Raw genomic sequence first — 144,179 nt, forward strand, 5'->3', positions numbered from 1 at the left:
CTTTTTAACCTATAAATAAGATACAGTATTACCTATTAGTATAGGGAGCATGCAAACTTTAAAGAAAATGATATTTAAGAGAAAACATGGTAATGTGTAGATAACCAGTGAATGTTGTTTTTTTTTTCCCCCTTCCTTTTCTCCTCCCTCCTTATGATTCTTGTTATTAATCTCAGGACAAAGTCACTGCATCATACCTCTTCTCAATGTGTCCTGCCCAGAAATGAACACAAGACTCCAGGTGTGGTTTGTCTAACATGTCTGTAGAGGAGAGGCCTCCACAATAATTCTAATTAGAAGTGCTTATAACATCATTAGATTATTTGAAAAACAATTTATACCATTGATTTTTATTGCATTTAATCAATTCCTTAGGTTTTGTTTATACCAATTATTTTAGAAGAGTGTTTACACTTTTACTGTACTCAAAGCAAATAATGCACATTAATCTCTATTATATTCCATTTATTAAGTTTGACATAGTGCCAGATTTTCTTTTATGCTGATTCTCTGATTGTATATACTTGTGATATTTCAAAACTTTGTCATTTATAATCTTTTTTGTCACGCCAACAATCTTCATTGATGTATATAAATGCTATTGGTTAGGAAAAGCCTGAGACAGGGACTTTCATTTTCCACTAGGAACTACTTTCCAAGTTGATATCAGCTATAAGGCTACTGATTATCTAGTTCATCAAATTATTGATTCCCTGAATTACACATATTTGCCTTTCACACTTCAATCTATTTCACAAGGATGTCATGACATACTGTGTTTAATAATTTGAAAAACATAATGCTGTAGTTGACATTGTAAAATACAGTTATCATCCTGTTTGGAGAAAAGAAAAAAAAACTATAACAACTCAATTAACAAAATATTGATTTGAATTTGTTATTCACATAGCTTGCATTTTCTGTGCTGGGAGAGGTTAGATTTTCATGAGACAACTATAGTGGTTAAGGAATCTGAGTTTTCCCCTTGATACATATTGTGCTTCCAAAATTTAATTATTCAGCTGTTACCTTTGAGCAAAGTGCAATTCTTGGACTTTCTTTGTATTTCAGGCTATTAATTAGATGAAGCCAGTTTTGTCATTAGTTATCATTATTTGAAAATTGCTCAGCTATGTGAAACTTTAAGGGCTTGGAATTTTAAAGTGAAACAAAGTAAAATATTTACAAAAGTGATTTGCTACCAATATTTAATCATATTATGGATAAAGAAAACAAATAATTATTTAAAACACAATGCAAACTTCCTAATCACTTTAAACTTAAACTAACTTTCTACTGTAAGTCCATATTTAGTCCACTGATCAAATTCAGACATCATAATGTATATTTGATGAACTTAAGGAACAAGTTAATCATGAAGAATCAATTTAAAAAAAATTAAATGTAATATTTTAAATATCTGTGCCTTGAGGGAAGGAAAAAGGAAAGGAGAGATTGTTTGTCACATTAACTACATCCCAAACCCAACTCTATAACTTGTAATCGCCTCGGGAAAATGAGCTGTCAACAGAACCTGAAATGGTTTTTGTCACATTGCACCTTTTTGGTTGCCCTGCTGCTTTGGCATGTGATGTAATATTGGAATGGTTGGTTGACTTGTGAAAAGGCCCAGCAGAGCTTGAACATACTGAGCATACCAAAACATGTAGTGACGATTTGGTAGTTTGAGAGCTACCAGCGTTATGTGTATAGAGACACACCCCCTTTGTGTAGCCATCCCAGTTCATAAAATCAACAAAATTTGCCATTAAATAGCTGAGGACATTCCAGGCAATTAACTTAAATGAAGGACTGGAGCAATAGATTAAGACTGTGTTAAATATTGTGCTAGGATCACAACTGTTTCCTGTGGGCACAGGAGGTAGCATTGGAAAATGTTTATAAATAACCAGGTAAGATTCTGAAGGTATCCAGAGATAATATTTTGAAGGTAGGTGCAGCCAGAAACCAGCAACATTTGAATATGTATGTTAACACAATAAATTAATTATTCATAGGCCATCAAAATCAGGGTAAACCAAGTTAAAATGTAAATTGTTATTTACCCTAAAAGAAAATTGCTACACTGTTTGTTTTTCTTTTAAGATTATATCTTCTGGTTCAACCTCCACTGCCCCTAAAATATTAACACTTAATGCATTTGAACAAATGTAACACAGGCTGACATTCATTTTTGACCTTCTTTAGGACAGGGGCCATATTTTATTCACATTCATTTCAGCCCTTAGTATATTGTGAAATACAGCATATGCTCAATAGCACATTTTTAATTGTAAATATTTAATTTATGACATAAGGTGTTTGAATTAAACTAATGTACTTTGGTTACATTTCAATAAGTAACTCCATCCAAAATAAGCTAATGCCCCTTTACACTGAGTCTATTTTGAGAGAGACTACATTTGCAACAGACAGAAAATTTAACCCATAGTCAACATACGAGCAGAAATCCAAGATTTTGCACATAACAGAATTATCATATTTTAGAGATAATAAAAGTGTGCAGTCAGAACTCATTTAAAATAAGTCTATGGAAACTGACTTTCCAGTAACAACACAGCTCAAGTTTGAAGGTTTATATTTCAGAAAAAAAATTTGCCTGCTTTGAAAATAAATGGAAGTCAATTATGCTGAAGTAAAAGTCTGGATAAAAATTATTGAAAATAAATAAAATCAAAAGGTCTTAGTATTTAAAGACAGGATTTTTAATTTGATGGATATACCAATAGTGGAAAACAGATTGTCTCCTGTTTGTAAATGTTCTGTTATGCTGAGTCAATTTCTATAATCCTTCCCTAAATGTCTAAAAATAGACAATACCTCATAGTCATTTGTGCATGCTCAGTCCCTTCAATCATGTCCAACTCTTTGTAACCTATGGACTGTAGCCCTCCAGGCTCTTCTGTCCATGGGATTCTCCAGGCAAGAACACTGGAATGGGTAGCTGTGCCTTCCTCCAGGGGATCTTCCCAACCCAGGAATACAAACCCATGTCTCCTGTGTCTCCTGCATTGCAGGCAGGTTCTTTACCCACTAAGCCACCTGGGAAGTCCCCTTCATGTTGATAACTACCTACATTTCTCAATTGATATATTTATTGGTTTCATCTTTTTATTAACCAAACAAAACATGCTTTTTCTAAATTGTTTTTCTGTTTGTTTTTCCTTCTATTAGTTATGAAATCACATATGCTGTCATTTTGCTGAGCAATATTTTCTCAGCTGGGGAAAGCATGGTAAGTTTAAACCAAATGACAAAAAATACTCATTTTCTTCTCTTTCTGATCTTATGTTTTCTTTCTGTCCTTGGCTTTCTCTGTGGTTTTACAATACATTGATCATTGAAAGCTAAAATTAAAAATATATTATCCCAGATAGGTGATGCTTTCTCAATGTAACTTCTGCTTAGAATACTCCTTTTAAAAAACTAAACACCTTCTTACACAGTATCAAACCATTTAAAATACATCTCAATCATAACGAGATATTTTAAGTGACATTTCAGCAAATTCATTTAAATTTATTAATATAAAAAGTACAGTAAAAGAAAAGTTTCTGGAAGTTATCTTAAATCAGAGAAGGCGCTGAAGAAATAAAGTTCTGACAGTGAGTCTAATTAGAGAAATATACTATCAGTAAGGCAGTGATGAGCAAAATGAATTAAAGGAGAAAAAAAAAAGAATTTTGAAATCAAGACAATTGAAACTAGGCTGCGGTTCACCTCATAGATTTGTAAACGGTTTACATGGATGAGAATGGTGTTCTCAAACATTCAATATTCCTTTTCACTTCTAATTTTCTCTTTTAAAGAGAATTATGAAACTGTAAGCTAGCCCTAACTTATCTAATTGAAATTTGATATTGTTATACAAAGTATCTTGGCGACAGCAGTTTTTAATGGTAATAGAAAATACCTTATAAAGTATGATAAATTATTCAATAGTTATAATCAGGGTTGTGATGCCAACAGAAAAATATGATACAAGGAAATGCCCTTATAGATGGAGCTTGCAATAGTAAAAAAGCATGTTGACAGCTTAATTTGTTAAACACTTCAAAGTGGGCAGGAGTGAATTAATAGTGAAAACAAACAAACATAAACTAAATATTTTTCCTGTCATTTATAGAATTGCACATTGAGTTTTATCTATGTCTCCATGCATATATAGTATTTTTGTAAATGTTTTGAATGTTCAACATGTCTAATTTTGATTTAAATGATATCCAAATTATTCAGATTGATCCTGTACACTTGTTTGGTATAAATATTAAAAGACATCACTTTTTAATGTGTTGAAGCTATATTTAAAATATATGGAGAATGATTAAAATAGGACAAAATTTGCTGTTTATATGCCAACTAAGGCTGATGCCAGAAACTGTAAAGGTCAACTGCTAAAATGATATTAAGAGGTATAGTGGGAAAATTACATAAATATTTGAATCATGTAGAAGCTTTAAGAAAAATTATTCTTGATGTTTCAATGCCATTACACTTTACCAATATTGTGTGAAAAATGTGCTATGTTTCAAAGGTGAGACAAACAGATTTGGAAATGAATTTTATGTAAGTCAAAAGTGACTCTGCTTCTTGGAAATCCAATAAGGTAAATGTGCTCCTAACTTTTCATAATTGCCAGTGATTGACTTACAGAATATACTCAATGAAAAACTAATAATAATGAACATTTTAAGAAAATATTAAGAAACTAACAGAAGAGATATGCAAAAGTAAAAATTTCCATCTAATTTAAAAGTTGCTGTTTCAGAAACTAGTCTTTCAGGGTAATGGATTTTGACTGATGGCCACCCCAGATTCACAGGGTCATAGTTTACTGCTCAACAGTTTTGGTATCTGTTATAAAAGCTAAAAAAGCTGGACACTAGTTAGAGTGATTAGGAAAGATTTTAGCATCCAGTGTAAGATTATGATCATGTTGCTGTTCAGTTGCTAAGTTATGTCCAGCCATTTGTGTATGTCCATGCCATGTCCAGTTATGTCCAAGGCATGTAGCACAACAGACTTCTGTGTCCTTTGCTATCTCCCAGAGTTTGCCCAGATTCATGTCCTTTGAGTCAATTATGCCATCCAACCATCTCATCCTCTGTCACCTCCTTCTCTTCTTGTCCTCAATCTTTCCCAACATCAGGGGCTTTTCCAATGAGTTTTCTCTTTGCATCAGGTGGCCAAAGTATTGGGGTTTCAGCTTCAGCATCAGTCCTTCCAATAAACATTTAGGACTGATTTGATCTTCTTGGTGTCCAAGGGACTCTCCAACTCTTCTCCAGGACCAGTTTGAAAGCATCAATTCTTGAACACTCCATCTTATTTATGGTCCAATGCTCACATCCATATGTGACTAGTGGAAAAACCATAGCTTTGACTATACAAACATTTATAAGCAGTGATGTTTCTGCTTTTAATATGCTGTCTAGGTTTGTCATGGCTTTTCTTCCAAACAGCAATAATCTTTTAATTTCATGGCTGCAGTCACCATCTATAGTGATTTGGGAGCTCAAGAAAATAAAAGCTGTCATTACTTCAGCTTTTTCCCTTTCTATTTGCCATAAAGTGATGGTATTATATATCATGATCTTAGATTTTTGAATGCTGTGTTTCAAGTCAGCCTTTTTACTCTCCTCTTTCAGCCTCATTAAGAGGCTCTTCAGTTCCTCTTCCCTTTCTGCCATTAGGTTGGTATCATCTCCCTATCTGAGGCTGTTGTTATTTCTCCCAGCAGTCTTGATTCCAGTTTGTGATTTATCCAGACTGATATTTCACATGTGTTTGCATATAAGTTAAATAAGCAGGATGACAATATACTGCTTTTTTATACTCCTTTCCCAGTTTGGAACCAATCAGTTGTTCCATGTCCAATACTAACTGTTGCTTCTTGACCTGCATACAGGTTTCTTGAGGGGCATGCAGAGTGTTCTGGTATTCCTATCTCTTTAAGAATATGCAACATTTTGTTGTGATCCACACAGTCAGCTATAGTCAGTGTGGCAGAAGTAGATGTTTCTCTGGAACTCCCTTTCTTTCTCCGTGATCCAGTGAATGTTGACAATTTGATCTCTGGTTCCTCTGTCTCTTTGAAACGAATCTTTTATATCTAGAACTTCTCAATTCATATTCTGCTGAGGCCTAGCTTATAGGCTTTTGAGATAATTTGCTATCTTGTGAAATGAGCCCGATTATATGGTAACTTGAACATTCTTTAGCATTTCTCTTCTTTGAGATTGGAATGGAAACTGACCTTTTCAGTCCTGTGGCAACTGGTGAGTTTTCCAAATTTTCTGATCTATTAAATGTAGCACTTTAACAGCATCATATTTTAGGATTTGAAATAGCTCAGCTGGAATTCCATCACCTCCACTAGTTTTGTTCAGAGCAGTGCTTCCTAAGATCTACTTGACTTCACCTTCCAGGATATCTGGTTCTAGGTGATTGGCCACACCATTGTGGTTATCTGGTGACTAAGACTTTTCCTGTATAGTTCTTCAGTGTATTCTTGCCATCTCTTAATCTCTTCTGCTTCTGTTAAATTCTTACTGTTTCTATCCTTTACTCTGTCCATTTTTGCGTGAATTTTTCTCTTTATATTTCTACTTTTCTTGAAGAAGTCTCTAGTTTTCCTCATTCTATTTTTTTCCCTCTATTTCTGTGTTTTTTTTTTTCTTTACAATATTGTATTGGTTTTGCCATATATCAACATGAATCCACCATGGGTGTTAAGAAGGCCTTTTTATTGCTCCTTGTTATTTTCTGGAATTCTGCATTCAGTTGGATGCATTTTTCCCTTTCTCCCTTGCCTTTCACTTCTCTTCTTTCCTCAATTATTTATAAAGCCTCTGAAGAAAACCACTTTGCTCTCTTGCATTTAATTTTCTATGGGATAATTTTGGTCATGATGGTGTGGTCACTTGAATCTATTTGTCACCTCCACTGTCTAATAATAAAGTACATGGCTAAGGTCATACCTGAAGGAGCTAGTGGTTTTCTCTACTTTTTTCATTTTAAGCCTGAATTTTGTGATAAGGAGCTTAGGATCTGAGTCAGCTCTAGGTCCTGTTTTGCTGACTGTATAGGGCTTCTCCATCTTTGGCTGTAAAAAATATAATTACTCTGATTCTGCTATTGACCATCCCATGTCTATGTGTAGAGCTGTTTCCTTGTTTGTTGGAAAAGGGTGTTTGCTATAACCAGCTTGTTCTCTTGACAGAACCCTAATAGACTTTGCACTGCTTCATTTTGTATTCCAAAGCTATAGTTGCTAAACTTGTGACTCTGGGTATCTCTCATCTTCCTGCTTTTGCTTTCTAGTCCCCTATGATGAAAGAGATATCTTTTTTTGGCATTAGCTCTAGAAGATGTTGTAGGTTTTCACAGAAACAGTCAACTTCAGCTTCTTCAGCATTAGTGTTGGAGCATAGACTTGGATTACCATTATATTGCAGACTCTTTTGCTGACTATGAGAAATAATCCATTCCTTATAAGAGATTCTTGCCCACAGTAATAGATCTGAATTAAATTTGCACATTCTCATCCATTTTAGTTCACTGATTGCTAAGATATTGATGTTCAGTCATTCCAATTTCTGCTTGACCATGTACAATATACCTTCATTTATGGACCTAACATTTTCAGAATTCTTCACTATTACCAGTCTGTCTTAGAGGCTCTGCACACTCAGCTTGTGTCTTCACTGAGTTTTACAAGTCCCTTCATCATGACAGGGTTGTGATCTATGAAGGGCATTATTATCTTTATCATTACTATTATTATTGTGTTACTGAATGCATGTTTCTGTGTTCTATGCACAGTTAGGCCAAACAATATCAAAACATCAGATTTTTGAGAAGAGATAGGTTTATTTCATACTAGGACATAGGTACCTCATTTCTCCTAAACCCCAAACTCCTCAAAGGGTTTCAGCAAAACACTTAAAGGCAAGGTGACATATGGGCATGGTTAGTTGTTGCAAACTTCTTGCTGTTGGAATCCTTTTTTTCTTGAAACTGTCCCCATAAATCAGGTCTTGACATTTTTACATATCTCCAGCCAACCAGCAATATCTATGCATGATTAAGCACAAGCCACAGAGCACAAAGGTGAAAATAGATAGAGCCAAATTTGTTCTTCTCTATTTCATTTGTATTCCTGGTATCAGTGGTAAAGAATCCACCTGCTAATGCAGGAAGTGTAAGAGACACAGGTTTGATCCTGTGTCAGGAAGATCCTCTGGAGAAGGGCATGGCAATATACTTCATTATTCTTGCCTGGAGAATCCCATGGACAGAGGAGCATGGAGGCCTATAGTTCATAGGGTCACAAAGAGACAAACATGATTGAAGTGACTTAGCACAATTACAAATGTAACAGAGAACAGAGTTCAGCATGAACTGAATTCAGCCTTAATTTTTACAGAGGTAACTGAACATTTTAAAGAAAGGATGAGGGAGTAGGAAAAAGGGTGAGAAGAATCTCTATGGAGTCAGAGGAGGGAAAACTTAAAGAAAAAGTAAGAAGTGAGTGTTGGTTTAGGGTTTCCCAGGTGGCTCAGTGGTAAAGAATCTTCCTGCAAAGCAGGAGATATGGGTTCTGTCCCTAGAGGAGGAAATGGCAATCCACTCCAGTTTTCTTGCCTAAAGAATTCCATGGACAGGAGAGCCTAGTGGTCTATGCATCATCCATGAGGTCACAAAAAGTTGGACATCACCAAGAGACTGAGGGCTGGTTCATAGGAAAACCTTCTGGGTGTGTTACCTTATCAAATTTAAGAAGCACTTAGGGAAATTCATTCCAATTCCAAAGAAAGGCAATGCCAAAGAATGCTGAAACTACACACAACTACACTCATCTGACATGCTAGCAAAGTAATGCTCAAAATTTTCCAAGCCATATTTCAACAGTACCTGAAAACTTCCAGATGTTCAAGCTGAGTTTACAAAAGGCAGAGGAACCAGAAATCAAATTGCTAACATCGCTGAATCATTGAAAAAATGAGACAGTTCCAGAAAAACGTCTACTTCTGCTTTATTGACTATGCCAAAGTCTATGACTGTGTGGATCACACACAACAAACTGGAAAATTCTGAAAGAGATGGGAATATCAGACCACCAGACCTGCCTCCTGAGAAATCTGTATTCAGCTAAAGAAGCAACAGTTAGAACTGGACATGGAACAACAAACTGGTTTCAAATTGGGAAAATAATATGTCAAGGCTAAATATTGTCACCCTGCTTATTTAACTTATATGCAGACAACACCATAGGGAATGCTGGAATGGATGAAGCACAAGCTGGAATCAAGATTGCCGGGAGAGATATCAATAACCTCAGTGACACAGATGATAAAACTGTTACAGCAAAAAGTGAAGAACTAAAACCCTCTTGATAAAAGTGAAAGAGGAGAGTGAAAAAGTGGGCTTAAAACTCAACATTCAGAAAACTAAGATCATGGCATCTGGTCCCATCACTTCATGGCAAACAGATGAGGAAACAGTGACAGACTTTATTTTGGGGGGCCCCAAAATCACTGTAGATGGTGACTGCAGCAGTGAAATTAAAAGACACTTGCTCCTTGGAAGAAAAATTATGATGAACCTAGACAGCATATTAAAAAGCAGAGACACTACTTTGCCAACAAAGTTCCATCTAGTCAAAGCTATGGTTTTTACAATAGTCACGTATGGATGTGAGAGTTGGACTATGTAGAAAGCTGAGTGCCTTAGAATCGATGCTTTTGACCTGTGGTGTTGGAGAAGACCTTTGAGAGTACCTTGGACTCAAGGAGATCCAACCAGTCTATCCTAAAGGAAATCAGTACTGAATATTCATTGGAAGGACTGATGCTGAAGGTGAAACTCCAATACTTTGGTCACCTGATGTGACGAACTGGCTCATTGGAAAAGACCCTGTTGCTGGGAAAGATTGAAAGAGAGAGGAGAACTGGACAACAGAAGATGAGATTGTCAGATGGCATAACCAATTCAATGGACATGAGTTTGAGTAAGCCCCGGGAGTTGGTGATGGACAGGGAGGCCTGTTGTGCTGCAATCCATGGGGTCGCAAAGAATCGGACACAACTGAGAGACTGAACTGAACTATGGAAGTTATGGTACTCCCTTCCCAGGAAGGCTGCAGCCAGGTACCACCACCAGGAGTGATTAGGAAAGTCAATTCATCTGGCAGCCTAGCATTTTCTCAAGCAGACACTTTAATGGTGACTGGGGTCCAGAAATGGTATGGATCTAAAAGAAGTAGAAGATATCAAGAAGTGGCAAGAATACACGGAAGAACTGTACAAAAAAGATCTTCATGACACAGAAAATCATGATGATGTGATCACTAATCTAGAGCCAGACATCTTGGAATGTGAAGTCTAGTGGGCCTTAGAAAGCATCACTATGAACAAAGCTAGTGGAGGTGATGGAATTCCAGTTGAGCTGTTTCAAATTCTGAAAGATGATGCTGTGAAAATGCTACACTCAATATGCCAGCAAATTTGGAAATCTCAGCAGTGGCCACAGGACTGGAAAAGGTCAGTTTTCATTCCAATTCCAAAGAAAGGCAATGCCAAAGAATGCTCAAGCTACCACACAATTGCATTCATCTCACATGCTAGTAAAGTAATGCTCAAAATTCTCCAAGCCAGGCTTCAGCCACACGTGAACCGTGAACTCTCTGATGTTCAAGCTGGTTTTAGAAAAAGCAGAGAAACCAGAGATCAAATTGCCAACATCCGCTGGATCATGGAAAAAGCTAGAGAGTTCCAGAAAAACATCTATTTCTGCTTTATTGATTATGCCAAAGCCTTTGACTGTGTGGATCACAATAAACTGTGGAAAATTCTGAAAGATATGGGAATACCAAACCACCTGACCTGCCTCTTGAGAAATCTGTATGCAGGCCAGGAAGCAACAGTTAGAACTGGACATGAAACAATGGACCGGTTCCAAATAGGAAAAGGAGTACATCAAGGCTGTATATTGTCACCCTGCTTGTTTAACTTCTATGCAGAGTACATCATGAGAAATGCTGGACTGGAAGAAACACAAGCTGGAATCAAGATTGCAGGGAGAAATGTCTATAACCTCAGATATGCAGATGACACCACCCTCATGGCAGAAAGTGAAGAGGAGCTAAAAAGTCTCTTGATGAAAGTGAAAGAGAAGAGTAAAAAAGTTGGCTTAAAGCTCAACATTCAGAAAACGAAGATCATGGCATCCGGTTCCATCACTTCATGGGAAATAGATGGGGAAACAGTGGAAACAGTGTCAGACTATTTTTTTATGCTCCAAAATCACTGCATATGGTGACTGCAGCCATGAAATTAAAAGACGCTTACTCCTTGGAAGAAAAGTTATGACCAGCCTAGATAGTATATTCAAAAGCAGAGACATTACTTTGCCGACTAAGGTCCGTCTAGTCAAGGGTATGGTTTTTCCTGTGGTCATCTATCGATGAGAGAGCTGGGCTGTGAAGAAGGCTGAGCGCTGAAGAACTGTGGTGTTGGAGAAGACTCTTGAGAGTCCCTTGGACTGCAAGGAGATCCAACCAGTCCATTCTGAAGGAGATCAGCCTTGGGATTTCTTTGGAAGGAATGATGCTGAAGCTGAAACTCCAGTACTTTGGCCACCTCATGCGAAGAGTTGACTCATTGGAAAAGACTCTGATGCTGGGAGGGAATGGGGGCAGGAGGAGAAGAGGACGACCAATGAAGAGATTGCTGGATGGCATCACGGACTCGATGGATGTGAGTCTGAGTGAACTCCGGGAGATGGTGATGGACAGGGAGGCCTGGCGTGTGGCTATTCATGGAGTCGCAAAGCTTCGGACTCGACTGAGCGACTGAACTGAACTGAACTGAACTGGGATCTTTATGGGGATGTGGCTGTAAACAAACATTTGTGTAAGTCTTTATAGCCCATATTTAAAGCCTACTGGAGAAGACTCCTGAAAGGAGCCTGGCTGGAGTATGGTCCAGGAAAAAACTGTTGTAATTCTCCAAGATGGTCACCCAGGAACTGACAGCACCAGGTATTACCCCTTAGCAGAAATGTCTGCACGCCTGTATGACTTGTGTAGCCCCTCAGGGTTCTGTGCTCAGAAGGACCCTATATCTGGGTACCTCTCTGCTGAACTACTTTAAAATTCTTAGTAACTTTTGAAGCAAGGGTCCACATTAGAATCTCCCTGCAAAGAGGACTTAGTCCTGCATGCAGAGGCCACATGTGATAGTTCTGCTCAATCTCAGGTCTTCTCCTCTCTCTTGGATGTGCTCTGATGAACTGCAGTGCAGATAATGAGATGGTGGATTCGTTATTTTCCCTTTGCTGCTGAGGAGTGATTTCAGACAGTGCTTCCAAATGACTTCAGTGAAATCTTGCCTGTGACAGCCAACTAGATGCACTTTCTGATGAAGCTGGGCTTGTTTCTTTTCTGTTTTCTCTCCTTCCTTGCCTTCATCCCTTTTTCCTCTCACCCTACTACTTGATTCTGCTCCCTACCACTTTCAATAAAGCAATGTAATGTATATTTGACTTACAGCTATTATTTTTAAAGGTTCCTAAGCTAAGAGATTCATAATGCTTAAAATGTCAATATATTTTAATGAAATATTAGGTTTAATAAAATTAATTAAAATGTGAAAGGAGTAATTTCTAATCTTTACTACTAGTATGTGGCTTAGGTAACTATCCAAATATTTGTTGGTGTGTTAATTGGGGCCACAAGTGTCTGAAAACCTCAATTCCTTTCAGAGATGTTCCTTTTAGACATATTATACTTGATATCTCTAACAATTTAAATAAATATAACAAAAGCTAAATTTAATTATATTTCAAAATTTTAAGACATTCTTGATAGATAAAATTTTGATGAATATTTTTATTTTTATTTTATTTATTTATTTTTAATTTAAATTTATTTATTTTAATTGGAGGCTAATTAGTTTACAATATTGTATTGGTTTTGCCACACATCAATGTGAATCTGACACGGGCATACACGTGTTCCCCATCCTGAACTCCTCTCCCACTTCCCTCCCCGCACCATACCTCCAGGTCATCCCATTGCACCAGTCCCAAGAATCATGTATCGAACCTGGACTGACAATTTGTTTCTTATATGATATTATACATGTTTCCATGACATCCTCCCAAATCATTCCACCCTCTCCCTCTCCCACAGAGTCCAAAAGACTGTTCTATACATCTGTGTCTCTTTTGCTGTCTCACATACAGGGTGATCATTACCATCTTTCTAAATTTCATATATATGCATTACTATACTGTATTGGTGTTTTTCTTTCTGGCTTACTTCACTCTGTATAACAGGCCCCAGTTTCATCCACCTCATTAGAAGTGATTCAAATGTATTCTTTTTAATGGCTGAATAATATTCCATTGTGTATATGTACCACAGCTTAAGTAATTTAATAATTTAGATGTGTGTAAAATATTCTATTATTGGGGACAAATCTATTCATGTTAACTTCAAATATGAAGGTTATGTATTTCATGAAAACGTACAAACAAAATGTATATTTCTGGAAAAAGATAACAGAACTGTCCATTTGGACCAACATATGTGAGAAAGTAAAAATTATTTCAAAATTTGTGCTAAATTAGTTAGATTTATTCATATATACTGTAGTTAGTCTTGATTCTCTTGGTGCCCAAGGCTTTGTCAATATGAAAGAAATATTTTTTACAACTATTTTTTTTTGTCCTAAAGCCAAATAATGTGTAAAATGAATAAGTAAGTGATAAAGTTATCTGATGAACTGACTGCACCATTTCTCCATCCTTATTTTCTGGTGTACGTAACAGCTAATTCCATGTTTTCAAGACTATACCTCTACTCTCATCCTCTTACTTAAGAGCAATATTGCCATAACAGTTTTAGTTTCTAAATGTATAATTTGTGATTCTGTAATCAGAGTACATCAAGGCTGTATATTGTCACTCTGCTTATTTAACTTATATGCAGAGTGCATCATGAGGAATGCTGGGCTGGAAGAAGCACAAGCTGGAATCAAGATTGCTGGGAGAAATATCAATAACCTCAGATATGCAGATGACACCACCCTTATGGCAGAAAGTGAGGAGGAACTAAAAAGCCTCTTGATGAAAGTGAAAGAGGAGAGTGAAAAAGTTGGCTCAACATTCAGAAAACTAAGATCATGGAATCTGTTCCCATTACTTCATGGCAAATAGATGGGGAAACAGTGTCAAACTTTATTTTTCTGTGCTCCAAAATCACTGCAGATGGTGACTGCAGCCATGAAATTAAAAGACACTTACTCCTTGAAAGGAAAGTTATGACCAACGTAGGTAGTATATTGAAAAGCAGAGATATTACTTTGCCAACAAAGGTTTGTCTAGTCAAGGCTATGGTTTTACCAGTGGTCATATATGGATGTGAGAATTGGACTGTGAAGAAAGCTGAGCGCCAAAGAATTGCTGCTTTTGAACTGTGATGTTGGAGAAGACTCTTGAGAGTCTCTTAGACTGCAAGAGGATCCAACCAGTCCATCCTAAAGGAGATCAGTCCTGGGTGTTCTTTGGAAGGACTGATGCTGAAGCTGAAACTCCACTACTCTGGCCACCTCATGCGAAGAGTTGACTCATTGGAAAAGACCCTGATGCTGGGAGGGATTTGGGGCGGGAAGAGAAGGAGATGACAGAGGATGATATGGCTGGATGGCATCACTGACTCGAAGGACATGAGTTTGAGTGAACTCCGGAGTTGGTGATGGACAGGGAGACCTGGCATGCTGTGATTCAGGGGTGGCAAAGAGTCAGACACGACTGAACGACTGAACTGAACTGAACTGAATCAGAGTCTGGGGTGTGAATTTTAAAATGACAGTCTTTAAAAATTACTTTCACATTATCTTTTGCATTTTCAATATTTTTTCTATAAAGGATGCTAATATCCTTTCTAGTGTGTTTAAAAGACACACTTTCAACTTTTTTCTGTATCCAACATTGTGATGACAAGAAATATTGGCATGTCATTTAATTATTTATAGTTAATGACCTGTATTTGTTTTGTTGTTAAGTTAGCAGTAACTTCCAAAGGGACCTGGAATAAAATTACAAATATGAACTATACTATCAGTCACCACTAAATAAATTCCACGTTGGACTAGTTCCTCAACTTCCACAGGCTTTGGTTTTCTAATTTAAGCCATGGAGATCTTATGATATATTTTTATAATCTACATGAACAAAATTTCTGATAAACTGAGCAAGGACATATCTTCATAAAAGTTATATCATTAAGTGAATATAATATTTTAAATAAAAGTAAACTAGCAAAACTCAAATTCTATTTGATTCACCCAAGTTTAATACTCATATGACTTATCTAGAGCCTTTTGCTCAATGTGTCTCTGTGCTTAGTCACTATTCATGTCTGACTCTTTGTGACCCCATGGACTGTAGCCTGCCAGGCTCCACTGTCCATGGAATTTCCCAGGCAAGAATATTGCAGTGGATTTGTCATTTCCTTCTGCAGGATATCTTCCTGACCCAAGGATCAAACCTGCATCTTCTGCTTTGGCAGGTGGATTCTTTACCACTGAGCCACCAGAGAAGCCCTTTTTCACTCCGTATATAGCTTTTAAGTGAAGCATATACTTTACATTCATATTATGTAGAATAAAATCTTACAGATAATTGGAGACTTACACAAATGTTGAAGAGCTAAAAGTGACAGGATTAAGAAACTCTCTTTAATGGTCTTTGTATCTACAGTACTAAGCGGGTGATTCTCAACATGTTTAAAAGCCATAAGCAAAACTCCAGGTCTGCATTCATATGTTTCCAAGTGATGGAAGATAGCTAGAATTCTGATTCCAAGTGGATTCTGGGAAATCTAATTTCTTGTTTTTTGCACCTGAGGTGCAGGGCAGAATATGGAGGAAAAACATCCAATACCTTTCATTCTGTTGGATACTCATTGTTTAGGATCTCTGCATATTTACTTTCCAAGCAACAACAAAAATAGTGTCATATTGCCTCTCTGTATAATATTAGGTATCCACCTTTACTCAAAATACCTTCTCTGTTTCTCCCCCAAAATGGAAAACTCAGATATATCTATATCTATCTATCTATCTATCTATCTATATATATATCACATATCTCTCTCTCTATATATATATATATTAATGATAGTCATTGCTCTTCTAATTCAAACTTTTCTTTTGATATAATTTAAGGATAAAATCAGTAACACCACCATCAATGTACCTTATACAGTATTACAGAAAAGGTAGAGGAAAAGGAGTTAACATACAAAAATTACATACATAATAAAGAAGAAAAGTATTCATAGCCATTATGGCTCATATTTCTGCAACTAGACAAGAATCTGTAATAACTGTCAAGTGAAATGCTCTTCCACTATCTGTCCATATTGCCTTTGGTTTCAGTCAACAGTACAGCTGGATGTGGTTCTTGTGCTCAGTCAATGATACAATTCCATTTCATTCCATAAGTGATCTAACATAGTAGTGCTAATGGGGAACCCAGGGAATCCTCTGAGTTTCAGACATACTCCATCTTGCTATTGCTCTGTAGCACTGTGCTGCTGCTGCTGCTGCTGCTGCTGCTGCTACTCAGTCGCTTCAGTTGTGTCCGACTCTGTGCGACCCCATAGACAGGGAATAAAGATCTGGATCCCAAGAAAGTGCCCTCTATATAATGGAAGATTCTGATGTAATCAATCTATCATTAGTGATGGCTGGTTTGCCAGAGAGCAGTGTCAGAGCAGAGACTCAGTATCTGTCTCTTAATTTCACACGTTAGGAATACAGTGCTGCGGCAGACTGGTAGGTCAGAAATGCTGAGGAGATTGGGTTATTGAACTATTCCATAACATTCATCTCACAGTTCCATTATTAACCTGCCTACTGGACAAACCTTCGGGTGGTCTAGAGAAAAGGTGATTGAGTCCCAGAATGAGTCATCTTAACCATCTGATTATTACAAACACCCTTTGTTGTGGTTACCCTTTATTAAACATTCATGTCAGTTGTAGATATTCTTACCTACTATGCCATTCCTTTCTCCAGAACTCCTTGTTTGTAATCCTCCAAATCTTGCTTTTCCTGTGCCACACACTATGTATTTGTATACTTCATGCTTACCAAGGAGTTCTATTGCAAATACATCTTGCTATCACAGTGTTGCTTTCTACAGATTTTTATACCAGATGAATGCAAGAGATAATTTTCTTTTGCCATTTGTGTACATTAAACTCTAGTGTTCCATTTTGCATGAGCAGCATGATCATTACTTTCTTTAAATCTGAGCATCTTAGAACAAATTTCATTATCTAATACTGTAATAGCTGGTCAGGGAAGCAGAAGGCACTTAAGCTATTAAAGTAAGAAGATGTTTAACTCGGGGAACAAGTTTGCACAGAAGTCCAAAGGCAGGGATGCAAATATTGGGAAGCCATCTCCAAGGTTCTCATATACCCAGAAGTAACAAAGTGATACTTAAGTGGTGCTCAAAAACGCCTTGAAGTCAATTCCAGAGAACAATGGCATCATTTTTACTCTACCTTCCAGATATAACATATATGATATATGAGTATACATCAGAGACTTTTATTGGAGCATATCAAGTTAATTAGGCTTCCCTGGTGGCTCAAGTAGTAAGAATCTGCCTGCAAAGCAGGAGACCAATGTTTGGTCCTTGGGTTGGGAAGATTCCCTTGGAGGAGGGCTTGGCAGCCCACTGCAGTATTCTTGCCTGGAGAATCCCATGGACATAGGAGCCTGGCAGGCTACAGTCCATAGGGTTGTAAAGAATCAAACATAACTGAATCAACTTAGCATGCAGGCATGCACATCAAGTGAATTGTGCTGGCAGTGAGTTTACAGGAAACATAGTTTCCAGGTTGCACTTCCTTGGGTTACAGGGGAAGACAGAATAGCAGAGGAGAATCAAAATATTTTCACACCGTATCTGACAACAATGGTAAATCTAACCCAACTTTCTCAACGTGTACTTATCAGAATCATAGGCAAATATTTATTTTAAATTTATTTTTCATATTAAACTCTACTTTGTTGCCCTTTATATTAAATATTTAAAATTTATTTAAATATTAAGCAATTATTAAAATATACTGAAATTGTCCCCATGAACATTTCTATTTTTATTTCTTCATTAAATACTACACATTTCCAGAAAAGCTATTTTTATTTTCCTTTATACAGTATATGCAGAGAATATACATTGCCAACTAAGGAAAGGAATTATTTTCCCTTTTCTTTAAATTATTTTATTATACAATATAATAAAATATTTAATTATAGCATATTCCTTGTTTTTAAGAAAATAAAAATTAGGTTCATTTGGGAATAGAATTGCATTACTCTTTCTATTATGTTATATAATTTGAAGATGATTAAGATAATATTTCCAACAGTATTTCACTATTACTGATGCTAGATTTTATGTGTGCTTTAGGAGTTATCTGTCTGATTTCCAATTTCAATTATATATTTTCCTCTGTAATTAATTAAAAAAAACATGTCTTCAATGTATCTTCCCTTTGTAGTAATGCAACGGGAAGAAGAGTATATTTTTATTATCTATACAGGTAACTCAAATCTTCCACTTAGGACAAAATATAGTCATGTGTCCTGAACTCTTTATGATATCAATAGCAAGAACCCCATAAAGGCTAAATAACAAAAATCAGTAAAATTGTTCTATATTAAAGAAATATAAAGAGCTCTGATATCAAATGCTATGAAAAAATCCTTGAGGGAATCATGGATTGTAAAATATAAAAAAATAAAAATAAAAAATGGACATACCTATGATAGAAATCAAAATTCAAAATATATGAGTCTATCATGGGAAATACTACTCTATCTTTGTGGGAATAATGGTATATGATTATATAGACTAATTTCCTTATTCATGATACTTCATAATGTGCATGTTTCAGTAATGGGGAATAAACTGTCATGATGTCTACAACTTTCATTCAAATTGTTCAGCAAACACACACACACACTTTTATAAGAAATAAAGCAAATATAGCAAATATTAGCAATTGTTAAATATAGGTTATAGTTATACTGCTGTTCTTTGTTCTAGTCTTTCAAGTTTTCTATAGGTGCCATTTTTTAAAATAAAAAATAAAGAAAAAAAATGAGTCATTGCCTTATGTACTAAAGTAAAAAGATACCCAATATATATCATTTACTGAAAGAAGCATTCTTTAGAAAAATGTGTTACAATATGCCACTATTAGTTCAGCAATTTGAAATATGTCAATAATTAAGTGTTTTCCATATGAATTAGATAGAATCCTTGCCTTCAAAGAACATATAGATAAACTGAAGGAAAAATAAATATAGCAAAATCACAAGACAGAATATTTATTTAGAATTGAATTATAAATACTGTTGGTAAATTTAATTTTAAAAATGACATTATGACTGTTGGGTTGAAAGAAGTCAACAAATTTAGTTTTGGGGGAAATAAAAATAGTTATTTATTATATTGTAAATTTAGATTAATAACAATAAAAGCTAAACCATAGCAATTAAGTGTTATATGTGCACTCATTTCAGACGAGGAAACTGAGCATACAGGAGTTAAATAACATGTTTAAATTACACAGCAGTTCAAAATTATTATAGAGGTTTCTGGCTCAGAGAGTTTGACTATGATATTAGTAAAGCTAAAAGAATGAATTAACTATTTGCTTAACAACAAATTCACGAATTATAATATGATTAAACTTTTTGTATTTAAAATATTTTTAAAAGTTTCAAATTAATAAAACTTCAATGAATAGGAGCAGTCATTACAATTGGCACATGAAACTGAAATAGACATGTGAAGAACTTAAGGGTCTATTAGGAAAATATATATATAACGTAGAATGAACTATATATGTATATTTCAAATTATGTCATTTATTCTTCAAAGATATCAGTGTTTCTAACATACAAGTCTTGTGTGCTGTGATTTCAGTATCTCTCCCTAATGCTTCTATTGTTGAAATAACAGGAGGGTGAAAGAAGCTATTTGTCACACATACCCACAAAACTGCCTCTTTATAATGTTGTATCTTTAAATCATAATATTAAACAACTTTATTAATTTCTTCATCCACTAATAATTAATAACCAACGTTTAGAATAAAATGTAGCCCACCAGGATGCTCTGCCCATGGGATTCTCCAAGCAAGAATACTAGAGTGGGTGTCCATGCCCTCCTTCAAGGGATCTTCCCAATCCAGGGATTGAATCTGCTTCTCTTATGTCTCCTGCATAGGCAGGTGGGTTCTTTACCACTAGTGCAAACTGGAAAGCTACTAAGAAAGAATGTCTTCAAAACAGAGGATATAAACATGATATAAACAAACTCTAGGGTATGCAGCTTGAATGTTTATTTAGAACTTAGGACAGTTGCTGAGTGTTTACTCGAAGTCCAATCCTCCTTTTCTTCCTTCAAGTGAAGTAGAGATCACATTGATGAGTCTCTCATGCACTTTGCTGTGTTTTTAATATTACATTTTAATTAATGTTCAGGGAATTAAGAATACCCAACTAGCATTTAGCTGGGAAAAGGGCAAAAGTTGCTCTGAAATGAAGATTGAGACTGCTTTAAGAAGTCTATAGTCTTCCTTCATAACCGTGAAACCAGCTGCTGAAACATGTTTTTTAGTAGTACATTTTATGGAATGATGGTAACTGCAAACTCAAATCTATTCCACATATGCAGTGGTAGAAAGTTCTAGGCATTGTGATTAAATATGAGGAAGTTCATGAGATAGCCCAGTACTATGAGTATCAGTTAAAAGACTCAACAAAGAGTATCTTATTAGAAGGAATGTAGAATATAAAGCAATTGACTTAAAATCACCCAAAGAAATAAAGAAGAAATATTTAAATAGAAATAAAATAAATATGAAAAAATGAGAACAAATATGAAATTCCAAGAATAAAATATGGATTTTTTTTTTTTTTTTGTAAATTGAATGGTTTGTCTAAAACTGTAGAATGGATGAAGTTGAAGGAAATAGCTAAGTCATGACTTAGTGGAAGAAAAAAGGAGACAAAACATTTGACAGTTAAAAATAAATTGTTAATAAAGAATCTTAAACTTATGTACAATTGTTACTGGAATGGGTTGCAATTTGCTTCCCCAGGGCATCTTACAGACCCATGTATCAAGCCCAGGTCTCCTGCATTGCAGGTGGACTTCTTATCATCTGAGCCACCAGGGAAGCACTTCATAAGCACAGCTTGTAGAAAATCATGCTATAAAGTTCTGATATGAGCAACATTTGTGAATATTTTTAATTTTCCAAAGTTTCATTTCATTGTTTTATTAACCTTACAATATATCTTAAATGATATACCAGGTACTAAAGGTTTTATACAATGACCAGACAACCTTATTGACTCTTGGACTGTTCAAAACTAACCAAATCCTCTAGGAAAGTCCTTATCCATACTTAATCTACGTAAAATCAGAATTTAAATGTTTAGATGTTTTGGTGTAATTAGAAGCATGTATGTTTATCTTTAGGTAGTTATTGCAATTCTAAATCAAGACATTTGACTAATAGATTATAACTTTTACGTTATTTTTTATTTTCCAAGCATTGAGGTATAGTACTCCCTTTCTCCCTCTGTCCCTAACTCTCCCTTGCAGAAGTGCAGATGAAAGTGAAGTCGCTCAGTCATGTCTGACTCTTTGAGACCCCATGGACTGTAGCCCACCAAACTCTTCTATCAGTGGAATTTTCCAGGCAAGAACACTGGAATGGGTTGTTATTTTCTTCTCCAAGGGATCTTCTTGACCCTAGGTCTAGAAGACCTAGATCGAACCTAGGTCTCCCACATTGCAGGCAGACGCTTTACCATCTGAGCCACCAGAGAAACCAGAAGTGCAGATACGTACTGGTATACACTCAAAGTCTGTGTCACCTATGGTCCTAACTTGTCGTCATTACTGGGAGGACACTGCCAACTTGGGTTTACATTGTGGTTGTTTCAGGGGTCTGGACTAAGCAAATGTGTCTCAAATTATCTCAGAAAACAAAACTGAAAGAGGGAAAGTTTAGGTAGGTTGATAGGCAGTTCAGGGCCCTTAAAGAAGGAGGAGACAAACATTCTTGGCCTTTGTCACATAGAACTTGTTTCTTTTATGTCTTGTATTCATATTGCAACAACATGAACATATTTCACTTGAGACGGCTTTTCCTTGGGTCTGACCCTAATGATTACACAACACAATAATACATCTTACTCATGGGTATGCTTCTCTTAGGCTTTATGTTAATCATTATAATTGTAACAAATCTTGCCTGGTAACCTGTTTCTTAGCAATAATAAATCACATCCAGAGAAACATTGGCCAGAACACGTTCCTTCTGAGCAATCTTGTATTGAACTTGTCTCAAGATGTATGTCTTGGCAAAGGGTCTGGTGGAACTTTTACAACGTTGAGGTATTCTTTTTATCTCTTAGCAGCTAGTTGAAAAGTATATAATATCCTGCTTAAATTAGTGAGATGGGTATTCTTTCTACCCCCTTCTGATGTCTATGTCTGAAGCTTTCCCTATCCTTTCACTTTAATAAAATATTTGCTGTACAAAGCTCTGAGTGACTGAGACTGCATCTTTGGTCTTGGAGTGAAATCTTCTATTTCAGAGGCCACAAACCCAACACCAACCACCCTAAGCTATCAAAACCACAAGCATTCTTGGACTATGTCCTAAGTGGATGGTGTCTAGCTCTTGTGAATGAGATGAATAGTTTACAAACTATTGTTCTTGTTTAAGACTTTGAGTAACTGAATTTTATCTACAAAATTTGATTGAAAGAATAGTTTCTTAATCAAAAACGTAATCTTCATTATACTCTTGTTATATCACTTAATAAAAAATAATTAACATGTAATCTGAAATGCAATCTTTATTCTCAAAATTTTAATAGATATTTTTCTTGAATTTTTAAATATGGATTAATCAATTGCTTAATACATTTTGAGATAATGGAAAAGATACTTAAACTTCATCACAGGTAAGTGGTCAATATCCCTTCCATATATTCCAGAGCATGTCATAAAGTGATATTCTTTCCAGAAAACTCACAGTGGGCCCTTATTCTCCTTTTTTCTCATCTGCCTTTCTAGCCATATTATTCTTGATACACTCTGTCCATTGGTATTTATGAAAACCCTGTCCACCTGTTGGTAAGTCCACCCTGAGTGTTTCCTCCACTCAGCCCACAGGGGTGAATGCAATGTGCTCCTCAAATATGCAAGACAGATTCCTCAGTGCCTGTAGAGCCTGTGTTTGCTCTTTCAGTATGTGTCTGTTTTGGAGTGACCATGGTACTCTTGATTAATGAAACATCTTTACCATATGGACAACTTTCTGTGACTTTATAGATGATATCTGAGTTTTTTTAAGAAGTGTGTGGCTGGGTCTGACTTGGCTTTACTGATTTTTCTTTCTATGCTTTTCTTGTTTTATATCATATTTCTTAATCTGACATTCTTGTTCAACTTCTGTTCTCAAATAGAAATATTGAATAGATAAGACTCTAGGTCACATATCTGGCTCATTTAGCACAAGTGTATAGTAAATAATATGCCTATGAATGAGAGTAATAAAAATAGAATTGAGTTTCTGCTAAATTCTAATTAACGAGTCTAATTAGGTCATGCATAAATCTCCTTCCAAATTGAATACTATGTTTGTTGTCTGTAAACATGAAACATCATGTGGTAGACTTTTGGGGGAAAAATAGAAATGTGTTCAAAGTAAGAACATTCTGGAAGAAAAAATAGTCTTAAAAAATCATGTGTCAAAGTTATTGACATTCTTATAAAGGAAAAGGTGGCATGAAACAGATCACTGAGGTCAACAAAACATTGTTGACAGATTAAAGAGTTCTGATTGATTTAACTCTAGATTTTCTAATACATGTATATTTCATAATGCTTACTCTGTATGTCAGAAAATTTATGACAAATATTATTCTGCTTAATTTATTTTGTACTTTCAGAGTATTTTATTTGTCAAAAGAAGTAGAATGTACTTGCTTACATATCTTTAATATTTGTCTATGTTAGAAACAGACAGCATTTTTCTTCTTTGGAAACCACATTAACATTTACCATCCACCAACATCAGTTTATTTTTTCTCTGTTTCTTTTGTAATATATAAATTGAAATTCTAATGAAATCTGTGTTCCTGAAAGAGACTCATCAGATTACATAACATGAAACTATTTTCCCTTCCTATCCCCAACGCTGTTACCAAGTGTTTTCAGTTTAAAGAAGTGTGAAGTTCCTTGACTATTAGGTGTCAGATAGATCTTTACACTTGGCAGGCGTGTCTAGTGCACAATTTGACAGTACATTCAAAAATGTTAATCCAGTATTTTACAAGTTTTAGTGGTTAATTATGAAGTCATAAAATTCACAGCTCATCTTCAGTCTTACATTTAAAAAATGAAACAAACTGAAAGAAAAGGTAGTGTGGTAAAGACAATGCACTTAGCATTGTTGGATAATTGCACACAATGTTTCTAGTGGGTAAATGTTCATTAATGAGAAAAATCCGCCCAAGAATTTATTCGATTTTCAAAGTGTACACATTTTCTGAGAAAAAGAAAAGATTTTTCATACTTCATAAAAATATGCACTGTTAATGTATCTCATGATGACCAACTACAGTATTGCACTTTGCAGAGTTCACAATTAATTAACAAAATGTTCCATTCCCTTCCTAGTTGATTGTGTTGGAACTTAACAGTTTTCACTAACATTGGAAAACATTTTAAGTACTGAAGATTTTTGAAAAGCATATGAAATTCAAATTTGGAAAAGAAAATAGCAAGCTAAAAATCAGGATGTATTTCTTATTAACTTTTGCTTTGGAAGGAAAACAGATGGTTGGAAATTAAGGCCTTATTTATATCTGTTCACAGGAAGAGCTCAAAGAAAATTCTGAGTAAATGTACCAGCATCCATGTCCTTGACTGTAATAACAGCTTTAGGAGAATGATTCAGAACCCCTGAGGGAGGTGAACCAAAGATCCTTTTGACTTTCATTTATTGCACAACAGAGAATGACCACAGATGGAAAACAGAGCAATGTCTTTCCTGCAGGGTAAAGAATGCAAAAGCCAGAAAATTCGTTAATGTCCCACAAGATCAACAACGAGTACTTAAATTTGGGCAATATGAAAATGAAAACCTTAATACAAAAAATAAATTGTTCATTTAACAAAAGTATATTCAGGCATAAACACGTGTGTGGGAAAATACACAGATACACATACACCCAAAACTGAAAAAGACTGAAAAGTTTTCATTTATTTTGAAAGTTCCATGTTTTGTTGAAATCATTTTTTTTAGATTAACATACTTCGAATACACAACTACATTTATAAATCGAAAGTATGATGCTGATGGTACAAAAGGACCAGCTTTCCTTTTAGAGATACGTTGTGCAATAATTTTGTACCTCACTTTCCAAACACAAGCATGTTCAACAATCATTAAATATCCTTCTGCTTAAATCTATGGCTTAACCTCTATTCCTAATGCCTCATGTTTGTAAAGGTTTCCAATTCAGACCTTTTTAGATATTGGCACCAGAGGGGTCTGGCATGGTTTCAGTCTTAATGAAGCAATGACGCAGATGGTGAACCCATTGGTCAAATTCCATTGCTTCATTGTCTTCTTAAATAAGATGGCTAGAGTTCTGCGGAATGTATCCCTTCAGATCAGTGACTCTGTGATGACTTGCGGATATTAAGACTTGATTGTGGATCTGTGACATTCAGTGTGTAGAATACATTTTCTTAGGTAGTAAATTTACATCAGTACCCTCTGAAAACTTGGCATCTCCCACGACAGTGGCTAAATGAGTGCTCTCGACATTTTGAGTTTATGTGAGTCACTGTATTCTGTCTTTATGTTTAAGAATCCTCTACAGAATCCCATGGACAGAAGAGCCTAGCAGGCTGCAGTCCATAGGATCACAAAGATTTCAGACATGACTGATCATAAACACATGAACAGAACATCAACACACATGCTCAGAACGTCTGTAAGTCAAGATGCATACCTCTTTGTGCCCATAGAACTGTGTGACATTTTGGTGATGCCCCCAGATCTGTTCTCATAATAATACTATAAACGTATTTAAAGAAAAACAAAAGAAGCCCAAAAATATTCAAATACATTATCAAAATATTCTCAACAAAATTTGTGGTATGTGTTATGGATAATTTAACTAGTTATCTTGAAGTAGTAGTAACCATTAAGATTAAGTTGTAGTATATGCAACAACTGTAATATGACATAATATCTGTAATTTATTGACATACAGTTGATATACAGTATTATGTAAGTTACAAAGTATACAGCATAATGATTCACAGATGTTAAGGTTATACTTCATGTATAATTATTATAAAATATTGGCTGTATTCCCTGTGCTGTGGAATATATCCTTGTGGCCTATTTATGCATAAGGGGAGAGGCAAGACAGGAGTAAGGGATTAAGAGGTAAAACCCTGTAATTTCTACGGGTAACAAAACCCCAGGTACTGTTTCCCTGTTGGGATTTTTTCACCTTCTTCATACTGGGAAAAAAAAAAAAATAGAACCTATTGTGGAAAAACAATGTAATGTTTTGTGCTTCTGTTCACACAACCGCTAACTTCTTGCCTTTGGACCACGTTAAGTGTTTTACAAAATGCAGGAAATATCATAAACTCCTGTTGCATCATCTTGTAATTCTGAAAATATTATTGAGGCAAGGTATCACAAAGCCTGATTTTCTGATTAATCTGTAAAAAGAGAATTTCAATGAAGACAAAATCAATTTAATAGTTCACTATATATTTTCAATGGACTATGATCCAACCCACTGTTCTCCTCTCAAAAAATAACTTTTCCATAGTATAGCACTAACTTCTGAAAAATGCCAGACACATAGAGGAAAATATGTCTTTAGAAATGGTCAAGGAAATGGTGTTAAGCAATCCTCACTTGTCACAGCACTGTTGAATAAATCATCAAAAGGTTCATGGCCATCCATGTTCTTTAAGTTCTTGTTTCTCACAGGATTTCACACGTAGTTCTTGTAAGATATGTTTTGTCTCTGCTGTCAAAATACTTATCACCTGCTCCTTCTTATTCTCCCTGCACCTGTATAGCTCTCTGATGTAAAGAGGTGCCAAGAGAGGAAGATCAACTACCACTAAGAGCTTGGCATTAGCAGGATCCAGATCAGGGAGATCCTTGGTTTTTATTGTCTCCTTCTGGTTACATTTCAACTGCCTGCACATTTAGATTAGTTTCTAAAATGTATTGCAAGGTTCTACACTAACAATGACCTGGGGAGTTTGATTTGTGGCTTGTAACATAAGGATAGTGATAGTTTTGAATGCTCAGAAGCCTCATTCCCATCTTGGTGTTCTACACAACCTATAGTAATCAACATGACTCTTCTTCCCCACTTGGCTATATGGAAGGACAATGTCATCATCATCTGGTTTTAAAACTGTAGATTTCTCACCGGGAGGTCTCCACATCTATCTTCTACCTAGATTAAATGTTATTCTAATTTTCTGTTTAAATTGGCATTGCATGACAATCTATATGATTTTGTCTGAACTGTAGATGGGAGTTGAGTTTGATGTGGACTGAACTTTGTGTTATGGATTGGAGTCAGAAAGAGAGAAAAATGACATCAGAAATATTAATAAAAATTATCAAGGCAAGATACTTTTCTCCATCAAATATTAATGTGAAGAAGTAGAGAATTGACTGGGGGGTATTTTTTGTGATTAGATAATGACTCATTTCTTGTTATATTAATTAATTTCAAGTCATCAAAGAATCAACAGTGGAGAGTTTTAAAATAAGATCTTAAATGTTTTGCCAAAAGACAATAGAAACTCATGCATATCACTGTCACCTAACTAAGCATCACTGGATGAAGGAAATGGACTTGATTATAGAAATAATAAATGAGAAAAAATAAAATCAAGACAGAGTCAAATTACTGATTATTTTACACAAAGTCAGCTAAACAATACCTTAGCATTTAGTCACTTTATTTTTATTTTCTATAGAGTAATTATATTTTTCACCCTTTAGATTTTTGCCAGTTTTTATCCCAAGCACCAACAAACTTCCTTTTGCACGCAAACTTAATTAACTCTAGTCCAAACTACAAATAGGAGATGCTAGGGATATCACAGATGTATTTGATGGTTGATTTAAATAGTGTTTCTATGATATATGTGAAATACTACAAGCTAACCAGCCAATGGGGCATAAAACAGTCTCAGTTTTGCTTCATAAAAACAGACATGATGGATGTGGACAATCTCTTTTTCAAACTGTGCCTTTGAATTTTTTAATACAAAAAAAAAAGAGAGAGAGAGAGAAATAAATGAATGGAAGTGCAACAGAGCACTGTTGCCAGACAAATGTCAGACGTCTGAGGTGATTATGATTCAACAGTATTAAGCAGTATGTCCAAGGAACTATGACAGCTAATAACAGAACCATGTAGAAATAGATCCCTAGAGATCAAACTCATGTCCTCTGCCCCCATGTAGTTCACTCCACTCAGCTGACAATTATGCCCCCCCCAATCAGTATGTGACTAAAAACATGAAAGAATGAATTTTTTTAGAAGGCTAAATTTATAGAAATAGTGACATTTGAAATGATAGCAGTGATACTGCAATTTTTTTTAATTTGTCATTTCTACTTAGATATAATAACCAGAGTTAACACAAGGGTACTAAGAAAAATTTCATTATCAGTCAATGCAAATTGAAAGATAAAATTAAAGAGAGTTATCACTGTGAGGGAAGAATAAAATACTTCATAAGTCAGTCCTACATAGATTCTGCTGAATTAAATTAAAAGAAAAGTAGAATGGATTAGAATTTATATCAGTAATTTTTAACAAGTTCTGGAAATCACACATCTAACATTAATTAATAAAAGTCAATAGTACCTCTGAAGTAGACATTTGTAGTAGCATAGAAATCATAAAAATACTTCACTGATATTAAAACAATTTTCATCAGTGATATTCACCAGTAACATTATCAAATGTGGGAAGTTTCAAAATATAAGCATATTTTGCAAATAAATCTGTGACAAGTGAAATGAAAGAACTAAGCACATATTAAAAATATGATGCTATAGAATCCAAAGTATGTCCTGTTTCTTTTCATTCCTTCTTTCCTTCCCTCCTTTCTCATTTTCTTCTTGTCTTCCATTCTCCCTGTTGCTTCACTCTCTATTTCTATTTAATTCAGAATTCATCCATCAGTTTTATAAGTCTAGGCTCAATAGTCTGGTCCAATGCAATATAAGGTACAGTACTTATCTGTGAATACCTCAGTGTTTTGGGAGAGAAAATCTTACAGAAGGATGTTTATAATATTATGTGTGTTGTATCATGACAATTTATAGGAAGCTCTTAGAATATAGAAGACTGATAATATCTGAAGGTGTCAGGGAATTATTATTTTAGGTTAAATGATTAAAATGATTAAAACAGTGGTTTGAGATGCCTCTATGTAGGCAGAGGTTTAAAGTGAGGCCATATTTTTCAGAAAATTACCAGTTCAGTCTATCAAAAATGTTATGTAAATAAGGACTCATGTTCAACTATGATGAGAGAGAAGAGAGGATGCATAGTATCGGAAGATAACAGAATAACTGAGGTGTTTTAGAAAGAGAAATGCATCATTGACTGTATTAAGTAAAAGATTTCAGTGGAAGGTCAATTTATTCAAAATGATTATGGGTTCTTCTTACATCCTTTCTCATTATTTTCTCTCAAAAAATGTGGTTATTTGTTCAATATCCATCTACATACTAAATGATGGACTGTAAACTCAAAAATAGAAATAACTTATCTGTATTATAATAGTTGTTATATTATCAATGAAAATCACAGGGTAGGTGTTCTATGCTTATTTAATAAGTGAATAAACAAATTACTTTAGTCTGAGTATATGATGAATCTTGTAATTAAATATTATCATAGTTATTAATGTAAGACATTGCATCTAAACATTTGGCTATGTGGATGGCAGTGGTTATGTGGAAGGCAGACCCATAAATAGATCTTCCCAAGAACCTCTTCTCTGGATTATTCAGTTAAACACAAATCTAGAAAATTCTGTAAAAATAATTTGCAAATATAATTAGGCAAGTAATTAGCTGAGTTTAGGAGATTATTCAGAGTGAAACAAGGGAACTAAAGGCAATCTCAAATATTGTAGTGAGAGTGATACTCTGTCAAAATCCCAAGATCATTGCTTCTCTCTCAAGCATCTTGAGCTCTACATTGGATCTAAGATTAACAAGCAGATTGTTTACTGAATTAAAAAAAAAGGGTGGGAGGAGGTTGGGGAGTATATCTCTCCAGTGTGGAGAGGAGTGTGAAGAGGAAGGGGAGATGTTGGCTGGTCTCAATGGTAGTGGTGAAATGCAAAATTTCCTACTGAGTATAAAGCAGTCAGGGATTAAGTGAGGAATTTGAGCAGAATCTGTAGAAATAATTAAACCATGACAAGAAATAAAAGTTGCTGAAAGTTCCAGAGAGCATAATTGTGACAGAGTATTTACCTATTATACTTGCTGGCTCTCTATCAGCTCAGAAAGTTCAGGTTGGGTCATTTAAAGAATGTTCTGCAAAGCATAAGTATTTTTTAAATTTGTTTTTTTGTTTTGTTTTGTTTTGCTTAGGCAAGTGGAAAAGAAAATTGCTTTGAGCTTTTTGTTGATTTAAATTATTTGGATCAATAAATAGCTGCAACAGGCCTGAAATTAGTATTCAATTTGAATGCTTAATGTATTAAAAATTATGGAAACATATACATTTTATAAGTATATATGAAAAAGTATAAAACAAATAAAAAAACTAATGGCAAGCCCTGAACGTGACTAACTGTGCTATTTGCTGAATAAAGTAATATATTGAAAAACAATGCTGACCTCTTTGTTCCCTGGTGGCAGTTTTGGAGTCATCCTGCCTGTGTGCTGGGCACTGGATAAGTTAAGTCACACAGCTCTTTTCAGTCCTCTGTGGTTCAAAAGCTCTGTGGTCCTAAACACTTAACTGAAATATGCCATTTGCAGTTTACCTTATCTTATTTTTAAAGAAAAATTTGTTTTTCTTTTTTATTATGGTAAAGTTGATTTAAAATGATATGTTAGTTTCCTGTGCACAGCAAAGTGAATCTGTTATACATATATCCACTCTTTTATATATTATTTTCCCATATAGTTTATTACAGAGTATGGAGTAGAGTTCCCTGTGCTATACAGTAGGTCCTTATTAGGTATCTATTTTATGTATAGTAGTAGTGTGTATATAGGAGAAGGCAATGGCACCCTACTCCAGTACTCTTGCCTGGAAAATCCCATGGATGGAGGAGCCTGGTAGGCTGCAGTCCACGGGGTTGCAAAGAGTCGGACACGACTGAGTGACTTCTTTCATTTTCACTTTCCTGCACTGGAGAAGGAAATGGCAACCCACTCCAGTGTTCTTGCCTGGAGAATCCCAGGGAAGGCAGAGCCTGGCAGGCTGCCATCTCTGGGGTTGCACAGGGTCAGACATGACTGAAGGGACTTAGCAGCAGCTGCATCAGCAGCAGTGTGTATATATAGTAATGTCTCTTTGATTGCAAGGAGATCAAACCAGTCAATTCTAAAGAAAATCAATCCTGAATATTCATGAAAAGGACTGATGCTGAAGCTCCAATACTTTGGCCACCTGATGTGAAGCTGACTCACTGGAAAAGACACTGATGCTGGGAAAGACTGAAGGTCAGAGGAAAAGGGGATAACAAAGGACAAGATGGTTGGATGGCATCATTGACTCAATAGGCATGAAATTGAGCAAGCTCCAAGAGATGGTAAAGGACAGGGAAGCCTGGCAGGCATGCTACAGTCCAAGGGGTCCCAGAGAGTTGGACATGACTGAGCAATTGAACACCAACAGCAACAGTGTGTATATGTCAACCCCAAAATCGTAATTTATCTCCATGACCCCTGGTAAGATATATGCACCTCAATGTTCATTGTAGTATTATTTACAATAGTCAGTACATGGTAGTAACCTAAATGTCCATCAACAGGGGAATGGATAAAGAAGATATGGTACATAGACACAATGGAATATTACTCAGCAATAAAAAAGAATGTAATAATGACATTTGCAGCAACATGAATAGATTTACAGACTGTCACACTGAGTGAAGCAAGTCAGACAAAAACAAATATCATGCAATATTGATTATATGTGTAATCTTTAAAAAGGTACAATTGAACTTACCTACAAAATAGAAATAGTTTTAGTTTAGTTTAGTCACTCAGTCACGTCCAACTCTTTGCGACCCCATGAATCGCAGCCAGGCTTCCCTGTCCATCACCATCTCCCGGAGTTCACTCAGACTCACATCCATCGAGTAAGTGATGCCATCCAGACATCTCATCCTCGGTCGTCCACTTCTCCTCCTGCCTCCAATCCCTCCCAGCATCAGAGTCTTTTCCAATGAGTCAACTCTTCGTATGAGGTGGCCAAAGTACTGGGGTTTCAGCTTTAGCGTCATTCCTTCCAAAGACATCCCAGGGCTGATCTCCTTCAGAATGGACTGGTTGGATCTCCCTGCAGTCCAAGGGACCCTCAAGAGTCTTCTCCAACACCACAGTTCAAAAGCATCAATTCTTCGGCACTCAGCCTTCTTCACAGTCCAACTCTAACATCCATACATGACCACAGGAAAAACCATAGCTTTGGCTAGATGGACCTTAGTTGGCAAAGTAATGTCTCTGCTTTTGAATATACTATCTAGGTTGGTCATAACTTTTCTTCCAAGGAGTAAGCATCTTTTAATTTCATGGCTGCAGTCACCATCTGCAGTGATTTTGGAGCCCAAAAAAATAAAGTCTGACACTGTTTCTACTGTTTCCCCATCTATTTCCCATGAAGTGATGGGACTGGATGCCATGATCTTCGTTTTCTGAATGTTCAGCTTTAAGCCAACTTTTTCACTCTCCTCTTTCACTTTCATCAAGAGGCTTTTTAGTTCCTATTCACTTTCTGCCATAAGGGTGGTGTCATCTGCATATCTGAGGTTCTTGATATGTCTCCCGACAATCTTGATTCCAGCTTGTGTTTCTTCCAGTCCAGCGTTTCTCATGATGTGCTCTGCATATAAGTTAAACAAGCAGGGTGACAATATACAGCCTTGATGTACTCCTTTTCCTATTTGGAACCAGTCTGTTGTTCCATGTCCAGTTCTAATTGTTGCTTCCTGACTTGCATACAGGTTTCTCAAGAGGCAGGTTAGGTGGTCTGGTATTCCCATCTCTTGAAGAATTTTCCACAGTTTATTGTGATCCACACAGTCAAAGGCTTTGACATAGTCAATAAAGCAGAAATAAATGTTTTTCTGGAACTCTCTTGCTTTTTCCATGATTCAGCAGATGTTGGCAATTTGATCTCTGGTTCCTCTGCCTTTTCTAAAACCAGCTTTAACATCAGGGAGTTCACGGTTCACGTATTGCTGAAGTCTGGCTTGGAGAATTTTGAGGATTACTTAACTAGCATGTGAGATGAGTGCAATTGTGTGGTAGTTTGAGCATTCTCTGGCATTGCCTTTCTTTGGAATTGAAATGAAAACTGACCTTTTCCCATCCAGTGGCCACTGCTGAATTTTCCAAATTTGCTGGCATATTGAGTGCAACAGTTTCAGAAATAGTTATAGATGTAGAAAATAAGTCTCTTAATTCTTCCTGTATTATTCTATCATAATTAAATGTAAGCTACTTTATACCAACGTGTTTGTAAAAGTATAGGCATGTGTCAGCCACATTTTCTGCATATGCTTGTATTAATTTTTAAACAAATGCTGTATACATTTTTTAACCTTTTTCTTTTTTAATTTTTATTTATTTATTTATTTTTAAAATATAAATTTGTTTATTTTAATTGGAGGCTAATTACTTTGCAATATTGTATTGGTTTTGCCATACATCAACATGAATCCGCCACAGGTATACACGTGTTCCCCATCCTGAACTCCCCTCCCTCCTCCCTCCTCGTACCATCCCTCTGGGTCATTAGTAAAAATCCTTGTATACTTTTATTTAAAAATTTTTATAAGGAGTATATGTACATGATTAAATAAATGTGAAAAACAAATGAGCAACATAAAGACTATAGAATGACTGGTCAACCTTCCTCCTGCAGGTGACCCCCCAAGTTCCTTATCCACTGCACAGTCAACCATGGTTACCATTTATAGATTACAATTCTAGACCAATCATGGTCTAGAATTTGACATTTCTAGAAACCATTCAGTTATCTATACACTTGCTCATTCCTTTATTTAACCTGTGAAAATCACTCTTAACCTTGCTAGCTCAAGATTATGTTTTGAATTCTTTTTTCTTATTTTCTTTATTATTTTATTGACTATATAATATTCCATTTTAAAGGATATGTCATTTTTTTAAAATTTTCTGTTGATAATCATCATTAGTTTATAACTACTAATAGTGCTGCATTGGATATCTAAATATATGTGCTTAATATGTCAAACTTCCTTTATTGAATAACAATTTTATAAATAGATTTTGAATAATTTTAGCTTCAAGCAAAATTTAATGCAAAGTATAGGGATTTCCCACATACTCTGGGCCTGACTAGTGAGCAGCCTTCCCCATTATCAGCATTTTCCATCAAGTGGTACATTTGTTACATTGATAAACCTACTTGGATGCATTTTTATAACCTAAAGCCCCTACTTTACATTACAGATCACTTTTAATATGCATTCTATGGTTTGGACAAGAGTATGGTGACATATCTCCACTGTTATAGTATCATATACAGTATTTGCACTTTATCAGGAAAAAGAGGAAATACTGTCACATTTCATTTCTTAGGTTTCATGTTGGTGTGTGGCAGAACCAATACAATATTGTAAAGTAATTAGCCTCCAATTAAAATAAATAAATTTAAATTAAAAAAAATAAAACCTAAGACAAGAAAAATAAATAAATAAACTGACATTAAAATCACTAAGGATGGTGACTGCAGCCACAGAATTAAAAGATGCTTGCTTTTTAAAAGAAAAGCTATGACAAGCCTAAGTTTTCAGTCACTCAGTCGAGTCCAACTCTTTGTGACCCCATGGACTGCAGCACACCAGGCTTCCCTGTCCATCAACAACTTCAGAGCTTGATCAAACTCATGTCCATTGAGTTGGTGATACCATCCAACCATCTTATCTTCTATCATCCCTTTCTACTCCTGCCTTCAACCTTTCCTAGCATCTGGGGCTTTTCAAATGAGTCAGTTCTTCTCATCAGGTGGCCAAAGTATTGGAGCTTCATCATCAGTGCTTCCAGTGAATACTCAGGACTGATTTCCTTTAGAATTGTATAGTTTGATCTCCTTGCGGTCCAAGGGACTCTTAAGAATCTTACCCAACACCACAGGTCAGAAGTATCAATTCTTGAAAAGCAGAGACATCACTTTGCCAAAAAAGGTCTTTGTAGTCAAAACTATGATTTTTCTGGTGGTCTTGTATGGATGTTAGTGTTGGACCATAAAGAAGACCGAGCATCAAATAACTGATGCTTTTGAACTGTGGCACTAGAGAAGACTCTTGAGAGACCTTTGGATAGAAAAGGTCATACCCATCAATTCTAAAGGATATCAGTCTTGAATATTCATTGGAAGAACTGATGATGAAGCTGAACCTTCAGTACTTTGACCACCTGATATGAAGAACTGACTCATTGAAAAAGCCCCCGATGCTGGGAAAGATTGAAGGAAAGAGAAGGGGGCAACAGAGAATAGATATTTGGATAGCACCACTGACTCAATGGACGTCAGTTTGAGCAAGCTCAGGGAAATAGTGAAGTACAGGGAAGCCTGGCTTACTGCAGTTCATTGAGTCACAAAGAGTCAGACACAATTTAGCTACTGAACAACAGTGAAGATATAGAGTGAACAGTAATCTATATAAGTCTACTCTGAATTTATATTTTTTCTTTTCAATGCATTAATAAAAATATACATAAAGTCTAATTACAATAACAAACACAATTAAGGATCTTGACACACATTTCAAATTGACTTCTAAAGTTAGATTACTTTTATATTACACAAGCAAAGCATAAGAGTTTTCCTTTCATCATTTCATAACATTTTATTCACATTTATAAAAATTTTTGCAAGTAGAAGAGGTCAAAGAGATAATTTTGTTATCATTAGTATCACTTGAATTATAAATTAAATAAAAATTGTTTATTAAAAATGTCTATTCATCACCTTTTAAACTTTCATTTTGCATCACAATTGTCTTTTTGTTAGCTGTATATATGCAGTGTACCTTCTGTAGGAACTAGCCCATTCTCTTTAGGATGACATTCATAGAAACCTCACAGTAGACAGATCCATGTCCTGGTCCTACATACATATACAACTGTCTGTGTAGTAGAAACAGTAGGGACCTACTATAAAGCAAGGTTAATGGAAACTGTCCAAGGGACTTTCAAGAGTCTTCTCAAACACCAAAGTTCAAAAGCATCAATTCTTCAGTGCTCAGTTTTCTTTATAGCCCAACTTTCACATCCATACATGACTACTGTAAAAGCTATAGCTTTGACTAAAAGGGCCTTTGTTGGCAAACTAATGTCTGTGCCTTTTAATATGGGGTCCAGGTTGGTCATAACTTTACTTCCAAGGAGCAAATGTCTTTTAATTTCATGGCTGCAGTCACCATCTGCAGTGATTTTGGAGCTCCCCCCAAATAAAGTAAGCCACCATATCCACTATTTACCTATCTATTTGATATGAAGTGATGGGACCGGATGCCATGATCTCAGTTTTCTGAATGTTGAGCTTTATGCCAATTTTTTCATTCTCCTCCTTCACTTTCATCAAGTGGCTTTTTAGTTCTTCTTCACTTTCTGCCATAAGGTTGGTGTCATATGCATATCTGAGGCTATTGATATTTCTCCCAGCAATCTTGATTCCAGCTTGTGCTTCCTCCAGCCCAGAGTTTCTCATGGTGTACTCTCTATATAAGTTAAATAAGCAGGGTGACAGTATACAGCCTTGACCTACTCCTTTCTCTATTTGGAACCAGTCTGTTGTTGCATGTCCAGTTATAACTGTTGCTTCTTGACCTGCATACAGATTTCTTACAGGCAGGTCAGGTGGTCTGGCATTCCCATCTCTTTCAGAATTTTTCACAGTTTATTGTGATCGACACAGTCAAAGACTTTGGCACAGTCAATAAGGCACAAATAGATGTTTTTCTGGAACTCTCTTGCTTTATTGAGGATCCAGTGGATGTTGGAAATTTTATCTCTGGTTCCTCTGCCTTTTCTAAATCCAGCTGGAACATCTGGAAGATCACGGTTAACATACTGTTTAACATACTGTTAAAGCTTGGATTGGAGAATTTTGGGCATTACTTTACAAGCATGTGAAATGAGAGCAATTGTGAAGTATTTTAAGCATTCTTTGACATTGACTTTCTTTGGGATTGGAATGAAAACTGATCATTTCCAGTCCTGTGGTCACCTCTGAGGTTTCAAATTTACCTGCATATTGAGTTCAGCACTTTCACAGCATCATATTTTAGGATTTGAAATATATCAACTGGAATTCCATAACCTCCACTACCTTTGTTCATAGTGATGTTTCCTAAGGCCCACTTGACTTCACATTCCCTGATGTTTGGCTCTAGATGAGTGATCACACCACCGTGACTATCTGGGTCATGAAGATCTTTTATGTACAGTTCTCCTGTGTATTCTTGCCACCCCTTTTTAATATCTTCTGCTTTTTGTAGGTCCCTATCATTTCTGCCCTTTATTGAGCCCATCTTTGCATGAAATATTCCCTTGTTATCTCTAATTTTCTTGAAGAGATCTCTAGTTTTTTCCCATTCTATTGTTTTCTTCTATTTCGTTGCAGTAATCACTGAGGAAGACTTTCTTATCTTTCTTTGCTATTCTTTGGAACTCTGCATGCAAATGGGTATATCATTCCTTTTCTCCTTTGCTTTTGCTTTTATTCTTTTCACAGCTATTTTTAAGGTCTCCTCAGACAGGGATTTTGCTTTTTTGCATTTCTTTTTCTTGGGGATGGTCTTGATCCCTGTCTCCTGTACAGTGTCACAAACCTCTGTCCATAGTTTTTCAGGCATTCTGTCTATTAGATCTAGTCCCTTAAATATATTTCTCACTTCCACTGTATAATTGTAAGGGATTTGATTTAGGTCATCCCTGAATGGTCTAGTGGTTTCCCCCCTTTTTCAATTTCTGTCTGAATTTGGCAATAAGGAGTTCATGGTCTGAGCCACAGTCAGCTCCTGGTCTTGTTTTTGCTGACTGTATAGAGTTTCTCCATCTTTGGCTGAAAGAATATATAATCAATCTGATTTCAGTGTTGATCATCTAGTGATGTCCATGTGTAGAGTCTTGTCTTGTGTTTTTGGAAAAGGGCATTTGCTATGATCAGTGAGTTATCTTGGAAAAATGTTAGCCTTTGCCCTGCTTCATTTTGTACTTCAAGGCCAAATTTGCCTGTTAATCCAGGTGTTTCCTGATTTCTTACTTTAGCATTCTATTCCTCTATAATGATTTTTTGTTGTTGTTGTTGTTGTCAGTTCTAAAAGGCCTTGTAGCTTTTCATAGAACTGTTCAACTTCAGCTTTTTCAGCATTACTGGTCAGGGTATAGACTTGGATCACCGTGATATTGAATGGTTTGCCTTGGAAATGAACAGAGATCATTCTCTCATTTATGAGATTGCATCAAAGTACTGCATTTTGAACTCTTTTGTTGACAGTGATGGCTAATCCATTTCTTCTAAGGGTTCTTGCCCACAGTAGTAAATATAATGGTCATCTGAGTTAAGTTTACCCATTCCAGTCCATTTTAGTTCACTGATTCCTAAAATGTTGACATTCACTCATGCCGTCTCCTGTTTGACCACTTCCAATTTGCCTTGATTCATGGACCTAACATTCCAGGTTCCTATGCAATATTGCTGTTTACAGCATTGGACCTTGCTTCTATCACCAGTCACATCCACAGCTGGGTGCTATTGTGGTTTTGGTTCTGTCTTTTCATTCTTTCTGTATTTATTTCTCCACTCATCTCTGATAGCATCTTGGACATCTACTGACCTGGGAGTTCATCTTTCAGTGTTGTAGCTTTTTTTTTTTTTCCTTTTCATACTGTTCATGGGTTCTCAAGGCAAGAATAATGAAGTGGTTTTCCATTCCCTTCTCCAGTGGACCACATTTTCTCAGAACTCTCCACCATGACCCACCCATCTCAGGTGGCCCTACATGGCATAGCTTAGTTTCATTGAGTTGACAGTCTGTTGTTATTTATTAATTTCAGATGTTTTAAAGTCTGAGACACTTTTTCTAATGTATATCAAAGTATATTTTATTTAAGCATGTCTCTATATTTTTCCACAGTGGGTTTTTTAAAATTGTTCACTTACATTATGTATGTATCTACAATTTTTCCTTTCTCCCTCCTTCACTCTCCAATAGCTACCAAATTCCAATAATATAAATTTATCACCAGTGCCTGAGCCAGCTCAGATTAGCTTAATGAACCTTTAAGAAGGCAGTCGATTTCTTCTTTCTTTTCTTTATAGTGATTCAGATTTAATTTTGCATATGTAATGAAATGAATCTAAAATAATCTCTCAGAAAAAGTTTTTTGTTGAGACAACATAATTTTGATATAAGAAGATAAAATAATATTCACAAAACAGCATCCTATAAGCAAATTACTTATGTAACAATTATTTCTTTGCTTTTAAATATTGAACAATTTTTATGACAATTTTAATTTAGTGGTTTTATTTAGAGATTCAGATTTTCTGGATGAGGATATAGACACTTGTGACATATATGTGATTTCTTAAATTAAAGTTCCTGTATATTTCCAGCTAAAATAGGAAAAACATACCATTTTTTCATATTTTAGCAGAATATTTTAACAGAATCTGCAAAAAAATATGGCTTTTTGACAAATATCATTTTGAACAAACTTTAAAATAAAACATATTACATTTTCCGTATATATATAGAAAAGGAAAACTTACTTTGTTTAATATACTTCACATTTTGACATACAAAGAAATATCATAAATAAGAAAAAATATCTTTAATTATTTGAGTAAAATGCATATGTATTTAAAATGTTAAGAGATTTATGTTTTCTTTACAGATCACCTGTATTATATGTATATTTCTGTTAAACATATATGTAGTCTCTTTTCAAAAAAATGTAAATATTGTTCTAAAAAGGAACATTTATTAATGATATAATGGATATGTCAACATTGCTGCTACTGCTGCTGCTGCTACATCACTTCAGTCATGTCTGACTCTGCAACACCATAGATGGTAGCCCACCAGGCACCCTGTCCCTGGGATTCTCCAGGCAAGAACACTGGAGTGGCTTGCCATTTCCTTCTCCAATGTCAACATTAGCAGATATACAAAAACATGTTGTCAATTTTAGGTAAAATGCATTAAGCTAATTTTGTTCCTCTACAATAAACATAATTGAAAACATAGAAGATTATAAAACTATTTTTTTAGTTGAATGAATCCAAAATGCAAAGTAGGTTCCATTCAAGATCAAAGGTTGAGGGTTCTAAACTATTTTAGTGGTTAAGAGGTGAATGATATAAGTCATGGGGACATAAGCATTGAGAAGAGAATCGGGGAAAGATAATGAAAATCATTAAAAAGAAGCAATGCACTTTCATACTTTAAAGGTGTTTGTTCATATGAGGACACTTTAGTCTTTAGTCAAATCACCAATACAATATGTTATCTTCTGACTACAGAACTCACCTAAAATAAAGCCACTCATTTTTATCATCTTATATTTCTTGACATATTTCATATATAGGTAGAAATGTTGTATTTAAGAAAAGGCAAAAAAAGAATAAAATATTTGAAATTTTTGTTTCTATCTATCTTGGATCTAATCATCCTATGACAATGGCTAGTACTGGATACTTTACTCTATGATAAAATTCAAAGTATTTACAGGAATCTATTTAGTAAAGTTTGCCATTATTGTTGCTCTATGGATGGAAAAAATATACAACTGGTTAGTTTCATGGATTTGGAATATGAAGCCTGGATTTCTGGTTCGCAAACCTGTGTAAAGTTCTTTGATGTTCTTGAATGGCCCAAAGCCCTTTAAGCCTAAGAAAGATGTTGAAGGTGAACTGATGAGAGGTATAGTTTAATGATAGCTTATGAATTGTTCCATCAGTTTCTGGATGTTGCAACAGGACAGTGGAGAGTTGTTTGAAGGCAGGGCTTGAATGTGTGTAGCTTCCAATTTGATTATTTTGCTTCAAACCCTCACTCCTGAAATTACTAGCAAATTGATTTATTTTTCTATCTCATATTCTCATATACAAAATAGGTAATATGGTGTTTAAGGCTAAAATAACTAATCGAATGTAAAAACTTTATATCTCAAAAGCAATTTTTAAGTTGAAATTCCTTTAGATTCTGTAATATGTTCAATATTTGTTTAGTTCATGCTGAATAAATAAATAAGAAGAAATAAATAATGGCTCATTGAAAAAGACTCTGATGCTGAAAAAGGCTAAAGATGAAAGGAGAGGAAGGCAGCAGAGTATGAGATGGACATGAATTTGAACAAACTCCAGAAGAAAAATCAAGTGGGGCTTAGGAACTATGAACAAAGCTACTGGAGGTAATAGAACCACAGCTGAGCCATTTCAAATCCTAACACACAATGCTGTTAAAGTGCTGCACTCAATATGCCAGCAAATTTGGAAAACTTATCAGTGGCCACAAGTCTGGAAAATGTCAGTTTTCATTCCAATCCCAAAAAAGGCAATGCCAAAGAAGATTCAAATCATCACACAATTGCACTCATTTTACATGCTAGCAAGGCTATGTTCAAAATTCTCCAAGCTAGGTTTCAATAGTATGTGAACCAGGAACTTCCAAATGATCTAGCAGAATTTAGAAAAAACAGAGGAACAAGAGAGCAAATTGCCAAAATCTGTTGTCTCATAGAAACATCAAGATAATTCCAGAAAAACATCTACTTTGGTTTCATTGACTATATGAAAGCATTTGACTGTCTGCATCACAGCAAAATGTGGAAAATTCTTCAAGAGATGGGGATACCAGACCACCTTATCTGCCTCCTGAGAAATCTGAAAACAGATTAAGCAGCAAAGTTTAGAACTGGACATGGAACAATAGACTCATTCCAAAGTGGGAAAAAAGTACGTCAAGGCTGTACATTGTCACCCTGCTTATTTAACTTATATGAGGAGTACATCAAAAGAAATGTTGGGTTGGATGAAGCACAAGCTGGAATCAAGATTCCTGGGAGAAATATCAATAAGGTCTGATACACAGATGACACCACCCTTATGGAAGAAAGAGAAAAGGAGCTAAAGAGACTCTTGATGAAAGTGAAGGAGGAGAGTGGAAAACCTGTTTTGAAACACAACATTCTAAATAGGAAGATCATGGCATCCAGTACCATCAGTACAATTCAGTCTCTCAGTCGTGTCTGACTCTTCATGATCACATAGACTGTAGCATGCCAGGCCCCCCAGTCTATCACTAACATCCAGAATTTACCCAAACTCATCTCCATGGAGTCGGTGATGCCATCCAGCCATCTCATCTTCTGTCATCCCCTTCTCCTCCTGTCCTCAATCTTTCCCAGTATCAGGGTCTTTTCAAATAAGTCAGTTCTTTGCATCATGTAGCCAAAGAATTAGAGTTTCAGCTTCAACATCAGTCCTTCCAATAAGCACCCAGGACTGATCTCCTTTAAGATGGACTGGCTGGATCTCCCTGCAGTCCAAGGGACTCTCAAGAATCTTCTCCAACACCACATCAAAAGCATCAATTCTTCAGTGCTCAGCTTTATTTATAGTCCAATTCTCACATCCATTCATGACTACTGGTAAAACCATAGCCTTGACGAGACGAGACCAGTCCCATCACTTCATGGCAAATAGATGGGGAAACAATGAAAATATTGATAGACTATATTTCTTAGGCTCCAAAATCACTGGAGATGGTGACTGCAGGAACAAAATTAAAAGACACTTGCACCTTGGAAGAATAACTAGACCAACCTAGATAGCATATTAAGAAGCAGAGACATTAATTGCTGACAAAGGTCCATAGTCAAAGCTATGATTTTTCTACTAGCCATGTATGGATGTGAGAGTTGGACCATAAAGAAGGCTGAGAACTGAAGAATTGATGATAATGAACTGTGTTGTTAGATAAGACTCTTGAGAGACCCTTGGACTGCAAGCAAATAAAACCAGTCAATCCTAATGGAAATCAATCCTGAATATTCATTGGCAGGACTGATGCTGAAGCTGAAGCTCCTGTACTTCTGCCATCTGATGTGAATAAGTGACTTATTAGAAAAGACCCTGATGCTGGGAAAGAGTGAAGGAGGAAGGAAAAGGAGATGACAGAGAATGAGATGGTTGTATTGCCTCATTGATCCAAGGAACACAAGTTTGAGCAGGTTCCAGGAGATAGTGAAGGATAGGGAAGCCTGGCATGCTGTATGTAGTCCATGAGGTCACAAAGGATTGGACACGACTGAACAACTGAACAACAACCAAGAGGTAGTGAAAGACAGAGAAGCCTGGCATGCTGAAGTCCATGGGGTCACAAATATGACTTTAGAGACAAAACAACAAAATAAATAGATAGGTTTTAAAGTTAATAATTTGGCCCTGGACAAATATCAATATAAATAAATCTGAGAAAAATATTTCAAAGGAATACAATTTCTGAAATATCTGTAAGCATTACAACTTGACTTTACCCCCACTGCAAGTAACCAGTCTGTTGGACTTGTCTAAATGTTAATGGTGCTAAAAAATAACTAGTCAATTCAAAGTTTGTGTATTATTTCACTTGAGTACTGCACTTTCATTCCTGGCCTTCATCTGATGTTATTCCTTACAGTCAATATATCTGGGTATATAGAACATATTAAAATTTTAAACATCTGTTCTCAAATGTGTTAGTTTTGTAAGTTAGTGTATGTATATAATGTTACATCTTACCTTGCTAAATGCCCTGTTTGATTAAATATGTCAGTGGAATAAACACTTTATATATAAAATAACAGTTAAATTATATAAAGGATTTTCCCTGTAGCTTAGATGTCAAAGAATCTGCCTGCAATGCCAGAGACCAGGGTTTGATCCTTGGGTTGAGAAGATTGTCTGGAGAAGGGAAAGGTAATACACTTCAGTATTCTTGCCTGGAGGATTCCACAGACAGAGGAGCCTGGTGGGCTACAGACCATGATGTCACAAAGTATATAAAACCTTGATGTTCAAATTTAGAATATAATCTATTTCTTACTTTTACACCCTGCATATCATGTTTAATGGTCCAACCTCAGAAAATTATTCTTGTTCAGTTCAGTTAAGTTTTGTAGCTCAGTTGTGTCCAACTCTTTGCAACCCCATCTGTAGTATGCCAGGTTTCCCTATCCATCACTGACTCCCAGAACTTGCTCAAATGACTGATTTCCTTTTGGACCATTCAGTTCAGTTTGGTCACTCAGTTGTGTTTGATTCTTTGCAACCCCATGGACTGCAGCACGGTCAGGTCTCCCTATTCATCACCAATTTCCAGAGTTTACTCAAACTCATGTCCATTGAGTCAGTGATGCCATCCAACCATCTCATTCTCTGTCGTCTCCTTCTACTCCCTCCTTTAATCTTCCCCAGCATCAGGGTCTTTTCAAATGAGTCAGTTCTTCACATCAGGTGGTCAAAGGATTAGAGTTTCTGTTTCAGCCTCAGTCCTTCCAATGAATATTCAGGAATGATTTTCATTAGGATGGATTGTCTGGGTCTCCTTGCAGTCCAAGGGACTCTCAAGAGTCTTCTCCAACACCACAGTTCAAAGTGTCAGTTCTTCAATGCTCAACTTTCTTTATAGTCCAACTCTCACCTCCATACATGACTACTGGAAAAACCATAGATTTAACTAGATGGATCCTTTTTGGCAAAGTTCAATTACATAATTATTAATCATACTTTTGTTGTATAGTTACAAAATGCACTATTAAGAAAGATGAATGAACATTAAAATGTAACTTGTCCACAATTTCCTTAGTCTCCTAAAATAGTTACCACTATTTAAATATAATATTTAATTGACTTTTGAGAAATTTAAGGTATAAATATTATAGTGACAAATCAAATAAGCTATGTGTTGGCAAAGAAAATATTTAATAATGAGGCCAAGGTACTAAAACACAAAGGAGATCACAAATAAGTAAGACAAAAGTCCACCCTAAGCAAGTGGAAATATTTCAGCCTCCAAAATGCAAAGTAAAATGTATAGTCAAGGAAGTTTCTGTTTTTATTCTAAACCCACTGTAAGTTCAAGTTCTGGAGGTTTATATTGAATACAATTATAGAAATTGGTTAGCAGTTATTAGTTAAATTGAATTAAGATATTTTTTGATTGGTTACAATATCTGTTCATTCATTAAATTTATTGCTTGAAAATCATAAATCAATAACTTCTTGTAACCTTTGTGCTTTCATGTAAATAGAAGCAGGCATTAACATACCTGTTTCTGGATATCAGAAGTTTCTTGTGAACACATGATGGACTTAGTAGTCTGGTTAACCTGTCAGAAAGACATTGACATGAAACACTTCATTTTCTGTTTCTAGGCACAATTTCTTCCAACATTTATAATTTAGAGATTTCTGAAAATATACTTGAAAATACTGTAGAATTAAAGTCTAAATTGTTATTTTTATTTTTAAAATTATATTCCTCAGGTATGATGTAATTACTGTGATTAGACTGTACTAATTATTCAACCATTATTATTAATATAAAATATTTTATGTATGTTATGTGATGTATATTTCATTATTGATATACAAATCAATAATGTGGTTGGATTGTTGTTGCTGTTACTATTATTTTTATTCTTAATATTGACAAAGGAAATAAATGGTTATGGCATTTTCCCTATAAAAATAGATACCCTTTGTTTACTAGAGATTATTTCCAGAAATGAGAAAATAATGATGTGGCATATTTATTCTAAGCTGTCTTATATACATATCTACAAAATAAGGATATTAATTCAAATTAAAACAGCATTAACTAATTTTTAAATTTTTGATTTGGAAAAGTAAGAACTCATATTTACTTTTCTTCTAAGATTTGGATTTTATTTTTAGACTAAAATTATGTAAATCTCCCTATTGTCAAGGAACATTGCCAAGTAAAATGTTTATGCTTTCTTTACCCTATGTAAAATATATAACCAATGGGAATTTGCTGTATCACTCAGTGAACTCAAACCAGGGCTGAGTAGCCAACTTGAGGAGTGGATAGTGTGGGAAAAGGGAAGGAGTTTACGAGGGAGGGTGCATGTGTCTATCTGTAGCAGGTAACTCGGCTGGTAAAGAATCCACCTGCAATTTAGGAGACTTCGGTTCTCTTTCTGGATTGGGACAATCACCTGGAGAAGGGATAATCTACCCACTCCAGTATTCTTGGGCTTCCCTATTGTCTCAATTGGTAAAGAATCTGCCTGCAATGTATGTGACCTCAATTTGATCCCTGGGTTGGGAAGGTCCCCTGGAGCAGAACAAGGCAACTCACTCCAGTGTTCTTGTCTGAAGAATCCCCATGTACAGAGGATCCTGGTAGACTACATGTAGCCTATGGGGTCTCAAAGAGTCGGTTGGACATGGCTGAGCAACGAAGCACAGCACAACACAATTCTGTAAAGCAATTATCCTTCAAAACAAAAATAAATGCATTTAAAAAAAATGTTTATGTTTTCTTACTAGATTTGTAAAATTTAAACACTAGAAAGATGAAAGGAATCATTAACCTTAAGCCTTTAGCAAATAGCACATTGGTGTGACATTAATAAAGTTAAATGTACAATTTTTAAAGAATATTAATTAAATAAGAGCACTGCTTACTAATTTCAAAGTCCTCTTTTGGGAATTTGTACTAAGTAGAAGTCCATTAAGAACAATGGGTCCATCCCTGATTGAGACAGAAATTTTATATAATACCTACTTCACCACTGTTTAAAGTTCACAAAATGTTTCTACATCTAGTACTTTCTTCACTCTTTAAAACAAACCAATGAGATAAGCTTTATTATATTTTGCAATATGGATTATTAGGAAGACTGCAAGTTTGCTAGCTTTTTGCAATGAGGAAACAACAAACTTCTTCTGGGTTCCTATATCCTACCATGGAACTTCTCTTTCATAACTTGTAGGATTCATAATACAAAAAGATTTCCTCCAAAAAATAAGTGATGGAAAAGCAAAAACGATCTGAAATGTTGCACAGAAAATTATTATCAGTGACTGCTAAGGACATATTAAACAATGATTGATAGAATTATAAACCCTTTATAAAGCTATTATTGCAATAATTAATACAACTCATCATGAAAAAGAATGAAGATATAACCTTATGATTATGTAATATTCAAAATTTTGCATGTGGCAGTCAATCATCATGGGGGGCTTCCCTTGTGGCTCAGCTGTAAAGAATCCACCTGCCAGTACAGGATACTAGGGTTTTATACCTGGGTTGGGAAGATCACCTGCAGAAGGAAATGGTGACCCACTCCAGTATTCTTGCCTGGGAATTCCCATGGACAGAGTACCCTGGCACACTATAGTCCACAGGGTTGCAAAGGATCAGGCAATACTTAGTGACTAAACAACAACAACTAATCAATCTTCATACTCACATTAGGACATAGTAGACATATTAAAGAAAGTCCAAAAACTCCAGTATTTTCTTCATATGTATAATTTTTACAACCTAATTGTAATTGATAAATTTAAGTTTTAGTAAATGCTGTTCACATTCTGTTTTCATTAATTTAATGTCCAAAAGAATCCAGAAAACATGATTAATGATCAAGACAAAAACTAGCTGGGGAATGTGAATTAACACAAAGGGGTAAGACAAAAATACAATTCACCATTTCCCCCTCACTTATTAAATGTCATTGTTTCAGACGGTATTTTATAGTGCTCTATAAAACTAAAACAAATATAATTCAGCCAAATATAGGTAAAACTTTCTGAGTGTTTAATTTTTTAAATAAAATGTGAAAGTGACATATTTTCTAAATATATATACTATTATAACTCATTAGATATTATGTATACACATAGTACTCTATTCTCTCTTCTTTGTGTGTGAAAGTGCACTGCCCTCATTCCAGTGAATTCTATGTTGAGCTTCTTTTTTTCCCCAATGCCATGTTCCCCATAAATACCATCATCTTGGTACTAGAGATCAGTTCAGTTCAGTTCAGCTGCTCAGTCATGTCCGACTCTTTGCGAACCCATGAATTGCAGCACGCCAGCCCTCCCTGTCCATCACCATCTCCCGGAGTTCACTCAGACTCACGTCCATCGAGTCCGTGATGCCATCCAGCCATCTCATCCTTGGTCGTCCCTTTCTCCTCCTGTCCCCAATCCCTCCCAACATCAGAGTCTTTTCCAATGAGTCAACGCTTCTCATGAGGTGCCCAAAGTACTGGAGCTTCAGCTTTAGCATCATTCCTTCCAAAGAAATCCCAGGGCTGATCTCCTTCAGAATGGACTGGTTGCATCTCCTTGCAGTCCAAGGGACTCTCAAGAATCTTCTCCAACACCACAGTTCAAAAGCATCAATTATTTGGCGCTCAGCCTTCATCACAGTCCAACTCTCACATCCAGACATGACCACAGGAAAAACCATAGCCTTGATTGGACGTACCTTTGTTGGCAAAGTAATGTCTCTGCTTTTCAATATGCTATAGACTATAATAAATGAATGGGAAGGAACAGCTTTGGCCCACAGCAAAATCTGTGTTTTCCAATCTCTTTTTAAATTATACATGAAGTTGAGACATACATAAAAGCTTTAAACTAACATCCCTAACAACTTTTTTTTTCTTTTTTTTTTGCATAACAATATTCTCTCATGCAATCTTAGGCAAGTATTATTAATGAGAGCTGTTTAAAGCACTTTTGGTCTGAATTGTGCATCCAACAGCATTGCATTTATTTTTTAAGAACTTTGCTTAAATGTAAGTGCTTTATTGTTCCATACTAAAAATCTTATTTATTTTTTCTTTTCTATAAAAGTGAGAAATTATGCCATTAAAATATTTATATTTGGAGTTAACAATTGCATGCTCACAAAACAAGGACCATCAATAATATTCACTTTGATTGTTTTTATAATAATACATAGTAATTGGATTCAGCAGTAAATCTAAACATAGCCCTGAGGAACTGATTTTGCAAACAGTTCTGTCAAAATTATGTAAGAAGAAATGAAGCAGTGGCTTGTTGAGGCATATCATGGAGTAACTTAAAATATGCTTACTGAGCAAAAGAAACTAGGATGTGGTTAGTTTGTTTCTTTCAAAACTCTTGGCAGTAATACCCAGAATTTAGCAAGAATAGTTGTCATTTCTTTATTGATCAAAATCCTGATGTACCAGGTCTAAACTTAAGCAAAAAAGTGATCAAACTCCAGGTCTAAACTTAAGCAAAAAAGTGGTCAAACTAAGTTACCAGAAAATTACAACGTGCCTTCAATCTCATCTAGCATGTTTTCTTTTTACTTCATATCCATGAGATACACTATATCATGCACAGAGAAAAATAGCATTTACATTTGAATTTTTAAAATGTGAAGATTGTGGATACTTCTTAAATTGGCTTACTCATTCACTGTCTTTGAAATACCAGTTTGTCTATTTAATATTTAAATTATCTTTAATAGGTATTTGAAAACTGCCTGATGAATTCAATTAAGTGACTAATATCAGTCAGTGAAGGAAAGTGAAAGTCACTCAGTTGTATGTGACTCTTTGTGATCCCCCTGGACTATATAGTTCATGGAATTCTCCAGGCCAGAATACTGGAGTGGGTAGCCATTCCCTTCTCCAGGGGATCATCCCAAACCAGAGGTTGAACCCAGGTCTCCAGATTGCAGGCAGATTCTTTACTAGCTGAGCCATAAGAGAAGCCCAATATCAATCATGTAATACTTAAATTTTAGTGAAAATAAGAACATTGTTTTTAAGATGACCTATAATGTCTGGATCTAATCTCATGGACTTTCTTATTCATTAAAAAATAAAAATAAAACAGATAAATGTCAAAACTTTATTTGAACAAACTAAGACATCAATTGCATTAAGAGTATAAGTTAAGAATTATATTTCAATATGTTTAGCCTCAAGGAGATTCATTAAAATTTTGTTTATAGCATTGAAAATATGAAAAAAAATTATATTATCAGGAATCATTGATTAAATAATATGACACCTTTATGTTCTATTATTTAATACTATGAAAGAAGAAAATTCAATGACATGAAAAATGTTAACGGTGTAACATGAAACAAAAATTTTATAAAAGAGGATAGTGGAATAAAGGGTAATATTTTACATGACACATTGCTCGAAGAAAAAATTCTGAGTTATTTAAGTTTATGTAGCTAGCACTTCATAAGGGCGAAATTCAATGTTCAATAATTGTGTTCTTAAAATATGGGGAAAATACGCTATTAAAAGTGTCCAGTCTTCAATGTATCCAATCTTCTATAACAAACTCTGATGCTAGGAAATCAATGAAAATGAACAGATATTTGCATGGATTTTTTTTTTTTTTGACAGTCATACAGTTATTTCTTTAACCTTGTGAAAACTACTCTTTTCTCTATTGTTAAAAAAAAAAGGAACAAAATCTGAGAGATATTTCCACAAGTGGCAAAAGTCTCTCGAAATTAAGCCCAGAGCCTAGACTTAAACTCGCAGAAGATGCCAAGATAAAAAGTAACAGCCACATACAAGGGGACTACCATAAAGGTATAAGATGATTTTTCTGCAGAAAATTTAAAGGCCAGAAGGAAGTGGCATTATATATTCAATGTACTGAAAAGAAAAAATAATCTGAAACATAGAACAATCTGTGAAGCAAGATTTTCATTCAGAATGGAAGGAGAGTTAAAGGCTTCTCAGACAATAATGGCAAAAAAAAAAAAAAGAAAGAAAGAAAAAGAAAATCAAAAATAGTTTCTCAATATTGAACTGATAGTAAGAGAATTGCTAAAGGGTCTTCTCTATGTGGAGGCCATTTTTAGTGGTAAAGATTCCACCTGCCATGCAGGAGATGCAGGTTCAGTCCTTGGGTCAGAAAGATCCCTGGAGAAGGAAATGGGAATCCATTTGTGCCTAGGAAAACCCCAAGGAATGTGGAATCTGGTGGGCTACAGTCCATGCAGTCACAAAGAGTCAGACACAACTTGCAACAAAACAACAACTGTGTGGAAAAGGAAAAGCTATAACAAAGATGAGAATGTATAGAAATTGAAAAATCCCACTGGTATAGGCTGAAGATTAACCACTTGATTAAGCTAGTACAAATATTGAAAGACACAAATTATAAAAATGACCATAACACAATAAATAGCTGACACATAAAATGGAAGATGTAAAATATAATAGCAAAACACAAAATAAGGGGAGAGGAATAAAAAATGTCGATATTTTAGAATGCTTTTAAATTTTAATGAATATCAGCTTAAAACATGTAGCTATAGTTATTACACTAACATATATTGATCCCATAGTAAGAGTAATAAAATACTCACAATAATAATAATAAAAAAAAAAAACTAAAGAGAAAGGAAGACAAGCATATCACTAAAACAAATAATCAAATCTAAGGGAATAAACTAAAAGAAAAAAAATGAATAAAATGGATAACTACAAAAACAATGAGAAAACATATAATAAATGGCTATAAGTACACACCTATCAATGATCACTTCAAATATCAATGGACTAAATGCTCTAATCAAAATATATAGGATGGCTAATGAATAAACTTAAAACAAAGTCTTATAACAACAACAACAACAAAAAAGACAAAGAAGGGCATTGTACAATGACAAAGGGATAAACAAATAAAAGGCCATAATAATTAACATATATGCACCAAAAGTGGAACATCTAAATATATAAAACAAATATGCATAGACATGAAGGGAGAAATTGGCAATAATATATTCACAGTAGATGACTTTAACAACCCACTTACATCCAAGGACAAAGCATACAAAAAGTTTAAAAGGAACAGTGATCATAAATGACATATTAGACTAGTTGAACTTAATAAAGATCTATAAGACATTCCATGCAAAAACAGCAGAATAATATTCTTTTGAAGTGCACAAGAAATCTTCGTGACAATAGATCACATGTTAGATCAGAAAACAAGCTTCAACAATTGTAAGAGAATAGAAAGTTTATCAAGCATTTTTGTTCCAAACAATGGTATGAAACTAGAAATCAAATAAATAAAGAAAAAAGGGAAAAGAACCAACGTGGAGAATAAACAACATACTACTATAAAAGCATTGGGTCAATGAAGAGATCAAATATAAAATCAGAAAATTCCTTGAGACAAATGAAAGTAAAAACACAACTTTTCATAATGCAGGGGATGTGGCAAAAGAACTTTTAAGAAGGAATTTTATAATGATACAGAACAGACCTACCTCAGAAAACTAAAACATCTCAAATAAATAACCTCACCTACCATCTAAAGGAATTAAATGAAGAACAAAGCCCAAAATCAATAGAAGGAAGGAAATAAAGATCAGAAGTGTTATAAAGGATTCCCCTTCCCCCAAATGGAAAGAATTAGTGAAACAAGAGCTGATTTTTTTTTTTCCCCAGAAGGTAAAATTCAGAAATCCTTAGCTAGATGACTTCATAATTATCAAGAAGTAACTATAGGGCTCAACTACATGAGCATTCTTTGGCATTGCCTTTCTTTGGGATTAGAATGAAAACTGATTTTTCCAGTACTGAGGCCATTGCTGAGTTTTCCAAATTTGCTGGCATATTGAGTGCACCACTTTCAATGCATCATCTTTCAGGATTTGAAATAGCACAACTGGAACTCCATCACCTCCACTAGTTTTCTTCGTAGTTTTGCTTTCTAAGGCCCACTTGACTTCTCATTCCAGGATGTCTGGGTCTACGTGTGTGATCACACCATCGTGATTATCTCGATCGTGAAGATCTTTTTTGTACAGTTCTGTGTATTCTTGCCACCTCTTCTTAATACCTTCTGCTTCTGTTCGGTCCATACATTTCTGTCCTTTATTGAGCCCATCTTTGCATGAAATGTTCCCTTGGTATATTTAATTTTCTTGAAGAGACCTCTAGTCTTTCCCATTCTGTTCTTTTCCTCTATTTCTTTGCATTGATTGCTGAAGAAGGCTTTCTTATCTCTCCTTGCTATCCTTTGGAACTGTGCATTCAAATGGGAATATCATTCCTTTTTTTCTCCTTTGCTTTTCACTTCTCTTCTGTTCACAGCTATTTGTAAGGCCTCATCAGACAGCCATTTTGCTTTTTTGCATTTCTTTTCCATGGGGATGGTCTTGATCACATGCTAGTAAAGTAATGCTCAAAATTCTCCAAGCCAGGCTTCAGCAATACATGAAACGTGAATTTCCAGATGTTCAAGCTGGTTTTTAAAAAGGCAGAGGAACCAGAGATCTAAATGCCAACATCTGCTGGGTCATCAAAAAAGCAAGAGAGTTCCAGAAAAACATGTATTTCTGATTTATTGACTATGTCAAAGCCTTTTACTGTGTGTATCACAATATAATGTGGAAAATTCTGAAAGAGAGGGGAATACCAGACCACCTGACCTGCCTCTTGAGAAACCTATATGCATGTCAGGAAGCAACAGTTAGAACTGGAAATGGAATAACACACTGGTTCCAAATAGGAAAAGGAGTACGTCAAGGCTGTATATTGTCACCCTGCTTAATTAACTTATATGTAGAGTACATCAGGAGAAATGCTGGGATGGAAGAAGCACACACTGGAATCAAGATTGCTTGGAGAAATATCAATAACCTCAGATATGCAGATGACACCACCCTTATGGCAGAAAGTGAAGAGGAACTAAAAAGCCTCTTGATGAAAGTGAAAGAGGAGAGTGAAAAAGTTGGCCTAAAGCTCAACATTCAGAAAACGAAAATCATGGCATCTGGCTGCATCACTTCATGGGAAATAGATGGGGAAACAGTGGAAACAGTGTCAGACTTTATTTTGGGGGGCTCCAAAATCACTGCAAATGGTGACTGTAGCCATGAAATTAAAAGATGCTTACTCCTTGGAAGGAAAGTTATGACCAACATAAATAGCATTTTATTTATTTTATTTTATTTTTAATATAAATTTACTTTTTTTTTTAATTGCAGGTTAATTACTTTACAATATTGTATTGGTTTTGCCATACATCAACATGAATCCGCCAAAGCCGAGATATTACTTTGCCAAAAAAGGTCCATATAGTCAAGGCTATGGTTTTTCCAGTGATCATGTATGGATGTAAGAGTTGGACTGTGAAGAAACCTGAGTGCTGAAGAATTGATGATTTTGAACTGTGGTGTTGGAGACTCTTGAGAGTCCCTTGGACTGCAAGGAGGTCCAATCAGTTCATCCTAAAGAAGACCAGTCCTGGGTGTTCATTGGAAGGACTGGTGCTGAGGCTGAAACTATAATACTTTGGCCACCTCATGCGAAGAGTTGACTCATTGGAAAAGACCCTGATGCTGCGAGGGACTGGGGGCAGGAGGAGAAAGGGACGACAGTGGATTAGATGGCTGGATGACATCACCAACTCGATGCACATGAGTTTGAGTCAATCCTGGAACTTGGTGATGGACAAGGAGGCCTGGAGTGCTGCGAATCATGGAGTCACAAAGTTTTGGACATGACTGAGTGACTGAACTGAGCTGAACAACTATATGAAACAAGAAATAAAAGAAGAGAAATAACAACTGACATTACAGAGCTACAAAAATTATGAAAATATTACCAAAAATGCCTAAATAACAAAAAAAAAAAATAAAAGAGAGAGAGAGAAACTAGAAGAAAGGAACAAATTTCTAGAAACATAAAATCTCCCAGGACAGAATCAGGATGAAATATATTGAGCACTAGTAATGAAATTGAATTAGTAATCTAAAACTTCCAGCAGATGGAAATCAAGGATTGGATGGCTTGATTCCACTAAAATATGAGAATAGTTCATACCTATTTTTCTCAAACTATTACAAAAAATAAAGAAGAAACACACCCAATTTTTTTCTGTGAGGTCACCTGTATTCTGTTACAGAAACCAGACAAAAATCTTACAAAATCAAAACAAAAGTAAACAAAAAGCATGTTAATGTCTCATAAATTTAAATTAAAAATTCTTAGCAAATATTAGTAGTCATCATCTGAGGATGGGAAATGGTTGATAATTGAAAAAAGCTTTTGTTTGGATCACTTTTGTATGTGTATACTCCTGTTATTCAAAAAATATGCTGATATTATTTTCTGGATGTCTCCTAAACTTCTGAGCTCATGGGACTACAATAGTAACATTCAGAAGCAAATACAAGCTCTCTGACTATTTTTCTCTACTTTTATTTCCTCATCTTTCTGTGAGTCCTATTAAACTCATGGTGTCTATCCCGCCATATCCTTTGCAAAATATAACAGTCTTTATTCCTCTTGTTTGGTTCCCACCATCCTTAAGCAACATATCTGCATCCTATTTGACCTTGCCTTTTTTTTTAATGCCTCATTGCCTTCATCCTTAAGTTCTCTCTGCCAAGTCTTTTTTTTTTTTTTCCTCTGACATCCTGATCTCATTGCTTCTTTATCATTATTTCAGTCCCCATTTCTATTCCCCCCCCCCCAGGGATCCTGAGTTCAAAATCGTCTTCTTAGAGTTTGATGATCTGTGTTTGCTGTGTTTGATGATCTGTGTTGTGAAATTCTTAATTTAAGTTTTGCACTGATGTTTCCTAAGTGAAGTCTGACAATGCAATGGTGTAAGCCCCAGTGGTAGGGAGCCTCCATTCTTGGTCAGGGAGAAAATCTCCTGCCACCATCATTAGACCTATTCTAAGTTGCCCATATTCCCACATCTTATTAGCTCAAACTCAACAAGGCCCTTTTCTTCCTGCTCTGACTCTGGGTCCAGGGTCTACACATGGATGTGGTCAGGTCAGGGTGAACTTAGTGCACCACTTCCAGTCTCTTGTGGAGAAGGTCATTCCAAGAACTTGATGACTGATTAACCAGAAAACTAGAACCAGATACTTGAAGACATCCCAGTTCCTCTTCTATCCTTGGAATGAATGTGCTATATAATGACTTACAGGCCTTAAGTAAAATGACACACATCATAGCCTTATTTTCTCCTTTCTTAGCATTCTCTCAGTTCACAAGACATTGAAAATGCTTAACTCAAGGCCATTTTGCATTTTGAACCAAGATGATGGCCTTGATGTACCCTAAATTGACTACACAATAACATTTCCCTCTTGAAGAATAGCTTTTCAGGCATCCAGTTCTGCCAGTTCCAGGAATACTTACAGTCTCCCTTCATTTCACTCCATCTCCACCTTTCAGTGAATTGTTGTAGAGTGTCTACTCATATAATCCCACAGATTCTGTATTAAGTGGTTTTCAGCCACATGATTATCTTTAAAACAAGCTGTCTTACTTTTTGCAGCATAAATAGACTGAGAATTTTCCCAATCTTCAAGTTATGGTTCTCCTTTTTTCATTAAAAATTCCTTCTTTATCTCTTTTTTCCAGATCTTACTTTAGGATGTCGGGATGAACCAAGACACTCCATTAACACTTTGCTTAGAAATATTTTTAGGCAAATGAACTCATCTCATCACCCACAAGTCCTATCTTCCACAAAACACTAGATTGCGCGTCAGTGGATTCTTTGCCACTTTATACAAAAGATTTTATTTTCCTTAATTTCAAGTAATATGTTACTCGTTTCATCTGGACTTCCGCAGAATCACTGTTAACATCCATATTTTTAGTATGCACTCAAAACTATTACTCAGTTCTAAAACAACTTTACAATTTAGGTGTTTGATAAATCACCACCCACTTTTTAATGCCAGCCATATCATGAGTTAACATAATGAAACACTGTAGGTTGGGTGGCTTAAGCAATAGAAATTTATTTTCTCAAAGTTTGGAGTGTGGAGATCCTACGTCAGGTTGCCAGCATGTTTGAGTTCTTGTGAGAGCTTTCTTTGTGAGTCTCAGAAGGCCAGCTTTTCAATATTCCTAATATCACATGCACACACACACAAGCACAGAGAGACAGAGAGGAGAGACAAAGGGAGAGGGAGACTGAATGCTAGTTCATCATATAATTAGTTAGTTACCTTGTGTCTCTTCTTATAAGAACACTACTACAATCAAAAGAACCCCACCATTATTAGTTCATCAGAACCAAATTATCTTCCCAAAGACCTCTCTGCAAATAACATCACTCTTGGGCTTATGGATTCAACATAGAAATTTGGGGAAAGAGACATAATTCAATTTATAGCAAGCACTGTGATATATTTTCTTTTTATTTTATTGAAGTATAGTGAATGTATATTAGTCTTTGATATACAAAATAGTGATTCAATTTTTTTTAGATTTTAATGCAATTAATGTTATTATAAAATAAGTTATATTTCCCATTGCTGTGCAATATATTCTTGTTGCTCATTTACTTTCTACAAAGTAGCTTGTATCTTTTAACCCCATATTCTTATCTTTCCCCACTTCCATCTCCTACTGGTAATTGCTAGTTTATTCTTTATATCTATGATTCTACTTTTTTTGTTATATACATTTATTTATTTTATTTTTTAGGTTTCCAATATACAGGTAGCATAGAGTATAAACCTTTCTCTGTCTGACTTATTTCACTAGGCATAATAACCACTAGACCCACTAGACCCATTGTTACAAATGACATTATTTCATTCTTTTTATGATTAAGTAACAATTCATAGTGTATATATACACCACGTTTTCTTTGTTCATATGCTGATATACACTTAGGTGGTTTCCATATCTTGGTTATTATAAAGAACACTTCATGAACATTGAGTGTATATTTGGTTTAGAATGAGTGTTATAAATATATATGCAGCAGTGGAGTTGCTGAATTGCATAGCACTTCTGTTCTTAACTTTTTGAGAAAGCTCCATACTGTCTTTCATACTGGCTGTACCAATTTACATTCTCACCAACAGATAACTAGTGTTTCCTTTTCTCCACATCTTAACCTACATTTGCTATTTAAAAACTGTTTATCTAAAGCTCTTCACACAGGTGTGAAGTGATACCTCATTGTAGTTTTGATTTGCATTTCTCTAATAAATAAAGATGCTGAACATCTTTTCATGTACTTATTGAACATTTACATTCTTCTTTGGGGAAATGTCTGTTCAGACCACCTGCTCTTTCTATCCAACAGAAAAATGTTCATTCTTTTCAAGTGCACATGGAGCTTTCTCTAGGAGAGATTACATGCTAGGCCACACACACACAAAAGAAACTTTCAACACATTTAAGAGGATAGAAGTTATGTCAAGCATGTTTTCCTGACCACAACAGTATAAAATGAGAAATTAATTACAGGAATAAAAATGTGATGGATTTTCTTATGTCTATAAATGCAAAATAAGATTTCAAATGAATGTGTACTCTTCATGGCACAATACCTCCAGAGAATTGTTTATATTCTCACCACCCCACCATCTAAAGCAAACAAAAACTGGAAAATCAAAATAAGACAGTAGCACAAGTAACTGACAAAATATTCCAAATTTTCGTCTATTCTTAATTACAGTGTTCATGAACAGTGAGCCTATATGCACACCTGCTGACTTCCTTTGCATGAACAACTCATTATGCTTCCTAGTGAAACAAAAAGGTATTTGTTAGATTGTACTATATATAATATCCTTAGAAAGCTATTCTCACTTAATCTATATTTAGAACAACAAATTTATCTGGTCCTCCTGTTACTTAATTTGGTTGATTTTAATTATTCATTTAATTTAACAATAGATAACATAGTATAAGGTTTTATTTGGATTTGGGGAAATTGTTTTCATTAGAGACACAAATAAGTGAATGAAGCTCTGATTCCCCAAGTTTCCATAGGCATTCTTCATATGGAGGAAGACTGCTATATATAGTGATATGAATATAGATCACAAAAACAAAACAGCATCTTTCTAAATATTTCACTTTTCCCTTTTATTTCTCACTTGAATGAATCATTATTGTGCTTAGTCATTCAGTCATGTCTGACTCTCTGTGACCCCATGGACTGCAGCCCACCAGGCCCCTCTGTCCATGAGGATTCTCCAGGCAAGAATACTGGGGTGGGTTCCCATGCCTTCCTTCAGGGGATCTTCCCAATCCAGGGATCAAACTGGGATCTACTACACTGCAGGTGGATTCTTTATCACCTGAGCTACCAGGGAAGCCAAGTGAATCATTACTTCAATTTTTTAACATTTACAATTACTATAATTGTTTCCTTCTGAAACTAAGAAAAGTTTTTAATGAGTAGACTTTAAATTTTAATTCTGGTTCCATGATATATGCCTCTTAGTTTTGTGACTGACTGTTAACCAGTCTGAGCTTATTCTGTTCACTGCCCAACAGGCCAATAAATCAAGAAATGAGGTGTTAGGTTGGATCATGTTACATGAGTTAGAATTCAGTTTCCTTTTATACTAAAAGGGGGTGGAATGTGTCTGGTTGTGCAGACTTTTTGGTGCCAGTCAGATCTCCACACATAGGAGATGCGATAATTATTTTTGCATCTGTCCAGGTAAGTCTGGCAACAATGTTCATTCTATGTTCTGTGGCTTTTTATCTCTATCTGAATGAAGTGTATTATACCTTTAAAAGTCACAGCACTGAGAATGAGTTGTCCTGTATATCTCAAATTTTCTTTACAAAGGCACAGACCCAGAAAGGCTAAGCACAGGCAACAGAGAAAAAAGGTTAAGGCTAAAAGATCATATCCAATATGGAGTAAGATTATTTATTCCATTATTATTCCCCACTGTAGATGAAGTTTCAACAATTCTGTGGGTGATGAACCTTCAGGCTGAGAATGGAAATATTCCAGAGTCCTAGGCAGGGTATGAAATGCTTGTTTAGGCCCTTTATTATCACTTAGACACTCGTTTAACATATATGAAAAGTGCACTACTTGGAATGAGGGTGACCAGAATGCTCAGCCTTATGCTATTGCTTGATTAAAGTATTTCTTTCCAAACAAGTGGCTGTCACAAGCATAGTAAAACTAAAAACAGAAGGAAAAAAAATTGTCATTATTTGTCTTGTAAGAGTATTGACTCAAAGGAGCAACTTAAGATGTTCTAATGGCTCACAAGACCAAGTCTGCATCTTTGTTTCTTTCAGTTTTTGGAGGAGTGAATTTTACTCAGGTTTGATGAATCCATGATCTTGACCTAATTTAGCAGAGGATTGAGTGTTCCAGAAGAACCTTGTACAGTCCTGTCTGCTTGGCAGCAAGCTAATGTTTAGATCCTTGCTCTCCTCAAGCTTGAGGAGGACTCAGTCCCCAGGCTGGAAGGGGAGCATGTCAACCTGGGTTGGATAAGTGGACCTACTGGAAGCAAATTCATAGTATAGTGCTAAAGTCTTAACATAGTTGGCAACTGCTCAGTCTTAAGATATCTACAGATTCTCCTGCCTGGCAGGCACCAGGAAACTATTTTTTAGTTTCATTGACTTTTTATTTTTCTTTCTTTTTTAAAAAATTTTTTTTCCATTTTGTTCTGCTCTTATTATTTCGTTTCTTCCACCAACTTTAGGGTTTGGTTTTATTTTATTTTTAAAATTACTTTAGGTGGCAAGTTAGGTTGTTCAAAATTTTTCTTCTTTCTTATGATAGGCTTGAATCATTTCTTAGAACTGCTTTTGTTGTAGTCCATAGATTTTGGAAAGTTGTGTTACTACTTTCAATTGTCTTGAGGTATATTTTACTTCCTCTGATATATTCCTTGATCCATTTTTTTAGTAAATATTTTAAGATTTAGTAATATTGTAAGATTAAAGTTGTTTAATCTTTATGTCTTTGAGCTTTTTTCCATTTTTTTCTTGTAATTGATTTCTATTTAAAATTAATTAATTTATTTTAATTGGAGGCTATTTTACAAAATCATGTTTTGTTTTGTTTTGTTTTTTAACCACAGATCAACATGAATCAGCCACAGCTACACATGTTCCCCTATTCTGAACTCCCCTCTCACTTTCCCCACTGCCCTATCCGCCTGGAGAACTGACTTTGAGTACACTGCTTTATGCATCAAACTTACACCGGCCATCTATTTTACATATGGTAATATATATGTTTCAATGGTATTCCCTCAAAGCATCCCAACCTTGCCTTCTCCCACATAATCCAAAATTCTGTTCTTTACATCTGTGTCTCTTGCTATTTTGCATATAGGGTCATTGTTACCATCTGTCTAAATTCCATATATATATGCAATAATGTACTATATTAGCTTCCCTGGTGGCTCAGAGGTTAAAACGTCTGCCTGTAATGCAGGAGACCCGGGTTCAATCACTGAGTCAGGAAGATCCCCTGGAGAAGGATATTGCAACCTATTCCAGTATTCTTCCCTATAGAATCCCATGGACGGAGGAGCCTGGTAAGCTACAGTCCACAGGGTCTCAAAGTTAGGCATGAGTGAGTGACTTCACTTCCTTTCTTTCACTTTATTGGTGTTTCTCTTTCTAAATTACTTAACTCTGTATAATAGGCTCCAGTTTCATCCACCTAACTAGAACTGAATCAAATGTGTTCTTTTTTATGGCTGAGTAATAGCACATTGTGTATATGTAGCACAGCTTCCTCATCCATTTGTTTGGTGATGGACATCTAGGTTGCTTCCATGTCTAAGCTACTGTAAACAGTGCTGCAATGAACTTTATGGTACATTAATCTCTTTCAATTTTGGTTTCTTTGGTGTGTATGCCCCAAAGTGGTATTGCTGGGTCATAAGGCAGTTCTATTACCAGTTTTTTTTTTTTTTTTTTTTTTTTTTAAGGAATCTCCACACTGTTCTCCATAATGGCTGTACTAGTCTGCATTCTTACAACCAGTATAAATGTATTCCCTTTTCTTCACACTTCACACTGCGTTTGTTGTTTGCAGACATTTTTATGGGTTTCCCTGAAAGCTCAGTTGGCAAATACCTTCTTATGGCAGCCGTTCTGACCATCATGAGACGGTATCTCATTGTGGTTTACATTTGCATTTCTCTGATAATGAGTGATGTTGAACATCTTCTCATCTGTTTGTTGGCCATCTGTATGATTCTTTGGAGAAATGTCTGTTTCGTTCTTTGGCCCACTTTTTCATTGGGTCGTTTATTTTTCAGGTATTGAGTTGCATGAACTGTTTGTATATTTTGGAGATTAATTCTTTGTCAGTTGTTTTTTTGTTATTTTCTCCCATTCTGAAGACTGTCTTTTTACCTTGCTTAGAGTTTCCTTTGTTGTGCAAAAGCTTTTAAGTTTAATTAGGTCCCATTTGTTTATTTTTGTTTCCATTACTCTGGGAGTGGGTCATAGAGGATCTGGCTGTAACTTATGTCAGAGAGTGACCTGCCTATGTTTTCCTCTAAGAGTTTCATAGTTTTTGGTCTTAAATTTAGATCTTTAATCCATTTTGAGTGTATTTTTGTGTAGAGTGTTAGAAAGTGTTCTAGGTTCATTCTTTTATAGGTGATTTACCAGTTTTCCCAGCACCAGTTGTTAAAGAGACTATTTTTTCTCCATTGTATATCTTTGCCTCCTTTGTCAAAGATAAGGTGTCCAAGGTGCATGGTTTTATCTCTGGGCTTTCTATTTTGTTCAATTTATCTATATTGCTATCTTTGTGCCAGTACCATAATGTTTTGATGACTGTAGCTATGTACTGTGGTCTGAAGTTAGGTAGGTTAATTCCTCCAGTTCCATTCTCCTTTCTCAAGATTGCTTTGGTTATTCGAGCTTTTTTGTTTCCTTACAAATTGTGAAATTATTTGTCCTAGTTCTGTGAAAAATATCATTGGTAGCTTCATAAGGATTGTGTTGAATCTATACATTTTTGTGGGGTAGTATACTAATTTTCACTCTATTAATTTTTCCAGTCCATCTACATGTATCATCTTTCATTTCTGTCATCAGTATTTTATAGCTTTCTACGTATAGGTCTTTTATTTCTTTAGGTAAATTTATTCCTAAGTATTTTATTCTTTTCCTTGCAATGGTGAATGGAATTTTTTCCTTAATTCTCTTCTGTTTCTTCATTGTCAGTGTATAGAAGTGCAAGGGATTTCTGTGTATTAATTTTATATCCTTCCACTTTACTATATTCATTGATTAGGTCTAGTAATTTTCTGGTCGTGTCTTTAGGGTTTTCTATGTAGAGAATATGTCATCTGTAAACAGTGAAAGTTTTACTTCTTTTCCAAACTGTATTTCTTTTATTTACTTTCCATCTCTAATTCCTGTGGCCAGGACTTGCAAAACTATGCTGAATAGTAGTGGTGAGAGTGGGTGCCCTTCTCTTGTTCCTTATTTTAGGGGAAATAATTTCAATTTTTCACAATTGAAGATAATGTTTGCTGTTCATTTGTCATATACGGCTTCTATTATTTTGAGGTATATTATGTTGGAAGTCCAGTAGAGCTATTTCAAATACTAAAATAAGATGCTGTTAGAGTGCTACAATCAATATATCAGCAAAATTGGAAAACTCAGCAGTAGCCACAGGAATGGAAAGGGTCAGTTTTCATTCCAATCAAAAAGAAGGGCAATGAAAAAGAATGTTGAAACTATCAGACAATTGCACTCATCTCACATGCTAGCAAAGTAATGCTCAAAATTCTCCAAGCCAGGCTTCAACACTACATGAACCATTAGTTTCTAGATGGTCAAGTGGATTTAGTAAAGGCAGAGGAATCAGAGATCAAATTGTCAACAACCATTGGATCATTAAAAAAAAAAAAAATAAGAGAATTCCAGGGAAAAAAGTCTACTTCTGTTTTATTCTGGAGAAGGAAATGTCAACCCACTCTGGTATCCTTGCCAGGAAAATTCCATGGGCAGAGGAGCCTGGCAGGTTATAGTCTATGGGGGTGCAAATAGTTGGATATGAATGAGAGAGTTTACTCATTCTGCTTTATTGATTACACCAAAGCCTGCAAGTTTGTAGATCACAATAAAGAATGGAAAATTCTTCAAAATATGGAATATCAGACCAACATTACCTGCCTACTGAGAAATCTGTATGCAGGTCAGGAAGCATCAGTTAGAAACAGACATAAAACAACAGACTGATTCCAACTTGGGAAAAGAGTACATCAAGGTTCTATATTGTCACCCTGTTTATATAACTTAAAAGCAGAGTACATCATGCAGAATGCTTGGCTGGATGAAGCACAAGCTAGGATCAAGATTGATGGGAAAAATATCAATAACCTCAGATATGTAGATGATACCACCCTTATGGCAGAAAGTGAAGAAGAATTAAAGAGCCTTTTGATTAAGGTGGAAGAGGAGAGTGGAAAAAGCTTAAAACTTGGCTTAAAACTCAACATTCAAAAACTAAGATCATGGCATCGGGTCCCATCACTTCATGGCAAATAAATGGAGAAACAATGGAAACAGTGAGAGACTTTATTTTCTTGGGCTCAAAAATCACTGCATATGATGACTGCAGCCATGAAATTAAAAGATGCTTGCTCTTTGGAAGAAAAGCTATGACCAACCTAGACATCATGTTAAAGAGCAGAGACATTACTTTGCCATCTAGTCAAAGCTATGGTTTTTCCAGGAGTCATGTATGGATGTAAGAGTTGTACTATAAAGAAAGCTGAGCACTGAAGAATTGATGCTTTTGAACTGTTGTCCTGGAGAAGACTCTTGAAAGTCCCTTGGACTGCAAGGAGATCCAACCAGTCCATCCTAAAGGAAATCAGTCCTAAATATTCATTGAAGAACTGATGCTGAAACTGAAATTCCAATACCTTGGCCACCTAATGAGAAGAACAGACTCATTGGAAAAGACCCTGATGCTGCGAAAGTTTGAAGGAGGGAGCAGAACGGGACAACAGAGGGTGAGATGGTTGGATGACATCACCGAATCAATGGACATGAGTTTGAACAAGCTCCGAGTGTTGGTCATGCACAGGTAAGCCTGGCGTGCTGCAGTCCATGGACTCTCAAAAAGGTGGACATGACTGAGTGACTGAACTGAAGTTAACTGATGTTGAGACATGTTCCTTCCATGCTGCTTTCTGAAAAATTTTTATCATAAGTGGGTTTTGAATTTTGTCAAAAGGTTTCTCTGAATCTATTGAAATTATCATATTTTTTTTCTGTACTTTACATCTAGTCTCACTGCACTGTGATCACAAAAGATGCTTGAAATTATTTCATTTATTTTTATTTATTTTAATTATGTCCCATTGAAAAAAGTAGAAATTCATTTTTGGGGGATGAAATGCCCTATAGATATCAATTAGGTCTAACTAGTCCATTGTATCATTTAAAGCTTGTGTTTCCTTGCTAATTTTATGTTTGATTGATCTATCCATAGGTGTGTGTGGAGTATCAAAGTCCCCCATTATTATTATGCTACTGTTAATTTCACCTTTTATTCTTGTTAGCATTTGCCTTAAATATTGAGTCACTCCTATGTTGGGTGTGTGTGTGTGAAAGAATACTGAATTAAAGGCAGTGTTAGTCGCTCAGCCATTCCAACTCTTTGCAGCCCCACAAACTGTAGCCTGCTTGGCTCCTCTGTCCATGGGATTCTTCAGGCAAGAATACTGGAGTGAGTTGCCATTCCCTTCTGCAGAATTAAAGGCAGCAGAGAATAAATGTATCCAATGCCTAAGAGAAAGCTTTAATAGTTCAAAATTAAATTCAATACATCTGAGGGGAAAAAAGTGATGCTCACTGCAAGTCAAACAACACTGGTAAGTACACTGCAGACCAGGTTTCCAAGCACCAGCCACCCCCTTATACACCAATACCAAAGCATCAAAAGTATAAAGAAATATATGTGTACGTATGCAGAAGCAATATGGAGAGGTAAGTCAGATTTAGTTATTTAAACCAATGCATGTTATTAAATCTGAGAATCTGAAAGAAAGAGAAATAGAGAATATATATGACTCACTGTAAGAGAGAACGTTTATAAAAAATTTAGCATTTGCAAATACAAAGATATATATATATATATATGTACACACACACATAATTATTATATATTCTTCTTGAATTGATCCCTGGTCATTATGTAGTGTGTCCTTTTTCTTTTATCATGGTCCTTTCTTCAGTCTATTTTATATGATGTAAGTATTGCAACTCCTGTTGTCTTCTGGTCCCCATTTGCATGAAATATCTTTTTCCAGCCCTTCACTTTCAGTCCTTAGGACACACATAGTCCCTATGTTTCCCTCGGTTTGAGGTGAGTCTCTTGTAGACAATATATATAGGGGTTTTGTTTTTGTATCCATTCAGCCAGTCTTTGTCTTTTGGTTGGAGCATCGAACCCATTTACATTTAAGGTTATTATTGATAAGTATTATCCTGTTACCATTTACTTTGTTGTTTTGGATTTGCTTTTCTAAATCTTTTCTGTGTTTCCTGTCTAGAGAAGATCCTTTAGCATTTGTTGAATACCTGGTTTGGTGGTTCTGAATTATCTTAGCTTTTGTTTGTCTGTAAAGCTTTTGATTTTTCCTTCATATCTGAATGAAATCCTTGATGGGTAAAGTAATCTTAGTTGTATGAGTTTCTCTTTCATCGCTTTATTTGGGTGTTTCACCCTGGGCTTATCCTGTTTTGGACTCTCTGGCTTCTTCAACTTGGGCAGCTATTTCTTTCCCCATTTTAGGGAAGACTTATACTATTATCTCCTCAAGTATTTTCTCATGCCTTTTCTTTTCGTCTTTTCTTCTTGGACACCTATGATTCAAATGTTGGGGTGTTTAATATTGTCCCAGAGGTCTCTGAGATTGTCCTCATTTCTTTTGATTCTTTTTTTTTCTTTTTTCCTCTCTGCTTCATTTGTTTCCACCATTCTATCTTCCATCTCACTTATTCTCTCTTTTATCTCAGTTTTTCTATTGTTGGTTCCCTCCAGAATGCATATCATCTCCATTATTGCATTGTTCATTATTGATTGACTCTTCTTTATTTTTTTTAAAGTCTTTGCTGAACATTTCTTGCACCTTCTCAATACTTGTCTCTATTTATTTATAACTCCATTTTGTTTTCAAGATTTTGGATCATCTTTACTGTCATTATCCTGAATTCTTTTTCAGGTAGACTCCCTATATCTTCCTCTTTTGTTTGGTTTGGTGGGGTTTTACCATGATCTTTTATCAGCTGAATATTTATCTGCCTTTCCATTTCGTTTAGATTGCTGTGTTTCAAATGGCCTTTCTGCAGGCTGGAGGTTCATGGTTCCTCTTAACTGGAGTCTGCTCCATGTGGGTGGGTTGGACCACTGGCTTGTCAAGATTTTCTGGTTGGGGGAGCTTGTGTCTCTGTTCTGGTGGGTGGAACTGGATCTCCTCTCCCTGGAGTTCAATAAAGTGTCTCATAGTGAGTTTTGGGGTGTCTATGGGTTTGGCATGGCTTTGAGCAACCTGTCTTTTAATGTTCAGTGTTGTGTTACTGTTTTGCTGGCAAATCAGCATGGTGTGTCTTGCACTGGAACTTGTTCACTCTAGGGTAGAACTTGGTTTCAGTGTAGTTGTGGAGAACTTGGGGGTGAACTCTTGTCTATTACTGTTCATTGGGGTCAGGAGTTCTCTAATGTTTCAAAGTTTTGGATTTAAGCCTCCTGCCTCTTACTTTTAGTCCTTCTCTTAAGGTAGTCTCAAGACTTTTCCATCCATACAGCACAGGTGATAAAACCCAAGTTAATGATGAAAAAATTCTTCACAGCCAGGAATACCCAGAGAGATTCGCAGAATTATATAGAGCAGAGAAGAGGTAGGAGGGAGATAGAGGGGATAAGGAGGAGAAAAGGGGAAGTCAAAAGTGGAGAGAGAAATCTAGACAGTAATCAAATCCCTAAGTGCTCTGCACAGACTGGAAAACCCAGAGAGGTTCACAGAGTTATGAAAAGAAGAGGTAGGAAGGAGATAGAGGTGACCTGGAGGAGATGAGGGAAAGTCAAAAGGGGAGAGAGCCATCAAGCCAATAATCAAATTGTTAAGTGAAAATAGATGCTGAAGGTTTGATTCTTAAAGGTACATAATTGATAACAAATATAAAAAAGCAAAAGTTAAAACCTATAATATAGGTTAGACTCATACTGTTTACAATAGTCAGGACATGGAAACAACCTAGATGTCCATCAGCAGATGAATGGATAAGAAAGCTGTGGTACATATACACAATGGATTATTACTCAGCCATTAAAAACAATACATTTGAATCAGTTATAATGAGGTGGATGAAACTGGAGCCTATTATACAAAGTGAAGTAAGCCAGAAAGGAAAACACCAATACAGTATACTAACACATATATATGGAATTTAGAAAGATGGTAACGATAACCCTGTATGCGAGACAGCAAAAGAGACACAGATGTATAGAACAGTCTTTTGGACTCCTCGGGAGAGGGAGAGGATGGGATGATGTGGGAGAATGGCATTGAAACATGTATAATATCATATATGAAACAAATCGCCAGTCCAGCCAGGTTTGATGCATGATACTGGATGCTTGGGGCTGGTGCACTGAGATGACCCAGAGGGATGGTACGAAGAGGGAGGAGAGAGGGGGGTTCAGGATGGGGAACACGTGTATACCTGTGGTGGATTCATGTTGATGTATGACAAAACCAATACAATATCATAAAATAGTTAACCTACAAATGAAATAAATAAATTTATATTAAAAAAAGAAAGAAATACAACATAAACAGGTTCGATGCATGATACAGGATGCTTGGGGCTGGTGCACTGGGATGACTCAGGGATAGTACAGGGAAGGAGGTGGGAGAGGGATTCAGGGTGGGGAACACATGTATATGTATGGCGGTTTCATGTTGATGTGTGGCCAAACCAATACAACATTGTAAAGTAATTAGCCTCCAATTAAAATAAATAAATTTATATTAAAAAATAAAAATACAACATAAAAAATACCAAACAAAATCAATTACAAAAATTATATATATATATGAAATTTATTCTGAAAAAGAAAAATAGGATATTTTGGGAAAAGGAAATAGTAGGCTATAAAAATGAAAGTTAAAGGAGTAATAAAGAGTTAACATTTTTTAAAACATTAAGAAGTGATAATAATAAAAATATATCTAGGAATTTCTTTGGGGTTGTTTTGGGCAGTGTGGGGTTAGTTCAGTGTCAGATAGTTCCTTGTTCCTGCTTGTAAGAGTTCTCAAGGTCTAAAGGTACCCCTTAAAGTTCAGTCTCAGTATTAGCTGCAGGGTTTTAATCTGTTGCACCTGTCGCTTCCAGTGAAGTTCCCCCATCTTTGTTTAATTTTGGCTTTCTCTGTTTGAAAGTCTTTTCAGTGTCTAATTTCCACCCTGGCACAAGGGGGTGAAGGTGACCACTTATTTAGGCTCACTTGTTCGTTTGTGTTGAAGAGAGGGAAGGACACTGCTAACAAATACCACTGTCATCTGTGGGGAGTGTTCACAGTGGATGGACCACACTGGGTATGCCACAGCCCAAGGTTGTGTGAACTTCCCAGGTCCACACTGCCTATGTTACAGCCATGCATTCTGGGAAACAAACTCGCTCAGAAGGACAATTAAGATATGTGGAGTGCAGTTGATTACACCAGCGGGACCAAGGCGGAGTCTCCTCTTAGCCAAGGACCCTGAACACTTTTTGTGAAACCCTTATATACCCTAAGTGTATGTACACAAACCCGCCTCCCCAAATTCCCTGATAATCAAAGTTAACCCGTGATTCATATGCCTTAAGTCTAGGTAGTTAACAGTGGACAATTATCACTAGGCCTGTGGTCACACCCCAATAAGCATAATAGAATGTATGATTCTATTTGGTTACACAGATAGGGTATTCTTTTTGGTGATGGAGAGCCCTGGGCCTCTTCCTTCCGGGGGCCTGGTTTTCCAGTTGGTATGTTGTTTCCATAGATACTGGGCATATAATTCAAAATCCACAGTCCAGCCCAAGATGGAGTTCCGCTTTCAAGATAGAGCCTGTTCTGTTTCCTCCTTCACCTAAGCTCCAGGGTGTTCTACTAGGACACTGCCCCAAGTGGGCGCTGCATTTCATGCATTTTGTAGGTCTAAGCCACTTAGGTTCTTGGGAGTTCTACAAGGACACAGATCCAGATGGACTGTAAGTTTTGTGCCCTTCTCAGGCCTGAGCACGGAGTAGGCAATGGCAGCCCACTCCAGTACCCTTGCCTGGAAAATCCCATGGACGGAGGAACCTGATGGGCTGCAGTCCATGAGGTTGCTAAGAGTTGGACACTACTGAGCGACTTCATTTTCACTTTTCACTTTCATGCTTTGGAGAAGGAAATGGCGACCCACTTCAGTGTTCTTACCTGGAGAATCCCAGGGATGGTGGAGCCTGGTGGGCTGCCATCTACAGGGTCACACAGAGTTGGACACAACTGAAGCGACTTAGCAGCAGCAGCCGCAGGCCTGAGCAACTCAGATGACTGAGTGTTTGGCAAGCACACTGTCCCAGATGGGTCTTTTTCCCCTCTCTGGTCCCAGCTGCTTGGTTTCCCAGGTGCTCCATTAGAGTACAGTCCCAAGGTGTGCTGTGTGTCTCCTCTGGGGAATTCATCTCAGGCTGTGACACAGTTGGCAAATGTTAACCGTCCTGGATCCTAGGAAGGCGTGGTTAGCAACTGGGAGCCTGCTCACAGTTTGTGGAAGATTAGGTCTCTGACGCTGAGATTGCAGCAACCCCTTGCCTCCTGTCTCTGGCTGTCACACACCTGCCTCTCTGTCTATGGGGAGGGAGGGCCTTATATGGCAACTGGCTTGCTCTCTTTTGGTATTCCCTCTATCTTTTGTTCTATGACTGTGCCAGGGGTCATTGTGCATCATTAGAACCTTTCGTGGGAAAGGTCTTTTTATTATTATTATTATTATTATTATTATTATCTTAATCTCTCTGATGATCCCATGGTTTGGGTTGCTATGTCACATTAGCATTCAGGCCCAGTCCCTACCCTAAGGGCCAATGATGCAGTCCACATCTCCCTGCCCAGTCCTAACTTGCTGGTGGCAGATGTAAGCATCTGTGCCAGTTCTCTGTCTCAGCATGTAGTTGTGGTTAACTGCATATTCTTTTTTTTTTTTTAATTTTTTCCTTCCAGTTATTCTGCCCTCTGAGACTCCAAAATTCACCACAGACATGTCTATGAGAGGGTTCCCTATTGTATGGAAGCTTCTCCTCCTTCATGACACCCACCCCAGGAAGGGCCTCCATCCCTAAATCTTTTGTCTTGGTTTTGGTTTTTAATACTTTGTCCTACCCTCTTTCAAAAAGATCAGGCTACCTTTCTGGGTGTCTGGTGTCCTCGGTAAGTGTTCAGAAGTTATTTTGTGAAAGTTGCTCAACATTCTAAGGATCTTTTGATGAATTTATGAGGGAGAAATTGATCTCTCTGTCTCATTCCTCCACCATCTTGGAACCACCTCCTAATGTGATTGATTTCTAATTTTACAATGTTGTGGTTGGAAAAGATGTCTGATATTTCAATCTTCTTAAATTTACTGAGACTTATTTTGTGGTCTCTCACGTAGTCTATCCTGGAAAATGGTCTATGTAAACTTGAAAATAAACTATTTGGCGACTCTTTTGGATGGAAGGTCCTATAGATGTCTACTAAACTATCTGGTCTAGTATGCCACTTAAGGTCAATGTTTCCTTATTGATATCTAACCATTGATTTAAATAAGAGCATTACAATTTCTTACTATTATTTTATTACTATCAATGTATTCTGTTAATGTGTGGCAATATATTATTCATGTATTTAGGAAGTTCTATGTTGAGAGAATATATGTTTACAATTTTTATATCTTCTTTCTGTATTCATTCATTTATCGTTAAATAATTTCCATTTTGTATTTTGTTATATTCGTTTAAAAGTTTATTTTGCTGGGTCATAAGGCAGTTCTATTTGCAATTTTTTAAGGAATCTCCACACTGTTCTCCATAGTGGCTGTACTAGTTTGCATTCCCATCAAAAGTGTAGGAGGGTTCCCTTCTCTCCACACCCTCTCCAGCATTTATTGCTTGCAGATTTTTGGATCACAGACATTCTGACTGGTGTGAAGTGGTACCTCATTGTGGTTTTGATTTGCATTTCTCTAATAATGAGTGATGTTGAGCATCTTTTCATGTGTTTGTTAGCCATCCCTATGTCTTCTTTGGAGAAATGTCTATTTAGTTCTTTGGCCCATTTTTTACTTTTCTTCTAAGATTTGGATTTTACTTTTAGACTAAAATTCTGTAAATCTCCCTATTGTCAAGGAACATTGCCAAGTAAAATGTTTATGCTTTCTTTACCCTATGTAAAATATATAACCAATGGGAATTTGCTGTATCACTCAGTGAACTCAAACCAGGGCTGAGTAGCCAACTTGAGGAGTGGATAGTGTGGGAAAAGGGAAGGAGTTTACGAGGGAGGGTGCATGTGTCTATCTGTAGCAGGTAACTTGGCTGGTAAAGAATCCATCTGCAATTTAGGAGACTTCGGTTCTCTTCCTGGATGGGGACAATCACCTGGAGAAGGGATAATCTACCCACTCCAGTATTCTTGGGCTTCCCTATTGTCTCAATTGGTAAAGAATCTGCCTGCAATGTATGTGACTTCAATTTGATCCCTGGGTTGGGAAGGTCCCCTGGAGCAGAACAAGGCAACTTACTTCAGTGTTCTTGTCTGGAGAATCCCCATGGACAGAGGATCCTGGTAGACTACATGTAGCCTATGGGGTCTCAAAGAGTTGTATGGACATGACTGAGCAACGAAGCACAGCACAACACAATTCTGTAAAGCAATTATCCTTCAAAACAAAAATAAATGCATTTAAAAAAAATGTTTATGTTTTCTTACTAGATTTGTAAAATTTAAAGACTAGAAAGATTAAAGGAATAATTAACCTTAAGCCTTTAGCAAATAGCACATTGGTATGACATTAATAAAATTAAATGTACAATTTTTAAAGAAAAATAATTAAATAAGAGCGCTGCTTACTAATTTCAAAGTCCTCTTTTGGAAATTTGTACTAAGTAGAAGTCCATTAAGAACAATGGGTCCATCCCTGATTGAGACAGAAATTTTATATAATACCTACTTCACCACTGTTTAAAGTTCACAAAATGTTTCTACATCTAGTACTTTCTTCACTCTTTAAAACAAACCAATGAGATAAGCTTTATTATATTTTGCAATATGGATTATTAGGAAGACTGCAAGTTTGCTAGCTTTTTGCAATGAGGAAACAACAAACTTCTTCTGGGTTCCTATATCCTACCATGGAACTTCTCTTTCATAACTTGTAGGATTCATAATACAAAAAGATTTCCTCCAAAAAATAAGTGACGGAAAAGCAAAAACGATCTGAAATGTTGCACAGAAAATTATTATCAGTGACTGCTAAGGACATATTAAACAATGATTGATAGAATTATAAACCCTTTATAAAGCTATTATTGCAATAATTAATACAACTCATCATGAAAAAGAATGAAGATATAACCTTATGATTATGTAATATTCAAAATTTTGCATGTGGCAGTCAATCATCATGGGGGGCTTCCCTTGTGGCTCAGCTGTAAAGAATCCACCTGCCAGTACAGGATACTAGGGTTTTATACCTGGGTTGGGAAGATCACCTGCAGAAGGAAATGGTGACCCACTCCAGTATTCTTGCCTGGGAATTCCCATGGACAGAGTACCCTGGCACACTATAGTCCACAGGGTTGCAAAGGATCAGGCAATACTTAGTGACTAAACAACAACAACTAATCAATCTTCATACTCACATTAGGACATAGTAGACATATTAAAGAAAGTCCAAAAACTTCAGTATTTTCTTCATATGTATAATTTCTACAACCTAATTGTAATTGATAAATTTAAGTTTTAGTAAATGCTGTTCACATTCTGTTTTCATTAATTTAATGTCCAAAAGAATCCAGAAAACATGATTAATGATCAAGACAAAAACTAGCTGGGGAACGTGAATTAACACAAAGGGGTAAGACAAAAATACAATTCACCATTTCCCCCTCACTTATTAAATGTCATTGTTTCATAGGGTATTTTATAATGCTCTATAAAACTCCCAAACAAATATAATTCAGCCAAATATAGGCAAAACTTTCTGAGTGTTTAATTTTTTAAATAAAATGTAAAAGTGACATATTTTCTAAATATATATACTATTATAACTCATTAGATATTATGTATACACATAGTGCTCTATTCTCTCTTCTTTGTGTGTGAAAGTGCACTGCACTCATTCCAGTGAATTCTATGTTGAGCTTCTTTTTTTTTCCCAAAGCCATGTTCCCCATAAATACCATCATCTTGGTACTAGAGATCAGTTCAGTTCAGTTCAGTCACTCAGTCATGTTCGACTCTTTGCGAACCCATGAATTGCAGCACGCCAGCCCTCCCTGTCCATCACCATCTCCCGGAGTTCACTCAGACTCACATCCATCGAGTCCGTGATGCCATCAAGCCATCTCATCCTCTGTCATCCCCTTCTTCTCCAGCCCCAAATCCCTCCCAGCGTCACAGTCTTTTCCAATGAGTCAACTCTTCACATGAGGGGGCCAAAGTACTGGAGCTTCAGCTTTAGCATCATTCTTTCCAAAGAAATCCCAGGGTTTATCTTCAGAATGGACTAGTTGGATCTCCTTGCAGTCCAAGGGACTCTCAAGAGTCTTCTCCAACACCACAGTTCAAAAGGATCAATTATTCGGCAGTGTATAGAAATTTAAGGAATTTATGTGCATTTACATTACATCAAATTGCCAACATTCGCTGGATCATTGAAAAAGCAAGAGAGCTCCAGAAAAACATCTATTTCTGCTTTATTGACTATGCCAAAGCCTTTGACTGTGTGGATGACAATAAACTGTGGAAAATTCTTCAAGAGATGGGAATATCAGACCACATGACCTGCCTCTTGAGAAATTTGTAAGCAGGCCAGGAAGCAACAGTTAGAACTGGACATGGAACAACAGACTGTTTCCAAATAGGAAAAGGAGTACATCAGGTCTGTATATTGTCACCCTGTTTATTTAACTTATATGCAGAGTACATCATGAGAAATGCCTGGCCGGAAGAAGCACAAGGTGGACTCAAGATTGCCAGGAGAAATATCAATAATGTCAGATAGGCAGATGACACCATACTTATGGCAGAAAGTGAAGAGGAACTAAAAAGCCTCTTGATGAAAGTGAAAGTGGAGAGTGCAAATGTTGGCTTAAAGCTCAACATTCAGAAAGCAAAGATCATGGCATCTGGTCCCATCACTTCATGGGAAGTAGATGGGGAAACATTGGAAACAGTGTCAAACTTTATTTTTTTGGACTCTAAAATCACTGCAGATGGTGATTGCAGCCATGGAATTAAAAGACACTTGCCCCTTGGAAGAAAAGTTATGACCAACCTCGACAGCATATTGAAAAGCAGAAACATTACTTTGCCAATAAAGGTCCGTCTAGTCAAGGCTATGGTTTTTCCATTGGCCATGTATGGATGTGAGAGTTGGACTGTTAAGAAAGCTGAGCACCGAAGAATTGATGCTTTTGAAGTGTGGTGTTGGAGAAGACTCTTGAGAGTCCCTTGGACTGCAAGGAGATCCAACCAGTCCATTCTGAGGGAGATCAGCCCTGGGATTCCTTTGGAAGGAATGATGCTAAAGCTGAAACTCCAGTACTTTGGCCACCTCATGAGAAGAGTTGACTGATTGGAAAAGACTCTAATGCCAGAAAGGATTGGGGGCAAGAGGATAAGGGGACGACAGAGGATGAGATGGCTGGATGGCATCACTGACTCCATGGACGTGAGTGTGAGTGAACTCTGGGAGTTGGTGATGGAAAGGGAGTCCTGGCATGCTACGATTCATGGGGTCGCAAAGAGTCGGACATGACTGAGCAACTGAACTAAGCTGAATGTTACATCATGAGCATTTTCTATATTCATTGATTTGTCCCAGTAATTTTCTAGTGACAGTTTTATGGTTTTATATGTATAGTATCATGTCATCTGCAAAATTGAGAGCTTTACGTCTCCTTTTGCAATCCCAAATTCCTTTTATTTCTTTTCATCTCTGATTGCATTGGTTAAGACTCAATTCTATGTTGAGTAATAGTGGTGAAGGTAGCTACCCTTGTCTTGTCCTTGATCTTAGAGAAATTGTTTTCATTCTTTTCAATATTCAGAATAATATTTGCTGTGGGTTCATTGTATATGGCCTTTAATATGTTGAGATAGGTTCCTACAATGCCTACCTTCTGGATACTTTTTTTTTTTTTTTAATCATAAATGGGTGTTGGATTTTGTCAAAAAGTTTCTCTGAAACTATTGAGATGATAGTATTTTTTTTTAATCTTTCCATTTGTTAATATGTTGCATCACACTGATTTGTGTATATTATTGAATCCTTTAATTCTTGATATAAAGGCCATCTGATCATGATGTCTGATCCTTTAATATATTGTTGAGTTCTGTTGGCTAGACTTTGTTGATATTTTTGCCTTTGATTTTCATCATTCATATTGGCCTGTAATTTTCTCTTTTGTAGTATCTCTGTCCGGTTTTGATGACAGGATTATGGTAGCCTTATAGAATGAATTTGTGGGTTTTCTTTCCTCTACACTTTTCTGGCAGAGTTTGAGCATGATCAGAGTTGTTTTCCCTACACTTTTTGTGGAATTATCCTTTGATGCCATCGGCTCTTGGACTTTTGTTGGCTGGAAGATTTTTCATTACATTTTCAATTTCTGTGCTTGTGATTTATCTTTTAATGCTTTCTATTTCTTCCTGATTTAGTCTTGGAGGAGTATACGTTTTGAAGCCTTTGTTTTCAAAACCTGGAAGCCATTTCTTCCAGGTTTTCCTTTTAAATTCAGTTGCTTAGCCGTGTCCGACTCTGAGACTTCATGAACCGCAGCACGCCAGGCCTCCCTGTCCATCACCAACTTCTAGAGTCCTCCCAAACCCATGTTCATTGAGTCAGTAATGCCATGCAAACTTCTCATCCTCTGTCATCCCCTTCTCCTCCTGTCCTCAAACTTTCCCAACATCAGGGTCTTTTCAAATGAGTCAGCTCTTTGTATCAGGTGGCATATAATTGCTTATAGTAATCTGTTATGATTTTTTGTACTTCTGCCTTGTCTGCTGTAACTTCTTTCTAATTTCAAATTTTACTGATTTCAGCCTTCTCACTTTTTTCTTGATAAATCTGCCTAACGATGTGTTAATTTTGTTTATCTCTTCAAAGCAGCAGCCTTTAGCTTTCTTGATCTTTGCTAGATGTATTCTTTACTAATCTTTCATTTATTTCTGCTCTTATCATTACAATTTCTTTCCTTCTACTAACTTTATGTTGTTGTTGTAGTAGTATTTATTTGTCTAGTTGCTTTCAGTGTAAGTTTAGCTTGCTTATTTGCTTTTTTTTCCACTTGTTTCTTTGAGTGGGCTTGTACTGCTATAAATTTTCGTCTGCACTGCTTTTAGTGTACCACATAGGTTTTGAGATGTCATATTTTAATTGTCATTTGCTTTTAGATATTTTTTGAGTTGCTTTTTGATATCTCCATTGACTTCCTGGTTTTTCAGGAGTGTATTGTATAGCCTCCATTTGTTTGTGTTTTTTACAGGTTTCTGTCTGCTTGTTTGTTTCCTGTAGTTTTTATCTAATTTTAAAGTGTTGAGATCAGAAAATATGCTTGAAATAATTTCATTGGAAAAAAAAACCATTACCAAGTCTTGATTTGTGACTCAGTTCAGTTCAGTTCAGTCGCTCAGTCATGTCTGACTCTTTGCTACCTCATGAATTGTATCACACCAGGCCTCCCTGTCCATCACCATCTCCTGGAGTTCACTCAGACTCACATCCATGGAGTCAGTGATGCCATCCAGCCATCTCATCCTCTGTCATCCCCTTATCCTACTGCCCCCAACCCCTCCCAGCATCAAAGTCTCTTCCACTGAGTCAACCCTTCGCATGAAGTGGCCAAAGTACTGGAGTTTCAGCTTTAGCATTATTCCTTCCAAAGAAATCCCAGGGCTGATCTCCTTTAGAATGGAGAGGTTGGATCTCCTTGCCATCCAAGGGACACTCAAGAGTCTTCTCCAACACCACAGTTCAAAAGCATCAATTCTTTGGTGCTCGGCTTTCTTCACAGCCCAACTCTCACATCCATACTTGACCACAGGAAAAACCATAGCCTTGACTAGATGGACCTTAGTCGGCAAAGTAATGTTTCTGCTTTTCAATATGCTGTCTAGGTTGGTCATAACTTTTCTTCCAAGGAACAAGCATCTTTTAATTCCATGGCAGCAGTCACCATCTGCAGTGATTTTGGAGCATCAAAAAATAAAGTCTGACACTGTTTCCACTGTTTCCCCATCTATTTGCCATGAAGTGATGGGACCAGATGCCATGATCTTCGTTTTCTGAATGTTGAGCTTTAAGCCAACTTTTTCACTCTCCTCTTTCACTTTCATCAAGAGGCTTTCTAGTTCCTCTTCACTTTCTACCATAAGTATGGTGTCATCTGCGTATCTGAGATTATTGATATTTCTACAGGCAATCTTGATTCCAGCTTGTGTTTCTTCCAGCCCAGCATTTCTCATGATGTACTGTGCATACAAGTTAAATAAGCAGGGTGACAATATACAGCCTTGACGTAATCCTTTTTCCTATTTGGAAACAATCTTTTTTCCCATGTCCAGTTCTAACTGTTGCTTCCTCACCTGCATATAGGTTTCTCAAGAGGTAGGTAAGGTGGCCTGGTATTCCCGTCTCTTTCAGAATTTTCCACAGTGTTTTTTTCTTGTTTTTTTTTTTTTTAAATAAATTTATTCATTTTAATTAGAGGTTAATTACTTTACAATATAGTATTTTTTTTGCCATACATCAACATGAATCCACCATGGATATACACCTGTTCCCTATCCTGAACCCCCTTTCCTTCTCCCTCCCCGTCAGATGAAACTGGAGCCTATTATACAGTGTGAAGTAAGCCAGAAAGAAAAACACCAATACAGTATACTAATAAATATATATGGAGTTTATAATGATGGTAACAATAACCCTGTATGCGAGATAGCAAAAGAGACACAGATGTATAGAATTTTCCACAGTTTATTGTGATCCAGACAGTCAAAGGCTTTGGCATAGTCAGTAAGACAGAAATAGATGTTTTTTCTGGAATTCTGTTGCTTTTTCAATGATCCAGTAGATGTTGGCAATTTGATTTCTGGTTCCTCTGCCTTTTCTAAAACAAGCTTGAACATCTGGAATTTCTCTGTTCACATATTGCTGAAGCCTGGCTTAGAGAATTTTAAGCATTACTTTACTAGCATGTGGGATGAGTGCAATTGTGTGGTAGTTTGAGCATTCTTTCACATTGCCTTTCTTTGGGATTGGAATGAAAACTGACCTTTTCCAGTTCTGTGGGCACTGCTGAGTTTTCCAAATTTGCTTGCATATTGAGTGCAGCACTTTCACAGCATCATCTTTCAAGATTTGAAATAGCTCAACTGGAATTCCATCACTTCCACTGGCTTTGTTCGTAGTGATGCTTTCTAAGACCCACTTGACTTCACATTCCAGGATGTCTGGCTCTAGGTGAGAGATCACACCATCGTGATTATCTGGGTCATGAAGATCTTTTTTGTACAGGTCTTTTGTGTATTCTTGCCGCCTCTTCTTAATATCTTCTGCTTTCATTAAGTCCATACCATTTCTCTCCTTTATTGAGCCCATCTTTGCATGAAAGTTTTGTGACTCAAGATGTGATCTATCCTGGAGAATGTTACATGAGAAAAAGTGAAATCTACTCTTTATGGATGAAATTCTCTATAGATATCAGTTAAGCTATCTGATCCAAAGTGTCATTTAAAGGTTGTGTTTCCTTATTAATTTTCTGTGTGGATGTTCTGTCCATTGATACGAGTGTAGTGTTACAGTCCTCTCTATCATTGTGTTACAGTTTCCTCTTAATACTTGTTAGGATTAGCCTTATGTATTGAGATTCTCCTATGTTGAGTGCATATACATTTGTAACTCTTATATGTTCTTCAGGTGACTTCCCTAGTGGCTCATATGGTAAAGCATCTGTCTACAATGTGGGAGACTCAGGTTCGAGCCCTGGGTTGAGAAGATCCCCTGGAGAAGGAAATGGCAATCCACTCCAGTACTATTGCGTGGAAAATCCCATTGACAGAGGAGCCTGGTAGGCTATAGTCTATGAGGTCTCAAAGAGTCAGATACGACTGAGCAACTTCACTTCACTATATGTTCTTTACGGATTTATCCTTTGACTATTGTGTGGTATCCCTCCTTGTCTCTTTTGTGTTCAGTTGCTCAGTTGTGTCTGACTCTTTGAGACCCCATGAGCTGTAGCCCATTCTGGCTCCTCTGTCCATGGGATTTTCCATGCAAGAATACTGGAGTGGGTTGCAATTTCCTTCTCTAGTGATTGTCTCTTTTCAGTTCAGTTCAGTTCAGACACTCAGTTGTGTCTGACTCTTTGCGACCTCATGAACCCCAGCACACCAGGCCTCCCTGTCCATCACCAACTCTTAGAGTTCACCAAAACTCATGTCCATCAAGTCAGTGATGCCATCCAGCCATCTCATCCACTGTCGTCCCCTTCTTCTCCTGCCCCCAATCCTGCTGGGGTCCAGCCCCGGTGGATCCAGGGAATTCGAAGGGAAGACAGAGTAGGTGAGGAAAAGCTTATTTATTTAGAAATATAAAAGAAATTAAGAAGAAATAGTATAGTAGGAAAATTTAGTGGAGAAAAGATGCTGAATAACTTGGTTTACGTGGAGAACCAATAAAATCTCAGGACAAGAGATTTGCACCATCTACGTTAGGCCACCAGCACCTGTTTGAATATTGGAGGATGCCCCGCCTTGGCTCCCTCTCTCACGGATCTTAGAAGCCGGGGCAAGTAAGTAGACATGGTGAGCCTCCACACTCCAGATGGGAATTCAGCCAGAAAATAGAGTAAGGAAAGAAGACACGGGGGAAACCAGTCTTTCTAATGACTGCCCCCCCCTCTATTGTACAGAAAGGCCTTATATACCTTTTGATTTTACATAGAGATCAGTGGATAATACAAAATTATGCAGCATCATCTGCCCTGACTCTTATCAAGACCAGGCTTTCTCTCTGCATACCTAGTTGTATACATAAGTCTTAGGTGATTTACATCATCTTCTGGCCAGAAGGCCAATTAACATTTTATGGCCTTTTTCTGATAAGTGTAATAGTGTTGTTCTTCCCAAAGTCTCGTGCCACTCTCAGAAAGCACTAAATAAAGTTACATTCTTACATAGCAAGGATACAACAATTTATAACAAGGAAAAAGGATTACATTGATTTATAGCAAAGAGAAAAGTAATTAACTCAAAAGTCTAGTATTGCTAACATCAAAACTACTATATTTCTATTTCTGCATCCTGATTACATTGATTAATATCCTCCCAGGTGCCTAAAAGATAAAGAATATGGAGGCCTGCTGGCAAACATTAACTCAACAAACTCTTCATCAAACTAATTCTTAATTCTAAAAGGCTCTATATTTTTAAGATGTTTTGAGCTTCATGCCTCTCACAGTTGGGGGCTGTAAACAATCCACAAATTGTAAAGCAGATCTGTCAGATAAGTTAGAAAGCCATCAAAGGGGCTTTAAGCCTTGACATTCTTTTCATATGCAGGAGACTGTTAACTGAAGCCCTGAGTTAACTTTTTCCAGAGAAAAGGTGGCAATGTCAGAAGAGTATAGTATAGCAGAGAGTAAACAGACAGATTTTGGTTTCGGGGTAGATGCTCAGACAGAGGAGCCCTCGAGACCTGACTCGCCTTGCCCATCAGGCCTCTCCGCATGACCTTGTCATGGATGGGATCTCCCGTGCTGGCTCCTGGCACAATCCCTCCTAGCATCAGAGTCTTTTCCCATAAGTCAACACTTCGCATGATGTGGCCAAAGTATTGCAGTTTCAGTTTTAGCATCAGTCCTTCCAAAGAACACCCAGGACTGATCTCCTTTAGAATGGACTGGTTGGATCTCTTTGTAGTCCAAGGGACTCTCAAGAATCTTCTCCGACATCACAGTTCAAAAGCATCAATTCTTCAGCAGGAATATTTTAAATCTCAGTATTTTTGTTATTCTTCTTTGCTAATTGTCTATTCTTGATTTATTATAGGTCCTTATTAAACATTTCTTGTTTTCTCTCTCTGTGCCTCCATTTTATTTATCTGCATCTTCATTTTATTTCCAAGTTTTGGATCATCCTTAACATCATGATTCTGAAGTTTCTTTTCTTTTCTTTTTTTTTTTTTTTTTTTTTTTAGGTAGATTGCCTATTTCCTCTTCTTTATTTATTTATTTTTTTGGTCTTATGGCCCTATAATGTCCTTTCATCCATGTCATCTTTCTGTTTTTTTCTTTTATTTAATTTACTGTGTTTGCCATATCCTTTCTGCAGCCTAAATGGTTGCAGTTCCTCTTATTTATGGAGTCTGCTCTCCTTGGGTCAAGTTTCACATGTGTCTTGTGAAGGTTTTGGTTGTTGGGACACGTGCCTGTGTTCTGGTGAATGGAGCTGTATCTTTTCTTTCTGATGTGCAGTGCTACATCTAGTAGTGTGTTTTGGTGTGTGTACAGGCTTGGTATGGCTTTAGGCAGCCTGTCTGATAATGGACAGATTTATGTGTTTTGTTGAGGTTTTCATATGGGCATCTGGCATTGGATCTTTCTAGCCTTAGTATTGAGATGGAGGCCTTTGAGAGGACTCTTGCCAATTAATGTTCCATAGGGCCAAGAGTTCTCTGGTGGTCTGAAGTCTTGGATGCATGTCTACCACCTCAGAGGTGGTTCAGGCCTGACACCTTAATGGAGGAAAGACTCCACAAGCCATGAATCTCAGAAGACAAAATCCCAAGAAAAAATGGTGAAAACAACAGTCAATAGCCAAGAATACCTTAAGAAATTCACACACTTCAAAGAAAAAGAAGAGAGTTGAAGAGAAAAGAAGATGGTGAGAAAAAGAAAATAAAAGAATAAAAACAAGAATAAAAAACGAGAGAAGCCATGCCAATAAACACATAAGTGAAAATGAATACTAACAACTAGACCAGCAAAAATGCAAAATCAAAAACATGGAAAAATGCAATATAACTAAATAGTACTGTAAAAATAGGGGTAAATAAATACATTTATTTAAAACAGCATGATTTTAAAAAGGTAAAAGTAAGTTAGCAAATAAATATTGACTAATAAAGAACAACATTAAAACAATACAAAGAAACGAAAAAACCCAGCACATATATATCATATGATATATATAGAGAGTAGTAGCAATAAGAATGTCCTTCTGAATCCTCCATTATTTCTGCCAGTGAGCACCAGCCAATCTCCTTAAATAGGAAGTCCTCCAACATTTATAAGTAGGTCTCTGGACCTGCTATGGATGCTGTATGATCAGCTCAGATTCTTATCTGGCCGTTTGCAGCTTTTATTTGCTCCCAGACTCCACAACTGCACCCAAATGCACAGTCTCAGGCTAATTGCATGTATTTAATCTGCTGTACCTGAAGCTGCTGGAGTGAATTTCCTTATTTTCCTTTAGTCATACAGCCCTGTTGCTTCAGTTTGGTTTGGATCTGCCTCTTCTTGTAGGCCACCTTCTGGTATCTGTTCCCCACCCAGACTAGCGGGAGCCAAAGTAGCAACTTAGTAAAGCTCACTTGCTCCATCAACCTGGGGAGAGAGGAATATGAAATCCACTGCTGGGGTATCTGGGTTGTTCCCACTTTCTTAGAGTCCTGCAGGAAGTTGCCACAGTCTAAGGTGGGTTATGCGCTCTCCTAGGGGAACTGGCCCCAGGTCACGTGTCCCTTTGCAGAGTTAAGCTGCAGAGGCTCCCAGGAGGGTGTCGGCAGAAACCCATGCCCACTCATGACTTGGTGACAGCTGCTACCTCTGGGTTTTGTACCACAGCATTAGTATTTTGTCTTCCGCCTCAGGCACTCACCCTGGTTTTGGCAGTAAACATGAGGTTTGTGTTCCCCACCCCCAGGATTGTAAACTGCTGTCATGTCTAGTTCTGTGTTTGGCACTTGCACCTGCTTTGGAAACAGCTGGGATTATCTAGCTCTGGGGTTGCACAATTCACAGCCACTGTCGTCTACCCTTCCCACTTATAGCAACCATGAATGCAAATTCCTGTGGTCTACAAGGGCATGGGCCCAGAGGGTCCCCGAGGCAACAATCTCTTGCCTCTCTGGGTGGCCTAGGGTTTTCCCTGGGCCCCCTCTGTTGTGTCATACTAGCTCCCTCAGAGTAAATTCACAGCAGTCAACTTCTGTCCTCTTCCTGGGTTCCAATGCCTGAAGCCTGAACTCAACACCCAGCCCCCATTCACTGGGGCAAGCATGAAAGCCACTTATCATTTGAGAAGTATTGTTTACTTGCCACAATCTCTGTGGTGAATTCTCTCTGACTTGTCTACCAAGCACATCCCTTTCTGATGCTATGTTCCCTTCTGAGGCTCTGAAGGTCCCCAGCGTCTTCAACCATGAATAGGTTTCTGAATAGGTGGAGACATTTCCTCCTTCATGGCTCCCTCCCCAAGATGCAAATCCCCATTCCAAAATCTTTTGTCTCTTTTTTTATCTTTATCTTCAACCCTACCTCATTCTGAGGATACCGGCTTGCCTTTTTTGGAAGTCTAGAGTCTTCTGCCAGTGCTTAGAAGGTGTTGTGTAGAAGTTGTTCCATGTGCAGATGTATTTTTGATGTATTTGTCAGAAGAAAGGTGATCTTCCATTGCTACTGCTGCTAAGTTGTTTCAGTCGTGTCTGACTCTTTGCAACCCCATAGACAGCAGCCTACCAGGCTACTCTGTCCCTCGGACTCTCCAAGCAAGAACACTGGAATCTGTTGCCATTTCCTTCTCCGATGCATGAAAATGAAAAGTGAAAGTGAAGTCACTCATTCCTGTCTGACTCTTCGCGACCCCATGGACTGCAGCCTACCAGGCTCCTCCATCCATGGGATTTTCTAGGCAAGAACACTGGATTGTGTTACCATTTCCTTCTCTGATGCATGAAAGTGAAAAGTGAAAGTGAAGTCACTCATTCCTGTCTGACTCTTTGGGACCCCATGGACTGCAGCCTACCAGGCTCCTCCGTCCATGGGATTTTCTAGGCAAGAACACTGGATTGTGTTACCATTTCCTTCTCTGATGCATGAAAGTGAAAAGTGAAAGTGAAGTCACTCATTCCTGTCTGACTCTTTGGGACCCCATGGACTGCAGCCTACCAGGCTCCTCTGTCCATGGGATTTTTCAGGCAAGAGTACTGGAGTGGGTTGCCATTGCTTTCTCCATTATCTCCCTCCAAATTTTCTTCTTTATTGTTGATGAGCATTTTTATGGTTTTAAATGATAAAGTTGCTTCAAGCTTTTTATCCAGTTAATTACCTATCTTTATCTCTTTAGTGTTTTATTCCACCACTTCCAGGGTTTTATCTTGATCTTTCATTTAGAACATATTCCTCTGTCTTATAATTCTGTTTGATTTTCTGTAGTTGTCTCTTGAATTAGTTCAAACAGTAACCTTTCTTGTTTTTGAAGGAATGTTTTTGTGTAGGAGCATTCCTATGCCAACTTCATGTGACTGGTGGGTTTGGCAGGAGGACTGGTACTGATCTGAGCAAGGGTTGGGTCTTCACTCAGAGTGTATTAAAAGCTGATGATTTTTCAGAGGAAGTCTGAAGCTGGATGGGCTAGAGTGGAGCCTAGAATTGGAAGTAGCTTTTCCCAGGTTGAGCTTCAGGCTCTCTCCTTTTTGGAGATGTTGCAGCTGAAGCCAGGCTAGGGTCATGATGGAGAGGTCATGCGAGACTGGCTAGAATGCCAAGAGCTTTTCAATCTATCTCTGTGATGGGACTTGGAGTAAGTCTGTTCATGGATCCTTACAGGTAAAATTTTGGTTTTCTACAGATATCCAGATCTTCAGGTCATAAGTCACACTCATTTTCAAATCACGTTAAGTGGGCTCATCTTCCTGTGCTAGTCTCCAGGGCTTGGATGTCCAATGTGGGGCTTGAACCTCTCAATCTTTAAGGAAAACCTCAGAGTTTTTATATTTCTTTCCTTTTGGGGGTTGCCTGCCAGGGCATGGGTCCTGACTAGTTTGCTTCACTTTGCCTTTCACCCATCTTGACACATTTCCCCCCCCCCCATTATATTCTTAATTGTAGAAGAGCTGTATTCTCAGTTGTAGAAGAAACCTGCTAGTTTTCACTTTCTCAGAGATTTTTTCCATATGTAGTTGGAGTTTTGTTATATCCATGATTGAGTTGAACACAAGGTTTCCTACTCTACCATCTTGATTCTGCCTTTAATAATACCCTATATTATTGCTAAAATTCATAGCTAATGTTAGGTTGCAACTGGTTCACAAAGGAAATTCGATTTCTGCATGGATTTTTATAAGAAAATAAATTATGTCATCATACGTTGTAAACATTATTTCCTTTAGGATTATAAAATTTTAACTGGCAATCAAAAATCAAAATCCAATCCAGTATATGAATTTCTCATGGAAAAAAACCTGGGTGGATATTGAGAAAGCTTGCTTAAAATGTAGTCTCAGGTTTCATCAAGATCCTCAAATGTTTTATAGCCATGGTAATGTTTGACAGGCATTGTTAAATCACCTTGCAGAGACAATTATCTACTTTATCTCTAACTAAGATGATGACTAATAAACCTGTTCAACTAGAAAACAAACACTGAAATGAGCATTCATGTTGATGTGTGGCAGAACCAATACAATATTTTAAGGTAATTAGCCTTCGATTAAAATAAATAAATTTAAATTAACTAAAGAAAAGAAAAAAATAAATAAAGCAAAAAAAAAATGAAATGAGCATGTGATAAAAAAGTTGATTTGATTTAAAAAGATAATCTTTCTTTAAATACATACTTTTTGTAATATATATTCAAATCATTAGCAAATAAAAAGTTCAAAACACATTCTTATATTTTAAGTACTTCTGTTTAACGTGATAAAATACTTGGAGTTTGCATTCATTTAAAGTTTTAAAAGAGGTTATACTATTCAGATGACTTTTAATTTAGCTTAAAAATATCATCTAAAAATTTTGTTCATATGAAATGATTGTTCAGTGGCGAATCTCAAAAAGATGGTTAGCTATAATTAGGAAGAAAATGTTAAATATTCCATCTTGATCATCACACTATCTTTTCTAGCTTTTCATTATTCACACCAAGTATCATCATGAAAATTAATTCACCAATGTAACAGAGATAAATGAACCAACACAGAACAGACAGAACTATATTCCGGTTCTTAGGAGGGAAACTGTCTCATTGCCCTATTATATCAGTGACAAAAATGTCTGAACTTTATGAACATCACTTTCCTTTTTTATATATATATTAATGACAAAGTGATTTAACTTCAAAAGTAGTTACAAGAAAGTGCTTGTAAAGTACTTCCAAGGTTGAAGACTGAAGATAAAACTAATCAAATAATCTGAGATATTTGAATAGTTTATGTATGCTAAAGGATATTAACATTAACATTAAAAAATGTAATTTAAATAAAGCAATTTGATAAGTCACAATATTCATATTTTACATATAAAATACCTACTTGGGAAATATCTAGTAGCATAATCAAACATATACTCTCTCATTGCCATAATGCATTTGAGAGGGTATCCTACTTTGAGGTCAAACTCCAGATTTAGGTAGTGAGGGCATAAATGAGAAATGTATATGGAGACATCATAGTCTCTACTTTCATAAAGCATTGATATGCTTTCTGGGAGAAAACTTTCTTAAAGGAAATTGCAAACACAGTCAAGGAGTTTGTTTCATCATCCAAGCCTCGGTTATCAGAAGAGATGGTGATTCTTGGTATGTCATTAATACAGGCCACCTGTCTAGTTTGTGGAATTATGTTTAGATCATATAGAACTATTTGAGAAAGCTGTTTAAGTAGAAAATTGATAAAACACTAAAGGAAAAGTAGCAATGTAATGCTGATTTTATTTAATCATATTCATACAACTGGTTATTATACTCATATATAATGAGTATAATTCAAAACTGTGCAAACCACAGAAGATCTTTGTAGTTGGTAGTCAGAAGTTTTCACGTTAGTGGAACATTTTCAGTGGAGAATAGTGAAAGGCTGTGGTGAAAACAAACAAAAAAATCAATATTTCTTTTATAATTAATATTATAACAAGTCATACTATTAATAGCTACGTGCCTGAAAGATGCTCTGTAATAGCTGTCTGGACTTGTACATCAGAGCCAGTAAGAAAGGTCATTTATTGTGTTTCATTTGAGGAAATGTAATGGAAAGTGAATAAAATACACCAATTATTAATAATAAAATTAATATGTGCCCACAAATTGATTGGGCCATCAGAAATATTTTTAATCATGCTATTAAAAATAAACTGATTCCCAGGTCATGAATGAAAAAGAGTATTAGACTGTTTCTGAGTGGATCACTATTATTACTTTGATGGTAACTGACTGAAAGGAAACAGAGAGAAACTGTCACTTGTGCATGCTTGCTATTTAAAATCATGTCTCTAACACACACCTCTGCACACCCATATCACTCACAGGGACATGAATGCAGAGTGAGTGAATCAACAGTTAGGAGCACAACTTTCAGGTAAATGTGAGATATTTCTATCAATCAGTTGAATTGTTCAGTCGTGTCTGACTCTTTGCGACCCCATTGACTGCAGCACGCTAAGCTTCCCTGTCCAACACCAACTACCGCAGCTTGATCAAACTCATGTTAAACGAGTTGGTGACACCATCCATCCATCTCACCCTCTGTTGGGCCCTTCTTCTCCTGCCTTCAATCTTTCCCAGTATCAGGGTCTTTTCCAATGAGTCAGTTCTTCACATCAAGTGGCCAAACTATTGGAGCTTCACCTTCAGTACTTCCAATGAACATTTAGGACTGATTTTATTTAGGATGGACTGATTTGATCTCCTTGCAGCCCAAGAGACTCTCAAAAATCTTCTCCAACAACACAGTTTGAGAGTGTCAATTCTTTGGCACTCAGCTTTCTTTATAGTCCAACTCTCACATCCATACATGACTACTGGAAAAACCATAGCTTTGACTAGATAGACCTTTGTTGGTAAAGTAATGTCTCTGGCAAAAAGCAAGTGTCTTTTAATTTCATGGCTTCTGTCACCATCTGCAGTGATTTCGGAGGCGCACCCCCCCCACACACACACACAAATGATAATGTCTCTCACTGTTTCCATTGTTTCTCCTTTTATTTGCCATGAAGTGATGGGACAGGATATTGTGATCTTAGTTTTTTGAATGTTGAGTTTTAAGCCAGCTTTTTCAATTTCCTCTTTCAGTTTCTTCAAGAGGCTCTTTAGTTCTTTTTTCACTTTCTGCCAGAAGGGTGTTGTCATTTTTCTATCTGAGGTTATTGATATTTCTCCTGGCAATCTTGATTCCAGCTTGTGGTTCATCCAGCCCAGCATTTCACATGGTGTACCCTGCATATAAGTTAGATAACCAGAGTGACAATATACAGTCTTGATGTTCTCTGATCCCAATTTTTATCCAGTCCATTTTTCCATGTCCAGTTCTAAGTGTTGCTTCTTGACCTGCATACAGACTTCTCAGGAGGCAGGTAAGGTGATCTGGTAATCCCAGTTATTTCTATATCCCATACCTTACTGAAATTCATCTAGTAAAGTGACAGGACTTGTATATTTTTAATAACAACTGGCACATTTTTGAAAACCCAAGCAAGTATGAGAACAATGACAATTTAACAGTTTGATCATGATCAGAGAGAAGATACAAAAAAAAAAAAAAAATGGTCCCCTGAATTTCACCGCCAGAATGTTAGAGGAGAAATGTTTAAGGTAGCATCTTATTTATTTTTTCCTCTTGGTCTTCCTTCATGAGTAAGGTAGAGATATTTTCTGCCATTCAGTCAGTTCAGTTCAGTCACTCAGTTGTGTCCGACTCTTTGCGACCCCATGAATCGCAGTACGCCAGGCATCCCTGTTCATCACCATCTCCCGGAGATCACTCAGACTCACATCCATCGAGTCCATGATGCCATCCAGCCATTGGCTTGATGTAATCAAGTTGTACTAGTTACTCAGTCATGTCTGATTCTTTGTGCCATATGCACTACCTGCCAGGCTTCTGTGTCCATGGGATCCTCCAGGCAAGAACATTGGAGTGTGTTGCCATTCCTTCCTCCAGGGTTGTAACTGAGTAGTGACATGTAATTAAAAAAATAAGTCCTGTACTTAATCTCACAATGAAAACTGCTTTCTCAACCCTCTGGGGTAAAATCTGAAAACTGAGGGTCACAATATATAGATCCAGATTAGCAAATAAAGCTAATGTGTGATAAAAAATATTTTCCAAAATTGGATTAAAGCTTTTGGCTTCTTTAGTTCAGCTAATTTCTCCTACTCTTCAAACCAGGATTTTCAACATGTCAAGGGCCGGGATCAACCATTCCCACTAAACAAACATGCCTTGCCAGATACTTTACATATGCAGAGTATTCACAAAATAAATATACAAAAATATAGGAAGGATCTTAAACTTCAGAATAATAAATTTCCTGATTTAAGGAAATTAATGGAAAAAGACTTAGAAAATTTTTAATTTCAAACTGAGACACAAGAACAAAAGATTAACAAAATTTAGCCCAGATTAGCTAAAACTAATCAGTTTCCATTTTCTTTTATTTCTCAGAAAATAAATGGAAAATAAGGAAAGCTAGAATGGAAAGCCATGTAGAAGAAATACAATTTGATGAGTACTGAGAACACAATATTTTTCATATAAGAAAAATTGAAGACTATTAACTAAAGGATAAAGATTATAGAGATTAGAAAGAAGAGCACATCATCATATATGCTTTATTTGTGTTGGCTGAGGCTCTTCACTTAGGAAGGAAGACTAAGAAGGAAAGGTCTCAGGAAGTTGACATGTCATCAGGTGCCTCTTTAACTCATAATAAATATTCTAATACTGGAGGTTCAGTATTGGTCTTTTTAGATTATATACTGGGCATGCAGAGGTAGGAGCAAAATCACTAGTACTGGCTATTGGACCCATACAGAGCTTTTCATCTGACATCATGACTCCTCTGTCCATTGCATCGTTATTGGATGATCAATCAATGGATTATTAAGGGACAAAGACATTTAGCCTATTTCATTGTTCAGTGCTTCTTTCATGACAGAAGTTTTCTGGTGAGAATTAACGAGTGATAAAAAAAAAAGGGGAAAAACAAAACAACCTTTATTCTCATTTCTTTATGTCATTGACACACCTCTACCCAGGCCTTTGTATCTTCAACCTTCCATATCATTTGCCTCTAAAAACCTCATCAAATGATTAGACCACTGTCATTGCTAGGAATCAGTATGAAACTTTTGGGGAGCTTGTCTTCAAAAAGTGGATGATGAACTGTCCAATCTGTAGGCAGGAAGATTTTCTCTCTTCACTGTCACTATGATGCAACCACTGTACATTTTAACATTGCATTCATACCCATGTACCAATCTCCAATTTTTTTTTCCTTCTTATTCTACTAATTATATAGGACCTTCTGCAGGGTATCAGATTTGAGTTGGGACAGGGGTATGTATTAGTTTCCTATGGCCGATCTAGCAAACTACCCCAGGCTTGGTTAGTTAAAACAACAGAAGTGCATCTCAGTTTTAGAGACCAGAAGTCCAAAATCAGTTTAGCTTGCTGCTAGCAGGGCTATATTCCCAGTAGAGGCTTAAGAGGAGATTTTAGTCTCTTCTCCTTCCAGCTTCTGGTGGCCACTATCACTCCTTGACTCATGGCCACATCACTCCAACCACTGCTTCTATGGTCAAACCACCTACTCCTGTTCTTTGTCAAATCTTTCTCTGTGTCTCATTTATAAGGATATGCTATACACAATATAACAATGTGTTTTCATCTCTTTATTTGCTAATAATTGGATGTGTCCTATGAAAAGGCAGTTTAGTGAAAGTTTATAAAAGCTAATTATTATTATTACATAGTCACTTCCACATATGCTTACCAATTTGATGTATTCATAGCCTTGTTCTTAGAACTGAGATAGACAACTTTATATGAAAACAGAAAGTGTAAGATGAAAATCAATTACAAAAAGTAGGCTATTTTCAAGAATTATATGTGCTCTATCCAATAATCTTTTATTGAGAGACCGTTAAAAAGAAAAGAAAAAGGTACATTCTAAGTCCAAGGACCCACAAAGGTGAATACCAAATGTATATAATTTGTCTTTAAATAATTTATTAGAATTGATTATACATCAGGGAGTAATGAGTAATAAATTATGGCTCCTGATGTTTTGAATGATCCTGAGCTCTATAATTTTAAAGCAACCAAACCACTACTTAGAATAGAAAGTAAGTGGTGAATTGATTTCTAAGCACATGCCATATACTTCATTTTGTATCAACTATGTTAGAATCTTAATCACATATTTTCCAACTTTTACATTATCAGGACCTCTGTTTACCTCACAAGACTCTCCCTCTCAACAGGTGTACTGGGCTTAGTGATCAAAATAGTGTGTGTGGGTGTGCCTATTGAGAGAAAAAGAATAAAAGAAATTGTCAGGAAGAGAGAACTTACAATATTTTTAATTTTACTATTTATTTGAAAAACCAAATTAACTGGGAAACTGTTATTTTGCCTTCTGAATTAAGACAGTACCTTTTAATTCTTGTTTGGTGTTCTTCAGTTGCTCAGTCATGTCTGACTCTTTGTGACCCCATGGACTGCAGCAGCCAGGCTTCCCTGTCCTTCACCATCCCCCAGAGCTTGCTCAAGCTCATGTCCATTGAGTCAGTAATGTCATCTAGCCATCTCATCCTCTGTCATCCCCTTCTTCTGCCTTCAATTTTTCCCAGCATCAGTTTCTGTTCTAATGAGCTGGCAATTAATAGCAAGAGGCCTAATTATTGGAGCTTCAGCTTCAGTATCAGTCCTTCCAATGAATATTCAGGGTTGATTTCATTTAGGATTGACTTGTTTGATCTCTTTTTTGAGGGGCTCCCAAAAATCTTCTCCAACACCACAGTAAAAAGAATCAATTCTTCAGCGCTCAGCTTTCTTTCTTGTCCAACTCTCAAATCCATTCATAATGACTGGAAAAGTCATAGCTTTGACTATGTGCCAATTTTGTTGGCAAAATAATGGCTCTGCTTTATAATATGCTGTCTAGGTTTGTCATAGCTTTTCTTCAAAGGAGCAAGAGTCTTTTAATTTCATGGCTACAGTCACCATCAAACCACAATGAGGTACAGTGATTTTGGAGCCCAAGAAAATAAAGCGTCACTGTTTTCATTGTTTCTGCATCTATTTAACATGAAGTGATTGAAATGGAAGCTGCAATGTTAGTTTTTTGAATGTTGAGTTTTAAGTCAGCTTTTTCACTCTTCTTTCACCTGCATTAAGAGGCTCTTTAATTCCTTTTTGCTTTCTGCCATAAGGGTGGTTTCATCTGTACATCTGAGCTTATTGATATTTCCACCAGGAATCTTGATTCCAGTCTGTGCTTCAACCAGCCAAGCATTTCACATGGTGTATTCTGAATATAAGTTAAATAACCAGGGTGACAATATATAGTCTTGATGTTCTCTGTTCCCGATTTTGATCCAGTCCATTGTTACATGATTGGTTCTAACTATTCCTTCTTGGCCTGCATACAGGTTTCTCAGGAGGCAGGTTAGGTGGACTGGTATTCCCATCTCTTTAAGAATTTCCCACAGTATGTTATGATCCACACAGTCAAAACCTTTAGCATAGTCAATGAAGCAGAATTATATTTTTTCTGGAATTCTTTTGCTGTTTCTATGATCCAGTGAATGTTGGCAATTTGATCTCCGGTTCCTCTGCCTTTTCTTAATCCAGCTTGAACATATGGGAGTTCTTGCTTAATGTACCTTTGAAGCCTAGCTTGGAGAATTTTGAGCTTTACTTTGGTAGCAGATGAAATGAGTGCAATTGTGCAATAGTTTGAACATTCTTTAGGATTTATTTTCTTTGGGAGTGGAAATAAAACTGATCTTTCCAGTCCTGTGGCCACTGCTGAGTTTCCCAATTTTGCTGATATATTGAGTTCAGTACTTTCACAGCATCATATTTTAGAATTTGAAATAGCTCATCTGGAATTCCATCACCTCCACTAGCTTTGCCCATAGTGATGCTTTCAAAGGCCGACTTGACTTTTCTTTCCAGGATGTCTGACTGTAGCTGAATGATCACACTGTTGTGGTTATCTGGGTCATGAAGATATCTTTCATATAGTCCTTCTGTGTATATTTGCCACCTCTTCTTAATATCTTCTGCTTCTTTTAGATCCATACAGTTTCTGTCCTTTATTATATCCATCTTTGTATGAAATATTTCCTTAGTATTGCTAATTCTCTTGAAGATATCTCTAGTTTTTCCCGGTCTATGGTTTTCTTCTGTTTATTTGCATTGCACACTTAAGAAGGCTTTCTTATTATTTTTGCTCTTTGGAATTCTTCATTCAGATGGGTGTATCTTTCCTTTATTCCTTTGCCTTTCACTTATTTTATTAGCTGTCTGTAAGTGCTCCATAGACAACCATTTTGCCTTTTTTACATTTATTTTTCTTGGGGTTGGTCTTGATCACCAACTCCTGTACGATGTTACAAACCTCCGCCTATAGTTCTTCAGGTACTCTGTCTATCAGATCTAATCCCTTGAATCTATTTGTCACTTTCAATGTACAATCATAAGGATTTGATTTAGGTTATATCTGAGTGGCCTAGTGGTTTTCTCTACTTTCTTCAATTTAAGTCTGAATTTGGCAATAAGGAGTTCATGATGTGAGCCACAGTCATCTCCCGTCTTGCTTTTGCTAATTTTATAGTTTCTTCATCATTAGCCACAAAGATTATAATCAATCTGATTTTGGTGTTGATCATCTGGTAATGTCCATGTGTAGAGTCATCTCTTGTGTTCTTAGAAGAGGGTGTTTGCTATGACCAGTAAGTTATTTTGGTAAACTTTGTGAACTTTTGCCCTGCTTTACTCTGTACTTCAAGGCTAAATTTGCCTGTTACTCCAGATATATCTTGACTCCCTACTTTTGCATTCCAGTCCCCTATGATGAAAATAGCATCTCTCTCTCTCTCTCTCTTTTTTTTTTTTTTTTGGTGTTAGTTATAGAAGGTCTTGTAGGTCTGCATAAAACTGTTCAACTTCAGCTTCTTCAGCATTACTGGTTGGCCATAGGCTTGGATTCCTCTGATATTGAATGGTTTGCCTTGGAAATGAACCAAAATCAATCTGTGGTTTTCGAGACTGCTTGGTCTCTTGTTCACTATGAGGGCCACTCCATTTCTTCTAAGAGATTCCTGCTCACAGTAGTAGATATAATGTTAGTCTGAATTAAATTCACCCATTCCAGTCCATTTTAGTTCACTGATTCCCAAAATATCAGTGTACACTCTTGCCATCTCCTATTTGACCATATCCAAACAATTCTTGTTTAGTTGTTCATAATTTAAAATATTTTAAATATGAAATTAATTTCAATAATATGTAAGAAATAGTATAGAAAATATTATCCAAGTTGTTATATATACTTTTTTTATAAATAAGAATAATTAATTATTAATAACTTGGTATTCAACTTGGAAATAACTCAGAAAAAATAAATTTTAAAACACAATCGTGATTTTGTTCTTTTTGACCAGGTTGTATTTAAAACCAAACACATCAAGTAATTCATAACAATAAATAAAGGGCTGTAAGTTCAGTGTGTTCTTTATATTGCTAGTCACTTCCCACTAGAGGGGGATGAAAAAGAAAATAAAAATAAAAATAAAAATAGACAATGAATTGTTTTGATTTTCAGTTGCCAATGATGCATACTACATAAGTTAAACACTTAACGTTACTTCAGAATTATTTGACATGTATCTCAGGTAGTTCCAAGATCTGTTTACTGCTCTTTGAATTCATTTGTTCATTTACCATTTATTGAAAAATCCGATGCCACAGCACTTAGGGAAATCATTCAAGCATAGAATTAAAGAAAATGCTACATTTTTTACCCCTTAATAATGTTACAAAGAAACCAATAAATTCTTTAAATTATATTTTATATACGTGATAAGAACTACTAAATAAGTTATTTTCATAATATTCACTGAGGATAGGGTTGCTCTAAAGGATTTTCATTACATGCTTTGTATTTACATACTTTGAAGCCATATGTATACATGACATTTCCTGTGGCATAAAAAAAAAAAAAAGAGCACAATTTTCCATATGGTAATGTAAGTTTCCATGTTACTCTTTCCATACATCTCACCCTCTCCTCCCCTCTCCCCATGTCCATAAGTCTATTCTCTGTGTCTGTTTCTCCATTGTTGCCCTGTAAATAAATTATTCAGTACCATTTTTTCTACATTCCATATATATATCTTAAAATATGGTGTTTATCTTTCTCTTTCTGAATACTTCACTCTGTATAATAGGTTCTAGGTTTTCTGTATGGCTTAGGAAACTCAAATAGGAGCTCTGTATCAACCTGGAGGGGTGGGATGGGAGGGAGATGAGAAGGAGTTTCAAAAGGGAGGGGACATATGTACACCTATGGATGATTCATGTTGAGGTTTGATAGAAAACAGCAAAATTCTGTAAAGCAATTATCCTTCAATAAAATAAATTAAGTTTAAAAAGCACAATTGATGTTTATAATTAATCTTAATTGAAAAGTATTATTTAATGATGTATGCTTAATATTTCACATGTCATAAATATTTGGATTAACTTTACACAAATGTATTATCATGCATATTTAATACTCTTATCTTAAAAATAAGGTTCACATTAAACAAATTTCCATAACATATATATTTTTCTTTGAAACTTTGTTTTTAGATTTTAATTGACAATGTATCTCATTTTAACTGACTTTTTTGATGTTTTTATTTTCTGATATCAGACTATTTGGAAAAGAACAGGATTTGCAGGAAGCACAGTTCAGATGACATAATCCATGCTATGAAAAAAGCACAGTGTTGTTATTTTAAGCCAAATGTTTCACTCTCCTCTTTCACTTTCATCTAGAGGCTTTTTAATTCTTCTTCATTTTATGCCATAAGGAGAGATGTGGTATCTTTCTCTTTCCCCTTATCAAAACAGTATGGAAGTGATGCCATTATTAGCTAAGATAAGCAAAGCCATCTCATTTATTTCATAGCTCTGAGAGTAAAGATTGGGCAGTTCCACATGTCTTAAAGATTAGTTGAAGTGAATGGAATCATCATATCATTGTGTAATTAACTATATGTAGAGTCATCCATCACTTGCTACTTTGAGAGGTGCATTGGCACTTTACAAATATATGTATGGCTTCGGATTATGTGTGCTCACTCTGTTGTGTCTGTCCCTTTGAGTCCTCACAACTGTAGCCCACCATACTCCTCTGTCCATGAGATTTTTTCAGGAAAGAGCACTGGAGTGGGTTGCCATTTCCTCCTCCAGGGGATCCTCCTGACCCACGGATCAAACCCACATCTTCTGTGTCTCCTATATTTCTGGCAGACTCTTTATCTGCCAAACCATTGAGGAGGCTCAGTATTCTACTTAGTGCATTGCCATGGATAAAAATATATTGTTAAATGATTATGCATTCATGAATGTAGTTCAGGTCCAATATTTCCCAGAAGAAACTCGCTATTGTGTAATGCAGTCTGTATTGCAACACCTCTCCACAGACATACTTTCCAGATCAGCTTATATTGTGTACTGATATATACTTTATTGAGGTTCACAGAAATGAAAGAAATGAAGAAAGGGTGAAAAGATGGCTGTCACCAAATAACTGGTTGGGTATGAGGCCTGTTTCAGGTGGTAAATTATTTGCCTGATAAATTTGAGGAATTTAATTTTGGGAAATGAATCTTAGATTTCAGAAGACAGTTTTCTTAGAGATATAGACATGTTGCTTCAACTGCCTTTTAAAAACTGCCTGATTCATAGTATATTCTTCCCTGGAAAACCAGGTGAACTGCAAATTTAGCATTAACTTTATTACTGTAAGGTGATATTAACCTATCAACTTTGCATGAATTTTGTGCTATATATAATATCTGAGTAAAAATAAGCATTACTTTATAAATGAAGACCGTTCCTGCTCAAAATGTTTAAACTGAGTATAGGGGATATATTGGGCACAATACAGATAATATCTAACCAGGAAAAAGGAACACACAATACTTAAAGGGATTTGGGGGAGGGGGCAAGGGGAACAGAAAGGTTTATTGCAAGTTAGTCAAGGAGAATGGAGCTTGAGCTCAAAAGTCCATTTTTAAAGACAAAATTTGGGGTGAGAGCTGTAAGATGTATGACTTTCTTCTTCCTTGGTTGTGATGAAGTAATAGAGTGGTACTCCAGGAATCTTGTGGTTAAGTTACCATCCTCCACCTGGGTGGGGCCTTTAGTTCCTTCTGAGGCACCTGAAACTTGATTCTTTCCAAGTACTTCCAGTGTCTTCTCTCTAACCATACCCCCCTCCACATGGCTCCTGTCAATGGTAATTCTACATGGGGCCTTGGGAATCTCCTCTGGGAATTGAATCTCCTTTCAAATTAAATTCCTAAAATTTATCAGATGCAGGTGACACATTGTCTTCCTTAGCAGGTGACAGCCCTGCAACTCCCACATGCATTTTGCTCTTACATGTAACAGAAAAATTTATAATCTAGATAGTGAACAGTAAAGCAACACAGAAATATGTAACATGTAACCACTTCCAGAACTAGGAGAGAAGGTCAAAGGAAAGAGCTATTATAATTAGAGCCCAAAGGACACATTTCCCAAGATGAAACTGTAAGACTAGGGAGTCTGATGAGAGCAGTTTTGACGTGGAAGATTCAGCCCATGCCAGAGATGCTGCCTCACATATACAGGGTCACATATCGCCCCTTCAATCTTCCACTGGTTCTTCCTATAGTTAAATGTAGCTGGAAGTCAATCGACAAGGAACTTGGGAAATAAGCCTACTGCAGTCAGCCACTCTGGAATGAAGAGCAAAGGAATACAGGAAAACATTTTAGGACACAACAGACCCCAAAGTGGCACAGTCAACTCTATTTCTGCTCTGTGCACATTTTTTTTTTTATGGGTATTCCATTATCTCAAAAAGTTTTCATATCTCTGCCTAATATAAGAGAGCAATCTCTCATGAAAACAAAAGACCTTTCATCTTCTACCAAAAGTCTTGTATCAATTTCCATATCAATGTTTTCAGGTAAGGCAGGCTAATTATAGTACAGGCTTCCATCACTGGAAAGTACAGATCTGCTATGACAGGAAACAATGTCACTTGAAGTAAAATGGTAAGACTTTTATAATTCAGCTTTTAATCATTGTTAAAACCTCCCACTGGTAAAACTGAGTTGGAAACAGTGTGTCTCATATACAAAAGTTATCCTTAATTTGAAATGAAATAACCTTCACAAATATTCTTCAGTTCTTTTTGTGGCCCAGAGAAATACCCTTTCTCTTTTATTTTCACTTTTAAAAAGTAATAGGTATATTGAGATTTAATCCACACATCATAAAATTGACCTTTTGAAAGTCTAAATATTAGTGTTTTTCAGTATGTTTTTCAAGGTGGATGATTATCATCATTATGTAATTTAGAACATTCCCATCATCCCTAAAAGAAACTTTGCAAACATTAGAAGTCATCCCCTATTTTCTTTCTCCTAACCTGAGGTAACTAATGATCGTATGAGTTTTTCTGTTTTAAACATTTCACAAAATAAAGTCAAACAATATGTAAGAAGAATTTAGTGAAATATTTCAATTTGCATAATGTTTTCATGTTTCCATTATGTTGTAGACACATGGGCTGTTCTATGATTTTTTATTAATAATGCTATGAAACTTCATATATAAGATTTTGTGAGGACATGTCTTTCCATTTCTATTGGATATATATGCATAAAAAGTATAACTGATGGGTCATAATCTTTTTGGATTGCTCTAACAAAATGCTACAATTTACAGAAAAAAAAAAAAAGAAAAGAATTTTTTTTCTATTGGTTCTGGAAGCTGTGAAGTCAAAGGGTCATGGTGCCAGCAAGACCAAGTTCTGCCAACGGCCATTTTCTGGGTTGCAAACTGCTGATATAATTTGGGTCATATATAGCTGTTAAAAAAATTAAATAATCTTTTTTTGGCTTCAGAGTCAAAGCAGAGCAGGCTTCAAAGCCAGCTTCTCCCTTCCTGGACACTGTACTGATGGTGAGTGACCTGATTGCCTGCTGTGTGTGCAAGCCTTGAGGCACCATAGATTATATGGGGCACAAATCTTGAAGGGTGTCCACTCTCACCATTACAATTCAATATACTTTTGGAATTCCTAGCCACAGCAATCATAGAAAACAAATAAATAAAAGGAATCCACATTGGAATAGAAGAAACAAAACTCTCAATGTCTGCAGATAATGTGAACCTCTACATAAAAATCCCAAAGAAACAACAAGAAAATTACTAAAGTTATTCAATTAATATACCAAATTTAGGATATAAAATTAATACACAGAAATATCTTATATTCCTATACACTAACAATTAAAAATCATGATGAGAAACCAAGGAAACAGTCCCATTAGCTACTGAAAAGAAATAATGAAATACTTAGGAATAAATTTATCTAAAGAGACTGAAGACCTATATACAGAAAAGCATAAAACATTGATGAAAGAAATGAAAGATGACACAAATAGATGGAGAAATATATCCTGTTCTTGAATTGAAAGAATCAATATAGTCAATATGAGTATACTACCCAACACAATCTATAGATTCAATGCAATCCATATCAAGCTACCAATGGTAATTTTCACAGAAGTAGAGAAAATTTTCAAAATTTTAATGGAAACAAACAAACAAAAAATCTCAAATAGCCAAAACGTTCTTGAGAAAGAAAAATGGAACTGAAGGAATCAACATTCTTGATTTCAAACTATACTACAAAACTACCGTCATCAAGATGGTATGATACTGGCACAAAGACAGAAATATAGATCAGTGGGACAAAATAGGAAGTCCAGAGATAAATCCATGCGCCTATGGACACCTTATCTTTGACAAAGGAGACAAAACTATATAGTGGAGAAAAGACTGTCTCTTTAACAAATGGTGCCAGGAAAACTGATCAACCACATGTAAAAGAATGAATCTAGAACACTATAACATCATACACAAAAATAGACTGAAAATGGATTAAAGATGTAAATGAAAGACCAGAAACTATAAAACTCTAAAAGGAAAACATAAGAGAACACTCTCTGACATAAATCACAGAAAGATCCTCTATGACCCCTCTCCCAGAGCGATGGAAATAAAAGTAAACAAACGGGACCTAATTAAACTTAAAAGCTTCTTCCCAATGAAAGAAATGTAAGAAAGGTGAAAAACCTTCAAAATGAGATAACTTAATAGCAAACAACACAATTGACAAATAATCAATCTCTAAAACATACAAGAAGCTCATGAAGCTCAATAGCAGACAAATGAACAACACAATCAAAAAGTGGGCCAAAGAATTAAACAGACATTTCTCCAAAGAATACATACAGATAGCTAATAAACACATGAAAAGATGCTAAGCATCACTCATTATTAGAGAAATGAAAATCAAAACCACAGTGAGGTAGCATCTTACACCAGTCAGAATGTGGTCACTCAGTTGTGTGTAACTCTTTATGATCCCATGGTCTGTTGTGTACAAGGCTCCTTTGTCTGTGGGATTTTCTAGGCAAGAATACTAGAAATGGTTGCCATTTCCTTCTCCAGGAGATCCTCCCCACCCAAGAATTGAAGCCGGGTCTCCTGCATTGAGGGCAAACGCTTTACCGTCTGAGCCACCAGGGAAGTACCAGTCAAAATGGCTGCCATCAAAAAGTCTACAAACAATAAATGGTAGAGAGGGTGTGGAGAAAAGGGAACGGTCTTACACTGTTGACAGGAATGCAAACTGTTATGGCCATTATGGAGAACACTGTTGGCAGGAATGCAAACTGGTATAGCCACTATGAAGAACACTGTGGAGATTTCTTAAAAACAAACAAACAACAAACAAAACTGAGGATGAAACTCTGATCCAGTAATCCTACTTTGGGGCATACACTCACCCCATGGAAACCAGAATTGAAAGACACACGTGTATCTCAATGTTCTTTGTAGCACTGTTTACAATAGCTAGGGTATGTAAGCAACCTAGATGTCTATTAGTAGATGAATGGATAAAGAAGTAGTGGTACATATACACAATGAAATATTACTCAGCTATAAAAAGGAATGCATTTGAGTTAGTTTTAATGAAGTGGATGAAACTGAAGTCTATTATACAGAGTGAAGCAAGTCAGAAAGAGAAACAAAAAGAAGTGAACTGGGACAACCCAGAGGGACAGGGTAGGGAGGAAGGTGAGAGGGGGTTTCAGAACGGGGGGACACATGTATCCTGGTGGCTGAGTCACATCGATGAATGGCAAAAAAAAAAAAAAAAAAAAAATCACAATATTAATGATAATCAATACTAGTTTATGTCCAGGGATTATAAGCTAGAACTCTGAACTGCAATTTTTGAATTCTCACGTACAGAGTGGATGCATTCCTTGGGACCTTTTCCCAATTGGGACTCTAAAGCACTGTTTGAGTCTGGATGTTGTTCAAAACCAAACCTGGTGATGTATCTTCTGTTGTTTCAATTTTTCTTTTCTTTTAATGCTAGTATATTGAAAGTAAGCTAGAAAATACTCTAATAAATACTGGTATTATTATTATTTTGTATAGAACCAGTGACTTATTTTGTTAAAAACATCCTTTGAACCTGAGACAAAAATGAAAAATTTTGGCCAAACAATAGCAAAATGTGTTTAAGGATCTCTCTGAAGTCTCTTTATGAAAGGTGTTGATCCATTAATGAGGGCTCTGCCCCCATGACTTAATTGTTTCCCAAAGGTCTCACCTCTTAATACCATCACTTTGGGCATTAGGTTTTCAATCCATGAATTTGGAGGGAATACAAATATTCAGACTATAGTATATGGTAACTCTAGTTTTAATGTTTTGAGGAGCTATCAATTATTCTCCTAAGCAACTGCACTATTCTACTATCTCAGTAGCAATATATGAAGTTGCCAAGTTCTCCACCATCTGTCTAGCAGTTCTTAGTATCTGTTTTCCTTTTATTTCTTTGCTGGTGTTTTTTTTTTTTTTTTCCCTGTTTGTTTGTTTTAATTTTATTGTTATATTTACCAGTGTATATTTTATTTTCCTAAACTAATCAGTGTAAAGTAGTTCTCAATGTGGTTTTGAGTTTCATGTTTCAAGTGACTAATGAACACAAATATATTTTTCTGTGTTTCTGCAACACTTAAGCACATAAAAATATCTTTATCTTACAAATGTGCCAGAAGCACATAAAAATATTTTTATCTTCATTAGTCATTTGAAACACGAAACTCAAAACCACATTGAGTACTACATTACACTGATTAGTTTAGAAAAATAAAATATACATTAGTAAATATAACAACAATATCAAAACAAACAAATGAAAAAAACACCAGCAAAGAAAAAAAAAAAAAGTTGTGGATGTGACTAGTGATAGAAGCAAGGTCCAATGTTGTAAAGAGCAATATGGAATAAGAACCTGGAATGTCAGGTCCATGAATCAAGGCAAATTGGAAGAGGCCAAACAGGAGATGGCAAGAGTGAACGTCGACATTCTAGGAGTCAGTGAAGTAAAATGGACTGGAATGGATGAATTTAACTCAGATGAACATTATATCTACTACTGTGGGCAGGAATCGCATAGAAGAAATGGAGTAGCCATCATGGTCAACAAGAGTCTGAAATGCAGTACTTGGATGAAATCTCAAAAACGACAGAATAATCTCTGTTTCTTTCCAAGGCAAACCATTTAATATCACAGTAATCTAAGTCTATGCCCCAACCAGTAATGCTGAAGACGATGAAGTTGAATGGTTCTATGAAGACTGATGAGACCTTTGAGAACTAACACGCATTAAAGATGCCCTTTTCAATATAGGGGACAGGAATGCAAAAGTAGGAAGTCAAGAAACACCTGGAGTAACAGGCAAATTTGACCTTGGAGTACAGAATGAAGCAGGGCAAAGGCTAATAGAGTTTTGCCAAGGGAAATCACTAGTCATATCAAGCACCCTCTTCCAACAACACAAGAGAAGACTCTACCCATGGACATCACCAGATGGTCAACACTGAAATGAGATTGATTATATACTTTGCAACCAAAGATGGAGAAGCTCTATACAGTTAGCAAAAAGAAGACTGGGAGCTGACTGTGATTCAGATCATGAACTCCTTATTGCCAAATTCAGACTTAAATTGAATAAATAGGGAAAATCGCTAGACCATTCAGCTATGACCTAAATCAAATCCCTTATGATTATACAGTGGAAGTTAGAAGGAGATTTAAGGGACAAGATATGATAGACAGATTGCCTGATGAACTATGGACAGAGGTTTGTGACTTGTACAGGAGATGGGGATCAAGACCATCCCCATGGAAAAGAGATTCAAAAAGAAAAATGGCTGCTGGGAGGCCTTACTAATAGCTGTGAAAGAAGAGAAGCAAAGAGCAAAGGAGAAAATGAAAGATATAAGCATCTCAATGCAGAGTTCCAAAGAATAGCAAGAAAATATAAGAAAGCCTTCCTCAGAGGTCAACGTAAAGAAATAGAGGAACACAACAGAATGGGAAAGACTAGAGATCTCTTCAAGAAAATTAAAGATATCAAGGGAATATTTTATGGAAAGATGGGCTCGATAAAGGACAGGAATGGTATGGACTTAACAGAAGCAGAAAATATTAAGAAGAGGTGGCAAGAACTCACAAAAGAACTGTGCAAAAAAGATCTTCAGGACCAACATAATCTCGATAGTGTGACCACTCACCTAGAGCTAGATATTCTGGAATGTGAAGTCAAGTGGGCCTTAGAAAGCATCACTATGAACAAAGCTAGTGGAGGTGATGGAATTCCAGTGGAGCTGTTTCAAACCCTGAAAGATGATGCTGTGAAAGTGCTGCACTCAATATGCCAGCAAATTTGGAAAACTCAGCAGTGGCCACAGGACTGGAAAAGGTCAGTTTTCATTCCAGCCCCCAAAAAAGGCAATGCCAAACAATGCTCAAACTACCGCACAATTGCACTCATCTCCCAGGCAGGTAAAGTAATGCTCAAAATTCTCCAAGACAGGCTTCAGCAATACGTGAACCGTGAACTTCCAGATGTTCAAGCTGGTTTTAGAAAAGGCAGAGGAACCAGAGATCAAATTGCCAACATCCGCTGGATCATGGAAAAAGCAAGAGAGTTCCAGAAAAACATCTATTTCTTCTTTCTTGACTGTGCCAAAGCCTTTGACTCTGTGGATCACAATAAACTGTGGAACATATCTAATGAGATGGGAAGAGCAGACCTCCTGACCTGCCTCTTGAGAAATTTGTATGCAGGCCAGGAAGCAACAGTTAGAACGGGACATGGAACAGCAGACTGGTTGCAAATAGGAAATGGAGTACGTCAAGGCTGTATATTGTCACCCTGCTTATTTAACTTAGATGCAGAGAACATCATGAGAAAAGCTGGGCTGGAAGAAGCACAAACTGGAATCAAGATTACCAGGAGAAATATCAATAACCTCAGATATGCAGATGACACCACCCTTATGGTAGAAAGTGAAGAGGAACTAAAAAGCCTCTTGATGAAAGTGAAAGAGGAGAGTGAAAATGTTGGCCTAAAGATCAATATTCAGAAAACGAAGATCATGGCATCTGGCTCCATCACTTCATGGGAAATAGATGGGAAACCAGTGGAAACAGTGTCAGACTTTATTTTGGGGGGCTTCAAAATCACTGCAGATGGTGAATACAGCCAAGAAATTAAAAGACGCTTACTCCTTGGAAGAAAAGTTATAACAAACCTAGACAGCATATTAAAAAGCAGAGATGTTACTTTGCCAACAAAGGTCCATCCAGTCAAGGCTATGGTTTTTCCAGTGATCATGTATGAATGTGAGAGTTGGACTGTGAAGAAAGGTGAGCAGTGAAGAATTGATGCTTTTGAACTGTCATGTTGGAGAAGACTCTTGAGAGTCCCTTGGACTGCAAGGAGATCCAACAAGTCCATCCGAAAGGAAATCAGTTCTGGGTGTTCATTGAAAGGACTGAGGTTGAAGCTGAAACTCCAATACTTTGGCCACCTCATGCGTCGAGTTGATTCATTGGAAAAGACCCTGATGTTGGGAGGGATTGGGGGAAAGAGTAGAAGGGGACAACAGAGGATAAGATGGCTGGATGGCATTATCAACTCTATGCACATGAGTTTGTGTGAACTACGGGAGTTGGTGATGGACAGGGAGTCCTGGCATGCTGCGATTCATAGGGTCACAAATAGTCAGACAGGACTGAGTGACTGAAATGAACTGAAATGATATTCAAATTAAACTTACTAAAATTTAAAAATTGAATTGACAGCATTTGTTAGGTTTCAGTTGATCTTTATATATGTTGGATGCAAGTTAATTTTAAGATACATAGTTTACAAATATTTCCTTTCATAATGTGGATTATTTCATTTTCTTACTGTATCATGAAACACACATTTTTAATTTTTATTAAGTCCAATTTATTTTCTTTTGTTACTTGTACTTTTGATGTCATACATAAGAAGTCATTGCTTAAAACAAGATCATAAAGATATATTCCTTAGCTATTTTTTCTTGAGTTTTATCATTTTTGCTCCTACAGTTATTTTTTTATGACTCACTCATTCTTGAGCTCTTTTTTGTTTTTTGTTTTTTTTAATCAATACTATTTTTTTTTTTTTTTTGCCTTTGGATATCTTATTGCAACATTTGCTGAAACAAGTCTTCGTACTAAATTTTCTCTACCTCTTCTCAAAATTAAATGCTAATTAGAGTAGGCGTTTAGTTCTAAACTCTAAGTTATTTTCTATTGATTTCTCTGTTTGTGTCATCACCACACCATGTTAATTATTGTAGCTCTGTGTTTTATTTTAAATTCAGCAAGTGTGAGTTCTCCAAATTTATTCCCATCTTTAGTAGCTTTGGATATGCTGCATTCCTTACATTTACTTTTTTTTTGGATCAGTATGTCAAATTCTTAAAGTTGGCATTCTGACAGGTATTACATTGAATCTATAGATCATTTTGATGAGTGTTGTCAATGTCATTGTAACAAAATTTAGTCTTCATAGAAGTGTGTTACCATTTATTTGGGGATTCTATAATGTTCTGTAGCCTTCAGAGTATAAATTATTTACACACTTTCAAAGTATTTTAATTTTAATGCTATTTTAATGGGTTTGTTTTCTCAATTTTATTTTCAGATATCTCATTACTAGCATACAGAAATGCAATTTATTTTGTGTGTTAAATCTTGGTCCTACCATCTTGTTTAGATTATTTATTAGTTTTATGATATATAGTAACATATGTATATTTATAATATAAATCTCCCTGTGAACAGTTTTTCCACATTTTATAAATTGTACAAAATGGTTGCATTTTCGTTCATTCATTTCATTTCATTCATTCATTCTCAGAGTATTCTCTATTTTCTACTGATATTTTTCTTTGACCTGTTGGTGATTGAAGAATATTTTGCTCATTTGTCGTAAATACACTTCTTGACTTTTAATTCCATTCCATTGTGGTCAGAGAAACAATTTTTATGTTGTCAATACTTTAAATGTACTGTGGCTTTTTTATGAATTAATTTATTGTCTCCTTTAGAAAATGTCTATGTACATCTGTGGAAAAAAGTATATTCTGCCGTTACTGGGTAATAGTGATGCATTTTACAGATGTCTGTTAAGTCTAATAGATTTATACTATTATTCATTCTTATCTTTCTATGCTTATCTTCTCTCTAATTGTTTTGTCCATTTTGAAAAATGGGATATTTAAGTCTGTGACTATCATTGCCAACTTGTCCATTTCTGCCTTTAACTGTATCAATTTCTTCAAGTATTCAGGATTTCTGTTGTTATGTGCATATCAGTTCAGTTCGGTTCAGTCACTGAGTCGTGTCTGACTCTTTGAGATCCCATGAATAGCAGCACACCAGGGCTCCCTGTCCATCAACAACTCCCGGAGTTCTTGTATGCCTTTCTGATAGATTTACACTTTAGTTAATAACAAGTATCTATCTTGTTTCTGTTTTTATCTTAAAGTTCACTTTGACTGGTAATGGGTTTCCCTAGTGGCTCAGAAAGGTAAAGAATCTGCCTGAAATTCAAGAGACTTGGTTTTCATACCTTAGTTGGTGAGCCACAGTCCATGAGGTTGAAAAGAGTAAGACACAACTGAATGACTAACATAATCTGGTTTTATAATAGCAACTCAAACTCTTTTTTGTTTACTATTTTCCTACTATTTTGTTTTCTATCCTTTAAGTTTTGACTTATGTACGTCTTTCAAGGGAGTGTTTAAATTTATCCTTCTTTTTTGAATAACAAAAGTTATTGAGCAACTTGGATTTATAGATTAATGTTTTCCATAAATTTTGGAAATTTTCCAGCTATAAGTCTCAAATATTATTTTTCTCTGTTTATTTTTCTCTAGAAAAAGAAATGGGAAAGTGGATATTGGAATAAATATAAGCAAAACCAGAAAGGTCTTTGTTCTTACAGATATTTGATCATCTTGGCATATTATTTCTCTCTGCTTAAATAATTTAACTTCATTTTAAGCTGTTTTTCCATAATGTTAAAACGTTGTGTAATAAAAAAATAAGTAACCAGTATTTTTTTTCCCCAAAAGAAGATTGATTAGAAAAAAAGTATCCAAAGATACTATATAGTTTTACAGAAACAATGCTATTTATGCATCTATATAAACTGTATTTTTTATAAAATCAGAAATCATATTAATTTATAACAAATAAATTTAAATTGCTTATATAAAATTTTCCAGTATGGAAAAATTGTGCTTCTTATTTTTCTGTCTTTATAACATTAGCTTTTTTTTTTTTAAATTTTACTTTACAATTCTGTATTGGTTTTGCCATACATTGACATGAATCCACCACAGGTGTACATGCATTCCCAAACATGAACCCTCCTCCCACCCCCCTCCCCACATCTCTCTGGGTCATCCCCGCGTACCAGCCCCAAGCGTGCCATATCCTGCATCGGACATAGACTGGCAATTCGATTCTTACATGATATTATACATATAACATTAGCTTTTGACAGAAAACAATAATAACAAATAGAAGCAATTGTAAATATACTCAATTCCTTCCACAAAGAGATATCTTCATGGTTACTGTCTTAGTTTTTATACACTGAAATATTTTCCTTGCCTATTTTATAATCAAGATGCATCAATCATTAATTAGGTTTTAAAAACATGATAGAGACACATATCATTCTCAATTGTACATTTACTATTAGATATTTTGCTTATGTCACATAATTCCTTATTGCAGCATACTGTTATTCTTCTAACTTGTGTAGCCCAGAATTGAAGGAAAATCTATTTGAAATTTCAAAACAACCCATAACCCTAATGAAGTGCCTAAGAACTAGATAAAAACTGCTTAAAACAAAGTGCTATTTTACAGCCCTACAGAGCAGTATAATTAAAGTAACAGTAATATGCTGCTTTATTAATATTTGGCCCAGATGCTGACTTTAATTGAATAGATGGCTAAATTAATTTTGAAATATTATTTTCTGCCAAAGACTTTCAGGCAAGCTACCTCTGCCTTTATATTATTGTTAAGCAAAATATTTTTCTTCCTTCTGAATATTTTATATCATCTTTAGTGAATTAAGTACTCTGTCACTTCTGCACTTCCTATAGAATTGTGTGTGTTTTTCAAATAATCATACTTAAATATAAACTTAAAAGCTGTTGTAGTCAGCTTTCTCCTGATAACCAGAACTAATAATATCTGTATCCCTCTCTGCCTCCTCTTTCCCTCTCATCACTATGCACCTCTTATCTATCATCTATCTATGTATCTATGTATCTATCTAACTACCTAGTGGTTCAGAAGGTAAAGAATCTGCCCGCAATATGGGAGACCTGGGTTCCATCCCTGGGTTGGGAAGATCCCCTGGAAAAGGGAATGGCTACCCACTCCAGTATTTTTGCCTGGAAAATTCCATGGACAGAGGAGCTTGCTAGGCTCGTCATTAGGGTCACAAAGAGCCAGACAGGGCTGAGTGACTAAAACTTTCATTTTTTGCCTCCCTCTGTTCTCTCATCTCTACATACCACTTATCTATTCATCTATTTATGTATCTCTCTGTCTATCTATCTGTTTACATATCTATCTATCTAATCTATCTAGAGACATTTGTTAAAAGGAACTGGCTCATATGAATATGGAGACTGGTAAATTCAAAATCTGCAAGGTAGGCTAACAGGCTGGAGACTCAGAAACAACCTAGTGGTGCAGTTCAAGTCTGAAGACTGTCTGTTGGTGAAATTCTCTCTTCTTTAGAAAATTTTATTCTTTTTTTCTTTAGGCTTTCAACTGAATAGTTGAGGCCTGCCAACATTAAGGAGGGTGATCTCCATTACTCAACATTTATTTATTTAAATGCTAATATAATTAAATAAAAATATGTATGCTACCCACATGATGTGTACTCATTTTATCCTGCAAGAACACCAAAATTGTAACTAGTTTCAAAAAACCACCAACAGGAGAATGCTGGAACCCACCCAAAAAAGATAACCCACTCCCAAGGACAAAGGAAACATTGCAATGAGATGGTAAGAGGGCTGCAGTTAGGTTAAAATCAAACGCCATATCTGCCAGAGATTCTTGGAGGGCACAAACAAAATATTGTGCTCATTAGGATGCAGGGAAAAGAGCAGTAACTCCCACAAGAGACTGAGCCAGACCTTCCTGTAAGGATCTGCTGTCAAGATGTGGGTCAGCAGTGGCCTGGTGTAGGGATGGGGGCACTGGCAGCAACAGTTGTGGACATGGGCCATGTGTCATAAGTCCACTTCGAGGAAGTCACCATTAGTCCTACCATACAGCCGCTGGGTTTATGACCCACAAACTGGACAATTTTACCAAAGAAATTCTCACACTGTTGTGAAGCATCTAGGACCCAATTCAGACTACTCAATCAGGGGATCTGGCATAGGGACAGGGAATCCCCAGGGAATCTGACTTTTAAAGTCAGTAAGATTTGATAACAGAACTTCCACAGGACTGGGGAAACAGATTTTGGAGGGTACAAACAAACACTTGTGAGCACAAGGACCCAGGGAAAAGGAACAGTAACCCCGCAAAATAATGTGCCACACTGCCTGTAAGTGTTTGGGAGTCCCTGGCAGAACTGTGGGTCGACAGTGGCCTGCACTGGGTCAGCAGCACTGGCAACATCAATCTTGGGAGGTGCAGCATGTTGGCATAAATTCTCTTGAAGGAGGTTGCCATTAGCCCTATCATAGATCCTATAGACTCCAGGACTGGGCTGTCTCAGGCCAAACAATGAACTGGACTGGGGGTGGGAGTGAGGTGCAAGTACAGCTCTTCCCATCAACAGAAAATTGAACTAAGGATTTACTGAGCATGTCCCTGCCCACCAGAGCAAGACCCAGTTTTCCCCATAGCCAGTGCCTCCCAGTAGGAAGCTTACACAAACCCCTTATTCTCATCCAACAGAAGAAAAACAGAAAAAGCAAGAACTGCAAACCTGTGACCTCTAGAATGAAAACCAAAATCACAGAAAATTAAGCAAAATGATCACCTGGATCACAGTCTTGTGTAACTCAGTGAACTATAAGCCATGCCTCACAGGGCCACGCAAGAAGGACAGGCCATGCTGGAGAGTTCTGACAAAATATAGTCCACATAGAAGGGAATGGAAAACCACTTACATATTCTTGCCTTGAGAACCCTATGGATAGTACAAATAGTCAAAAAGATATGACACTGAAAGATGACCCTCTCCCATTTTACATAATAATAGGTGACCAATAGGCTACTGGGGAAGAGCAGAGGCATAGCTCTAGAATTAGTGAAAAGGCTAAACCAAAATGCATGCCAAATTGGGAAAATGTATAGTGGTGAAAGCAAAGTCTATGTTGGAAAGAACAATATTGCATAGGAACCTGGGAAGTTAGGTCTATGAATCAAGTTAAGTCGGTGGTCAAACAGGATATGGTAAGAGTGAACACTGACATTTTAGGAATCAATGAAATAAAATGGAATGAAACAGGCAACATTAATTCAGATAATCATTAATATCTACAACTGTGGGCAAGAATCCCTTAGAAGAAATGGAGTAAATCTCATAGTCAACTAAGAGTCTGAAATTCAGTACTTGGCTGCAGTCTCAAAAACTACAGAATGATCTTGATTTGTTTCCAGGGTAATCCATTCAACATCACAGTGATTCATATCTATGTCCCAACCACTAATGCCAAAGAAGCTGAAGTTGAACAGTTCTATGAAGACTTACAAGAACTTCTAGAACTAACACCAAAAAAGATGTTCTTTTCATCATATGGGGTTGGAATACAAAAGTAGGAAGTCAGGAGACACCTATAGTAATAGGCAAGTTTGGCCTACAAAAGGAGGTAGAACAAAGGCTAACAGAGTTTTAGCCAAATAACACATTGGACATATCAAACACCCTCATCTAGAAGTGATGGAAATCCAGTTGAACAGTTTCAAATCCTAAAAGATGATGTTGTGAAAGTGCTGTATTCAATATGTCAGCAAATTTGGAAAACTCATCTGTGGCCACAGGAATGGAAAAGATCAGTTTTCATTCCAATCCCAAAGAAAGACAATGCCAAAGAATGCTCAAACTACCACACAATTGCACTCATCTCACAGGCTAGAAAAGTAATGCTCAAAATTCTCCAAAGCAGTCTTCAGCAATTGTGAACCATGAACTTCCAGATGTTCAAGCTGGTTTTAGAAAAGGCAGAGGAACCAGAGATAAAATTTCTCATATATGCTGGATCATCAAAAAAGTAAGAGAGTTCCAGAAACACACACACACACACACATTTCTGCTTTATTGAGTATTCAAAAGCCTTTGACTGTGTGGATACATAAACTGTGGAAAATTCTTCAAGAGATAGGAATACCAGACCACCTGACATGCCTCTTGAGAAACATATATGCATATCAGGAAGCAACAGTTAGAACTGGATGTGAAACAACAGACTGGTTCCAAATAGGAAAAAGAGTATGTCAAGACTGTATATTGTCACCCTGCTTATTTAGTTTATATGCAGAGTTCATCATGAGAAATGCTGGGCTGGAAGAAGCACAACCTGGAATCAAGATTGCCAGGAGAAGTATCAATAACCTCAGATATGCAGATGACACCATCCTTATGGCAGAAAGTAAAGAAGAAATAATGAGTCTCTTGATGAAAGTGAAAGAGGAGGGTGAAAATGTTGGCTTAAAGCTAAACATTCAGAAAACTAAGATGATGGCATCCAGTCCCATTACCTCATGGCAAAAGGATGGAACAACAGTGGAAACAGTGTCAGATTTTATTTTTTTGTGCTCCAAATTCACTGCAGATGATGATTGCAGCCATGAAATTAAAAGACACTTACTCCTTGGAAGGAAAGTTATGACCAACATAGGAAGCATATTGAAATGCAAAGACATTATTTTGCCAACAAATGTCCATCTAGACAAAGCTATGGTTTTTCCAGTAGCCACGTATGGATGTGAGAGTTGGAGTATAAAAAAAGCTGAATGCAGAAGAATTGATGCTTTTGAACTGTAGTGTTGGAGAAGACTCTTGAGAGTCCCTAGGACTACAAGGAGATCCAGCCAGTCCATCCTAAAAGAGATCAGTCTTAGGCGTTCAATTGTAAGGCTTCCCCAGACAGCCATTTTGCTTTTTTGCATTTCTTTTCCATGGGGATGGTCTTGATCCCTGTCTCCTGTACAGTGTCACAAACCTCATTCCATAGTTCATCAGGCACTGTATCTATCAGATCTAGGCCCTTAAATCTATTTCTAACTTCCACTGTATATTCACAAGGGATTTGATTGAGGTCATATCTGCATGGTCTAGCAGTTTTCCCTGTTTTCTTCAATTTCAATCTGAATTTGGTAATAAGGAGTTCATGATCTGAGCCACAGTCAGATCCTGGTCTTGTTTTTGTTGACTGTATAGAGCTTCTCCATCTTTTGCTGCAGAGAATATACAATACAAATAGCTGTGAAAAGAAGAGAAGGAAAAAGCCAAGGAGAAAATTAAGATATGAGCATTTGAATGCAGAGTTCCAAAGAATAGCAAGAAGAGATAAGAAAGCCTTCTTCAGTGATCAATGCAAAGAAATAGAGGAAAACAACAGAATGGGAAAGACTGGAGATCTCTTAAAGAAAATTAGAGGTACCAAGGGAATATTTCATGCAAGGATGGGCTTGATAAAGGACAGAAATGGTATGGACCTAACAGAAGCAGAAGATATTAAAAAGACATGTCAAGTATACACAGAAGAACTGTACAAAAAAGATCTTCACGACCTGGATAATCACGATGGTGTGATCACTCATCTAGAGCCAGACATCCTGGAATGTGAAGTCAAGTGGGCCTTAGAAAGCATCACTACGAACAAAGCTAGTGGAGGTGATGGACTTCCAGTAGAGCTATTTCAAATCTTGAAAGATGATGCTGTGAGCATGCTGCACTCAATATGTGAGCAAATTTGGAAAACTCAGCAGTGGCCACAGGACTGGAAAAGGTCAGTGTTAATTCTAATTCCAAAGAAAGGCAATGCCAAAGAATGCTCAAACTATGACACAATTGCACTCACCTCACACACTAGTAAAGTAATGCTCAAACTTCTCCAAGCCAGACTTCAGCAATACGTGAACTATGAACTCCCTGATGTTCAAGCTGGTTTTAGAAAAGGCAGAGGAACCAGAGATGAAATTGCCAACATCTGCTGGATCATGGAAAAAGCAAGAGAGTTCCAGGAAAACATCTATTTCTGCTTTATTGACTATGCCAAAGACTTTAACTGTGTGGAGAACAAAAAGCTGTGGAAAATTCTGAAAGAAATGAGAATACAAAAAAAAAAAAAAAGAAAAAGAAAGAAAGAAAGAAATGAGAATACCAGACCATCAACCTGCCTCTTGAGAAATCTGTATGCAGGTCAGGAAGAAACAGTTACAACTGGACATGGAACAACAGACTGGTTCCAAATAGGAAAAGGAGTACTTCAAGGATGTATATTGTCACCCTGCTTATTTAACTTATATGCAGAGTACATCATGAGAAATGCTGGACTGGAAGAAACACAAGCTGGAATCAAGATTCCCGGGAGAAATATCAATAACCTCAGATATGCAGATGACACCACCCTTATGGCAGAAAATGAAGAGGAGCTAAAAAGCCACTTGATGAAAGTGAAAGAGGAGAGTGAAAAAGTTGGCTTAAAGCTCAACATTCAGAAAACGAAGATCATGGCATCCGGTCCCATCACTCCACGGGAAATATATTGGGAAACAGTGGAAACAGTGTCAGATTTTATTTTGGGGGGCTCAAAAATCACTGCAGATGGTGATTGCAGCCATGAAATTAAAAGACGCTTACTCCTTGGAAGAAAAGTTATGAGCAACCTAGATAGCGTATTCAAAAGCAGAGACATTACTTTGCCGACTAAGATCCATCTAGTCAAGGCTATGGTTTTTCTAGTAGTCATGTATGGATGTGAGAGTTGGACTGTGAAGAAGGCTGAGCACCGAAGAATTGATGCTTTTGAACTGTGGTGTTGGAGAAGACTCGAGAGTCCCTTGGACTGCAAGGAGATCCAACCAGTCCATTCTAAAGGAGATCAACCCTGGGATTTCTTTGGAAGGAATGATGCTAAAGCTAAAACTCCAGTACTTTGGCCACCTCATACGAAGAGTTGACTCATTGGAAAAGACTTTGATGCTGGGAGGGATTGGGGGCAGGAGGAGAAGGGGATGACCGAGGATGAGATGGCTGGATGGCATCACTGACTTGATGGACGCAACTCTGAGTGAACACCGGGAGTTTGTGATGGACAGGGAGGCCTGGCATGCTGGTATTCCTGGGGCACAAAGACTCGGACACAACTGAGTGACTGAACTGAACTGGGTGTTCATTGGAGGGACTGATATTAAAGCTGAGACTCCAATACTTTGGCCACGTGATAGGAAGGGCTGATTCATCTGAAAAGACCCTGATGCTGGGAAAGATTGAGGGCAGGAGGAGAAGGGGATTACAGAGGATGAGATGGTTGGATGGCATTGCCAACTTGACGGACATGAGCTTGAGTGAACTCTGGGAGTTGGTGATGGACAGGGAGGCCTGGTGTGCTGTGGTTCATGGGGTTGCAAAGAGTCAGACATGACTGAGTGACTGAACTGAACTGAAATGAAATGAAAAACCCAAAGGATGACTTTACACATGGACATGACCAGAGGGTGAATGCTGAAATCAGAGTTAGTATATTTTCAGCAGCTGAATATACAGAAGAACTCTGTAGTCAACAGCTGACTGTGGCTTAGACCATGAGCTCTTATTGCAAAATTCAGACTGAAGTTGTAGAAAGTAGGAAAAATCAGTAGGTCATTCAGATATGACCTAAATCAAAATTTTCATGATTATGCATTAAAAAAATTGACAAAAAGATTCAAGTTATTACATCTGATAGACAGAGTGACTTAAGAACTATGGATGGAGGTTCATAACATTGATCAAGAGGCAGTTACCAAAACCATCCCCAAGAAAAAGAAATCCAAGAAATCAAGATGGTTGTCTGAGGAGGTTTTATAAATAGCTGAGAAAACAAGAACACTAAAGGCAAAGAAGAAAGGAAAATATATACCCAACTGAATGGAAACGTCCAAAGAATAGTAAGGAGTGAGAAGAAAGTTTTCCTAAGTGAACAAGACAAATAGATAGAGAAATTGGAAAAGCTAGAAATCTTCAAGAATATTAGACATATGAAGGAAATAATCCATGCAAGAATGAGCACAATAAAGGACAGAAATGATATGGACTTACCAGAAGCAGAACAGATTAAGAAGTGGTAAGAATATACAGAGAATTGTACAGAAAAGGACTTAAAGGCCTAGATAACCATGATGGTGTGGTTATTTACCTAGAGCCAGACATCCTGGAGTGTGAAGACAAGTGTGCCTTAGAAAGAATAATTAGAAGGAAACCTAGCATCAGTCAGTTCAGTCTGTCAGTAGTGTCTGACTCTTTGTGACCCCATGAACTGCAGCACACCAGGCTTCCCTGTCCATCAACAAACCCAGAGTTTGCTCACTTCATGTCCATCGAGTTGGTGATGCCATTCAACCATTACATCGTCTGTAGCCTTCTTCTCCTCCTTCCTTCAATCTTTCCCAACATCAGGGTCTTTTGCAATGATTCAGTTCTTCAAATTAGGTGGTCAAATTATTAGAGTTTCAGCTTCAGCATCATTCCTTAAAATGAATACTCAAGAATGATTTCCTTTAGGACTGACTGGTTAGATCTTCTTGCAGTCCAAGGGACTCTCAAGAGTCTTCTCCAACACCACAATTCAAAAGCATAAATTATTTGGTGCTCAGCTTTCTTTGTAGTCCAAATCACACGTCCATACATGCCTACTGAAAAAAAAAAAAAAACCATAGCTTTGACTAGACAGATTTTGTTGGCAAAATAATGTCTCTGCTTTTTAATAAGCTGTCTAGGTTGGTCATAGCTTTTCTTCCAAGGAGCAAGCATCTTTTAATTTCGTGGCTGGAGTCAGCATCATCAGTGATTTGGAGACCACAAAAATGAAGTCTGTCACTGTTTCCATTGTTTCCTCATCTATTTGCCATGAAGCAATGAGACCGAATGCCATGATATTAGTTTTCTGAATGTTGAGCTTTAAGCCAGCATTTTCTCTCTTCTTTCACTTCCATCAAGAGGTTTTTTTTATTATTCTTCACATTCTGCTATAAGGGTGGAGTCATCTACGTATCTGAGGTTATTGATATTTTTCCTGGGAATCTTGATTCCAGGTTGTTCTTCATCTAACTCAGCATATCTCATGATATACTTTCCATATAAGTTAAATAAGCAGGGTGACAATATACAGACTTGACGTACTCTGTTCCCATTTTGGAACGAGTCTTTTGTTCCATGTCCAGTTCTCACTGCTGCTTCTTTTCTGGCAAACAGATTTCTGAGGAGACAGGGGAGATGATCTGACATTCCCAACTCTTTCAGAATTTTCCACATTTTATTGTGATCCACACAGTCAAAGACTTTGGTGTAATCAATAAAGCAGAAGTAGATATTTTTTTCTGGAACTCTTTCTTTTTCAATGATCCAATATATGTTGGCAATTTAATCTCTGTTTCCTCTGACTTTTCTAAATTTAACATAAACATCTGGGAATTCACAGTTCACATATTGTTTAAGCCTGGCTTGGAGAACTTTGAGCTTTACTTTGCTTGTTTGTAAAATGAGAGCATTTCTGTGGTAGTTTGAACATTCTTCGGCATTGCCATTCTTGGGGATTGAAATGAATACTGACATTTTTCAGGCCTGTGGCCACTGCTGAGCTTTCCAAATTTGCTGGCATATTGAGCACAGCACTTTAACAGCATCAACTTTTAGGATTTGAAATAATTCCTCTGGAATTACATCACCTCCACTAGCTTTGTTTGTCAAGATGCTTCCCAAGGCCCACTTGACTTTACATTCCAGTATATCTGGCTCTAGGTTAGTGACCACCCCACGTGGGTCATGAAGTTCTTTTTTTGAATATTCTTGCCACCTCTTCTTAATATCTTCTGTTAGGTCCATAACTTTTCTGTCCTTTATTGTGCCCATCTTTTCATGAAATATTCCCTTTGCATCACTGATTTTCTTAAAGAGATCTCTAGTCTTTCCCATTCTTTTGTTTTCCCCTATTTCTTTGAATTGATCACTGAGGAAGGCTTTCTTATCTCTATGCCATTGTTTGGAACTATGCATTCAAATGGGTATATCTTTCCTTTTCTCTTTTGCCTTAAACTTTTCTCAGCTACTTGTAAAGCCTCAGACAACCATTTTGCCTTTTTGCATTTATTTTTCTTGGAGACGATCTTGATCACTGCCTCCTGTACACTGTAACAAACCTCCATTCATAGTTCTTAGGCATGTCTGTCTATCAGATCTAATCCCTTGAATTTATCTGTCACTTTCACTCTGTAATCATAAGGGATTTGATTTAGGTCATAGCTGAATGGTCTAGTGATTTTTCCTATGTTCTTCAATGTAAGTCTGAATTTGGCAATAAGGGGCTCATGGTCTGAGCCAGTCAGGTCCCAGTCTTGTTTTTACTGACTGTATAGAGCTTCTCCATCATTGGTAAAGAATATAACCAATCTGATTTTTGTATTAACCATCTGGTGATGACCATGTGTAGAGTCTTCTCTTGTGCTGTTGAGAAAATGTGTTTGCTATGACCAGTGCATTCTCTTGGCAAAACTCAGTTAGTCTTTACCTGGCTGTGGCTGCAAGCCGGCTCACTAAGCATGGCCGAGAGGAGCTACCCCATGTCCGAGGTCAGGGGCAGCAGCCTAGACTGCCAGGCTGCAACAGCGCAGGAAGGGCTGAAAGGAGCTACCATACGTCCAAGGTCAGGGGTGGTGGCCGAGAGGAGCTACCCTGCGTCCGAGGTCAGTGACGGTGGCTGGGAGGAGCTACCCCACGTCTGAGGTCAGAGGTGGCAGCTAAGAGGAGCTACCCCGTGTCTGAGGTCAGGGGCTGCGGCCGGGAGGAGACATCCTGTGTCTTTGGTCAGTGGAGGCCTGGAGGTGACACCCTGCATCCGAGGTCAGGGGCAACCAGGAGAAGCCACCTCTCACCCAAGGCCAGGGGCAGTGACATTGAGGAGCCACCCTGAGCCTGAGGCCAGGGGCGGCAGCTGGGAGGAGACACCCACGGCCGAGGCCAGGGCCGGCGGCAGTAGGAGCAACCCAAGTGGTGACTGCACAGGCACAGGAGGGCCTAAAAGAGCTATCCCGCATTGAAGGTCAGGAACGGTGGCAGTAAGGAGATACCCCTCATCCAAGGTAAGGAACAGCGGCTGTGCTTTGCTGGAACAGCTGTGAAGAGATACCCCACGCCAAGGTAAGAGAAATCCAAATAAGATGGTAAGTGTTGCAAGAGGGCATCAGACAGCAGACACACTGAAACTATACTCACAGAAAAACTAGTCAGCTAATCACACTAGGAACACAGCCTTGTCTAACTTAATGAAACCAAGCCATGCCTATGGGGTAACCCAAGACAGGCAGATCATGGTGCAGAGGTCTGACAGAATGTGGTCCACTGGAGAAGAGAATGACAAGCCACTTCAGTATTCTTGCCTTGAGAACCCCATGAACCATATGAAAAGGCAAAATGATAGGATACCAAAAGAGGAACTCCCTAGGTCATTAGGTGCCCAATATGCTACTGGAGATCAGTGGAGAAATAACTTCAGAAAGAACGAAGGGATGGAGCCAAAGCAAAAACAATACCCACTTGTGGATGTGACTGGTGATAGAAGCAAAGTCAGATGCTGTAAAGAGCAATATTGCTTAGGAACCTGGAAGGTCAGATCCATGAAACAAGGCAAATTGGAAGTGGTCAAACAAGAGATGGCAAGGGTGAACATTGACATTCTAGGAATCAATGAACTAAAATGGACTGGAATGGGTGAATTTAACTCAGATGACCATTATATCTACTACTGCGGGCAGGAGTCCCTCAGGAGAAATGGAGTAGCTATCAGGGTCAACAAAACAGTCTGAAATGCAGTACTTGATGCAATCTCAAAAACGACAGAATGATCTCTGTTGGTAGCCAAGGCAAACCATTCAATATCAGAGTTATACAAGTCTATGCCCCAACCAGTAATGCTGAAGAAACTGAAGTTGAACGGTTTTATGAAGACCTACAAGACCTTTTAGAACTAATACCCAAAAAAGATGTCCTTTTCATTATAGGGGACTGGAATGCAAAAGTAGGAAGTCAAGAAACACCTGGAGTAACAGGCAAATTTGACCTTGGAATGCGGAATGAAGCAGGGCAAAGACTAATAGAGTTTTGCCAAGAAAATGCACTGGTCATAGCAAACACCCTCTTCCAACAACACAAGAGAAGACTCTACACATGGACATCACCAGATGGTCGAAACCGAAATCAGATTGATTCTATTCTTTGCAGCCAAAGATGGAGAAGCTCTATACAGTCAACAAAAACAAGACTGGGAGATGATTGTGGCTCAGATCATGAACTCCTTATTAGCAAATTCAGACTTAAATTGAAGATAGTAGGGAAAACCGCTATACCTTTCAGGTATGACCTCAAGCAAATCCCTTATGATTATACAGTGGAAGTTAGAAATAGATTTAAGGGTCTAGATCTGATACATGGAGTGCCTGATGAACTATGGACTGAGGTTCGTGACATTGTACAGGAGACAGGGATCAAGACCATCCCCATGGAAAAAATGTGCAAAAAATCAAAATGGCTGTCTGAGAAGGCCTTACAAATAGCTGTGAAAAGAAGAGAGGCAAAAAGCAAAGGAGAAAAGGAAAGATATAAGCATCTGAATGCAGAGTTCCAAAGAATAGCAAGAAGAGATAAGAAAGACTTCTTCAGTGATCAATGCAAAGAAATAAAGGAAAACAAGATAATGGGAAAGACTAGAGATCTCTTCAAGAAAATTAGAGATACCAAGGGAACTTTTCATACAAAGATGGGCTCGATAAATGACAGAAATGGTCTGGACCTAACAGAAGCAGAAGATGTTAAGAAGAGATGGCAAGAATACACAGAATAACTGTACAAAAAAGATCTTCACGACCCAGACAATCATGATGATGTGATCACTAATCTAGAGCCAGACATCTTGGAATGTGAAGTCAAGTGGCCCTTAGAAAGCATCACTACCAACAAAGCTAGTGGAGGTGATGGAATTCCAGTTGAGCTGTTTGAAATCCTGAAAGGTGATGCTGTGAAAGTGCTGCACTCAATATGCCAGCAAATTTGGAAAACTCAGCCTTGGCCCCAGCAATGGAAAAGGTCAGTTTTCATTCCAAACCCAAAGAAAGGCAATGCCAAAGAATGATCAAACTACCGCACAATTGCACTCATCTCACATGCTCAAAATTCTCCAAGCCAGACTTCAGCAATACGTGAACCATGAACTCCCTGATGTTCAAGCTAGTTTTAGAAAAGGCAGAGGAACCAGAGATCAAATTGCCAACATCCACTGGATCATGGAAAAAGCAGGAGAGTTCCAGAGCAACATCTATTTCTGCTTTATTGATTATGCCAAAGCCTTTGACTGTGTGGATCACAATCAACTGTGGAAAATTCTGAAAGAGATGGGAATACCAGACCACTTAACCTGCCTCTTGAGAAATCTGTAGGCAGGTCAGGAAGCAACAGTTAGAACTGGACATGGAACAACAGACTGGTTCCAAATAGGAAAAGGAGTACGTCAAAGCTGTATATTGTCACCCTGCTTATTTAACTTATATACAGAGTACATCATGAGAAACGCTGGACTGGAAGAAACACAAGCTGGAATCAAGATTGTCAGGAGAAATATCAAGAACCTCAGATATGCAGATGACACCACCCTTATGGCAGAAAGTGAAGAGGAACTAAAAAGCCTCTTGATGAAAGTGAAAGAGGAGAGTGAAAAAGTTGGCTTAAAGCTCAACATTGAGAAAACGAAAATCATGGCATCTGGTCCCATCACTTCATGGGAAATAGATGGGGAAACAGTGGAAACAGTGTCAGACTTTATTTTGGGGGGCTCCAAAATCACTGCAGATGGTGATTGCAGCCATGAAATTAAAAGATGCTTACTCCTTGGAAGAAAAGTTATGACCAGCCTAGATAGTATATTCAAAAGCAGAGACGTTACTTTGCCTACTAAGTTCTGCCTAGTCAAGGCTATGGTTTTTCCAGTAGTCATGTATGGATGTGAGTGTTGGACTGTGAAGAAGGCTGAGAGCTGAAGAATTGATGCTTTTGAACTGTGGTGTTGGAGAAGACTCTTGAGAGTCCCTTGGACTGCAAGGAGATCCAACCAGTCCATTCTGAAGGAGATCAACCCTGGGATTTCTTTGGAAGGAATGATGCTAAAGCTGAAGCTCCAGTACTTTGGCCACCTCATGTGAAGGGTTGACTCATTGGAAAAGTCTCTGATGCTGGGAGAGATTGGGGGCAGGAGGAGAAGGGGACGACAGAAGATGAGATGGCTGGATGGCATCACTGACTCGATGGACGTGAGTCTGAATGAACTCCGGGAGATGGTGATGGACAGGGAGTCCTGGCGTGCTGTCATTCATGGGGTCTCAAAGAGTTGGACACGACTGAGTGACTGAACTGAACTGAACTGAGGCCAAATTTGCCTTTTATTCCAGGTATCTCTTGATTTCCTACTTTTGCATTCCAGTCATCTATGATGAAAAGGACACCTTTGTGGTGGTGGAGGGTTAGTTGGATAAGGTCTTCTAGGTCTTAATAGAATCATTCAACTTCAGATTTTTCGGCATTACTGGTTGGGGCATAGACTTGGATTACTCTGATATTGAATTCTTTGCCCTGCAAATGAATAGAGAGCACTGTGTCATTTTTGAGAATGCACCCAAGTACTGCATTTCAGCCTCTTTTGTTGACTCTCATGCTTACTCCATTTCTTCAAGGAATTCTTGCCCAAAGTAGTAGATATATTGGTCATCTAAGCTAAATTAACCCATTCCAGCCCATTTAAGTTCACTGATTCCTAAAATGTCATTGTTCCCTCTTGTCATCTCCTGTTTGACCACTTCCAATTTACCTTGATTCATGGACCTAACAATCCAGGTTCCTATGCAATTTTCTTCTTCACAGCATCAGATTTTACTTCCACCAGTTATATTCACAACTGGGCGTTGTTTTCACTTTTAGTCTATCTGTTCCTTCTTTCTCATGTTATTTCTCCACTGATCTCCAGTAGTATATTAGGAACCTGTCAGCCTGAAGAATCCCAAGGATGGGGGAGCCTGGAGGGTCACACAGAGTTGGACACGACTGAAGTGACTTAGCAGCAGCAGCAAACTGCAGAGTTCGTCTTTCAGTATCATATCTTTTTGTCTTTTTTTTTTTTATTATTTTTAGTGTTCATGGGGTTCTCAAGGCAAGAATACTGAAGTGATTTGCCATTCCCTTCTCCAGTGGACCACATTTGGTCAGAGCTCTCCACCATGACACATCCTTCTTGAGTGGCCCTACATCACATGGCTCATTGTTTCACTGAGTTAAACAAGGTTATAGCCCTTGTGATCAGTTTGATTAGTTTTCTGTGATTGTAGTTTTCATTCTTTGTAGGTAAGGAATTCCATTTGAGCTATTTCAAATTCTAGAAAATGATGCTGTTAATGTGCTACACACAATATGCCAGTAAATTTGGAAAACTCAGTAGTGGCCATAGGACTGGAAAAGGTAAGTTTTCTTTTCTTTCAATCCCAAAGAAAGGCAATGCCAAAGAAAGTTAAAGCTACTGTGCAATTGCCCTCATTTCACACGCTAGCAATGCAAAGCTCAAAAATCCCTTAAACTAAGCTTCAACATTATGTGAACTGATATCTTCTAGGTGTACAGTTGGATGTAGAAATTGCAGAGGAATTAGAAATCAAATTGCCAACATATGTTGGATCATAGATAATCAAGAATTCCAATAAAACATCTACTTCTGCTTCATTGACTACGCTAAACCCTTTGATTGTGTGGATCTCTCTCTCTCTCTCACACACACACATACACACACACACACACATACACACACAAATTGTTATTCACATAGAGATGAGTATATAAGCCCATCTTACTTGCCTCCTGAGAAACTTGTTTTTGGGGCAAGAAGCAACAATTAGAGCTGGATGTGGAAAAAAAAATTTTTTTTAATTGGTTCCAAATTGGAAAGGAGCACATCAAAGTTGTATGTTGTCACCCTGCTTATTTAAATATTATGCAGAGTACAAAATATGAAACACCAGGCTAGATGGAATCAAGATTACCAGGAGAACTATTAATAACCTCAGATATGCAGATAACACCACCCAAATGGCAGAAAGTGAAGAGGAATTAAAGGGCCTCTTGATGAAAGTGAAAGAGGAGAGTGAAAAAGATGGCTTAAAACTCAACATTCAGAAAACTAAGATCATTGCATCCAGTCCCACAACTTCATGGCAAATAAATGGGAAACAGTGGAAATAGTGGCTGACTTTATATTTCTGGGCTCCAAGATTGCTGCAGATGGTGATTGCAGCCATTAAATTAAAAGACGTTTGCTGTTGGGAGCTGCGTTATGCATTACTGACAAAATGAAGGCATGGCCCCCAACCCCCTCTCCTCATTCCACAGGAACGGACCCTGGATTAAAAAGTTAAGCCTTGTAATTCTGGCTTGTCTTTTCCTCTCCTCAGCTGAGTTGACTGAAAAGGAATATTAAGGTGCTTATTGTTCTTGAGAGGAGCATGAGAAGGCACAAAGCCTTCTGCAGCTGGGCTCAGAAAGTAATTCATAAAGTTAATCATTGACATTTGTTCAAGGACTTTTACAAAAGAGTGTTCCAGGATGAGCACATAGGCCATAGCTTGAGGCCATGGGAGGGATTACTATCTGAAGCCTATTTGTGAGGAGAATGTTTATGGCAAAGGAGTTTACTGAATTTAGGGCTTAGAAATGATTAAAACAGAAAGTGAAAGTGAAGTCGCTCAGTTGTGTCCGACTCTTTGTGACCCCATGGACTGTAGCCTACCAGACTCCTCTGTCCATGGGATTTTCCAGGCAAGTGCCATTTCCTTCCCCAGGGGATCTTCCCGACCCAGGGATTGAACCCGGGTCTCCTGCATTGTAGGCAGATGCTCTACTGTCTGAGCTACTAGGAAGTTAAAGATTTAAGGAATGTTGTAAAGTTAGCATATTTTACTATAGCTTATAGAAGTTAGGAATTTTTAGACACTATAGCTAGAAGGCTTTTTAAGAGATAGTGAGCTCAGGATGTTAGGGGCAAACAGGATTTAGGAAGATAAGTAGTAAACTGAGGAATGTAGCATGAGTTACAATGTAATCACAAGTTAACTATAGTACAGGTTAGAGGAGGTAGATAATAGATGATAAGGCTGATTGTGAGAGAATCACTGAACCAGGAACTCTGTTTGAAGAGTAACTATGATTTATGGAGATAATAAATCTGGGAGAGGGGGAACTGAAAATGTCAAACCTCTGGCCTAATATTTTTGTAAAAGTATAAAAGAGAATCTTAAACTTGAAATAAACAGGCAGTCCAAAAGAAAATTGAGAGGCTGCCTCATTGCTGACACTGTCCCTCTCTTCAGGTTGAGTCCTTGGCTGCCGGAGCTGGACTCCAGCAGTTTGCTCCTTGGAAGAAAAGTTATGACCAACTTAGAATACATGCCAGAACCAATACAATATTGTAAAGTAATTAGCCTCCAATTAAAATCAGTTCAGTTCAGTTGCTCAGTCATCTCCAACTCTTTGTGACCCCATGAATTGCAGCATGCCAGGCCTCCCTATCCATCACCAACTCCCAGAGTTCACTCAATTCACGTCCATCGAGTCAGTGATGCCATCCAGCCATCTCATCCTCTGTCGTCCCCTTCTCTTCCTGCCCCCACTCCCTCCCAGCATCAAAGTCTTTTCCAATGAGTCAACGTTTCGCATGAGGTGCCCAAAGTACTGGAGTTTCAGCTTTAGCATCATTCCTACCAAAGAAATTCCAGGGCTGATCTCCTTCAGCATGGACTGGTGAGATCTCCTTGCAGTCTAAGGGACTCTCAAGAGTCTTCTCCAACACCACAGTTCAAAAGCATCAATTAAAAAAAAAAAAAAAAAAAACAGAGACATTTCTTTGCCAACAAAGGTCCATACAGTCAAAGCTATGGTTTTTTCCAGTAGTCCCATATGTATTTGAGAGCTACAACATAAAGAGGGCTGAGAGCCAAATAATTCATTCTTTTGAATTGTGGTGCCAGAGAAGACTCTAAAGAGTCCCTTGTATAACAAGTATTTGAAGCCAGTCAATCCTAAAGGATATCAACCCTGAATATTCATTGGAAGGACTGCTGCTGAATCTCTAATACTTTGGCCATATCATGAGAAGTGCTGACTCATTGGGAAAGACCCTGATGCTGGGAAGGATTAAGAACATTAGGAGAAGGAGATGACAGAGAATGTTATGGTTGGATGGCATCATAGACTCAATGTACATGAGTTTGAGCAAACTGTGGGTGATAATGAAGGACAGGGAAGCCTGGTGTGCTGCAATCTATGGGAGTCACAAGAAGTCAGATAAGATAGAGTGACTAAACAATAATCATTAAATAAAATATCTTAACAACAATGTCCAGTCATGTTTGGCCAGAAATCTGGGTTCTGTTTCTTGGCAAGCTGATACAATAAAAGCACTATCACACAGGGCCAGAAAGAAAAAAAAAAAAAAAAAAAAAAAAACTAAAACAATAGAGAGACTAGTTTTTAATCTATGATTATTTATATTTATCTGGATCAATTTACAAACCTTTCCTCTAAATTAGTTGATCCCTGTCTATATTTCTATTTTTCATTTGTAGTCTCCTCTGGGGGGTGTGTGGGGGGAGGAAGAAGAATGAAAAAAACACTTCCTTTGAAATCTAGTCTCCCCCTGAAACTCAGTGCTCAATTTCATTATCTAGGATGAGAGTTTTTAAAAAAGAAAGGTGAAAAATATGATCTCCACACAAAATATGAAATGGACAACTTTTCTATATCACAAATTTTTCTGTACCATGTATTTATTGCCTTCTATTAAAACACATAAAGTGTTGTATATTGCTACTGGGATTTTTCATACATTTTCATCATTCATTCATTAAATGTTTTTACCCATCAAGTGTCAAGCTTTAGGAAAATAAATATAAATAAAGCAAACTTTGTTCTTTCAAGGAGCTGACATTCAAGTGAGGGATAGAGAAAAAGACAAACGCTGTACTACAAACATGCTACTGCAGTGCAACAATATTTGAAGTACAGAGAAAAGGAGCATCTACAGCAGCTTCAGGCATTCTTAAAGGTGTTACTTACACTAGCAGAGGCTAAAGAAATGGCTAGTATTCAAAGAGTAAGACATCACATAGTCTTAGAGATTGAATTTTCAGAGGAACTATAGACCTTCAATGACAAAAATGTAGGGAAGTGATCTATTTAAACAAGAGCATAGGAATTGGCCTTTAAGTTTGGTACATAGAGAGCCATTATTGGATAAATGAAAGTGGTTCATGTCATAAGCTACTTCACAAAGAAATATCTGAAAGATACATTGAATGCCATTTATATATATATATAATGTCCTTTGAACAGAGTGGAAGAGAATGTCAATCACAGAAAGCATGTATTGGATTAGGGTAGTTTTTCCTTTTAAAAGTGGTTTGTGTACCTTTCATGATTTATAGCATTCAATCAAGAGAACCAAAGGAACTTTGTCAGGTTTAGAAGAAAATAATGATTAACAAATTTACTGCTATATGATCTCAGAAGTTGCAACATTATATCATTTTTATAACTGCAGATCTCACTGTGATCTTGATAATATTTGACTCTTGGCTGCTCACATAACACAAGGATTGCATTCACTGTTGCCCTAGTGTAAATTTAGCTAACATTTAGTTACATGGGTGCAGTTTATTTTGACAAAAGTATTTTCACATTAATTCAAGAATTTAACATGAATAAGTTAACAACTTTACAATTTTGATGTCATTATTGTACTGTTATATTCTTTTTATTTAATACTGTTATATTCTATTTAGTCTTATAAATACTATTTTGAAGTAAGTTTATACTTAGATAGATGCTGCAGAATTAGAACAGAAAATTCGTATATACTGTCCACTCAGTTTCCATCAGTGTTAATGTTTTCCATAATCATGGTATACTTAAAAAAAAAAAAAAAAAAACCAGCATGTTAACATGAAGGGTTCCATTCTGTAGATGCTTCCTTAACTTTGCCTTTTTTTTTTTTTTTTTAAGATTTGTTTTTAATTTTTAATTGGAGGATAATTCCTTTACAATATTGTGATGGTTTCTGCCATTCATCGACATTAATCAGCCAAGGCTCATTCATGCACATGTCCCCTGCCTCTTAAATCTCCCTCCCTCTACCCTCCCCATTCCATCCTTCTAAGTTGTCACAGATCACCAGTTCTGTAGATTGAGTTCCCTGCATCATACAATAAATTCCCACTGGCTATTTAATATACGGTAATGTATATATTTTAATACTACCCTCTGAAGTCATCCCACTTTCTCCCTCCCACACTGTGACCAAAAGTTTGTTCCTTATGTGTGTTTCTCATTTGCTTCCCTGCAAGTAGGATCATCAGTACCATTTTTCTAGACATCATATATATGCATTGATATATGATGTTTGTATTTCTCTTTTTGACTTACTTCACTCAGTATAATAGGCCCTAGGTTCATCTACCTCATTAGAATGCACTCAAATGTGCTATGTTTTATACCTGAGTAATATTCCATTGTGCGTATGTACCACAACGTCTTTATCCATTCATCTGTCAGTGGACATCTAGATTGCTTCCACATTTAGCTATTGTAAATAGTGCTGCAATGAACATTGGGGTTCATGTTTTTTTTTTTTTTTTTTTTCAATTATGGTTTCTTGATTGTATATGTCCAGTAGTGGGGTTGCTGGATGATATGTTAGTTTTACTACTAGTTTATTAAGGAATCTCCATACTGTTCTCCAAAGTGGCTGTATCAATTTGCATTCCACCAATGAAAAAAGAAAGGTACCTTTTCTTCACACTCTCCCCAGCATTTATTGTATGCATACTCCGTGATGATGTCCATTCTGATTGTTGTTGTTTTATTTCTCTAATAATGGGTGGTGTTGAACATCTTTTCATGTATATATTAGTCATCCGTATGTCTTCTTTGGAGAAACATCTCTTTAGGTCTTTTACCCACTTGTTGATTGGGTTGTTTATTTTTCTGGCATTGAGCTACATGAGCTGTTTGTAAATTTTAGAGATAAATCCTTTCTAACTTATTTCAATTGTTATTATTTTATCCCATTCTGAGTGTTATCTTTTCACTTTGATTATAGTCTACTTCATTGTGTAAAAACTTTTAAGTTTAATTAGATCTCATATGTTTATTTTTGTTTTTATTTCTATTACTCTAGGATGTGGGTCACAGAGATTTATGTCAAAGAGAGTTCTGACTATGTTTTCCTCTAAGATTTATAAAGCTTCTGGTCTTATATTTAGATATTTAACCCACTTTGAGTTTATATTTGTGTATGGTGTTAGGAAGTGTTTTGGTTTCATTTTTTTTACATGTCGCTATCCAGTTTTCCCAGCATCACTTACTGAAGAGAGTGTTATTTCTCTACCGTATATTTTGCCCTCCTTTGTAAACGATAAGCTGCCCATAGGTGTGTTGATATATCTTCAAGCTTTCTCTCTTGTTCTAATTGTCTAAATTTCTGTTTTTGTCCCAGTACTGTATTGTCTTAATGACTGTAATTTTGGGGTTTAAGCTTGATTCCTCAAGTTTCCTTCTTCCTTCTCTAGACTGCTTTGGCTATTCAGGGTTTTCTGTTTCCATACAAACTATGAAATTACTTATTCTACTTGTGTGAAATATATCATTGGTAGTTTGATAAGGACTGCTTTCAGTCTATGAATTGTTTGCCATCAGTTCAGTTCAGTTGCTAAGTCATGTCTGACTGTTGGCGAACCCATAGACTGCAGCACGCCAGGCTTCCCTGTCCATCACCAGTCCTGGACCTTACTCAAACTCATGTCCATTGAGCTGATGATGCCATCCAAACATCTCATTCTCAGTTGATCCCTTCTCCTCCTGTCCTCAATCTTTCCCAGCTTCAGGGTCTTTTCCAATGAGTCAGTGCTTCATATCAGGTGGCCAAGGTATTGGAGTTTCAGGTTCAGCATCAGTCTTTCCAATGTATATTCATGACTGATTTCCTTTAGGATGGACTGGTTGGATCTCCTTGCATTCCAAGGGACTCTCAAGAGTCTTCTCCAACACCACAGTTCAAAAGCATCAGTTCTTTGGCACTCGGACATTTTTATAGTCCAACTCTCACATCCATACATGACTACTGGAAGAGCCATATCTTTGATTAGGACATTTGTTGGCAAAGTAATGTCTCTGTTTTTTAATATGTTGCCTAGTTTGGTCCTAACTTTCCTTACAAAGAGTAAGCGTCTTTTAATTTCATGGCTGCAGTCACCATCTGCAGTGATTTTAAAGCCCAGAAAAATAAAGTCTGTTACTGTTTCCAATGTTTCCCCATCTATTTGCCATGTGTAATAGGACTGGATGCCATGATCTTAGTTTTCTGAATGTTGAGCTTTAAGCCAACATTTTCACTCTCCTCTTTAACTTTCATTAAGAAGTTCTTCAGTTCTTTTTTGCTTTCTACCATAAGGGTGATGTCATCTGCATATCTGAGGTTGTGCATATTTCTCTTGGCAATCTTGATTCCAGATTGTGCTTCATACGGCCCAGGATTTCTCATGATAATATACTCTGCATATAAGTTAAACAGGCAGGGTGACAATATATAGACTTGACACACTCCCAATTTGGAACCAGTCTGTTTTTTCTATGTCCAGTTCTAACTGTTGTTTCTTGACCTGCATATAAATTTCTCAAGAGGCAGAAGAGGTAGTCTGGTATTCCCATCTCTTTAAGAATTTTCCACAGTTTCTTATGATCCACACAGTCAAAGGCTTTGGTATAGTAAATAAAGCAGTAGATGTTTTTCTGAAACTCTTGCTTTTTCAATGATCCAAAGGATGTTGGCAATTTGATCTCTAGTTCCTCTGCCTTTTCTAAATGTAACTTGAACATCTGGGATTTCATAGATCACATACTGTTCACATACTGTCTTGGAGAATTTTGAGCATTACCTTGGTAGCACGTGAGATGAGTGCATTTGTGAGGTAGTTTGAACACTTTTTGGCATTGCTTTTCTGTAAGATTGAAATGAAAATGACCTTTTTTAGTCCTGTGGCCACTACTGAATTTTCCAAATTTGCTGGCATATTGAGCACAGCACTTTCACAGCATCATCTTTTAGTATTCGAAATAGCTCAAGTGGAATTCCATCATCTCCACTAGCTTTGTTCATAGTGATGCTTCCTAAAGCACATGTGGCTTTGCACTCCAGTATGTGTGGTTCTAGGTGAGTGATCACACCATCGCAATTATCTGGGTCATGAAGATGTTTGTTGTACAGTTCTTCTCTGTATTCTTGCCACATTTTTTAATATCTTCTGCTTCTGTTAGGTCTGTAATATTTCTGTCCTTTATCGAGCCCATCTTTGCATGAAATATTCCTTTGGTATCTCTAATTTTCTTGAAGAAATTTCTCTTCTTTCCCATTCTACTGTTTTCCTTTATTTCTTTTCGTTGATCACTGAGTGAGTCTTTCTTATCCCTCTGTGCTATTCTTTAGAATTCTGAATTCAAATGGGTATATCTTTTTCTCCTTTGCCCTTCACATTTTTTTTATTTTCTCAGCTAGTTTTAAGGCCTCCTCAGACAACCTTTTTTCAGCTCTTTTTCTTGGGGATGGTCTTGGCCACTGCCTTGAACCTCCATCCATAGTTCTTCAGGTACTCTGTCTACCATATCAAATCCATTGAAACTATGTGTCCCTTCATTGTATAATCATAATGTATTTGATTTAGGTCATACTTGAGTGGTCCTTGGGTGTTAGTTCTATCTTGTAGGTCTTCATAGAACCGTTCAACTTCAGCTTTAGCATTAGTGGTTGGGACATAGACTTGGATTACTGTGATATTGAATGGTTTGCCTTGGAAACAAACAGAGGTCATTCTGTCGTTTTTGAGATTACATCCAAGTACTGCATTTTGAACTCTTTTGTTGACCATGATGGCTACTCCATTTCTTCTGAGGTATTCCTGCCTGCAGTCATAGATATAATGGTCATCTGAGTTAAATTCACCCATTCCAGTCCATTTTAGTTCACTGATTCCTAGAATGCCAACGTTCACTCTTGCCATCTCCTGTTAGACTACTTCCACTTTGCCTTGATTCATGGGCCTAACATTCCAGGTTCCTATGCAATGTTGCTATTTACAGCATCAGATCTTGCTTCTATCATCAGTCACATCCACAGCTGGCTATTGTTTTTGCTTTGGATCCATCCCTTCATTCTTTCTGGAGTTATTTCTCCACTGATCTCCAGTAGCATATTGGCACTTACCAATCTGGGGAGTTCCTCTTTCAGTATCCTATCATTTTGCCTTTTCATAGTGTTCATGGGGTTCTGAAGGCAAGAATACTGAAGTGGTTTGCCATTCCTTTCTCCAGTGGACCACATTCTGTTAGACCTCTCCATCATGACCCGCCCATCTTGGGTGGCCCCACATGGCATGGCTTAGTTTCACTGAGTTAGACAAGGCTGTGGTCCCTGCAATTAGATTGATTAATTTTTCGTGATTATGGTTTCAGTGTCTGCCCTCTGATGCCCTCTTGCAGCACCTACTGTCTTACTTGGGTTTCTCTTACCTTGGACATGAGGTACTTCTTCACGGCTGCTCCAGCAAAGCGCAACCACTGCTCCTTACTTTGGACAAAGGGTATCTTCTCACCGCCGACCCTCCTGACCTTGAATGTGGAGTAGCTCCTCTCAGTCCTCCTGTGCCGGTGCAGCCACCACTCCTTGAAAATGTCCTTTACATTATAGGGGACTGGAATGCAAAAGTAGGAAGTCATGAAACACCTGGAGTAACAGGCAAATTTGGCCTTGCGAGATGGAATAAAGCAGAGCAAAGGCTAATAGAGTTTTGCGAAGAGAACACAGTGATCATAGCAAACACCTTGTTCCAACAACACAAGAGAAGACTACACATGGACATCACCAGATGGTCAAAACTGAAATCAGATTGATTATATTCTTTACAGCCAAAGATGGAGAAGTTCTATGCAGTCAACAAAAACAAGACTGGGAGCTGACTGTGGCTCAGATCATGAAATCCTTATTGCCAAATTCAGACTTAAATTGAAGAAAGTAGGGAAAACCACTAGACCATTCAGGTATAACCTAAATCAAATCCCTTATGATTATACAGTGACAGTGAGGAATAGATTTAAGAAACTAGATCTGATAGATAGAGTGTCTGATGAACTATGGAATGAGGTTCATGACATTGTACATAAGACAGAGATCAAAATAATCGCCATGAAAAAGAAATTCAAAAAAGCAAAATGGCTGTCTGGAATAGCTGTGAAAAGAAGAGAAGTGAAAAGCCAAGGAGAAAAGGAAAGATATAAGCATCTGAATGAATAGTTCCAAAGAAAAGCAAGAAGAGATAAGAAAGTCTTCCACAGCAATCACTGCAAAGAAATAGAGGAAAACAACAGAATGGGAAAGAATAGAGATCTCTTCAAGAAAATTAGAGATACCGAGGGAATATTTCATGCAAAGATAGGCTTGATAAAGGACAGAAATGGTATGGACCTAACAAAAGCAGAAGATATTGAGAAGAGGTGGCAAGAATATACAGAACTTTACAAAAAAAGGTCTTCACAACCAAGATAACCAGGATGGTGTGATTACTCACCTAGAGGCAGACATCTTGGAATGTGAAGTCAAGTGGGCCTTAGAAAGCATCACTACAAACAAAGCTAGTGGAGGTGATGGAATTCCAGTAGAGTTATTTCAAATCCTGAAAGATGATGCTGTGAAAGTGCTGCACTCAATATGCCAGCAAATTTGGAAATCTAAGCAGTGGCCACAGGACTGGAAAATGTCAGTTTTCATTCCAATCCCAAAGAAAGGCAATGCCAAAGAATGCACAATCTACCAAACAATTGCACTCATCTCACACACTAGTAAAGTAATGCTCAAAATTCTCCAAGCAAGTATTCAGCAATACGTGAACCATGAACTTTCAGATGTTCAAGTTGGTTTTAGAAAAGGCAGAAGAACCAGAGATCAAATTGCCAACATCTGCTGGACCGTCAAAAAAGCAAGAGAGTTGCAGAAAAACATCTATTTCTGATTTATGGACTACACCAAAGCCTTTGACTGTGTGGATCACAATAAACTGTGGAAAATTCTGGAAGAGATGGGAATACCAGACCACCTGACATGCCTCTTGAGAAACCTATATACAGGTCAGGAAGCAAAAGTTAGAACTGGACATGGAATAGCAGACTGGTTCCAAATAGGAAAAGGAGTACATCAAGGCTGTATATTGTCACCCTGTTTATTTAACTTACATGCAGAGTACATCATAAGAAATGCTGGGATGGAAGAAGCACAAGCTGGAATCAAGATTACCAGGAGAAATATCAATAACCTCAGATATGCAGATGACACCAACCTTATGGCAGAATGTGAAGATGAACTAAAAACCTCTTGATGAAAGTGAAAGAGGGGAGTGAAAATGTTGGCCTAAAGCTTAATATTCAGAAAACAAAGATCATGGCATCTGGTCCCATGACTTCATGGGAAATAGATGGGGAAACAGTGTCAGACTTTATTTTTGGGGGCTCCAAAATCACTGCAGATGGTAACTGCAGCCTTGAAATTAAAAGGTGCTTGCTCCTTTTAAGGAAAATTATGACCAACCTAGATATCATATTCAAAAGCAGAGACATTACTTTGCCAACAAAAGTCCATCTAGTCAAGGCTATTTTTTTTTTCCAGTAGTCATGTATGGATGTGAGAGTTGGACTGTGAAGAAAGCTGAGCACCGAAGAAGTGATGCTTTTGAACTGTGGTGTTGAAGAAGACTCTTGAGAGTCCCTTGGACTGCAAGGAGATCCAAGCAGTCCATTCTAAAGGAGATCAGCCCTGGCTGTTCTTTGGAAGGAATGATGCTAAAGCTGATATTCCAGTACTTTGGTTACCTCATGCGAAGAGTTGACTCATTAGAAAAGACTCTGATGCTGGGAGGGCTTGGGGGCAGGAGGAGAAGGGGACGATAGAGGATGAGATGGCTGAATGGCATCACTGACTTGATGGATATGAGTCTGAGTCAATTCTGGGAGATGGTGATGGACATGGAAGCCTGTGGAGCTGCAATTCATGGGGTCGCAAAGAGTCAGACATGACTGAGCGACTGAACTGAACTGAATGTAGTGGTCTAGTGATTTTCCCTACTTTCTTCAACTTATGTCTGAATTTGGCAATAAGGATTTCATTATCTGAGCCATAGTCAGCTTCCAGTTTTGTTGTTGCTGACTCTATAGAGCTTCTCCATCTGTGGCTGCAATGAATACAATCAATCTGATTTTGGTATTGACCATCTGGTGATGTCCATGTGTATAGTCTTTTCTTTTGTTGTTGGAAGATGGTGTTTGGTATGATCAATATGTTCTCTTGGGAAAACTCTGTTAGCTTTTGACCTGCTTCATTTTGTAGTCCCAGGTTAAATTTGTCTGTTGCTCCAGGTATCTCTTGCCTTCTTACTTTCGCATTCCAGTCCCCTATGATAAAAAGGACATCTTTTGGGGGGTGTTAGTTCTAGAAGTTCTTGTAGGTGTTCATAGAACCATTAAACTTCAGCTTTTTCAGCTGAAGTTCCCTTTCTATTATTTGTCCTCTGGCCAAACTATAGTGTAGATAATGGAAATAATGGTGACCTCCTTCAAAAGGTTCAGTGCAGGCACTGCTGTGCTCAGTGCCCCCAACCCTGCAGCAGGCCACCACCTACCCACGCCTCCACCAGAGACTCCTGGACACTCGGGAGCAAGTCTGGGTCAGTCTCTTGTAGCAAGTCTGGGTCAGTATCTTGCTTTGGATAGTATAGTCATTTTCACAATGTTGATTCTTTCAATCCAATTACTGGTGGGGTTATAGATTTGGATTACTGTGATACTGAATGTTTTGCCTTGGAAATGAGCAGTTTGCTCTGTTATTTTTGAGAATGCATTCAAGTACTGCATTTTGGACTCTTTTGTTGACTGATGGCTACTCAATTTCTTCTAAGGGATTCTTGCCCACAGTAGTAGATATAGCGGTCATCTGAATTAAATTCACCCATTCCAGTCCATAAGTTCAATGATTCCTAAAATGTCAGTGTTCACTCTTGCCATCGCCTGTTTGACCACTTCCAGAATGCCTTTATTCATGGACCTAACATTCCACGCTCCTATACAGTGTTGCTCTTTACAGCATCAGACTTTACTTCCATCACCAGTCACATCCACAACTGGTTGTTGTTTTTGCTTTGGCTCTGTCTCTCCATTCTTTCTGGATTTATTTATCCAATCTCCTTCCGTAGCATATTCAGCACCTACTAACCTAGGGAGTTCATTTTTCAGTGTCCTATCTTTTTGCTTTTTCATAGTGTTCATGTGGTTCTCAAGGCAAGAATAATAAAGTGGTTTGCCATTCCCTTCTCCAGTGGACCACGTTTTGTCAGAACTCTCCACCCTGACCCATCTGTCTTGGGTGGCCCTATACTACATGGTTCATATTTTCACTAAGTTAGGCAAGGCTTTGGTCCATGGTTAGTGACCAGATTGGTTAGTTTTCTGTGATTATTGTTTTCAGTCTATCTGCCCTCTGATGGAGAAGGATAGGAGGCTTATGGAAGCTTCCTTATGGGAGAGACTGACTGAGGAGGAAACTGGGTCTTATTCTGATGGGCAGGGCCATGCTCAGTAAATCTTTAACCCAATTTTCTGTTGATGGCTGAGGCTGTGTTCCTTTTCTATTATTTGTCCTCTGGCCAAACTATAGTGTAGATAATGGAAATAATGGTGACCTCCTTCAAAAGGTTCAGTGCAGGCACTGCTGTGCTCAGTGCCCCCAACCCTGCAGCAGGCCACCACCTACCCACGCCTCCACCAGAGACTTCTGGACACTCGGGAGCAAGTCTGGGTCAGTCTCTTGTGGCAAGTCTGGGTCAGTATCTTGCTTTGGATAGTATAGTCATTTTCACAATGTTGATTCTTTCAATCCAAGAATATGGTATATCTCACCATCTGTTCATGTCATTTTTAATTTATTTCATCAGTCTCATAGTTTTTTGCATACAGGTCTTTTGTTCCTTCAAGTAAATTTATTCCTAAGTATTTTATTCTTTTTGTGGCAATGGTGAATGAGATTGTTTCTTTAGTTTCTCTTCCTGATTTTTCATTGTTAGTGTATACAAGGGCAAGGGATTTCTGTGTATTAATTTCAGATTCTGTGACTTTACTATATTCATTGATTAACACTAGAATTTTCTGGTGGTATTTTAAAGTTTTTTTTTTTTATGTAAAGAATTATATCATCTGCAAACAGTGAGAGCTTTACTTATTTTCCAACCTGGATTCCTTTTATTTCTTTGTATTCTCTGATTGCTGGGGCTAGGACTTTCAAAACTGTGTTGAATAATAGTGATAGGAGTGGGTACCCTTGTCTTGTTCCTGTCTTTAGAGGAAATTCTTTCAGTTTTTCATCATTGAGAATGAGAATAGCATTTTCTGTGAGTTTTTCATATAGCCTTGATTATGTGTAGACATGTTTCGTCTATGCCTGCTTTCAGGAGTGTTTTTATTATAAATGGGTGTTGAATTTTATCAAAAGCTTTCTCTGAAAATATTGAGATGATCATATGATTTTTATCTTTCAATTTGTTACTATGGTGTAACACTTTGATTGATTTGCTTATATTGAAGAATCCTTGCATCCCTGGGATAAAGTCCACTTGATCATGATGTATGATCTTTTTAATGTGTTGTTAGATTCTCTTTGCTAGAATTTCGCTGAGGATTTTTGAATCTGTGTTCATCAGTGATATTGGTCTCTGATTTTATTTTCTTGTGGCACTTTTGCCTGGTCTTGTTATCAGGGTGATGGTGGCCTTATAGAAAGAGTTTGGGAATTTCTGTTTTGAAATTTTCTGAAACTGTACTGTTATATTCCTAATTGACACAATTTATCTTGCATGCATGAGATTCGTTGAAATTATAAAAATAATCAAAATTATGCATATTGCAATGGATATGTCCTATACATTTAACAATTTAAATATATATATAATTATATATTATTATTCAGCACCACCAAACCAGCTCTCCAACAAATTCTAAAGGATATTCTCTAGACAGGAAACACAAAAAGGGAGTATAAACCCGAACCCAAAATAATAAAACAAATGGCAACGGGATCATACTTATCAATAATCACCTTAAACGTAAATGGATTGAATGCCCCAACCAAAAGGCAAAGACTGGCTGATTGGATACAAAAACAAGAACCCTCTATATGCTGCTTACAAGAGACCCACCTCAAAACAAGGGACACATACAGACTGAAAGTGAAGGGTTGGAAAAAGATATTCCATGCAAATAGAGACCAAAAGAAAGCAGGAGTGGCAATACTCATATCCGATAAAATAGACTTTAAAACAAAGGCTGTGAAAAGAGACAAAGAAGGCCACTACATAATGATCAAAGGATCAATCCAAGAAGAAGATATAACAATTATAAATATATATGCACCCAATATAGGAGCACCGCAATATGTAGGACAAATGCTAACAAGTATGAAAGGGGAAATTAACAACAACACAATAATAGTGGGAGACTTTAATACCCCACTCACACATATGGACAGATCAACTAAACAGAAAATTAACAAAGAAACGCAAACTTTAAATGATACATTAGACCAGTTAGACCTAATTGATATCTATAGGACATTTCACCCCAAAACAATGAATTTCACCTTTTTCTCAAGTGCTCATGGAACCTTCTCCAGGATAGATCACATCCTGGGCCATAAATATAACCTTGATAAATTCAAAAAAATCGAAATCATTCCAAGCATCTTTTCTGACCATAATGCACTAAGATTAGATCTCAATTACAGGAGGAAACCTATTAAAAATTCCAACATATGGAGGCTGAACAACACGCTTCTGAATAACCAACAAATCACAGAAGAAATCAAAAAAGAAATCAAAATATGCATAGAAACTAATGAAAATGAAAACACAACAACCCAAAACCTGTGGGACACTATAAAAGCAGTGCTAAGAGGAAAGTTCATAGCAATACAGGCATACCTCAAGAAACAAGAAAAAAGTCAAATAAATAACCTAACTCTACACCTAAAGCAACTAGAAAAGGAAGAATTAGAGAACCCCAGAGTTAGCAGAAGGAAAGAAATCTTAAAAATTAGGGCAGAAATAAATGCAAAAGAAACAAAAGAGACCATAGCAAAAATCAACAAAGCCAAAAGCTGGTTCTTTGAAAGGATAAATAAAATTGACAGACCATTAGCCAGACTCATCAAGAAGCAAAGAGAGAAAAATCAAATCAATAAAATTAGAAATGAAAATGGAGAGATCACAACAGACAACACAGAAATACAAAGGATCATAAGAGACTACTATCAGCAATTATATGCCAATAAAATGGACAACCTGGAAGAAATGGACAAATTCTTAGAAAAATACAATTTTCCAAAACTAAACCAGGAAGAAATAGACAATCTTAACAGACCCATCACAAGCACGGAAATTGAAACTGTAATCAGAAATCTTCCAGCAAACAAAAGCCCAGGTCCAGACGGCTTCACAGCTGAATTCTACCAAAAATTTCAAGAAGAGTTAACACCTATCCTACTCAAACTCTTCCAGAAAATTGCAGAGGAAGGGAAACTTCCAAACTCATTCTATGAGGCCACCATCACCCTAATACCAAAACCTGACAAAGATACTACAAAAAAGGAAAACTACAGGCCAATATCACTGATGAACATAGATGCAAAAATCCTCAACAAAATTCTAGCAATCAGAATCCAACAACACATTAAAAAGATCATACACCATGACCAAGTGGGCTTTATCCCAGGGATGCAAGGATTCTTCAACATCCGCAAATCAATCAACGTAATTCACCACATTAACAAATTGAAAAATAAAAACCATATGATTATCTCAATAGATGCAGAGAAGGCCTTTGACAAAATTCAACATCCATTTATGATAAAAACTCTCCAGAAAGCAGGAATAGAAGGAACATACCTCAATATAATAAAAGCTATATATGACAAACCCACAGCAAACATTATCCTCAATGGTGAAAAATTGAAAGCATTTCCCCTAAAGTCAGGAACAAGACAAGGGTGCCCACTTTCACCACTACTATTCAACATAGTTCTGGAAGTTTTAGCCACAGCAATCAGAGCAGAAAAAGAAATAAAAGGAATCCAAATTGGAAAAGAAGAAGTAAAACTCTCACTGTTTGCAGATGACATGATCCTCTACATAGAAAACACTAAAGACTCTACCAGAAAATTACTAGAGCTAATTAATGAATATAGTAAAGTTGCAGGATATAAAATCAACACACAGAAATCCCTTGCATTCGTATACACTAATAATGAGAAAGTAGAAGAAGAAATTAAGGAAACAATTCCATTCACCATTGCAACAAAAAGAATAAAATACTTAGGAATATATCTACCTAAAGAAACTAAAGACCTATATACAGAAAACTTTAAAACACTGATGAAAGAAATCAAAGAGGACACTAATAGATGGAGAAATATACCATGCTCATGGATCGGAAGAATCAATATAGTGAAAATGAGTATATTACCCAAAGCAATCTACAAATTCAATGCAATCCCTATCAAGATACCGGCGATATTTTTCACAGAACTAGAAAAAATAATTTCAAGATTTGTATGGAAATACAAAAAACCACGAATAGCCAAAGCAATCTTGAGAAAGAAGGATGGAACTGGAGGAATCAATTTGCCTGACTTCAGGCTCTACTACAAAGCCACAGTCATCAAGACAGTATGGTATTGGCACAAAGACAGACATATAGATCAATGGAACAAAATAGAAAGCCCAGAGATAAATCCACACACATATGGACACCTTATCTTTGACAAAGGAGGCAAGAATATACAATGGAGTAAAGACAATCTCTTTAACAAGTGGTGCTGGGAAAACTGGTCAACCACTTGTAAAAGAATGAAGCTAGATCACTTTCTAACACCGCACACAAAGATAAACTCAAAATGGATTAAAGATCTAAATGTAAGACCAGAAACTATAAAACTCTTAGAGGAGAACATAGGCAAAACACTCTCTGACATAAACCACAGCAGGATCCTCTATGATCCACCTCCCAGAATTCTGGAAATAAAAGCAAAAATAAACAAATGGGATCTAATTAAAATTAAAAGCTTCTGCACAACAAAGGAAAACATAAGCAAAGTGAAAAGACAGCCTTCCGAATGGGAGAAAATAATAGCAAATGAAGCAACTGACAAACAACTAATCTCAAAAATATACAAGCAACTCCTGCAGCTCAATTCCAGAAAAATAAACGACCCAATCAAAAAATGGGCCAAAGAACTAAATAGACATTTCTCCAAAGAAGACATACGGATGGCTAACAAACACATGAAAAGATGCTCAACATCACTCATTATTAGAGAAATGCAAATCAAAACCACAATGAGGTACCACTTCACACCAGTCAGAATGTCTGCGATCCAAAAATCTGCAAGCAATAAATGCTGGAGAGGGTGTGGAGAGAAGGGAACCCTCCTACACTGTTGGTGGGAGTGCAAACTAGTACAGCCACTATGGAGAACAGTGTGGAGATTCCTTAAAAAATTGCAAATAGAAATGCCTTATGACCCAGCAATCCCACTGTTGGGCATACACACAGAGGAAACCAGAATTGAAAGAAACACATGTACCCCAATGTTCATCGCAGCACTGTTTATAATAGCTAGGACATGGAAACAACCTAGATGTCCATCAGTAGATGAATGGATAAGAAAGCTGTGGTACATATACACAATGGAGTATTACTCAGCCATTAAAAAGAATACATTTGAATCAGTTCTGATGAGATGGATGAAACTGGAGCCGATTATACAGAGTGAAGTGAGCCAGAAAGAAAAACACCAATACAGTATACTAACACATATATATGGAATTTAGGAAGATGGCAATGATGACCCTGTATGCAGGACAGCAAAAGAGACACAGATGTGTATAGCGGACTTTTGGACTCAGAGGGAGAGGGAGAGGGTGTGATGATTTGGGAGAATGGCATTGAAACATGTATAATAACATGTAAGAATCGAAATACCAGTCTATGTCTGATGCAGGATATGACACGCTTGGGGCTGACGCGCGGGGATGACCCAGAGAGATGTTGTGGGGAGGGGGGTGGGAGGGGGGTTCATGTTTGGGAACGCATGTACACCTGTGGTGGATTCATGTCAATCTATGCCAAAACCAATACAGAATTGTAAAGTAAAAATTAAAAATTTAAAAAAAAATATATATATATATATAATTATAAAAGTTACTATCTGCTTCTCTTTCTAGTAGTAATAAATCAAAATCTAATCAAGTTGATAAAATGAGATTTTACTTCTACCAAAAAATATGCTATGATGAGGATTCATACAAGCAACCAAAATTAAAGAGTATTTTTAAAGTCTGGACTTTATTGATTTTATTAGATTGGTGATTATTTTGCATTTATTTCTTA

This window comes from Oryx dammah, unplaced genomic scaffold (assembly GCF_014754425.2).
Source record: "Oryx dammah isolate SB20612 unplaced genomic scaffold, SCBI_Odam_1.1 HiC_scaffold_19, whole genome shotgun sequence".
Classification (NCBI taxonomy): Eukaryota; Metazoa; Chordata; class Mammalia; order Artiodactyla; family Bovidae; genus Oryx; species Oryx dammah.